The 125,173-nt window shown below is 39.2% G+C and overlaps 1 protein-coding gene across 3 annotated transcripts; it reads right to left on the bottom strand.

Annotated features, from left to right (window-relative positions):
- Positions 1–6,094: 6,094 nt before the first annotated feature.
- On the bottom strand, positions 6,095–108,503 carry LOC144031960 (protein kinase C beta type-like). Of its 3 annotated transcripts, none has more exons than XM_077539521.1 (17): positions 108,064–108,503; positions 106,765–106,796; positions 77,059–77,141; positions 67,813–67,924; positions 65,351–65,479; positions 56,389–56,545; positions 54,565–54,699; positions 53,269–53,365; positions 46,628–46,768; positions 41,843–42,016; positions 39,697–39,788; positions 38,790–38,852; positions 35,373–35,511; positions 35,165–35,245; positions 34,449–34,556; positions 25,468–25,608; positions 6,095–11,515 (listed from the first exon to the last, which is right to left on the bottom strand). In XM_077539521.1, the coding sequence occupies exons 1-17, from the start codon at positions 108,240–108,242 to the stop codon at positions 11,363–11,365; spliced, it is 2,016 nt and encodes a 671-aa protein (XP_077395647.1). In that variant the 5' UTR covers positions 108,243–108,503; the 3' UTR covers positions 6,095–11,362. The 3 variants fall into 3 exon arrangements, with proteins under 3 accessions (XP_077395647.1, XP_077395639.1, XP_077395657.1); XM_077539513.1 differs by lacking the exon at positions 6,095–11,515 and adding an exon at positions 17,413–22,052; XM_077539531.1 differs by lacking the exons at positions 6,095–11,515; positions 106,765–106,796; positions 108,064–108,503 and adding exons at positions 17,413–22,052; positions 79,983–80,178.
- Between the last annotated feature and the right edge of the window lie 16,670 nt (positions 108,504–125,173).

Here is a 125,173-nt window from a genome sequence, read left to right as displayed (position 1 = left end):
CCTGGATCCTGGACCCGTCCTTGTTGCGCACCTTTCATGCGGCACATCCGACTAAACCAGGTGGTCCGCCAAGGGGCGTCCATTAAGGGGGGGGTACTGTCATGGTTCGGATCTCAGCCCTGTTGTGTTTTGTTATTTCAGTGCCAGTGACGAGGGGGGCGTTCCCCAGCGCCGCACCTGCAACTCATCGGTAATCAGGACTTTAAAAGGACTCCGAGGAGCAACATGCAGATGTCGGATTATTACTTGCTCACCATCGTGTCCAAGTGTTCTCTGCGTACTCCTTTTGGTAAATTCTGATCTGCTATCGTCCTTGTTTTGGTTCTGTCACTTACGCGTGAGTTGCCGCGGCGCTTTTTGTTGTTTAACCTTGTTCTGATTAATTCCGTGTTATAGTTCGTGTAGTCCTTGCCTTTTGCAAGTGTTTTGTGTATTCTATCCGGGTCCTTGCCTTTTGCAAGTGTTTTTCGTTACGTTTGTGCTCCTTGCCTTTTGCAAGTGTTTTTCGTTACATTTGTGCTCCTTGCCTTTTGCAAGTGTTTTCCGTTACGTTAGTACTCATTGCCTTTTGCAAGTGTTTTTTGTTACTGAAATATTCTTGCCTGCGAGCAAGCGTTGTTTTATCGACAGAGTCGATACCTAACAGTTTGGATACACTTGTAAGGGAAATTGGTTTAATTAATTATTAAATCAATAATTGTTAATTGTTAAATTAGCAATCAATTGACTCATTAATTGAATGAGACGCAAACTTAATATTTAAATTATTCTCACTCTTTTTCAAATCATGTAATCATAATTTATTGAACAATTATTGAAGAAAAAGTAACCCAATGTTAAATGCGTATAAATTGTGGAAAAATATAATTTTATAATGAGATAAACTAATTAAAAATAAATACATTGTATTTACCCAGTTTCGGAAAATTGAACGATAACTCAGTGCCGTGCGGTTATGGCAGGCAAGGTAGGCACTGCCTGACCATGGCTGAAATGAAACGAAAATGAATTGGCTTCTTCTATTGATTTAAATTATTTTTGCATTTCACATAGCCTACACTACCTATATAGATTTGAAAGTGACAACATCTGGCGATTTTCATAGCTAAAAAGGACTTCTTCTGGCCTGCAGGCAAAAATGCTGCAAAATTCTCCTGCTAAACGCACATCCCTCCGATGCCTCCAGCAGCCTTTGTGAGTAGCGATGTGTGTTCGCGCATACGTAGTCAGTTTCCCAGTAGAAAAGTCCTTTACGCAAATAGGCAGATTGCTACGCAGCCTTTTTACGTAGCTGCATTATTCCTATGCGAACATACGCTCGCACAGTGCATTCGTGAATTCAAAACACACTTAGTGCACAGAACGCCGGTAAGATGACGCCACTCTGGAAAATATAAAACTATTTTCACGACTTTCTTTTGAGGAAAAACGGCATCTTTTGAAGGATGGGAGACCAACGCCTTAGCTACCAGATCTTCAGCAAAGTAAGGGATAGAGAATTATTCGTACTTTTCAGAAAGAATGCTACAAAAGGTGTTTGATTTAATTATTATTCATTCTGGTGTTTAAAATGTTAAGTTCATTTACGTAAATGTATGTTTGTTTTGAGCATCAATAATTGAAGATGTAAATTTGCTTTATTTTTGGATGCATACAAGGTCTCGCGTTATTTTGGAGCGCGCACTTTCATTTCCGGGGCTGTACTTCCGGTTTATTCAAGAGGAAAAGGAATGATGCAGCAGTACGTTCAATTTATGTTGTTAAGGACACACAGACTTCAAGATTTTAAGACTCTTTAATTCCCTCTTGTGGCAGCAGCCAACGAGGTATTTTGTTTTCCCTTCACTGTGTGAATTTATTAGCTATTGTGTAGCCATATGTTTTGTTCATTGTACTGTATTATTATTTCTGTACAGTTTTCACGGTCAGATGGAGAGACGCTTCATTAAACCAGTCAAAGAAAGCTACTTGAGTTTGTCTTGCCTCGAGAGGGAGTTACAAAAGGAAATACTGGCTTTGTGGAGGGTTTACTTTACATGATGTTTGACATTGCTATGGCTAGCTTGATTTTGCAAGGAATTAGACTTACAATGAATTGGTTTTACTGGGAGATGTCCACGTTATTACATCCTTTCCGGGCGTCCGGATGGGTTTTTATTAATGAATGAAATTGACCGGTTTTTGTTGTGCGGCAAATTGGAGGCGGAGTGCACTGCACCATGTTGATTGTGAGGAGCAGACACACATTTGCGTACATCAGCTAGCATTCGAATGTTGTCCTCAGCTGCAATGGTGGCCCAGAGCTTTAGCTGAGTGGCGAAGTGATGAGCTGCCTCACGGGAGGCGAAGGGCACGAACCTCGCTCATCCCAATTTGTTTGCTGAGCAAAAGATGCGCTTAAAACATTGTGTCTGTCATAATCATTTTTGTCAAGTCATTTTTGTTTCTAACAGAGGAGGCATACATTAAAATAGTTTGAATGTTTAGCATCTTGGAGGAAACAGTATCATTTTTAAGTATATTAGACCTAATGCCCCCCCCCCCCGATTAAAATTGGGTCACCCTAGGACATGTTGTACACTCGCCTGCCAACACACACATTTGTAATTGGTGTGTATGTTTCAATTTACGACTGCCTGCCTACCCAAGCCTAGAGCTCACCGCACGTCACTGCTGACTATGTGAAACATTTGTTTGGAAATTGTGACAGAAACAGTGTGCTTCAAAACAACTAATGACTACCTTGATGTGGACAATATTCAGTCCACAATCACATCAATGTAGTTGCAACTGAGGCATCATGTCTAAACCAACATTGACACAGTCTCCCGTCCTTCTTGCTCGCTTGGTTCTTGAAGAGAGTAGGACTGCAGGCTTGGCGTTCAGTGAGCTGGAACCTTCTCACGCCTCAGGCTAGCGCTCTGAGACTGTGAGGGGGAGGAGGAGGAGGAAGATGAGATGAAGAAGCACTCTAGTAAACCTCAGAGAAACCAGACAGTGAACAATAAACTGCTTGCAGGACGAAGATAACTGAAAACACCTGCAAGGAGATAATCGTATACTCCAATTTGGGTGGTTTTGTGCATCCATAACTTAATTGCAGTACTTGCATACTGTTGCTTGTGCACAGAAAAAGAATGTGTGTGCACTCAGCCCTGTGTTGTTGTGTGTGTTATACCAGATGGGGATAACTCCCGGGCAAAGAGAGGACATATGGTGATGTGTGGCATGATTCTGGCTTGATGCTAATATGTCAGAGCTGTGATTTATGGCGTTCATGGCCAGAGACACGGCCTGAGGAAGCCATGTGTGCATGATGGGAGGTATCATCTCATCAGTCGAGACTTAAACCAAACATTGCATTTGAGAGTGGCAGATTAATGAGAGAAAGACTCAGAAACTTACGAGAAATACACATAGCGTACTACTCAGATGTTTGTGCCAAAACCTTTCGGTCAGGTTTTCAAATAAGGAGAGAGTAATTGCTTTAGCAGAGATTAACCACATGATGATGTTAAGCATTCGCTCTTCGAAGTGTTGGGTACTGCCAGCGACAAAGACGCCTCACTTTACGAAGGTCCACACCCTGAGGATCAAGTCTTTAAGTTATTCAAATTGACAATTACTTGTAAATTTATGTTTCCAGAATTATTATTTACACGTTCATACATTTTGATATTTTTTTGTACAAGTAGCCAAGCTGATGTGTCGAATCTGCTGCTCTCCGTCATTCACTTGCATTTATCTAAAGTATGCTCGCTTCTGATTGGTTAGTGTTAGTCAGATGATAGGGGAAATGTTGCTCTAGCTGCTGTGTATGACGAGTAAAGTTTAAATTAAGAATGGATCTGTCTCCATCTTGCCTTTTCATTTTATAAACAGTGTCCCATTAACCACCAATAAATTCTCACAGAAGACTATAGCTACGCTATGCGTACTTCTCATAAATTTCTGAGTTTTTTTTTCTTGCAAATCTGCCACTTTATAAAGTCGTAAATTTGCCACTTTATAAAGTCGCAAATGTACGTTTTTTTTCTCACAAATTTGCCACTTTTTAAGTTTTTTTTCTCAGAATATTGTCCACACCAAAAAAAAAAAGGAAAAAAAACCCAGAAATAAATAAATGATACATGGCCCTAATACTGCGTCATAATTTCGCAATGAGCAATGTAAAAAAACAAAAACAAAAAAAACAGCACTCGGTATGAGACATCCATCCATCCCATTTTCTGAACCGCTTACTCCTCACAAGGGTCGCAGACCCCCCTGCTGGAGCCTATTTCAGCTGGCTATGGGCAGTAGACGGGGTACACCCTTAACTGGTCGGTATGAGACAGTTCTGCAATAATAAATATTTTGTTAAATGAATACATTTCTAGGAATATCAATGAAAAAAATCATTATTATGTTTTTGCTACTGCTCAGATCTCACTAGGTTGTGTGATGGTTGTATGTTTTCCTCTATTCCCTAAACAGCAAATGTACTCAATGGGAAGACACGGTCGTGAATAATAGTGGCCAGGGGTGTTCATTTACCCAACTGCATTTGGTGCTGCACGCTTATTTGAAGGAGCAATCTATTTGGCAAGAGTCGTTTATTTTATCAAATTGTTCACCCAGCGGCTAAATGAGGCTTATGTTTGAGGAAATACAGTCGAGAACCGAGAAATGATCGTGTGTGTAAGTGAGTGTGTGATTAGACAAAAGACTGACTGACATATTGATTAAGAGAGGAAGCGCAGAGTGAATTAATGGTGAAGGCATACTGTATGATCGAGTGAAACAGTGTATGTTGTGGTTAATGAAAGTGTGCGTTGGGCTGTGTGTGGGTGAGTGAGAGCGAGAGTGTGAAATAAATCCAATAAGCTTCTCCGTCATGCTCTTGAGCATTTTCGAGATCCGCTGAATGAAATAAATAAGATTCTTTTGCTTTTGTCACTTTGCCTTTCTCATCTTTCTCTCGCCCGCTTCCTCCCAATGCGCTGCAGTGTTGCTTTTACAGCCTCTGGCCACGTTTGTTACCCCCTCACCATTTAACCTGCGTAACGTTACATCAATCGGAGGTCACTATCACCACTGTTATCTTGCTAACATTTTGAACCTTTTAGGCTTTAATATCTGACATATTTTGATTAAAAAATAATGCTTAATTTGTGCTCATGTATGAACTACAGCATATGGAGAAATGTATTGCGACACATCCCAACAACTCAATTTGTTTCCACGCTGTGGAATATGAGCCCTGTTCGATAGTAGTATCAGCATAGCAGAGGAGCTGTTATTGCCATCCGTAGCATAAAGCAGGTGCGCCTCATTACCACCAATATGCTGGAAGATATAACATCCTCCTCCTAATAACACAATAATGATCACATCCGGTCTTCTCTGCAGATTGGAGAAATATCTGCAATAATATGTAGTGCACAAAGCTTGTTTCCAGGTGGAGGGGGCTTCTCTTTAGATTGCTGCACCTTCAGGTATCAACCTCATACTGTTTTTTTCCAATTGCTGAAGAGCTTCACACTAGATGATTTGTATTTTTGTTGTGGTTCCTACTTTAGTTGACCTGGGAAATTTCAAACAACAAAGATAATTAAACCTTTTGTTCTTTAAAATTATTATTATTCGCTTACCGTCCATTCATTCCTTCATCAAGTCATCATCTATTTGCCCATCCACCTGCCCACCATGTCCTGTAAAACAAAACTTCACCATCTTGAATTTTGCTCTAATTACACAGGACAGCTCAAGTAAGGATTTACTCAGTGGCAGGACATGCATTTGTTAACTGGGCCATCAGTGAGGACCTACCTGACTTAACCCACCTCTTAACACTGCCACAATTACATTGCCATCAATAGCATACAAAAATACAATGTAACATAACAATTACACAGTTTCCATCCCATTAATAATACATTGTAGTTTAAAATTAAATTGGATAAAAACTTAGCTAACGATGTGATATCAACAGATGGTCCGCTAGGTTCCATGAAAAGTTTGCGCACTCTTGATCTTAAATACTGTCCAAGTTCTTACAATGTGTGTTTGAATTGCTCTCTCGACACCAAAGAAGGAAAAAGAAAGCCAAATGTGACCTTTCACAATAATTTATTATTCTACAATCATAAACATCACAGAACACATTTTCCGATTTGTGACATATGGCACAAAACATTCCTCTACTTTCTTTTTTGCACTATCATTACTTGGCTTGTGCAACTTGCCCGAATCAACGCACAAGGCAGGCATGGACTTTGAAAAGTTGGCAGTAGTTCAGGAGTTCACGTTAGGTGGAGAGAATGCGAAAGAAGAGGGCAGGAAGGATTGATGAGAGGAATTAAGTTGAGGTTGTAAGGTGCAGGGAAGAGCACAGCACAGTGGAAGAGAGGGTTAAACTAAATCTAAACCAAGAGTCCGGTGGGGAATTTAACATTTGGTCTAAATTGTCATTATCATTCACAGCAATTCTGTATTGCAGTATAATTACCCCTAAAACTTCTCCTATCATCATGGAAGACTCTTACCTATACCTATATACTGTACTGTATGTGCACACAACCTGTAATGTATACATGTACAACTTTGCCCTTGTATAATAGTTATTGATACATGGACCACACAATTATCAATTAATCACCATTTTATAGAGGACCAATTTAGCTCATATAGTACAAGATATGAAAGAGAGAAAACACATGCATGCATAGCATAACTCTAGAAATAACATTAAAGTGTGCTTATAAGTCTATAATAAAGGAATTATACATGGATGATTTTGAACAACCAAAAGGAACACAGACAAAACATTATTTGTATATATGTGGAACTGTACATTAGCTTCTAAGCTTAAGGGACTCGTATATCCTAAATTGTACAGCGCTTGACATAGCTGATATACAGTACATCCACACAAGGTGGTGGGGCCCGATTAAATGCTTCACAACTCCCAGCAGCAGGAGTTGATCAATATAGCTCAGTGGTTGAGAACCGGCCAAATCATTATATTATATTGCCTACTGTATATTGAGCAAACTACTACAGCGGCGTCCAGCCACAAAAACTCCAATACAAAAGTTGCATCAGAACTTCTGTTGTTACAAGTACTGTGAGGCTTTTAGTCTGGATGAACTAAAACACACCGTCATTTCATGTGGTGCAAAAGTATTGATGCAATGCTTTGCTAACATCATGTGATTAGCGGAAAAATAGTGCTAATGTTGCTCTCTATCATTAAAATATATATGTACACAAGACTCAGGTATATGTGTTCAGGAGCCAAAGTACTCTTAATCTTTTTAATTATTATTAAAAGTATATTAATTTTCTGATACGTTTAAAAATAATTTTCCTTAATTCTAAAAACTAATATTTTTTCCTTGGACTGTCTTTTAAGTTAATGAGTGCAGTTTTGCATTCAGCTATGAATTTGGCTTAAGGTGTATGTCTCGCGGTCCCTTTCTTCAATTACTTGTACATGGATATAGTGCTGAATTGGGGTTTTCTTCCACTATCAATAACAATTTTCACAATTGCTGTACTTGGGGTCATTGCTCCTGCTTCCATTGTCACTATTCCACATCACTGCAAACTACAACCACAATAATCAGTCTGATTCACATTTAAAAATAAAATACTAATCCCAAACATGACCGCGTTAAAGGGACACAAGACTTATGAAAAACTTACCAGCAATTCTGTGAAATGGTTAATTTCAACTCTTCCCTGAAAAATTGTCAATTGATGTTGAGTGATTATGATTTTATAGTACTTTTTATGAATATTTTTACATTAAGTACAGTCTCGGACATTTTGGATAGTCACGTGATCATTGTGACGTATCATGTCAAAAAATACACATTGAATGACGTGGCTGCCAGTGACAACAAAGAGACTCACGAGGAATTATTGCATCCCACGGCGGATATCAAACGTGGAATTACGCCTTATAGCAAAGAAGCACTTCTTCAAATGCAGTACAGCCACAGAGGACTTGCCAAACATTTGTGTCCAGCTGAAAGTGAAGATGAAACCGGCCGATAAGGAGGACACATTAAGCCGGCTGGCTCATAACGGGTCGAAGCTGGGAATTGTCTGCAAGTTGCGTGTTACAGAGGCTTAATTTACCAGTCAAGTCACCATTGACATTGTTCACTCTGGAAATGTAAGTTGTGGATGGTCCCTAACCTGGATGGTAAACATCCGGGTGACTTTTACTCTTCCAGGCCATGCTAAATGTTGTGTGCTAAGCAAGCTTTAGCCCACATTAGGAACGGCCACCCCCACCGCCCCACCTCCACACGGAATAACATGAAACCGGACATGCAGAGGATTTTACTCTGATCAGAATTGGCGCAGTATTTGGGATAGAAGACGGTCCTTTTCTTGCCCATTGCGTCAGCAAACTCCCATTCAAGTGAACGGCAGCTGTCGTTTACGCATGGGATACATCATCACAAACACGTGACCAGGATAATGGCGTTAACCAGGGAATGTTCTTATTTTGATCCTTAATCCATTTAAAAGGAAATTCAGGGAATAAGATGCCAGAGATATTTGCACTTTTATCCTTTATATAAAATGCCTAATCCAATACTGGAAAATTATTTCTAAGTCTTGTATTGCTTTAAGTAATGCTTTGTGTTTGGGTTTATATCTACGCATCATATGTGCTTGTTATGTATGCGTGTTTGTGTATGTGCCTGTGTGCATCAGACAAACATCATTCACCTAATAATTCCAAGTCTCAATCATGCTAGTTCAGTATGGCAGTGTATAAAGAACACTGCAGTACAGCGCAGGGGGCATGCTGGCATTATACTATAAAGTGGCGGAAGGATGGCGGGCAGATTTGCTGAATTTGAAATAATGTGGCCTTGAATCCACACAGATTTTGCATCTTACAAACGTTAGTCAATATATGCATATATTTACGCACGCACGCACGCACAAATGTGTTGGGGGGGCTGCTGGGGGTGTTGGGTGGTGGGGGTGTAGGATCAGCAGCCTTGCTGATGTTATTGCTGTTTGCAAAATGGTGCATTTGGGAGTTGTCAACACATCTCCTCAGCCGCTGTGTGTGTTGGCGTGCCCGATTGGTGACTGCCACAACCTCTTGACATCACATCATTTGCGGCTGCCCAGTGGGCCTCGACAGAAGCAAGGATTACCCAGCAAATGGAAATAATTAAAGGGGGGCTGGGAGAAAGAAGTGGTGGTGGGGGAAAAAAAAAAACAGGAGAAAATGTTTCAAAGAAGTTTCCTGATTAGGCATTTTCCTCAACGATGTGTCAGCACTTCCACATTGCCATGAATGACTGCTGATTGAAAAAGGCAACAATGGTCAAGATGCACAAATGAGCAAATCATGGTTTATGTGGACAGTGAAGGAAAAGCCTGAGCGCTCGGAGCTCAGTTTCTGCAGATCCACAATGCCCTAAACGTGAACATTTACAACTTGCTACTTTAAAGCTGCCTCACTGTGATACAGCGAGAACCTCCAAAGTTGAACACGACTGAAGCGCTTCCAAAAAACATCACGGGAGAGCTCATCATGCTTTTTCTGGCCTTTTAAAATACTAACTTCAAAAGAAGCAGCAGACTTACCATAATGTAGACTGTTCAGAGATGACAAGAATTGAACAATGAAAGCTATATGAACAAACAGCCTCCATTCAAAGAAATCAAACCCAAGTTTTTGTTTTTAGTTTACTGTGAAATTCTTCTTCCGAACTTTACCCCAAGAATCAAAAAGCACATTTCATATGCCCCATTCTTGCCTCTCTTATGAGGCTGCTGTAAAGGGGGCAGTCCTGTCACATGCAAATAACCACTGTTCGTACCGCTACTCTACTGCAGTATAGATTTTGTTGCCATGGTCACCGGGGTGAGCGATGGCATTGTGACTAGTCAAGCAGCTACATGATCTAAAGCAACCTGCAGTCTAAAGGAAAAAAAAAAAAAAAAAAAAGAGACACACTTAAAAGTGTGTTTTCACTTGTGGAGGCAGCACTTCATCACTAAAATGCTGAATTCAGAAAATTCTACATCATGCTTGTTTTGAATGGCGTGCACAGGAGAGCGCAGGGAGGATGGCGGGCAAGTCTCAAGTTTGCCGTATTTTTTGCTGGTTGCTAAGCAACCAAACAGCAAGTAACCTTACAAGTAAAAGCTCTGCCCTGGAGATCTCATCTCCCATCGCTGTAGTCTTTTGCTGATCATTCTTATCTCGTTGAACTGATCATTTCCAATATTTTCTATTGGAACAATTTGAAAGTCAACCAATGTCTTGCAATGGATTATGTTCAACTTAGGTAGGTTTCACTTTGTCATGTTGTCGTACACAGTAAATTCTGTAGTGTACATTTGACTCTAATAGAGTAAATTTTGACTCTATTTAGATAGGGACCAAATTGACTCAGTTTTAGAGTAAACTAAGATTTACGCCAGGATGAGAGTAAAATAAAAAAATTGAAAAAAATAAATAAAACTCACTCAAGGGTCAACACTTCGAACTCACGACCTTCAGCTTGGGAGACCGCCACACTACCACCTGAGCTAGGCCCCTCTTTCTGTTTGCTTTTCTCCAAGAGACCAAAGATCGTTTTTGGTCTGTTGGAGTTCGGAAGATTCCTTGCAATCATGGAATCAGCTGCAGCTAACATGCAGGAGCTGCATATCTCAGGGAGTAAATTGGCTCCCAAGCTGAAGGTCGTGAGTTCATTCCTACCTTTAGTCACTTTTATTTATTTTTTTCAAATCTTTATTTTACTCTCTTCCAACTGAGTCTATTTGGTCTCTATCTAAATGGAGTCAAATTGACTCTACAGAATTGACTGTGTAGGTTACTAAGAGAGGCGTCATGTACCAGTAGAGTGTCTGGCAATTAACAGCTATCAAGTGAGGAAGGTATTACAACGAAAATATCAAACCACTAGATCTTTGTTCATCCTCATTTTAACCTTTGTCACATTACGGCTCACAGGCTTGGAGAACAAGTTGGACCAAGTTGCTCGACCACAGTATAAATGCAACATTATTTTGAGATAGAACTTGTAAAAAAGCTGACCAATGCAATAAACCTCTATCTTATTACAAGTACAATATAGTCAGAATTTAAGGATGGGGAAAAGGAGCCATTAGCCAATTAACATTTTAAGACTAACAACATATTCACTATTTCATTCAATATGATGTCACCTTTCTTTAAACATAGATATTTTTTTTTTTAAACACAATACATTGAAAGTCTTTGGTGTCCAGTGTATTGTGCAAGTTGAGTTAGAAGATACCATTTACTGTATGTGTTTTGAACGGACTGGCCTAACACGCGTCACCTCTCTCATCAACAGTCCACTTGGCTTCAGTGAGGAGCCTCGTATTCCGGGTTGGTGTAGGAGAAGCCCATGAAGTCATCCTGATCCAAGTTCATGATGACCAGCTTGTCTGTGGGCGTCAGGTCCACCGCCATCTTGGTGAACTCTTTATCAAAGTTGCACGTGTCCCGACGGGTCTTCTGCAGGGCGACGTGGAGAAGAGAGCACACGGATGTGGAGGGAGAGTGAACGTGGACGGAATGTGATTAAATGATGAGATGAGTGGAAAGGGAAGGAGAAGAAAGACAATTCATTAGGTATACCTGCACCCTCTAAAGAGATTGACAGTGAGCAGCTACAGCTCACTAATAAACATTATTATAGCCAACATACATAGCACATTGTAGATCAATTTTGACTCAGGCCAAGAATATCCTAATAACGAAATAATTGATCAGATTTTGAGCTACACATGTTTTTCAACTGCAAGTATGTCTGACATTAAGAAATGGGTGGTTAATACTTAATATATGTTTCTAGAAAAAAGTACAGATTCTGACCTCTCTATAATTTCTGTTACTTATGTCTAACATGTATGTGTTCAGATAATGACTAAAAAGCCTGATAACCTGAAAGGAGTGTTGAAAGAGGCACATATGCATGGAGAACTGTTTGTATTTTTTTTTAATTTTATTTTACATTAAAATAAAAGCCCCTGAGTTATATCCACAGCATGATGATGATTTCGTGCAAGGGTGATAAAGCTGATGTTGCACTTACACAAACATTGGTGTGCACTAAACTGATGAAACAGTGTTCATTCAAAAAGACACAATTTTAAAACTCATACTAAGCATGAGCATTCATTGGTTTGACTTCTTCTGCTTTTAACCATGTAGCCAGGTCCATTTCAGTCATCTTGAATTTACTTTTCACTGGATGTTGAGTAAATTATGAATGAATGAAAATCTAATGGAACAAAACGTATAATAACAGGCTGAACAATCGGATGCGCTTCTACCAGATGGCAGAAGGTAAAGTTAACCCGTAAATCCTCTTGCCATTTATACAACAGAACATTGGCTTTGTGGTTAACTAAACTGGACCAGATTTTTACGATACGTGAATTTGTGAGTATGTTTCAGCTTTTGTTGGTTTTACTTTGGTGGTGTGCCGAGATTTTTCTAATATAAAATGTGCGCCTTGGCCTGACATTGCTTGCGGTTGAGGTTCCACTGTGTCAACTTTTTGAAACATTTGGATCCTCTGTGTAGTCACATATGTGAGTGCATATTTAATTTTTTTTGAAGGCTGCTTTTAGAGGGAAACCTTTTCAGATCTTGCAAAGGCAGCTTTAAGTGTTGTAGCAGGAGACACAAAATAAATATATTTGCACATCACTGAAAATGGTCGTTGAGACATTAACATTGACTGTGTCTTCAGAATGACTGTGAATAAACGGCTGTTATCTGTATATACAGTACTACTGTATATCCTGCAGGGGTATTCTAAAGAATGTGTCAGCTCATCAATTTACTGTTCAGTTTCTATGCAGAAACGACTTTAAACATGCACACTCGCATACACAAACACACACAGCTGGCAGCCATGTAGGGCAGCTCCTAATGTGTTCCGTCTGAGCACGCTTGAATGTCGCTTAATGCTGTGAGGCAGAAAGATGGAGATATGAGAGGAGGAAGAAGAAGGGAAGCGATAAACATCAGTGGCCTTTGGTGGAGATGTGGCGATAGAACGCACATACAAACCAAACCACAGCCTCACAGGATTATTACATCGAGAGTCATTATTCCAAGTTGTCCTTCTACTTCCTCCCTCCCGCCATCACTTTCCAGGAAGCAGAGGATTAGAGGCGAGTGTGTGCGTGCGTGCGTGTATGTGTGTGGGAGGCAGTGAGTAGAGGAGGGTGAATGAAAGGCGGGTATCGAACGCTGACCTGTTTTGGGCTGATAAGCCCAGGCTGCTTTGTGCCGAAGCCACTGGCTTTAATTTTTTAGGGCCGCAACATTTGGAATTAATTATCACACGCGCTCCGGCACTGCGGCGGCTTACTGTGTACACCAGCTATTACATGCACGCCAATATAAACATCCGACATTTCGGTTCAAAACCATTTGCATTAAGTGCAGCTGCCTCACAGTGAATGACAATGAATGTTTTTTTTTTAAACAGTGGCAGCCTAAACACTATCAGAAAGAGTGACCTTCATTCACAAGCTACATTCTAAAATCGACTATGAAATTGTATTAATATATTCCCAACTGTATATTCTCTATGTTTCATGGTGATTCACTTCGCTACACTGCTTCCAGAAAGATTTTTTCAGATTTCAGCCTCTATGTGCTACCATGTTAACCAATTCTGTCCAGGGTCCAGGGTAAGTTAGCATTAGCATTAGCATGCTAACTTAACATTAGCATTAGCATGCTAAGCTAACTTAACATTAGCATTAACATGCTATCTTAACATTAGCTTAGCATTAACTTAGCATGCTAACTTAACATTAGCTTAACGTGAAAATTCCAGGCATACCTAATCAATTGGCCAAGATGGCCACCGCCCCGGGTGTGAGGGGTGGGGGGGTTGGCGTCGAGAATACTGGGCGTACCTAATCAATTGGCCAAGAAAAGATGGCCACCGCTATGGATGGGCAGGGGCCGAGAATCCTGGGTGTACCTCATCAATTGGTCAAGATGGCCGATGTCACAGTCCGTAGTGGTTGGTCCATGGAAGTTCAACTGCATTAGCAAAGTTCCTTTAACCAATCACATTTTAAATTCATACTCAACCTGCTGGTGCCAGGGATGAAAGGCAACAAAAGCCCAGTGAAGAGAAGGAACCAGATGGACTGTCATGGAAACACAAGCCCCTGCATGTACATGTACCATCGAGAAATGGAAGACGTCGCTGATACTGAGAAAACATATCAGTGAGTAGAAAAGGCTGGACTAATCGACAGCATGGAGACACAAATCATGGCACCACAAGAACAGACCCTAAACATAGGCTCTATAGAGGCTGGGGGGGAGGTTCTACCAAATCAGACAGAACTCCCCGCTATGCAAAGAAGCCCCCGAGATGGTGCAATATATCACAGAAGGGTGAAAAATGCTGGCAGGCAAGGCATACATAGAGCAGCATAGCCAGGTAGCATAAATTGTATACCATATATGGATTAGAGGTCCCAGAAAGAAGATGGCATTCAACTCCGAAGTAGGTTGAGAACAACCAGGCCAAGATCCTGTGGGACTTCTAAATAAAGACGAACAAACTGGTGATAGCCAACCAGCTTGATGTAGTGATGGAGGATAAACTTCGGAAGAAAGCAGTCGTGATATATGTAGCAATCCCGAATGACGGTAACATCCAGAAGAAGGAACACGGAAAGGTGAAGAAATGCCAACAACTGAAGGGAGAACTAATGAATGACTAGTTTATTTCCATCCCTTGGAACAAATCAATTAACCTAAAAAGGTATAGGGTGAAGCACCTGGCTTATTATTGCCTTTCGCGTCCCAATAAAACAAAAATAACTGCTCTACTCACACTGTAATTCCCAAATATTTAGCATTTTATCAATGTCATCATAAGTATGAATTAAATTACAGTTTACTTCACTTCATTTAAAGAAATTATGAATACAATGTATAGGCTGTTGTATATTGCATGAAAAAGGTATTTCCAGTGTTTTCAAGTATACAATAGATATCCACAAATTTTAAAATACCAGACCATATAAATAATTGATTAGTTGATTCTCTCTCTCTCTCTCTCTCTCTCTCTCTCTCTCTATATATATATATATATACATATATATATATATATATATATACATACATACACACACACACACACACACACACACACACATATAATAGGTTCCAGCACCCTCCGCGAGGTTCAGAAAATGGTTAAATAATTAAATATATATATATATATATATATATATATATATATATATATATATATATATATATATATATATATATATATATATATATATATATACACACACACACACACACACACACATAGATTTATTTATTTATGTAAATTGTATTGGTTTAATTAGCTGTCATTGTGAAGCCCTGGTACAAGTTGTAGTATTTAGGAAATACAAACTGAAAATGGAAAAAAAAAGAAAAAAAAGTTTATTCATTTACATTTAAATGACATGTTCTACACACAGATAATGTATGTGGCACATTTTCTAGAATTGTGATAGTGGAGGTATTAAGATGTGGACTAAGCTTGCATAAATTAAGGAATTCCCCCTAAAAAATGCACGAACCACTAATTGGTGTACAGTAAAAATAAAATGAGCTAATGCTACAAGTTAATCCGTTATGACAATATTTTCTACATTAGTGTAATTAACACTAGGAAACACCAAAGCAGAACATTACAGGTAGCACTTTCATGTGATGGCCTGGCCATCAGGTGCTTGCCTTCGAGCTCCACCTCCATGCCCGACTCCAGAGGCGGTCTCCTGTGAGCTACAACTGGCAAGTGAAAATATCATAGGTGGGCACTTCTGCGAAGCCTCAAATACACGGACTGAGCACAGACGGAAGCAGGTTTATGTTTGTGTCTGTCAATTCGGCTCAGTAGTGGCGGTGCTTTTCAGTCTGTGTATTTTTTTCGAGGCTTTGGGTCATAAAGCACTTGCCAAAAATGCGGAAGCACCCGCTGAAAGGTGGGCACCCGTGAATGACGCAACAACGGAAGTGCCCACCTCTGGTAAAAAAATTCCAATCAAAATGCAAATAATTCAAAGGTCATATTTGTACATTTGATTAGTTTTATTAATAAAAGAGGGATGAGCATTGGACGAGTCACATACTTGTATTGGAAATTCATGTTTTTATTCGCAAGAACATATCTCTCTTTCTTGTCTACTCCGAATGAACGGTGCAAAGTTGTGCAATCTTTACTTCCATAGCTGACATTATCAATTCCTTCATGATGAATTAATTTCTATGCTTACCTTGATTTAATATCAGTAGATTTTGAGTCTCACACTCGCTCTTCAACATTTGTAGTGGCCAGCATTCCCGAACCATTGCAAGCAGTGTACGAGGAAACGAGCACCGTACAGTATACAGCAAAGTTTCTCAAATGTTTGAGTGTGGGAACTCTAAACAGGTGAGAATTGTTTCATAGGAACCCTTCATAATCCTAATTCCAATTATACAAGTGCTGTGTGCACCCCTAAATGGGCATTATTTAGTTTTTGAATGCTTCAACCTAAACATTCATATCCTGTTTAACACAAAGAAAGTGAACAATTGTAAATGTATTAAATATTTATCTGTCGTCGCTAGCTGACATGCATTGCTTGCACGAACATTGCTGAGAACAAAAAAAAAGCCCAGTCGAGTTGTCAATTTTGCATTTTGTTTGATTTGTTTGTTTACTTTCCGCCAACAAACAGTAGAAGCAGAATCCTTCTCAATTTTATTTGTTATTGTCATGCCCATCCCCATATGTTCGTATCCACTTAATAAAAACAACAACAAAAACTTCATCATCTCATCATTTATTCCAAATTATTTTGTGAACCTCAAGTTACGGCTCATAGACCTGTTTGAGAACCAATGTGTACTTCTGGTGTATACTGTACTGTAGCTAGCTCGGAGCAGCATTTCAACCAGTGACTGGCTTTAGTGGCTCAGCAGGGCTGTGTGTATGTAGGCCGTGCTGTGCATGTTATTTCCTTGAAGTCATCAAACCTGCGCTTCCCCCATCAAGGAAAGGCTCTTATGATAAGTGGCAGCCATGAAATATGCACAGCCTGTCGTAGCCGCCTGCCTCGCTTGGTTTGCCGCTCCCTTGCCTCCGTCCCTCCCTCCCTCTCCGTGCCCTCCTTCATTGTTGCATTCCTCCTTTCTGCTGCTGCTGCTTCTTCTTCTTCATCGTCGCCTCTTTCCCTTCCACTCTCTAGTCTACTCCCCATCTGTCAGCCTCCATCACTCTAATCTCGCTTCTCCACTGCATGCGTTGCACCAGTTCAATAACTACAGATAGGGAAGAAGCATAAACGCTGCAGACCACTATGAAAGCACACGCGACAACCTCCTGCACACATCTAACTCGGGTTTTTTATTGTAAGCCTTGTGCTGAAAAATCATGGAAATTTGGCACATTGTAAAAAGCCTTTTCTTTCCACATAGTTTGCACACCAAAGAGCTTTTTGATCACACGTTTGAAGCGCTGTCGACACAAAAACATGAAGCACCCTAATGGCTTGGAAATACTGTAAAAGCTCAATGATTAAAAACCTTTTTCATGCAGGAATCTTTTTTTTTTTTTTTGCATTGCTGTTATTCAAAAATACAAACACACCTTTTTAACCTTTACAATACTGACCATAAGGGGGACATTTCTATGCATTTATCAACTATGACACGGTTTCATTTTGTAATAATAGAGGGAACTAATAAACAACAATGGAGGTGCATTATAGTGCTTTTTAGCTGCATCAAGTCATTACATTTAGTTACACACTCATAGTAATGGATAAGAAAGCTGATTGTAGCAACTGAATATGTTTCAGGATTTTAACAAAAAAAATGTATTAATTAAAATAATATTTATGAAAAACAAGTCCACATTCTAACAGTATATTTTGGTACTTTATACTGACCAGCCACAACATGATGACCAAACTGCAGTCAATTTTGGTGTGTCTACCACTGGGTTAGTACCCATCTCGTATGGTTTTAATGAGTTAAAGGTGGTTGTTGTTTTAAATTAGCAATATTCAGCTGGAAAAGACATTGTCAAAAAACAAGTAGTTGCGTGAGACAAAATTACAAATGTGTGGCATTTGAGTGTTTTTGAAAAATATTATTCATACATCTGACTAACTTGAGGACAATATAGTACATCGTTGGAAAGGATCATTGTGGCATATTCTAGAGTAGTTCTCAACTGTTGTCATCCTCGGACCTGTGCTTATCCATTGTGGCAAAGTCACAACATATTTTGGAAAAGAACAATTAATGAAACACATTCATACAGAAGTGAAATTAAGTATCTCAGCACTAATCTTTTCTTTTTAGGAAAGTGCAGCATCAATAGTTTGCCTTCCTTTTAACCGTCTGACCAGTCTGAACGAGTGCCATGAAACCACCAATGGCATTTATTATTGCTTTGACTCCATCTGAGAGTCCAGGAGAGGCTGTTTAAATGCAGCTGAACATTTGCGTCACGCTACTTTTCTTTGGTGGTGAAATTATTTTCCCATTAACGAGATACTATTTAAAATGATTTTGACCCAATTGCTAGACAAGATGTCTGCTAACCAGAGGCAGCACTGCATTTTATGCATTGCTTATATATGGGCTATGCTCTCATATCTCTCATCTACTAACAGCTCCTGTATTCTAAATGCCACTGTAAAGGGAGCTCTTGTATATTTTACTTAAAAAAGAACGTTTGATTTAGTTATTTAGGATTGTACGAGCATTATTTATTTTAATTGTAGTCTTCTATATTTCATTTCACTGTGTTACAGCTGTGGAGTTGAATACGTGTTGACAGAGTAATCAAGTAGCTAGTAGCAGTTAGGCTAGCTGTCCCTGACTGAGTACGCTCTTATAGTCTTTTGCCTTTCATGTCTCAATTCTTAATAGAATATTTGCATTTCAAAAATAAAACAACAGTTATATGACGATGAGTTGTATAACTGTAGGTTAATGAGACTTCATGCAAAATACAATACATAATGATATACTGAACCTCTTTGATAGTGCCAATCAAAAGTGCATTTTTAAAATCAGAAATCTTGATTGTGTAGGTACACCTAATGTTGTGGCCAGTCAGTGGGAAAGGCATTCACTGAAAACTGAGCCTTTTAGTATATTAGTGTATGATCAGCTGCGGAAATGCACAGCATAGTGCTGGCTGATATGAGATGAAGTGATTCTAGAAAGAATGAGTTGGTCAGGGGTTTAAAAAATAAATAAAAATGAGTCAGTTCAAGTGAAGTTGGTGGTTCAGTGACAAATGTGACCCTTGTATCCACAAGATTATTGCTAAGTTGAACAAAACACAAAAGACAAACATCATTCTCCTTTTGTGACCTGTTGTTACATTCTGTGCTGCTGCCTTTTGAACGGACACCTTCATTGCGCATGCAAACGTCACACTGAAAACGTCATCTTATTCTAAGCGGGGGACTTGAAGTTGCGTCGCTAGGCAACACCACAAATTGTCACAAGGCATCAAACCCTCTTTGGTGCTCCCACCTCAGCAAAATGACGTGCAAACATTCATTCAAACTGCATTCCTTTCATTCCGCTTCCACCAGCTGTGGAGCAACAAGTCAGCTCGCGTGCCATCCATACGAAGAAAGATGGCCGTCCAAACAAACGCAAGCACAGGGCCAGCCAGGCGTGGTGCTGGGAGGTCAGGCATGCAAAGTGCATTTTCATCCATTCACACACAAACAGTATCGATTATGTAAACAAGTGTTGGAGCCATGCTTTTGTCAAACACAAAGAAAGGAGCTGCTAGTCTAAGAGAAGTTTTGTCTATCTAACACTCCATTCAAAGCATATTTTACCATCATGATCCCCAAACAGCACACAAGCCCTCCTCCACTTTCTCTGTGGGTCTGATGGTAAAATACAGTGTCAAGTCCAACTTATTGATATAGTACTGATATAGAAACTCATGCATGAGAAGGTCAAGCATTCCAATTATAGATAAGAAAAAACATACAGACGCTAAGATTAATATCGGTGCTTTAAGGAGCACACCAGAATTGCAAGCCAAACTCAGAGCGTGCTAGAAGAGCCAAGGAAGGAGATGGAGGGTGGGGGAGCGAACATAAAACGCTTTGAATGCTGCCATGTTTTTCGTTGTTGCTTTTTTGCACCCATGTATTTGTGTGTTCTTCTCTATGTGCATGTCACTTTTCATTCATTTAACGCAAAGTTTGTTCACACTGCACGTTGCAGGCACAACCGACCCCTCCTCTGTTTTTGGCCATCCTTTCAAGATACTGTATGAGCTGGAGGAATTTTGTAGGAAAATGCTACAAGTAGTGTAGTAGACTGATTTCTCTACTTGGAAAAAACCTCAACACACTTTGGTCAAAATCTTTAATTATGAATGGAGCAATACATAGTCCAATGGTTCTTAACCTGGGTTCGATCCAACCCCAGGGGTTCGGCGGAGGTCAACAATTTGTGATGATATGCCCCACTTGGCCATCATTAGCTGCGGGTGATACCGCTACATTGCTTAATCTGTGCTGCAGGGAATTTGGTGCGCTCAGTAGTCGACTATTGGCTGTTGTGATTTCTTAATTATTTTAATCCCTTCATATACTATGTTGAGCAAAAAAATAAAGTGGTTGGACGAATATGTGTAATATGAATTCACATGCATAACGGAACATATGGTGTTCCACAGGGTTCAATTCTGGGGTTTCTGCTGTTTTCATTGTATCTGCTGCCCCTGGGTTCCATTTTAAGAAAACAGCGGTGGTTTGTTTTAAATTGCTCTATAAATATTGAGTGATTGGAGCCAACATCCCAACTGCATGATCTGCAATGACAAGTGGATCAACTCTAGTCCAGCACAACTAACTATCTAGCAACACTAAAGCAATGCTTCCTTAAGCTGCATGGAGATGGGGGAATCCAAGAACACAAAGCTGTCTGAATTCAAGTTAAAGAGAGCCAGATTCATTGAAAAGGCTACTCTCCCTGTTCATTTGGTTTTGTTACAAGATGGGATGGCTTGCACCACAATTTTGTTGGTGACGTGAAATGTTCCATTTTCAAAACTATGACGTTATTTGTCAGCAATCACTGAATATGTTTTAAATACTTCAGATTTAAATACAGTTAAACGTATTTGCAAATATTTTCTCCGCTTCCGTAGCTCTCTACTGAATGCCGTTCTACTTTGATGTCTAATTGAAATCAAGGATCTTAATTTATACAAAAGTAGAGCTTTTCCGCCATCTTGGCGACAAGAAACTATGTTGAAGTGAGTTGAAGAGCTTGGTTTCGACAAAAAGTTTTTTTTTTTTTTTTTTTTTTTTTTCCATTTTGTGAAACTACAGGAAATTATTAACCTTTATCAAGTGGGAGGCATAAATTCATTGTAAATATTTAGAGTTTGTGTCTAGGCTCGGTCCCTCTCCGATTTCATACACACACTTGGGCATTTTTGCTTTGGCTGTGACATACATTGATCAAACAGATGATTGTTGTTTTGTTCACTCAGAAATCCTGATCAGATAAATGAATGGTCAAATCAGCTGTAATTGGATTTCAGTTCATACTTAATGTCTAGTAAAGTGTCACTTGCTCGATTTAGACCTTTAGAAGGGACTGGTTGCTGCAGTGTGAACAAGAAATGTGTTGGTTTGTGCCTGTATCACATGACATGAGTTCAAGACATTTTGCTGTTGGAATGTTCCAGGTTGCGCAGGGTTGAAACTTTGCAGAGACTCGGATACAGTAGGCGTGTACGTGTATGCGTGAGTGTGTGTGTGTCCCCGTGTCCATAAATGAGCTTCAATCAAGCCTGCTCGGTGGCAGGTGCAGTAGGAGCGCTTCCAGGGAAATCTGGGTTGATAAAAGTGAATCCTTGGAACTCGTCCTGGTCCAGGTTCTGAATCACTTCCTCGTCGGGAGGGGTCAGCACTGGCGGGTGGCGTGTGAAAAAACGGTCAAAGTTCTCAGCGTCTCGTCCACACTGTTGAGGAGGGAGGGGCAGGGGTGGGGGTGGATCGGGGGTGAGGGAAGAGCGGGGATGGACAAGAACGGATGGATAAAGGGGAGGGGAACAAAAGAAGGGGGGAGTGGCGGGTTGAGGTAGGGAGTGAGATGACATCACTTGAACATGGTTTCAAATAAGTGCTCCAGTTTACAGCTGCTGTGGATTTGGATCACTCTGGACTACAGTGGCACCTTGACTTACGATTTCCATTTGTTCTGTGGCCAAGCTTGTAGGTCAAGATAAATTAATCCAACCTATACGCTCATTGAAATCAACCAAAACCACCTCAATGTTTAGTTGTGTTGAGTAAAAATGAATATAACAAATAATGAAAACAGAAAGAAATAAAATGTAAAGTGCAATTAAGTCAAAAGTCAGACTCCTTTTTTGTAAGTAAAGGTACCACTGTACTTTTAAAGTGATACAAAATGACTGAATAATCCCAGCACAGCTCAGGAACACATGTTCCTTTTTCCAAATATTTGAAACACATTCAAATTCATATTGAACATTAGGCCACTTAAGTCTCAAACATACTATGGAGGTGCACTTACTGTAGTTCATTTCAAATTTCTAAATTGTGTTTTCTTGACGTATAAGTGACAAGACTTGTAAAATGTAGGAAGGCTCACTTATGTGAAGTGACAAGAAAAGTTATTGTTGACTTTTTTTTACCTTCCTCAGTTTGACCATGAGGACCGTCCCAAAAAAGCCTTTAAGCCCAGGAGGTGTGTCGCCCTCTATGAGCATGAAACAAGTTATTAACTTAAAAATGATACTTTCCCGACAGCACGCCTCATGGGGGCTTTAAGACAAGCAATTTTCTGTGTGTGCGTCTCCATCACTGCGCTTAGCTTTAATTAAGAAAACAAGGATACAATATCCTCTGACAACGTCACCCGGAGGAAAACTCCAAAACTCATTAAATCTGTGTATCTCTGAAGGCCAAATGAAATGAAGCCACTGTGTTTATAGTTTAGGGAAATATGTGAAATACACGAGGTCAATCGGTATTTTCAGCTAATTACGTGCCTTTTAACCTGTTTGGGTAACCAGATGGGACAACATTTTAGAATGCAGTAATCTCACCTCTAATGTATTCAAAGCATCACTCGGTTTTGTTTGTATCAAAGCGCATTGAGAATTGTTTAGTTATTATTTCAGAAGGTTTTTGTTAAAAGGTGAAGTGCACTCCAGGGTAGGTTTCATTTGAGACTGAGCCTGTGAGCATGCAAATAAAAAGAGACCAACGTGATACAAATGTGAACACAAAGAAGTGGACAAATAAAAATATGAGAGATGGGTTGATGCCTGGACAGATAATCTGAATAGAAGGAGGATGGATGGAATTCTGTGGTCAGGAGGATGAACATTTAAGGATGGCTACACAGATGAAGACATTTCCACACAAATAATAATTGGCAGTGGCAGGCCACGTCAACAGTTGTGGAAGTCAAAAAGCCAGCCAGTCAGTCAGAAGTTTAAGTCCAGTTGCCGCAGGTTCCTAAACTCCACACAACCATACTTGTATGTGACGCGCCAAACACTGGCATTGGCCAACAAAGGATTTGTCTGGAAATCATCCCAACAGTTAGACATCTCCGCCACGCTACTAAGTCAGATCCACCACCTTACAATTGCAACGTGGGACTTAGACAAAGTAAAACTGACAGCACAAAGGACACTCTCACCAGCCACCAGATTAGGTACACCTGGTTGGAGTGCAGTACATGTGATTCTCCTGTATCAGCACATACTAATGGTGTTCTATTGCAGTGCATTTTTTTATGTTGCATCATCATACCTTCATATTGGCACCGATCGGCCAATAAAGCAAACCTGACACTTCCTAACTCAGCTTTGGGTCAATTAAAAGCTCTGTTGTGATTGTGACCAACCATCAGTCTTTCATTTTATTTATTTTTCTCCTTAAGCACAAAAGCGTTAACTACAGGAATAAAGTGGTATAATTGGCATATTTTGAGGTGTGGTGACTAGGTATAGGCCGATTACCGGTTTTAAAGTTTACTGTGATTTAAAGTAAAAGTAAAAGTAAAACAAAAACAACAAAAAAAGTGCCAGTAGGTACTTGTTATCCCCAAGGACAACAGAAGTGGCCCATGGGTCTGTTCTAAAAATAGTTCACCGGTGATGGGACACTGATTAACAAACTAACAAGATACACATTTCTTCCGTTTCTCTATATTTTGTTGAAAAATAAAATAGATTTTATATTTATATATAATAGATTAGAAAATAGTTTTTTTATATACCCAATATTTGAAAGAAGAAAAAAAAAAAGATGAATTTTAGAGTAGTTTTATTACTCTGATACCACAATATTTTTCCTCATGGTTATCATACCACCAGAATCTAATATTGTCCTATGCCTATGCCTTGTAGAGACTTTGGATACAACTCAAAATGTTTCACCATTTCTGTAACATATAAAATAGTTTCGTATTTGTTTTGAACAGGTGTACCTACTAAAGTGGCCGGTGAGCCTAAAACCAAAAAGTGCTGTATCAGAAGCACAAGTATGTTAAAAATATTATCGCGTCATTTGCCAAATTTAAGGTGAAAATAACTCATTTGTCCAAGTTACTACAAAAGAGGGCACTTTCTCAGTATGCGAGTAATAGTAAGCTGTTAAATGGACAAAAGAAATTACTAGACGACAAACGTTAGAATTCCCTCACTTTTATGAACAAGCACACAGAAACAAACATACAAAGATGCACTCCCTCACACAGTTGTACAATTTAATACACACACACACCGAAGCAAGATACGCATACAATGATAAAATCAAACAAAGAAAGCATCAGGTCAAGACAGCTGCATCAAAAGCCAACAACCCAGAAACACCCTTTACCAGCAGTGAGGCTTGGGGCTGCGTGAGTCGGTGTGCGCATAATAATGGCGCATGTGTGCGAGTCACGATGACATCATCGAGCTGCTAGTTCTGATCCAACTAAATTTATTGTAACAAGTAAGAAAACACACACAAATCCAAGGTTGTTTGAGGTCACTCTGTCTGACTAGTATCCTCTCACCTTTTCCCCGGAGGATTACTCTCAACTCCAACTGACCTCAGCTGACTGAAACTTGTTGCACCCAATGTGAGTGGGCTCTGAACTTTGTCGGATGGACTCATTCAGTCCAAAACATAACAAAAATACGTTTCTTATTCTTAAAATGGTCATGGCCATCTTTCAGAAGACATCCTATCATTTTTTCACACTTACCTGTGATTGTCCCATTCAAAGGAGAGGAAAGAGACAGGAAGCGTATAATGACAGAGGAGAGCTAAGAGTTGAGAGGAAGTCAACTGCAGCAGTTTAGCATTCGACCCCTGGGTGACATTTCCTTCCCAGCGGGTCAGACTTACAGCTTTGGGTTTGAATGGTGGCTGCACTTCCTTGTTCTCCAGTTTCTCCCAGTCCATGTAGCGGAAGAAGCTGTGGTCCCTGATGTCTCTCTCCCCCTCTGGAGAACATCCCAGTCGCTTGGCTGGATGCTTGGTCATCAACTGGCCAGACAGAGAGATGAAGAGAATGAGGATTATTAGCTTTCTGCTCTCATGGCACATGCAGGATTTGTCTCGTTTATTGTTCATTCGTGTTTGTTTGAAATTGTTTGGGGCCGTTGACATTCAAGTGTTGTTTTCCTCATAACTTGTGTGTCCTCACTTTCAAGGTCTTGTGTTATAACGTGTTGAGAAGCGTGACTATGCAGTGTTGCTAACTTAGCAACTTTTCCAAGCCTTCGCGCAACTATTTTTCAAATAGGGCAATGCTAAAAAAATCTAACAACTTTTTTTGTATTGTTGTAAGAGATGTTCACCCTCACACTACAATTGAACGGCACTTGCATAAAGCCACTTCTGGCGAATCCACAGCGTTCAAACTATGGTCCGGGACCCATTTGTGGCCCGCAATCCATTCTTAAGTGGCCCATTATGCCTGTTATGGGCAGAAAAACAAAAGATTTACTTGTTTTTATTTTTATTTCACAATTGATAAGTGGAGCAAATTTCCACTTTCATCAGTTTCATTTAATTGATTACTGTTTTATGTCCATTGTTATTTTCCCTTCAGCACTTCTTTGGATATTCTGTACAATAGATCTTTACTGGAAAGTTCGTCATTTCTTTTCATTTGGCTTTTCTTTCTTTTTAAGAAGCAATCTACTCTCTCTGAACGCAAGTCAACAATTACCCTTAAGCCTGCAGACACAACTGTTGTTTTCTCTCGACTTCACCACGTTTGTATTCCTGCGAGCAAAATTAAAGAGCATTTATGATGTGTACCCAGGCAAAACCTGAAGAAAGTCAGTGACGTCACGTCAGTGTGTATGTGTGAGTTGGTGTAGGTGGGGCGTGCCTCCCTGAGGGGCAGCAGTCATAGCTCATTACATTAGAACTAAAATAACATTTTTCACGGGTCAGTCAACTACGCACACGCAAATGCGGATGCATGCACACAAGCACACACGTTTTCCTAAACAAACACCAAAATATCGAAAGGAATTTTTTACTCAGGACATTACACACACGGCTGTTTCCATCCTCCTTTTTCCTGGACCGAAGAAAAGTTGACAGATCAAATTGTTCGCAGGCAGCCACTGTACCTGTGCCAGTGAAATAGATTGGGTATGTATAAAGTTTTTTTTCTTTTCATGCTGTAGACTCACACTACTGTAGAGTAAATATCTGAAAGGATGCATGTGAATCATCATGGATGAGGTTAACATTTTTCTTTCTTTATATTTAATACAGAGTAGTGAATAAATCTTAATCATCGTGTATACATAAAGTGAAACCCTGTTTAATGCGCAGATTCAGAATTGTTTTACCAATTCCAGACATTTTAAACACATTGCGTATTGTTGAGTCTGTGTGCATGGAAGTGCCTTTAAGAGGCGGTGCTTCATGGGGTGGTGTGTGACATCTACAGCTCTTGTACAAGTATAATTGTGATTATTGTGTCATAGTGTTGATGCATTTTACAGGAGTTTTAATTCTCATAATGCTTCTTTTAGAGTGATTTCCTCAAGCAGTTTTTTTTTTTTGCCAAACAGGGTTGTGGGCAGAGTTGGCATAAAACAGGTGCAAGTATAACCAAACTGGGTCAAGCACTGTCATTTTCACAAACCGAATTGTCGTTAGAGGGTCTTCCATTACCAAAACATGCATTATTTATTAAGCAGATTTCATACACAATGTTTCAATGGACAACTTTCTTGTTTTAATGAGAAACGTTCTCCATCAAATGAGAAACTATCATCCTAACAAGAAAATTATCATTCTAATAAGAAACCTTGAGGGTTTCTATCTGCAGTTTACCATTTGATATGTAAAATTACAAGTCACTTGTTCTATGTTGATGGTAGAAAAAGCTAACAAAATAACATTTTGCTGCATCTCCAGAAAAATAAGGATATATTTGCCTCTTAAAAAATGCATGGCATCATGGCATCATATTTTGAGCTACATGCCCTCTTATGTCCTACATTAGTACTGATCCAATAAAAAAAAAAAAAGTGAATCTCTTGACATGTGGTGGTGGTGCAAGATGTTTGTAAGTGTAGGAACAAACGCCTTCAATTAGTCTTTGCTGTAAAGTCATGTGAAGTTGATGATTGTGTAGCTAACTGCATGTCTCTATAGAAAATAGCAGCACTGCATTTGGACCTCTGTTAGCATGAACGTGTGTGTAGCCCCATTGCTGGCTATGAAATATAGATGTTGGCTAGGAAAGAATCAGGGGAGTGGAAACATCTCTGATCATTTACACACATTGTACTGTACAAACACATATTTGGACATTTGTAGCACATATTTTATGAATTCTCCCACTTACAAACAGGCTGGAAAACTCAATGCACTATTACTTCCAATGACACAATCTGTGAAATGATGTGTTATGTGGAGCAGAAGCCCTTGCACTGTCTTTCGATAAGCAAAAATAATAACATGACAGGCTTGTTGCGGCAACGTTAGCCATCACATTTGCACGTTGTCTCCACTTCGGTGAAACGCAGTTGAAACGATGATTTTTCTTGCAAATGGAAATATCATGTCGGGCTTCTAGCAGCCTTGATGCGTGAGCGTTGCGTTGCGTTAACCCAGCCGCTGCTGGCAGGGCGCGGTGGGATCTGTGGGGGTGGACGGAGGCGAGCTTTCACGCTCCAATGGTGATCCACTACAACCCAGTAATCATCACTAATACATAACACGGCCTGTATGTGTGTGTGTAGGTGTGTGTGCGTATGCGGCTGTGTCTGTATCCCAAAGAGTGAACAATGTTGTCATCAATTTGCTAGTGAAAGCGCGATGAACGTTTTGAATGCCTGCACATGAGAATGTGTGTATCTGTGTGTATGTGTGCGTATACACTCACGAGACGTTTCATTAGGTACACCCACTAAATTTAATGACTACTGCAGCATAAATTATGCCCCTCTAACTAAGCTACTAGATGGGGGCGGAGTGGATCAGTGGTAGAATGCTCGTCTTCCAACCCAGAGGTTGTGGGTTTGATCCCATGCCATTGTGACCATGTTGAAGTATCCGTGAACAAGATACTAAACCCACAGTTGCTCCCGATGCTAAATCGTCAGTAGGTGAATGAGTACTCGAATGTAAAGCGCTTTGCTGGACTTGTAAAGTGGAAAAGTACTATATAAATGAAGTACCATTTACTAATGCTGAGTTTCGATCAACATTTTCAGATTTAACTTCTGAAGCTGCATGAAAGGGACTCAATATTAGCAATACCTTTGTAATGGTGAGCTGTCAGAAACAACAAGAACTTCGGTTGGCCTAAACACTGTCAGAAAAGCTAACTTTTAACCTAAATTCTAAAATGTATTTTCCACTGTCTATTCTCTTCATTTCACATTGTTTCTATAGGCACTGCTTCCGGTAGGCGTATGTACGTGGATGCTAAATGTTGTTGTCCAATCATATCATATGTGCTGGCATTGCATGCTTAGATACCACCGTAGTTAATGTTTTCCTTTTGATTGTTTTGTAATTATGGCCAAGTGTTTTTTATTTAAATATTTGCTATACAGCAATTATGACTTGACTGCAACAATGTGTTCCTACTTAGGACCAAATTTGTAAAGACCTTCTGACTAACAATCCCACTAATACGACTGAAACATGAGCCACTTGTGATCACAATTTTTGCAGTTCCTTGGAACGGGGCATTTAAAATATAACCAAGGCAAATGATGAGCCACATGCTACTTGTAGGCAAATCAGTTATTTTACAATCATATGCAGCAACCTGTTGCGACATATTAAAAAAAAAAAGAATCCCCTGAAAGTACCAAATGCTATGCTAAATGCTTCAAGGCCAGGTCTTGCCTTTGCGCCAACCCGGTTTCATCATCACCTGTTGATCTCCCGCTCCATCCTGCCATTACTCGTGAACAAGACCCCAAGACACTTAAACTACTCCTCTTGGGGCAGGATCTCATTCCTGACCTGGAGAGGGCACACCACTCTTTTCCGACTGAGGACTGGGTCAGAAGGTCTCGGATTTGGAGGTGCTGATCTTCATCCCAACCGCTTTACACTCGGCTGCGAACCGAGAAACCTCCAGTGAAAGTTGTAGATCACAGCTTGATGAAGCCAACAGCACCACATCATCTGCAAAAAGCAGAGATGCAATGCTGAGGCTTCCAAACCGGACCCCCTCAATGCCTTGGCTGTGCCTAGGAATTTTGTCTGTAAAAGCTATGAACAGAATCCATGAAAAAGGGCAGCCTTGGTAGAGTCCAAACCTCACTGGAAACGAATCCGACTTACTGCCAGCGATGCGGACCAAACGCTGACACCGGTCGTACAGGGACCAAACCACCTGTATCAGGGAGCTCGGTCCCCTGTACTCCCGAAGCACCCCCCACAGGACTCCCTGTAGACCCGGTCGAAAGCCTTCTCCAAATCCACAAAACACCTTGGTTGGGCGAACGCCCACGCAGCCTCGAGGACCATGCACAGGGTGTAGAGCTGGTCCGCTGTTCCACGGCTGGGACAAAAACCACACTGCTCCTCCTGAATCCGAGATTTGACTTCTTGACGGACCCTCCTCTCCAGCACCCCTGACTAGACCTTACCATGGAGGCTGAGGAGTGTGAGCCCTCTATAGTTGGAACACCCCAACGCACAGGCACCAAGCAATAAGTACACCCACACCTGCTCTGCACCTCTCTCCATGGGCAACTCTAGAGTGGAAGAGAGTCCAACCCCCCTCAAGAGGATTGGTACCAGAGCCCAAGCTGTGTGTGGAGTCGAGTCCAACTATGTATAGTCGGAACTTCTGTACCTCACACACCAGCGCGGGCACCTTCCCCGCCAGAGTGGTGACATTCCATGTCCCAAAAGCCAGCTTCTGTAGCCGGGGATCAGTCCGCAAAGGTCCCCGCCCTTGGCTGCTGCCCATCTCACTATGCACCCGACCCCTTTGGCCTCTCCTGCCGGTGGTGAGCCCATGGGAACGGGGACCTACGCCCCAATCCAGTTTCATGCAGCTCTTAAAGCCACACTAAACTTAGCAGGGTGCAGCACGCCATCGTACCAGGAACCACGGAAAGGAGCGTTCCTGGGGGCACAGAGTTCAATTTAAATACATTCTATTGTAGAATGTCAAAAAGTGTTTTAATTTACTCCATGCAAACATCAACCAGGAATGTCTAAAAAAAAAAAAAAAAGGGACTGAACTTTGCAAGCACAAGTTGCTCACTTTGAAAGGTCAGGCAGAAAAGTGGTTCCCAAAATTTATGAAACACTCGCATCAACTTGCTTGGAACACTGCACAGGCTAAAAAGCCAAACAATGACGCACACTGCAAAAAAAGACACTAGAAACTTAAGAAAAAAATACGGTAAAATAAGAAAATTATTACTTCAAATATAATTTTCTTTTATTGGAATGTATCAATTTACGGTATTAATGAAATAAATCAAAAGACATAAAGAGTAAGGGGTAAGACTAGATAAGTTTTTAACTTCCCTACAAGTAAACCACCACAAATATTGCTATAGGTTTCTTTCTTTCTTTCTTTTAAATTTTGAACTACTTGTTTATGTTTATATGTTCAATAATCAAACAAAAACAAATAAGCACAATTATCTACCAACAGAACAAGAAAATTTTACTTAAATTTACCAGTAAGATTTAGAAAAATAAGATAATAATAAAATAATACTGTTCCCATATCAACCACAGCGGTCTTGAAAATTGTATTTTTATACAAAAAAACAAGTTATATTGACTTTTTCCAAGCTGTAATAAATAGAGCTATTTTCTTAAAATACATATGTATTTGTTTATTCTTGGACAAATTTGCCTGAGTGCAAAGCAGGGAAGTAACAGGTCACATTTTTAATTGTCTTTGGCATGACCCAGGCTGGGATTGAACCCACAACCTCCAAGTCTGAGGGTAGGCACTCTACCACTAGACCACTGAATTTGGATATCAGATTATTGGCAAGATGACAAATTAGATTAGTAAATATAACGAAGCCAAACTCGTCTGATTGTTTTCATACTTGTCATTTTTCCATTTATCTTATTTCTAGATTATGCAAAATCTTAAAATAAGAAAATTCATCTTAAAGGGGTCGTTCGGCTTTTTTAACATGAATCTCAATTTGATCCTCACCTCCCGTGTGTGCGATCAGCACTGACTTACCCCTGACAGCGTTCTGTGACACGCGTTCCGGTTCGGCGTTGGACGAGAGGAAAATAGTCCACCAAGCTGGCTGGGGTCTCGGAAATAAAGCGTTTTTCTTCTAAAAACTATTTGTTTTCAAAAGCGTGATACATTTCCATCACAATACTCTTTCCTGAATAAAGTCAGACGCCATTACTGCCAGCCACTACTTTCCTGTTCGTTCGTATCACTGCGCGGCGCCCTGTAGAACGCTAACCGACGCACTGCAGCCAGCTAGCTGATCCTTCCGCCTGAAGTTGTTTGCCTTTTCGGCGGAAGTAAAAAGTATCTAAAAATAAGCACAATGATCTTGTCTGACAATTTCATTTTAAAGCTACCATATGGAGGATTTCCCCCAAAAATATCTTAACAATAGCCTTTTTATTTGACCATTTATGACTGAAACATATTCTAATTAGTAGATCAACATCTTCGCTGTTCACAATGGGTACTCCTACAAGCCTCTGGCCAATATTATTTAGGAAGCGTCCGGTCCGAATCCTTCGAATTTCCCGCCCTCTGTCTGCGGGATGTGACGTCATGCGCGTCCTCGTCAGTTGTTTCCTGTCGCGCGAAGACGGAACTAGTACAGATTTTCGCTGCCCCAGACACCCGCTGTTACTCCGCGGAAGGCTGCTTAAAAAAACAAAAAAAAAAACAATGTCAAGTGCCATGGAGAAAAAAAAATCTAAACTTGATAGTGACCGACGGCGAGAACGAGAGTGAACATTGGTTTGACATTTCAGCGGTGGAGAGCGTTGAGATCGGACTTGGATTAGAAAAGTGATTCACAGCTGGCTTTCTTTCTACTCCAAAAGGTAAGAAGTGAGTATCTTGACATTTAGAAGAAAATGTGTTGTTTTCAAATAGCAGTAACCTCAAGATCGATCACTTCTCGGTCGTAACTATTGGGGTGAAAGTGAGGTGGACGGCAACATTTAGCGTGAAAGGGGCGGCAAAGTTGAATGAAATAGAACAGAATGACTTTATGAAGAACAGACGTTCCATTCCGCGGCGTTTCAATCAGGCTAAATGTTGCCTTATTTTCCTCCGTGAAAACAGCCTATTGTAGCTACATTATGCTAACGGAGTGTGAACGGTACTACTGAATGGCGATAACATTCACGGCCATATCACACTAAGTAGTGAATGGGTGTATATGTTTTTCACAATCGTCAATTTCCATAAATGACAGCCCACCTTTCGGCTCATGCACAATGACGCTAGCCTGGGGGCGACATACACTAATAATGACTAGAATCAGGTTGACGTCCGTCGAGCGGGGTGACTACAATATGTAACTGCATATTAACATCGGAATGAGGTCCAATTAATTGACGTAATTTGCACATCGTTTTGGAGTACAGCACAGGACTGGACTTCGACCGACTAAAGCAATATGATCTGCACGTCCCGTGGACATCGATTGTTTAGTGGGGATCGAGAGTCTCATCTCGTGAAGTGGCCAGCTTTGTGTAACATTATAAAACTTCTTACCTCTGAAAACATAGTTTAATTGGATATGAAGAGCCCAGTCTTCAGTATTGAGGTCGTGCACGTACGAGTGCGCGCAGCGTGTACGAGCGTGCAGTTTGTTTTCGGCCACAGGTGGCAGTAGCGATTTGAAATTTTAAATCTTCCATATAGCTGCTTTAAGTAAAAAATAACTTATCAAGGCAAAATGAGCAAATTTAGGAAATTATGTATTAGTTAAGATTTTGTTTTTTGCAGTGTGGGGAGTTTGCCAAAATGTGCAAAAGAGAGCGAGAGAGTGAACGGATGGGAGGGGTGCAATTTATTTGTGTCCCTGTGTATGATATGGCCCTTTGCAGTAACACACTAAAAATTGTGTTAGCCACCTCTCTTCTACACTAATGCAAACTAGAACCACAATAATAAACATACGATTAAATTAATACATATGTGCTGAAGTGTCAAAGTGAGCCTTATCATTTGGTCGTGGCATCTCATTAAAATTGCTGAGACGTATCTAATGTTATGGCCAGTATGCGCTTCATTAACTAAAAAGAGTATCCGAGAGCAGAGTTCAGTTAAATATGCTGAATATTGATGAAACTTGATCCGTGGCCAAAGCTTGTGTGTGTGCGTGGTCACAATTTAGTGCGGTTAGTGAGGCACAAAGGTCGAAGACGGACATAGAGGCTGTGCGTATTGATGGGTCCGATAAGTACAGCCCAGTTAGGCAGCTTCATTTTAACTGTCCAGTCTATTCTGAAGAGTTCCCACAGCTCAAGCCATTTCATTAGTGCAGTGCAGTACAGTGTGTGTTAGAGGATGTGCAATGAAAGAAGAAAAAAAACCAAAAGATTGAGCAGTGCAGGCAGAGAGAACGACGGGGAAGGAGCCCGCTTATGACAGAGAGATGGAAGCAGGACAGATAGCGAAAGCGAACAATGTTGTTTCACTGCACATAAATGTTCCCTCACAATGTTTTTAATTATGCAGATAATTTTGATGTCCCTCTCGCTCGCTCACTCTATCCACTCACCTCCTCCCTCCGCCTCGGCTCGTTGCCTGCTTTTCTCAAACAAATGTCATATCCTCCCAATTCTCTCCTTTTACATATGTGTGTGATGCTTGCTCAGTGGGGAAGAGTGCGATTGTGGTTTGTGTGCACACTCACCCCTTTACAGATAGCCACAGCCTCCTTGGACATTGACTTGGGATAGGAGACATGGTGCTCCATGATGGACTGAAATAACTCATCCTCATCCTCACCATCGAACGGAGGCTGGGGTATGAATCAAACGCAGGATAAGTTAATACACCTTTTTTTACGACCACTAGTAAGAATAAGTTCCAGTTCCACAATTTTCAAAAACAAGATGTAGGTCATGAACATGCTTATCGTAATCCTCATAGGTAAGTAAGTCCTTTCAAAGCAAGTTATATGCTCATTGATTATTTTAGACACTTGTACTTTGGCACATTGTATATGCTGTAATTCAACTACCCTGCCTATTGTTTATCAGATAATATATGTTAGATTATTTGTACATTAGGAAAAAAATGGTGTACATATTCCTCATTTCAACTTGTCAAAGTCAGAATGCAGTAGATCTCCAACATTAGAAAAACAAAAAAAACAAATGAGATGTGCAGCATTTGAACGATCACATCATCTCCTAACAATTATTAATGCTCGAGTGAGGGAAAACTCATTAAGGGATGTAATTTAATAACTCAACTTCTCATTACACACTGTCAAATATTAAAGGCTACAAAAGCACAAGTGTTTTTTTCTGAAACCATGGAAACAAATGCCTTTTGACTGCCGTCTTATTAAAATTACACTTTTATTTGACTGTTGTATTCATCTTTTCTTACATAAACACACACCTGTCCAGCCAGCATTTCATAAAGCAGAACTCCAAAGGCCCACCAGTCCACGGATTTCCCATAAGGCTGGTACGCGATGATCTAAAATACAAAGATTGATCATGACACTATTGACTGAACAAAGTGACAGGGAAATCAATATCTTCAATGACTCGTTTCAAATAGACATAGTCGAGGCCAACATCCAACACGAAGAAGCACAGTATACCTCTGGTGCGATGTAGTCCGGCGTTCCGCAGAAGGTCTTGGTGGTGATGCCATCGTTCATATTTTCTTTACACATGCCGAAGTCAGCTATTTTAATGTGGCCCTCGCTGTCCAGCATCACATTGTCCAGTTTGAGGTCTCTGTGTTAAAATTTAGAATGAAACAGGAACTCACTTATCAAGTGCTTAATAATAGATTTCTCTCAAAGGGGGAATTCATGATTACAAATCTGTATTCTATTCAATTACAGACAAATAGACAATTCAGAGGAAATCAATCATCTGCAGTGGTGAATCAAAATATTTCAATTATAATGCAACAAATAGAAGGTGACACTAATTAACCTCGCCAGCCAGATTGATAATTGTGATTCGCTCGAGGGAGTTCTTTACATTATCATTCTGGTTCTTCACTAGGCAGACTCGTTCGGGAAAGGCGGGACTTACTGTACAATACTTCGAGCTTTGGACGATACGGCAGCTTTGCACGTTTGTTTTGAGCAATCAAGGCAACGGATGAAAATGCTGTCTTCCGGCTCGTCTCTTTGTCATAGTGCGAACGTCTTTGCCAGATAAATATGCACGCAGTGCCTTTCGCTCTTCAAATTTAACAAGGAAACGGTGAGTAAGTATGCGAGGATCGAATTAATTGCAGCCTTGATTTGTCTGGTTGTCTTGTTTGGTTGATTTCCATTTATGTTATTCATCAAAAGAGGTCATATGAACCGTGCTTTGTGTTTGGTCCCTCACCTAGGACTTGTTTGCCATGGATGACACTGCCAGAGGTATAAAGCTCCAGACAACACAAACCCCTCCACCACGATAAGATGACGGCTCACGGAGAGGCAGTATGGGCTGTTCGGTCCCTATACGACCGTTGCCAGAGTTTGGTCCACATTGCCGGCAGTAAGTCGGATTCGTTTCCAGTGAGGGTTGGTCTCCGGCCAAAGGTTGCCCTTTGTAACCCTTATGCGTGAGGGGGTCTGGATTAGTGACCTCAGCATTGCACCTCTGCTTTTTTGCAGATGATGTGGTGCTGTTGGATTCTTCAGGCTGTAATCGCCAACTCTCACTGGAGCAGTTCGCAGCCAAATGTGAAGCAGTTGGGATGAGAATCAGCACCTCCAAATCCGAGAGCATGGTCCTCAGTCGGAAAAGGGTGGGGTGTGGAGTGTCTCATCTCCGGGTCAGGGATGAGATCCTGCCCCAAGTGGAGGAGTTTAACTATCTTGGAGTCATGTTCATGAGTGAGGGTAGGATGGAGCAGCAGGTGGATCGGTGCAGTGATGCAGACTCTGTAATCGGTCCATTGTGGTGAAGAAGGTGCTGAGCCGAAAAGCAAAGCTCTCGATATACCGGTGGATCTAGGTTCTTACGCTCACCTATGGTCAAGTACGATAGGGTGAGAAGCTCGGTCATCCGGGAGGGACTCAGAGTCATCGAGCTACTGCGCCTCCGCATTGAGAGGAACCAGTTGAGGTGGCCCAGGAATCTGGTTTGGATGCCTCCTGGAGACCTACCGGGAAAGGTGTTCAGGGCATGTCCCACCTGCAGGAGGCCCTGTGGACGACCCATGACACGCTGGAGAGACATAGTCTGCCTTGCGATCCCGTTGGAGGAAGTCTGGGTTTCCCTGCCAAAGCTCCTGCCCCCGCGACCCGACCCCAGATAAGCGGCAGATGATGGATGGATGGATGGATGGAAAAATGGCAGAGAGCGTGTGTTTATATAGCACTTTTTCTATGCCATCACAATGCCTCAAGGTCTTTACGCCTCACATTAAACCATCCATGTATACATTTATACACAGTATGAATTTGCAGATGGGTGGCACGTGCTAAACCAGATTCCATTTGTATGAATTTGTGAGGGTCCGACAACTTATTTTCACTTTTGCTGTGGTCAACCAGATCCAGCAGTTACAATATAACCATACACATGACTTTTCAATCAAACAAGTCAGACTGAAATGATGACAAATTTAATAAAGCAAGAGTCATGCACCAGTGTCACTGATTAGTTGACCCGAACAGTCTACCATTTGTCTTCAACAGGGATGGGCAATTTGCTTCATTCCTTCATGCAGAATTATATAGGTATGTATTATTTGTTGCAGAAATTTAGTGCTTTTTTCCCTTTTAATGGTAAACTATAAAATAAACAATTGGAAAAATAAAAAGCTACATTTTAATATAATATCCATCCATTTTCTTAACCGCTTGATCTTCACAAGGGTCGCGAGGGTGCTGGAGCCTATCCCAGGTGGCTTCAGGCAGCAGGCGGGGTACACCCTGGACTGGTCGCCAGACAATCGCAGGGCACACAGAGACGAACAAACATCCACACTCACAAACACACTTAGGGACAATTCGGAGCGCCCAATTAACCTGCCATGCATGTCTTTGGAATGTGGGAGGAGACCGGAGTACCCGGAGAAGACCCACGCGGGCACGGGGAGAACATGCAAACTCCACCCAGGAACTTGCGTCCTTACTGGGAGGCGGACGTGCTAACCAGTCATACACCATGTCGCCCACTAGATATAATATATTTTATGTAAATTAAAAACTGTTAATAAATTGTAATAAAATTAGAGCTGTCAAATAAAAAATTTTTTTTAATTAGATTAATCACTTCTTAGAATTTTGATTAATCGCAATTAATCACTAATTAATAATTATATTTATTAATTAATAATTAAAAATAATTAATTAACCACTAATTAAATCACTAATTAATTATAAAGGCTTTTAATCAACATTTTTTCCCACCAAATTTGAAGAGCACCTTTTATCTATTAATTCTTTCTACATTTAATGTTATAAAGAAGCCTTCGACGTTGCTTGATCCACTGCACCTTCTCATCCTTCTCTTTTTCTAATCAGTTAATTACTTGCATAATTAAAAATGAAAAAGAAATGACCCCAATCTTTTTACATGTATAACTATTCTGAATGCCAGATTGTCATGCGCAACATTTATTAAATGCTTTACTTTAATGCAAGTAATGTTTATTTCTCAACACAACCTGTGCTACCTTTAACGTAAGGATCATCTGAGGTCAAAATCAATACTGTGATTAATCTGCGTTAATACATAATTAATGTGATTCTTTTTGTGATTAATCAATGAGTTACTTTAACTGCACTAAATAAAGTTATAATTATAAGCAAAAATTAGAATTATGATTATAAACTATTTTTACATATTCTGCATGCACTAATTTTTTCCCCTAATTTATGAAGGACCTTGTCATTGACTTTGATTTCAAAAAATGAAATGTGAGACCCCTGAGCTAAAAGTTTGCCCACCTTGATCTAACATGTCTTATGATTGACATTACTTAATGTTGCGGCCAGTGAGTCTAGATCGGCCAGAGTAAATATTATATATTTCTTGTCTTGCGCTAGGAACGTTACCTGTAGATGATGCCCTTTTGATGCAGGAAGAACAACCCGATGGCAATCTCTGCAGCGTAGAATCTACAAATGAACACCACACAAAACTGCCGTAATTAGAAAGAGGTTGACGGAAAGGACAGGACGTGCACGCGTGTGTCTGTAGAAAGGTCAGCGCTGTCTCTTCAAGGCCAGATGATAAGATCAACAGTCTGGACATACTGACCAAGCAGTCAACCACATATGCGAGGGTATTTCTCAGGCTGTGGACAATCGACATCTTGTCGGTAATGTGCTTGTAAAAGACGTCAGGAGGCATTTTGAGCGTGTGCAAAGTGGTGACGAATATGCACACTCTATTTAGTGCTTAATCTGTGAACAGAACGATACCCGGAGGGCCGCCGCTGTCGCACAAAGCTAACGTGACCTTATCCTTTTTCATGAAATCATGTACAAGGTTTAAGGCGGGACAAGTCCAAACACTGTCTGTGGACAAGAAGGAACCCGATCATGAACAATCGGGTTTTTGCACACACAAACCTTAAGAGACTTATTTCCAACCAAGCACATGAAGGGCAAACGCCAACAAGGCTCTTAGCCTCTCTGACAGCCAGCTTGTTAAATATGTCAGAGTGTTGTGTTCGACTTGACATTACACATCTCTCCAGCCACATGAATTATTTCCTGCCTATTTGGAGGTGTTTGAGTTCACGCTGGAAGCTGCTGGATACACTCATTGCTTTGAACTTCTTCACAGCGGTGATGCTCATTGGGGGAGAACAAAATATTTCACCCCCAGACTTTAATAGCGTTTCTCATCCCTGCGGATGGCCTGTTCACAATGATGTTTAAAAAAAAAAAAATGGTGAAAGTTTGCATAAGTCGATCTTTTTTTTTTTTTTTTACGTCAGTGTGCCCGCCTACTCACACAGCATGGGGCTCCTTGAACTTGCCGACCTGCTGAATCTGATACATGAGATCTCCGCCATTGATGAACTCCATGACGAAGTACAAGCGGTCCTGTTGAGAGAAAGTGGCGAGGACGGAGAAAATAAGGTCAAAAAGGGTTCGGGGAAAAGTATTAGGAGGAAGGACAATAGCGAGTGATGGGTCAAATGGGAGTTATGAGAAAAAGAAGATGACGCTGGCAGTGAAAATGGACCAATAAAGACTTACTCTCCAACAGAGGCAGTACCGTTACATCAATTTAAGACGCCATACTCTTCTATTAGCAACAGAAATTGCCAATAAAGATTCCCTCCCGTATGTGGGCTAGTGTGTGTCCATGTGGTTGTGTGCGCTTCACTGTTATTCCATAAATCTCAGAAGCAGCCATTTTGTGCACCGTGAGCTAATCGTGGGCGTATGTTTCTACAGTGCTTGGATGATCAACATATACGACTACACATTACAGCTGACGATAAATATGAGTGTGTCAGAAGTGTATAAGCACCATATGGAGGAAAGCAGTCTTCTGCTGAATTAGTGCTGCAGAGGATTAACACACTCCCTTTTACTGTGTGTGTGCGTGTCAACTCGATTTGCCCTGCACAACAACTGCGAGTGCACTTCCAAGCACATCATTCTCACTAATCAATACACAAATATGAAAATCTGCACACATATATTAAGCATGCGGTCGCTGTTGGAGTTGAGCACAGCATTCCCGAGCTATATTTACTCCTATGTTGACTCATCTTTAGCGCGATATTAAGGATTATACGTCGCATGACGAGCACGACTCCACCGTGGATTTGGTTTGTGTATTGCAGCTGTGTGACGCAGTTAAAGACATCAGAGTCCAGCGGCGCTGCTACTGGATGTCGCACACTGACTCACTTCACTTCACTTCACTTGGAGAAAGAAAAACAAATAGAAAACTTTACCTGCCTTTACTTTTTGGTACCTGCATCATTTTTGTCAAACAACCTTTAAATCTCCTGTTTATTTTGCTTTGATTCCTTGTATTCACATTTTGTAAAACAGAGGCTATACAGAACGTCCATACGTGGTTATTCAGATGAATATACCCATGTTAATAGTAATGTTTTAGGCTTTATTCGTATGTGCTACGTGTGCATTAAAGTATCACTCATTCATAGGTATGAAATTACATCTATGCAAAATTAGCATAGTTAGCCCGTACGTTGGCGTTAAGGTAGCAGGCTTTCTTTTGACCAGTTTATAATCTGGTTGGATTAAACAGTGTTTAACCGAACACACCCGTATCCAACGTACCCGGCTAACATTTTCTTTGGTTTGTTTTATGTGTCATTTTTACAATCAAGTTAAAGTTGGAGTGACAAATAAACAGCTTGGGGTGAGCATGCTTTGCCTCTTCTTTGAAGAACTGTGCGAGTCTGACAATCTTTTTGTTTCCCCAAAGTGATCTTATGCATTTGTTGAGAGTAAAAGAGTGAGTATAGCTACTAATTCTTGAAAGGTGTGTCATATAAAACAATTTAAAGTTTATTTTATTATTATTATTAAGCTCATATGTTGTGGCTGAGTTCATAATTTGTGTCCACAACACTATAATTCAACCGTACTTCGCCAATGTCGGCCCACTCCACAATTAATTCCCATTTGCATGAATCCACCCCCCTGTCCAAATAAGCCAGTGCTTCTCAATTATTTTCTGTCATGCCCCCCAGTAAGGAGAAAACATCTCGCGCCCCCCTCCTAAATAGTATCATTTGTCTATAAAATTGTTATAGACATAACACTGTATCCATATTAACGTATAAGAGATTAAAAAAAAAAAAAGAAATATGGACCAACTTACAACAAAGAATAGTTTTATTAACTGTAACAGAAAAGAATTAAAGTGCATCTGAAATTCAAAAATAAAATTAAATCCTTAAACTATAAACATTTTTTGACTGACCATGTCAAACCATGATACGGAAAAATAAAATTACATAAAATCAATAAATAATACATTCAAACTGATCACCAACATTAACTCATAAGCACAATACTATATTAACTACTATTAACTGTATACTATTTGAGAAGCACTGAAATAAGCCAACATTTAAACAAAATGAAAGAAAACCCACGCGCCAACCTACCATAGTTTGGAAGGTGGAGTGCAGTTGTGTTAAGAAGGGCGGCTTCCCCGACAGCGCTAGCACCCTCTTCTCCACCATGGTGCATTCCACGTCATCATCCTGGATCACCACATCCTTCTTCAGGATCTTGATTGCGTACAGATCTTCTGTGCCTTTATGCTCTGCAAGCATCACCTAAAAAGAGAAGAAGTCAGACACGCATTGTGCATTGTGTTGAAACAGAAGGGCTTCGCTAATACAGTCTTCCCTCGCTATAACGCGGTTCACTTTTCGCGGTCTCGCTGTATCGCAGATTTTTTTTTAAGTACAATTTTGCATATTTTTTTACAGTAATATACCCATTTTATAAAATTTATGAAGGTTTGAACATTGTCAATGTTTGAACAAGAGAGAAATGTGAGAATATGTAAATGCCTCAATGAGAAAAGTGTCTAAATTGTGCGGTCGGGGATTTTAGAGCCTTGAAACATTTATAAGAGTTGTAAAACATAAAGCTAACTACTTTGCGGATTTCATTTATTGCGGGTATTTTTTGGAACCTAACCCCAGCGGAAAACGAGGGAACACTGAACAGATAAAATTGCTACAATATATTACATATATACTGTAGTTATATTGTGACTCCCCTCTTTTTAATGACAGCTTTATATCAGGGAATGTATACAGTGGGCCAAATATGGTAGCACAAAGCACTTTACAAATCACAATATGAAGGCAAACTAGACTAAGTGCAATTTCTGGTGAAATTGCGTGGGAATGCTGAAAGTTGAATGCTAAGATTTGAATGCATGTGGAATGGTTATGAAGTATATTGAGAGATAAGTTACGAACTTCAGACAATGCACTTTATCAACTGTGCCAACGAGCAGTATCAAACACCTGGTAACAATAAGTTATATGTATGGAAGTGGCTGTGGAAAGTGACACTTAGAAATAGTTCAATCAATGTCTATCCCATTGAAAATGAATGAGGGAAAGTTCATATTTAACGTTAAATTGTGCGGATACTGTATGTAATGTGGAATCAGACAATATATACCCCGGGAGGCGTGAATTTTTGAAGCAAGTTGAAATTCGAACAGTGTAAATTGGAAGTATTATGTGGCAGTTGTTAAATGTCAAAAAAGTGTGGAGAATAAAAATCGCAACAAATGTGGGAATGCTTCCCACAACTAAGAGCAAAATGACAGTATTCTAAACGCTGAGTGGGGGGCTCCAAAAGTATCTCCTAACTCGAGGACAGTTTAAACTGCATTATCAGCACTTCGAGTCTAAAGCTATTGCTTTAAACTCTCCCGCTTATCAGTCTAAAACCAATATAAGCATGAACGTGTTTTATCTTTAAAAAAAAAAAAAAAAGGCAATGAAAGGAAGAATATTAAAGACACCGCAGAGTTTCCATTAACATGGCTAACAGTGTGTGTGTGTTCCCCAAAAGGCTAATTGAGTTTTGGAACCTCAATAGAGGTTCTTTAATCCAATTGTTTTTTGTTTTTTCTCCCCCCATTTTAAACCCTCTAATGTGTTTATTGCGTGCATTAGTGTTGAAAAGTAAAAATGCAAGTAAAAGCAAAGTTGAATGCACTTCACATTTTTTACTTCTAGGAAGCTATGACTGACTTAACACCCACTTGGTACTTCATGATACCTATGAGATCAGAGAATTAGCAGATTTGCTGTTTATGCCTTATAAATATTCAGGTATGATAATATAGAGGGTTTATTAGGCTTTGGATCCTACAGGGAATGCTGCACAGATGGACACACTAGCAGTGTGTGAGCGTGTGTGTGTGTAGAGTGCGGCCACAGTTCAAGAATATGCGGCATATGATCTTTAGCATAAAAGTTCAGCAAACACTTCAACTTTGGATATGCGCAGGTGCTATCATTTCACAAAAGCAATGAGTGTGTTCACGTGCGTTTCCATCTGGTGTCCGCGGGATTCTCTGAAGATGAAATAAGACGAACACCATCTGGCTTGAAGCTGATCTCACGCAGCCACAAGGACGAGGATACCACCACACAACATCATAAAACAAGTTGTCTTCAAGTAAAGAAAAAAAAGAAAGAAGAAGAAGAGCAAGACCATTGATGTGACAGATTAACTTGTACACTTCATTTGACGCCATGAATGGTGCTTGAGGCTTCTTTTTTTCATCTTCCCACTGCAGCGTCTTAAATCAAGGTCATGTGGTTGCGGTATCAATCACAAACACTTGAATGGAGGCGTGTTACGATAGCGTCAACGCCGTTTTATCCAATAAAGTCGTTCAGGGTCATTTGACAGAATGGCAGTCCTGGGGACACAAACTGTCGCGTGCCGTAAATGATGCCACAGTCGGTGTTCCGTCTGCTGACCTTGCATGGCGGATGCACCCAGCCAAAGCCGGCCAAAACCACAATCTACTGCACTAGGCTGCAGTGCATCATAGCGCAATATGTTATAACACACGGCACCATGTTGAATTAGTCGGAACTGTCAGGACTGATAATGTCTGCAGCAGCAGTGTCTTCCTGTCTAAATCAGGGCGGGGCTTACTGATAGTGTGCTTGTGTTAACAACATTCAATATTATAATCTTGTATTAATTAGTCTCACCAGTCTTTAATATTGAACAACAGTATTTCAGCACTTGTAAATACAAGCATTAACTCAACTCAACTCAACTTTATTTATAAAGCGCTTTAAGAACAGGCGTGACTACAAATGTCAGCAATCCGTTCCAGCTTCTAGTAAACCCAAAAACAAGTTTTCTGTAATGTGTTCTTTTAAATATGGAAAGTAGCACTGTATAATATTGTTATTTATAAAAACATACAGTAAAAACAAAATTAAAACAAATTGAAATAATTAAACATATGTTAAGATATCAGCAAATAGGCAAAAAAAAAAATGTAAATTAGTATTTTCCAAATGCAAATTCAACACAGATAACCAGTCTGTAGTCTTAACCGATTATCAAAATTGTTTCCGATTAATTTGATCATCCATTACCTGTTCAGTAATTGATTAATCATTGCCCCTCTAATTAATTCACTGGGGCAGTACAAAGAAGAATCTCATTCAAAAACTCTAAGTGACTCAGTAATCTGCAGTAACATTAGTCGGTGGATTAGAATTGAATATGCCTGTGAGTACAGTTATACTGTCCGTCTTAAAAGTGTTGCTGCATTTATATTCAGATATCCATCCCTTGTAGCTCCATAACGCTACTACATCAAAGCTATTCATTAGCCCATCTATGGCATTTCCCATTATGTATTAGCATTAAGCTAACAGACAGAAGGCAAAGTGATTGTTTCACGACGCAATATGTAATTCTCTTTGTTTAAAGCTGCACAAACAATTTTCCCAAAAATATCTTTACAATAGCCTTTTTATTTGACCATTTATGACTGAAACAATTTTTAATTAGTAGATTAACACCTTAGCACTTCATAATGGGAACTCCTGCAAACCTCTAACCAATAGTTTGATACAGATTTCGGGTTTGAATTTGCATGTGCGAATTGTGTATCTGAAGGGAAAATGCAGTTTCATTTTTCAGCCACAGGTGGCAGTAGAATTTTCTGTGTTTCAGTAGCTTTAATGTTGAATTTGATATTTAAAATTAACTGTCAGTGCCAGTAAACCACAAAAAGCCATGTTTGTTTTTGAATGATTTGTTCACTATTCAAAAATGTTAATTGTTGTGAAGTGAGCTATTTTTTAAACAATTGTTTTTGAGTTGTCGAATGTAAAAAAAAACCTCACTCGCATCTCAAGGTGCTGCTGTGGTATACATTGCTGACAAAAATGTAAGGCAAGTATACTAGGATGTCATTTTATGCAAACAACAACTGCAGAATAAAGACAATTAGTTCAATGTAACAACACTGTACGCTTAATATTGAAGTCACAATTAGCAGTGATGACACCTCTTTCTACAACCCTGCAAACATCTTTACATATCCAACATTAATACCTCGCTGACATTATCAATCATAACGAACCAGTATTATCTGCACGTTTGTTGAATTGGACCACACTTCATGAAATGGTGCTTATGTGTTTGTGTGCTCCATCTGAGGTTGCACATATTGCACTTTTCATCAATTCATGCAAGCGTTTTTTTCTTGATGCATGTTTGGCATTCCAACAATGCGAGACCCTCGACTCGGCTTTCAGCACCGACACGGCACAGTGGTGCCTGTTGCCATGGAAACAGGCATCCAAGGTCTAAAACGCAGTCAATTGTCCCTCTCTCACTGCGTATCTGTCCCTTTCTCCCCGCTGCTTTGCACATTCGCTTTCTCGCTCTGTTTTGCTTTCTTTTCTTGATTCTCATTCATTCACGTCAGCTGCCACCTTGCCAAGGTGTCCCATTGCTTGCTCACTCACGTCGCTCCATTCAGTCTGTTTTTATACACCCCCACTTTAAATTCATTCACGTCAGCCACACACCCATCCGTCTCACTCCTTTCCTCGCTCAGCAATTGTCACATCATCTTTGTCGCTTTGTTTTCATTTATCTTTGTCGACCTGCGCTTTATCACGATTGATTCTTTGGATGTCTGGCGTAGACCTGTTCACCTGTACTTTGCCTTCCTGTTACACTTCTTAATCACTTACAGAATTAACTAGAGGTGAAGAGAGAAACCTGAAATTTATAAATCAGTAAAAAAGTATTTCTAGTGGCAAAAACTACAGTCTCACTTGAAGCACTTTGGTAAGGAAGGAACCACAACTGCATAAATTACAACAGAAGTTGCGAGCGAAGTGAACGACAATGCAAAGATACCTTACCTTGCCAAAACTGCCCTTTCCCAGCACCATCAGGAATTCAAAGTCAGACAGCTTCATGCGATCTTGGTTGCCGTTGGAGTCGAAGCGGGCTGCGTTGGCAGATTTGCCTTCGGTGTTCTTGCTGGGACCAATTTTAGCTCTCTGGATCAGGATGAGAGACAAACATAAGAACATGATTTTGCAGAACGTCCCGACGTTTAAAGACACTCCAGTCTTTAAGAGGATAAACATTAGTCATTAAAAGATTATTTGGATGGGGCAGTCGCTATTAGCAGCTATTTGATTGGCGGTTTAATAACTTCTTTTTGGAATAGAGATGTAATTACTGTCTTGCATTCTACCACTCTTTACTTCGTCCCTCTATCTTAAGCCTGGCTCACACATAGAGTCGGGCTGTTTTTGTCCCGATATTGCCCCTTCCCGACCAAGGACGTCAAGCGCCCGACAATCTTTTGTCTTATAAGATTATCTTTATATGTGAGATGTGTTAAGAGTTGATTTGTCCCGATAATTGGGTCCAAAACCAGTCGGGGCCGACAATCTTAAATTAGGAACATGTTCAATATTTACGACAAAAATCTTAACGTCGGCGGGGACACCGAGGTGCGCCTGCGCCACCAACTGTGACGTCAAACGGAATGTAGCCAATCAAGAGGCGCCCTAACTGAAAAAGACGGAAGTGCGCGTATACGAAAACAACAAGCATATCAGAAAGCATGTCCGACCAGAACCACAAGGTCCGGTGGACCTCTACCATGGAGGACCAGCTCGTGGGAGAAGTAGTCCACAAACCACCATCATTACTTCCAGTTCGTCGTGTTTGTTGTCTTCTATGGTGTGTCTCGTCGTTTCCAAGTTCATTCAGTTTTTTTTTTCCCCCTTCCGGTTTTGAGAAGGTCTCTCACGGAGGACTGGAATCTTAACCAGTGTTGAGATGATAATCTTGTTTGTGTTATGTTTGTGAGGGAGCTGTGATGAGATTATCTGCACACCTTACACACAATACGACCAAAGCTGTTAAAGGCCCGATTTTTTTTATCTTTATGTGTGGCATCTGACAAAGATAAAAAATCTTTTAAGATTTGAAAAATCCTTATACGTGTACCAGGCTTTAGCACATCTAATTCATTATACAGTACTACCAATTTAATCTCCATATATCCGACTCTCCATTTATTCATAAGCATTTTACTCTATTCATTAATGTATTTCATTTTCTAACACTCTTGCTCCCCGAACAGACTCAGCCTTAACCTCGTCACCTTCTTTTGTGACATCTTGCTTATAAAAATATATGGTTCATAGATTATTTTGCATTTTGTAAGACCATGCTTCAGTTTTAAAAAGGTCTCTCAGTTTGAACAAAAATGCCTGCACACGTAGAAATCAAAGTGCAGGATGAGGGCATCTTCCTCTATCTTATCCCAAATTGCTGATCCACACGGATTTCTTCAATTCTTTCAGTCTGGGCAGTTCGAGTCATTTTTTTCAATGTACAATCTTAAAAAGTGGTGCCTGTTTGTGTATGTGTGAAGTGACTCACACTTCCCAACTCTTCAATGGATCAAAGGCTCTGTCACTCTATTTGTTTTTACACCAATACCAACCAACAACAAACCACACCCAGGTACACATTAACAAGTAGCAGACAATGCTGAATGAATCAATACCAAACCTTTGAATTTCACTTAGGCATAGTCTCTTAAGTCCCAAATAATAGTATTGTTGGTTTGTTTTTGTTCATGTCCTGTATCCTAGTTCAATGTTTAATTTATAGAGCACTTTAAACAACTGTTGTTTTTTAAAGACGGAACCCAGGAGCATCATATAAATTGAAAATAGCAGAAGCCCCAGAATTGAACCCTGTGGAACACCATACGTTCCATTACATGTGAAATTGTGAATTCAGATTGCACATATTCGTCCGACCACTTTTTTTTTTTTTTGCTCAACATAGTTAATCTGAACTGATTAAAATAATAAAGAAATCACACAACGTACCATCACAACATTCACAAGTTGACTACTAAGCGCACCAAATTCCCTGCATAATCCAAGCAATGATGGCCAAGCATGGTCCTGTTAGATTAGGGCTCTTAGTGAATAGATAGGTGATTTGAGCTAGGCCGTTGTGTCGCTGTGACGTGACCTCCTGGCTTGGCATCTTCTCATCTATCTACACTCTGGCGCACTTACCCAGTTGAAACCAGTTAAGACCATCAGGTCACACATTTTCATATGCGCTAGACTGAAATACCCACGCGTGGGTGGGCGGCCAAGGCAGCATAAGAGTAGAGACCATTTTGAATAGATTAGACCTCCTTCCGCATTCAGCAGAAAAGGCTCCACGCCTGAGTACTTGATCTTTCTTGCATCCAGTGAGTAAATAGCCCAATTGAGAATATGCAGTCTCCTGGTTATTATTAGAGCATTCAAAATAAAAGAACCGGTGAAAGTTCCCATCTGAACTTTACAGTGTGTCTGACTCATCACGAATCATTTGAATCGGGTATGTGCCTTGACCTCTGCCGGACTCCTGAGACAGACTCAACGAACCCCTGGGGTTTGATCAAAACCGGATTGAGAACAACCGCTTTAGCTGCATGGTTGACTTTAAATGTGTTCAAAATACAGAACTGTTAGACAACAGTTGTGAACCAAAGAAAAGCTAAGTGAAGCGGCATTATTTGAAAATGTGTACGCTTTGTCTCCATGTATCTAATCTACTTTCCGTCATTCAAAATCGATAGTGTACCGACTTGGGATGAGCCGGATATCCGTACAACACGAGTATCTAGTACGGATAATTCATTTTTTCCAAGTACGAACATAAACCGGATATAATTCCTTTGTATCCGCATACGACGCTTCAGCGCTCCTCTCTCAATGCTGCAGGCTGCTTCCTTTTTTCTCTCTCTCTCTTTTCTTCTCGACGTGATGGCCAGTAAGTCACACACAGGCCCCGCTCCCCCCTTTCCTCCTCCCCTACAACACGACACAAGGTTTTGTCTCTCGTTAATTTTCTTCCGCTCATTCATATTTCAGTTCATATTTTTGCCAAAGTTACTTAGTGAATTTGTTTTGTTACGTAAAATAGACATATGTAGGCTGTGCTTTAAATGAGTTAAACAAGCTAATTAATCTCTCTCTCTCTCTCACACTCTCACTCTCACACTCTCACATACTGAAGCAGCATACAGCTGAACCAGGGAGTAGTGGTAGCACTCATCTTGCCTCCACTGAAACCATTGCTACATCTGGAGATGGAGGTCCTCAAAATAAATAAATAAATAAATCCATCCATCCATTTTCTTGACCGCTTATTCCTCACAAGGGTCGCGGGGGCTGCTGGCGCCTATCTCAGCTGGCTCTGGGCAGTAGGCAGGGGACACCCTGGACTGGTTGCCAACCAATCGCAGGGCAAAATAAATAAATAAATAAATAAATAAATAAATAAAAAAGCCAAAAGACTTCTGCATTTTGGGACTCTTTCATTGTCTGTAGAAATATCCATCCAAAGCTATGTGTAAGCTGTCAATAGTTATTTTGTTATTGTGATCAAAAACATTGAATCTGAATCCTCAGACTATTCAGTAAATATTTATTCATATACCCCCCCCACACACACACGCATTCTCCGAGTTTATAAAAATTGGTTCAAAAAAATAGTTCTTACTTTTGTGATCAAAAGCACTTATTTGAATCTCAATTAGGCTGTTTTGGCAGTAATTTTCAAATAAACAAAAAATAGCAACTTTTGCTCAATTTCACACTTTATTTGACCATTTATTTTAAATATGAAATTGTAAAAAAAAAAAAAAAAAAAAAAAAAAAAAAAAAAAAAAAAAAAAAAAATGATGTAAGCCCCATGTATTAAACCACGCCCATTCCCTGTTTCGGCCACTCCACCCCTCCGAATACAGATACAGATTATTTAGATGGTTGAACAGATACAGATAGTGTACTCACTCATCCCTAGCAGCACCGACCGCTCTTGCATTCAAGCTCATTGAATCCCTCAAGTGTACCTAATAAAGTGACCAGGGTGTGTTATAGAGCATTTTCATAGTGATTACTAATTTGCATGTAAATGTAGTCCCAATACGAACCCAATAAACAGCAAAAAAATAAATAAAGAAAAAAATCACCCCTCTCTGCACCACCCTTGGGATTGAGAGTGAGTGTGTGTGAGATAGCCCCCTGCTTGGAAATGTCTCTCACAGCCTGTCCGAGGACCGTGACCTTCAAGAGACGGAGTGAAAGAAAAACAGATAAAGAGACAGAAGCTCGCAGGAGGGCAATGAGGACAAAAGTGATAAGCAAAAGAGCGAGAGGGAAAACATAATGAGGGGAGGGAGCAGCAGCGAGACATGCAGGAAATGTATATAAAATGGATAGAAAACTATAATCACAACACAATCCTGAAATAAAGCTTGCACAAAACATATTGTTCATGGGATGATAATTTACTGTGGCTGGGAAGATGCTCTCCATAAATCAAAGTGGCCTGCAAAAAGAGGAAGCACTATCTGATCCATAATTGAACAGGCAATTTATTGATGTATGTAGGGCTTCCCCATGCAGCAATGTCGGATGTACTTGTGTGGCCCACCATGACAGAAATCCCGATGCAGGCAGCATTTATTATCATTTCAGAATGCACACGTTAGACCACCGTGGTGTGTGTAATGCCATGAGCTGGTTCAGCGATGAATCAGTCAGATAAAGTTATTAGCCAAACTTGCATGCTGGATAATTCTGTAATGGCATTTATGGGTTTGTCTGCGTGCATGCGTGCGTGTGCGTGTGTAAGCATCCCCAAATATGGGACAGCGAGGAGCATAAATAATTTCATTTTAGATGTTGGATTTGCCATAACATGTTTGGCTAACACAAGGTGGCAGGGGAAATTCTAATAGAGGCCACACTTTGTATAGCCTGGGGGCCTACACACACTACATTACAGACAGAGTGCATACTCTAAAGTTATCTTTTGAAATATTTGGCCTTTACAAACACAATACAGTACTACTATTCATTGATTATTGTTTTTTTTTTTTTTTGGTGCAACAACAACATAATTTTCAATAAACTTTGAAGGGTCACAGTACATTTTTTTTTTTCCAGATCCCGATAAAGGATTGTTGCTGTGACAGCCACAATAGCGCGACTTACAGGATTGGAGTGGAACTGAATTATTCAACGCATCAGAATGTTTAAATGTAGGAAGACACTAGTTCAAACTAAACTCACAACTATTAACAAAATGTTAAATTACCTCAAAAATGGTTATCAGTATAGATTCACATTTTCAATACGGTTCTTCAATTGGATGTCATTTGATTGTGAAAGTGGTCATTTGGTGGTTTAAAAACCTGAACTCAAGTGAACTCTAGCGTAGCATACACGGTCCCACAACTAGTTTTTATGAGCCTAGGGATAGACAGCTATGTTTTTTTTTCAGGGCTGATATCAATGCCGATTATTAGTAGTCAAGGAGGCCAATAACCAATATTTGGAGCCGACATTCATTTTTGCTAAAAGGTGTCAATTTTTTTTAAAAATATTACAAAAGCCTTAATTTTATTGATTTTTTTAAAGCATATCTTTCCTGAACAACTTTTCAGATTTGCAAAATATTGGAGTTTAAAAAAAAAATCTTAGTCAACAAACGATTAAGTTCAGGCCCTGTCCAGAATCATTAGGATGTCTTAAAGTTAAATGAAAACTTAAATAAATAAATATGGTAGCTCCCTATTGTTTTATACAGTATAAAGTTGAAATGGGAAATGTTTTACTCATGTGGTTTTAATTTAGAAGAAAAACAGGAGGTGTAGATTGTTCCCAGGGTCATCAGCATCTCTTATAAAGTTACCTGAAATTTTAAATAAATTGTTCCTGAAGTTAACACAATTGTAGTTGATCTATGATCAAAAAAGCTGATGCCTGTATTTGTCAAAATGCTAAATATCTGCGACATTGATCGACCTGGCCGTATAATCGGTCATGAGTTGCCAACCGTCGGCCACTACTTCGCATAGATACACTTTATACAAATGTTAATAGTTTCAAATTTACCTGTTGCCAAAATGCGCAAGTGCAGTCAATGAATAGTGAAATCATTGCCAAGGAACCCACCAATATTCACACTTTATTTCTCGTCCATTTCCGCTTTTTGTATTATTATAGTCGGGCAATCTGCTTCTTCCTTGACAATCACGCTCACTTGTTTGTGTTTCAATAACAAAATCCTAACCCTGAAACGGTTTGTATAATGGATTTTTGACTTTGCTGTCCCCAAAGAGGAATAGCTCTTGTGCACGCATTCATCAATGGTGCAGACTAGGCCCTGGATGATCTCTTGACTGTGAGAGCGACACACTTCACAGCGACGATGTGACATTTAGCAGTCACTGTCAGCAGAATGAGAGGCGGAAGTCGAAGCGACAGTAGTCTTGTGTTAATAAGAGGGCCTTGTGATCACACACGCATATACACGCATTCATGCACACGCACACTAGCAGACAAACACACCCCTGCAGCGTGCCAGACTGGATGGTAAGTGTGTGCCTGCCAACTGCTAACAGCTCTCCCAGAGAGTGTCTCACACAAACACACACGGCTATAGTAAACAGACCCACCTCAAATTTCTGCCGTAGCTCCTCATTGCCCTCCTCCCCCTCCGGCGGAACTGGAACGTTGAAGTACTCGCCTTCTTCCTGGGAGAGCATCTTAAACCTGAGGACAGAGAATATTTCCACTTAAATCAATTCCCAATTAGTTGATACAATTTAGACATTAACTGCAGCCATTAGGCAAGGCCGCCGACAGTTAGCACGCCAATTTAAAGTGTGAAAGAATGATCGGCTCATTATTTAGCAATTCCCTCTCCTTCATGGTAATCTCGCAAAGCCTGACAGAGGAGTGAAGACGCTTCTCATTTCACGCAATCGATAGAAGACAATTTCACATTTAGTCCATTACTGATGCCACGTCTGACTCCTCAGAACTCACCACGTAACCTCTACATTCACACTCAATTACACTGGGGAGGATTTTAGTTCTCTGACCTTCGCTCTTGTATCATAATTGTAATATATGCCTTGAATTATTTACACAAGATTTGACTTTTTTCACTCACTTTCATCTACTGGTGGAAGGTCAGTCTTTTTAGTACATACTTCTTCACTTTAACTTATGTTAGAAAACCACAACATAGAGCAGAGAGTTGAGGAGAAGCAGTTGTTTTACTGTGTCTCACTTGTGGAAACGTAGTCTGTTTCCAAGCACAACAAAATCCACTGAAAGTTATTTAGCATTCATTTTATGATACATCCTAACATATTGTCTTTCTATACATTATTATATTAAACAGAATTAGTGAAAATAAAAACAAGCTTTGTCAAAGATTCAGCTCTTTGACCGCCAAAAACGGTTAATGACGTATGCTAAAACCTAATAAATGCCGCCATAAACGTTAATTGACGTTTTACTACTGTTTACCTTGAAAGAGGAGTGAAAATGCTTGAAAACAGCTGGCACTGTGGGAGTTTTTTTTTTTTTTTGGATAGCGTTTGGCAGTCAAAGAGTTAAAGATACCTCCCACAGAGGACCATAATGAAGAGAAAGCAATTTTTAGCTTGGAAAAGCAGATGTTATGTTCATGTCATTGAAAAGCGCCGACAGCATCTCTATACCACCATTTTGCCTCAAATGCTGGCATCTCATTAAAAGCCCTGACAGTAGTGTCAGCAGAAAGAAGGGATGAAAGAAGGCTAGAACGGAGGAGAGAAAACACGCAATAAAGTGGCAGAGGGAAGATATTTTGGCACAGGGTGTCACCACAATAAGAAGAGCCCAAACCAAAGTCGTTCTCCAACAGCGCGCTAATGAACAAGGTCACCTTCACGTCCCCTCCTCTTCCTCCTCCATCTCACCATCCATCCACTCCCTGTTTTTGCAGCTCTGAGATGCCAAAGGAGAGCGATCCCATGAAGTCGTTGCGGCTGGTCAGGTCCCAATCCCACGCCTCCACGGAAAGGCGGCGGTCCTTATCGCACTCCTTCAGGTGGCTTGAAGAGAAACAATGCCCATCAGACAAGGATCAAGGATACGCTCATCCACTTTAGTGGCCCTGATCCAAATCCTACACTGATATTTGCCAAGTCTGACTCCACATATACTGTAGCTTGTAATTGGTATTCTTCTCACCTTGTGAGTCTGTGTGTGGACAGCATGCTGTGACAAAGTGCATTAGTTTCTTGGTGGTTAGGCTTTTTTTGTTGCGTGAGCACAAAGACAAAACTACCAATATGTTGGGGAATATTTACCGCTGAAATTAACAAGAATTTGAATCACAGTCATGCACAACAACACTCAAAACCTCAGCATATTGTACAAGGTGCCAGTGTAGCTCATGAGACCTCAGTTTAGGTAAGCGTTAAAAGAGCAAATTCCGAAAAACTAAGAAAGTTGGGCGTTAAGGAGAAGAATATACATCAGAGGTTGTGTGACGTAAATCACATTCAAAAGTACTAGGACGCCAGGCTTTAGTTTTGAAGTTGTTTTTTACATTTCAAATTGTTTAACTTGTTTTTAAATTTTTAAATATCCCGTATGCCACAGAGGGGTGAACATTTGCGACACTAGCTATCATTCATGGTCACACCGTTTCCGAAATGTTCACTAAACGTGAACGAAATGTTTTCCATTTTTTATTGCCGCAAGGAAATTTTGAACAAAACTATTTATGGAATCATTAAGACCATTTAGAGAATTTTTAAGAAATGAAGTGCCATTTGAATAAACCCTGACGTGAAAACAACTTTCCTCGCAAACGTTCACCCCTCAGTAGGATACAGGCTTAAATGATTGGAGCAGATTATTTTCCATTATTTCCTACGGCAAAAGTTGTTTGAAAAAATTTGGAGAACAACCCGCATTTGGTGTTTAAACTTTCATATTCCACCATTGTAGTCATTATAGATGGGTTTGAGACTGAATAACTAATCAGTAATGTCTATAGCGGCCAATAGCAGTATTGGTGCCCTCTTGTGGCTGTTGTGCGATAAGAAAGTAGAAATGAGAAGAATAGAAATTTTCCACTAATTTCATGCAATTTTTAGGAATTATTCTATATTGGGATATATAAGTCTGTCTTTAAAATTATAGGTCTTTTTTGTTGGGAGAGTTTTATGTATAAAAACTACAAGTGGTATCGCCGACTACTCAAACGTTGAGTACTCTTACTGGTATCAGCCTGAAAAAAAAGTGGTACCAAACATCCCTATTTTAGACTACATGCAATGTATGTGATTCAACCTTGTTATGCTCTTTTTCCTTTTCATTTATGCAAAAATAATGCCCCAATACACACCCCAAAATGATTCATAATTTAAGACTCTCTTCTTCCATGAGAGCTGCGATGATGGTTTATTAAGCACATAACTAGATTCAACAGCAGGAAACAACCCCAAAAGCGAGGTTTTATGAATATGAGACGCCAGATGTTGTTATCTGAGCGCCAGCGGTTACATACACTTGGAAAGCGGCGCGTAATGTGATGCTTTTAAAAGACTACACTGAGCGAGTGAGAGACTAAATGAGGAACACAAGATGAAAGAGGAGCGAACTGATCATGTTGGGAGAGACTGATGGAGGCAGACGAGAAGAAAGGCCGAGATGGAAAAGCAGCCCTAATTAATAGATAAAATTTTTAAAAAATGATCAAGGGTGGTGGGAAAAAGAAAAAAGGTCCTTACAATTTAAAGGTCTCATTCCAGACGGGGTTGAGACAGCACTTAATGGTCTTGGTCTTCTGTTTACTTTCGCTGCGAGGATCTGGGATCAGTTTAAGCTTCACGTACGGGTCTGACAGACCGTTGGGATCCATTGGAACGAGATTCCTGGCCTCCTTGACTGCAGGGAAAAGGACGGAGAAATTGATGTGCTGATAACTAAATGGGAAAATATCAAGAGGATAACACGTCCATAAGATTCCAAGAGAACTGTGGAAAAAATATTCGTGCAACATTCATTTTTGTAAATAAGCCGTGAAAATGACTTGCTTGCCTTCCCATTTACAATTTCTATTCAACAAATTGATTTTGTGAAAGCAAATCATTGAAAACAGTTATCATTTACATTTTTGTCACAGTATCCAAATTTAATTGCATGCAACATTAAACATCATCTAAGAGTCTGTTTTGTGCATGTGTCTATTGTTTGGAGAGAAAACAAAGTGTGATACAGATGTTGACCTTTGTAGCAGTGTTTTTCTTGGCCACATTCTTTCCCCGAAAGAAATTCAGAAACCTTTGTCAGATGTGGGCAAAAGTACCATCCAGAAATCCCTTGTAGAAAGCCAATCCCAAACCCCAGTTTCTAACCCCCACATTTCCTGGGCCAGCCAGGAATTCATTAATAAAAACAAAAGGACACACAGGTACTAAAATCAAATAATGTTTAAAAAACCCCAAACTAAATTACTCTTTTACATAAGATAATGAATAAGATAAGACATACCAAAATAAACTAGCAAAGATTTGAATGCATGTGGAATGCTTATGAAGTAAGAGATAAATTATGAAATGATGACCTCCTGGTTACTGGACAATGCACTTTACCAACTGTGCCAACGAGGAGCATCAACAAATACCTGGTAATGATAATAAGTTATATGTATGGCGGTGCACGTGGAATGTGACACTTAGAAATAGTTCAACGTCTATCCCATTGAAAATGAATGGGGAAAAGTTGACATTTGACGTTAAATTGTGCGAATATGTAATGTGGAATCAGACGATATATATACACCGGGAGGCGTGAATTTTTTAAGCAAGTTTAAATTGGAACAGTGTAAATCATAATTATTAATGGGAGTTGTTACATCGCAAAAACGTCTGGAGAATAAAAATCACAATAAAGCATTCCCACAATAACGGAAAAGAAATAATGTGCACAATAAATGAAAAGTAACAATAGATGAAGAATGATGTCAAATTCAACAAATAAAGATAAATATAAATAGGATAAAGAGTAGGTGTAAAACAAGCTAGTGAAACTTTTTTTGCAAATTTGAAATGAGGATCTTGAGCCTCCTTTTAAAAATATCAAACACTATGACTGAGCTCCTCTGGTAAGAGGAAGGTCGTGAACTTGGAAGAACCTCACGATGTCTTAGATCTGACTGGATATTAGTAAAAGGTTGGTACTGAAGGATCAGCGACTGCGTGAGGCTTGATATGTCAAAAAAAAACAAAAAAAAACAAGGTCCACACCATAAAGGTTTTTATAAACCAACAAAAGCTTTAACATTGATTCCGAAACACATAGGTAGCTAATGCAGGGCCTCTAAAAACTATTTAAATGTGCTTTCTCTTTCTGGTCATTATTAGCAGAAGTGCTGTTGAATTCTGCAGTAAGTTACTAATAGATTTTTATTTTTTTTGTTTTAGGTTGACCAGAAAGGAAAGTATTGCAGTAATCAATGTATCTGGAGATAAAAGCATGCATTAGCACCTCTGTGTTTTCTCTAGAAAGAAATGGGCAACTCCGGCAAATCTTTTTTTTTAGGTTATAAAATGTATTTTTAAAACTGGATTTTGTTATGCTATTAAAATGTGGGCTAAAATTTAGCTCAGGGTTATTTTTTAATCTTTGTCAGATTGAGTAAAACAAGTTGTTGCAATTGTGTCATTATTTCTCTCTCTGCTCCAGAGGACCGATAAGTAAAACATCACTTTTGTCCTTTTGCCTTGTATTATTTTTGGTTGAGATATATAGGAAATGATCTGTCATCTAGGACTTCATTTCTAAAACACTGTTTTTCTTAAATGAGCATCAATCAGATTACGTTCATCAGGAGAAATGGAAACGGAAGGATAACCATCATCAGCATAACTATGAAGGCTGTTTTGGACCAAAACTGAACGCCACAATGCAGCGTGTGACGTCCAGACAAGGAGTCTTCACACATGGTGACAAAAAAAAAAAAAAAAAAAAAAGAATCTTAACCAGTAAGGTATGATTTAAACCAGTTGAAACCAGTACCTGTGAAACTAAAAAAATATATATGTTTGCCTTGCAGTTCTGATCACTTCCTGTATATGGTTTCATAGGTTTGAAATATTTGGTGATCATGTTCAAGTTTATTTTTCCCCACACTTTCTTTCAGGGCTGGTGATTTTCTTTTTAGTAGTCTTCTTTCATTTGTTCACCATGGTGGGGTGTCGGGGGGGGGGGGTTTGGAGAGGTTTTGTTGTCTTTAGTCGAGCTACTGTGTGGAGTGCCGATTTGATTTCCTTGTTAAAACCATCACAATAAAATCTCAAGAAGAAGGTAAACTATCTGCAGGAGTGTCTGTTAAAAGGTGAATAAAATTAGCAGTCACTTCAACATTTAGGTGGCACTTTCTCGCACTTCATTCCAGTCTGTGTGTTTAAAACCATTACCACAGTATAAAATACACAAACGTGATCTGAGATTGACAAGTATGAAATCGAAATGTATGTTGACTGTCCTGAGATGATGGTAAAGTCGAAGAATAATGTCTGAGCTGTATTATTTGTACCGTATTTTCCGCACTATAAGGCGTACCGCATTATAAGGCGCACCTTCAATGAAAGACATATTTTAAAACTTTTTCCATATATAAAGCGCTACAGTAGAGGCTGGGGTTACGTTATGCATCCATTAGATGGTGCTGCGCTAAAGGGAATGTCAACAAAACAGTCAGATAGGTCAGTCAAACTTTATTACTAGATTACAGACCAGCTTTCTGACAACTCCATTCACTCCCAAAATGAATAAACAGCTGTTTTATTATTTTCTCTGAGGTAAAGTATTAGTATTAGCTAGCGATCCAAGATGGCGGGATCTTCTGCGCATGCGCGTCACCGATCGTGCAGGGTCACCGATAGCGTCTTGACAGCGAGACCTGTTGCGGCTCAATATTGATCCATATACAAGGCGCACTGGATTATAAGGCGCATGGTCAGCTTTTGAAAAAATTGAAGGCTTTTAGGTGCGCCTTATAGTGCGGAAAATATGGTATGTATATGTAAAGTAAACAAGAGTTGTGAAAGTGTGATTTAGCATAGGCTAAACGATGAGCAGTTCTTAGGTGGCTGGTAAAAACACATGCTAAAAAAAAATATATATATATAATAAAATAAAATAAGGTTTGCATTCCATCTAACACTAGTCCCAAACAGTTGGACATAAAGTGGTAAGAACAGAAGTTGGTAGCTTGTACTATCTGCAGGGGACGTCCATGCAAATCATGACTGACATATGCCATGATCTCATAAAACGCCTCAAACAAGGAAGTAAGGTCTATGATTTTCCTTTTGCGCTACTATGCATGAGAGGTTAACCGCAGCAGCGCAGGCCCGATAGCCAGCATGAAATCCTCAGCGGAGCAGGCCAATAAATATTAGATGATGCCTGTTAAAGTGACCAGCAAATTCTGGCTATAAAGAGGGTAGCATGCCAAATAGTCTCATAGGACTCTTACAGTAAATAGAACACGGTCAGTGTGTCTTTATATGCTTGGGTGCTGTTTATTTTAATGTATGTAATGGAAATGTGAATATACTGTTGTTTAAGCAAAGAAGCAAAGACCTTTTCTGAGTCTTGGGAAGATTCTTAAAAGCTGTCAAAGTGCTAACTTCCCTGAATCCCAACCTTTTAGGTCAGGGGTGTCCAAACTTATTCCATCGAGGACCGCATTAAAAAGACAGGAGGATATAAGGGCCCCTTTGGAATTATTGACCTTTAATTGATTACAAATGTTAAAACCAATCTTCCAAGTAACTTTATATTGTTTATAAATTTTATTCAGATAAAATGACAACAACAACTACATCACAGCTTTCTGTTAAGAGGTGATAAGCAAAGCTTGGGGTGGTCAGCATCCCTATGACTCATTACAAAAAAGATCTGCCCCTATATTCTGTTGATCTCCAAAATGAGAACCAAAGATGAAAGCTGGAGTAAGTTAACATTTCTTTTTTTTTTTTTAGAATCATTAATTGGACTTTGACAAGGGCTTGAAAGTGGAGGAAACCATTTTTTTTTGCTGATTAGCTTTATGCATCAAAATAAAGACAAATGTTGTTAATATTTTAGTTAGTAATTAATTTATTTGTGTCTTGGCATATTGTTAGCATTGCAACCCATCAACGTTTTACACTTATACTATTGACACTGAACTTAAACAAAAGGACAGAAATAAAATAGTGATGTGGGCTGTGCCAAATGTTATTTTGAGTGTATGTTGCGGCCCGCTAAAGAATTGAAGGTGGTCGTAAGTGGCCCCCAGGTCTTAGTTTGGAGACCAGTACAAGTTCCAAATAGTTAACCAGCATCACAATTGGCCTTTCGCAGATAAATGTAGTACGTTAAGAACTGAATGTGCGTTCGCATACACGTATATTTACTAGTGTTGTTCCGATACCGATACTGGTATTGGCAGAGGGCACCTCTGCCAATACCAGTATCCACACCAGCATATATACCAGTATACTACATTAAAACAGTGGTATCGGTATCGGTGACTACTCACAAGTAACAGGCCGATACCATTAATTCCAAAGCTAATATAGGATTTTGGATGCAGCATCTTGTCTTGAGTATGTTGATGTATTATTATTGTGTATTTCTATTAATTTTATTTACACACGCTATATGAGTAGGATTATATATTTTCTTTTATTAAAATGTAATCTATTGTATTAAATATGAAATAAGTGATAGGATACGAAGAATAAGGGGTAGGACTGGATACGTTTTCAACTTCTTCCTACTCCCTTGAACATATAAATTGACATTTATTGTATGTTTCTTTTATTTATTTTACTTTTAACTTTCTTTGTTATTTGTTATATATATATATATATATATATATATATATATATATATATATATATATATATATATATATATATATATATATATTAGGGGTGTTAAAAAAATCGATTCGGCGATATATCGCGATACTACATCGCGCGATTCTCGAATCGATTCAATAATCGGCAGAATCGTTTTTTTTTTTTTTTTTTTAGGATTCACACCTTGAGCATGGAAGAATGTTATATGAACGGAACATTAAGCCTTAATATTTTATTTTAATGCTGTTCAAACATGAAACAGATTACAACCTCTATAAGACTGAAATTTCAGATAAATAAATAATACATTTTCATATAAATCTTACACTCTACAAGCTTACTGATTAGTATTTTCTAAATTTGAATGAAAAAAATCGCAACAATCGAATCGTGACCTGTGAATCGTGATACGAATCGAATCGTCAGGTACTAGGCAATTCACACCCCTAATATATATATATATATATATATATATATATATATATATATATATATATATATGTTCAATAAACTTCAAACTTCAATTGGTCGTGCACGACATTCACTGATATGTGACATGATCACTGCATGTCAATTTAAGATATCCTATTGGCCCTTGAATGCTGTGAACCAATGGCAGGACAGCTTTTTCATGTTGAGGAAAAAAAAAACCTTGGGTATCGGTATCGGCCGATACTGCAAAGCTGGGTATCGGTATCTGTATCAGGTATAAAAACGGTATCGGAACAACACTAATATTTTCTAATGGCGAATGACAGGGCATTGTCCTTATCATCTTGCACTTTTATAAAAATAATAACATTCATATGTTGTGGCCGGCATGTATACTATGTGTTAATTATATAAATAGTAAAGGTAGTCAATGTATGCACTCTGATATCATATTGTGTCACGAGTCTGTGAGCCTGCGGGTGTTGCAGTACTAAATGAGGACAATTTCCAAAGCCACAATCTTAAGAGCGCATTCCCCCTGCTGGTCACTGTGTCCTTGAGCCAAACGCTTGACTGCCCTCCATCTCATCTCCATGGATGCTGTTCTGCCACTTAAACTAGCAGCTTTGATCTGGCCAAGAGGCAAAAGAGTGACCTAAAAGTGATCAATAAAGTGTTACTTTGTACTCATGTTGCTGCTTTGAATTGAGCTCCATGCGGCAACTGTTTCCAGCAGTCTGCAACGTTTAGTTGCTCAGCCATTTCTGGTGCTTTTACAGCCGGTTCTCAGCCCTTTCTTTGCTCTCCATCACACTGCAATTGAGGGTGGTAACAGCTGGTGTGGATTTACTGACCCCTGTGGATGCAAATAAGTATTGCACCGAAACGCTGCAAAATGAGAAAAGGAATAAAGCAGTGACCAACAAGGCCTTCTCTGTGTTTTTGAGCCATAAATTTTTCTTAATTTATTCCCAACATTCTCTTCCTTTTGGAACATCGCTCCTGGCTGCACGACTTCAAGTACATGTATGTGTTAAGACTTTTTGGCTCATCAGATTTTATTCTCTGTAAACACAACACTGTCATTTTTCCATCCTCTGATTGGTTGGTCACAGCAAACCAAGTACAACTAGCGTGACTGTGGTGATCTAGTGTTATGTACGGCAATTTTTTTTTAAATGTATTTTGTTCGTGTTTTAGATGAATATTGATTCTGAACAGTACTGGATCATGCATGTGGCACAGCTGTGTCCTATGGGATCATGTCTACCAAGTTTGAAGTGCAAACGGAACTCTCATTGTGTTGCAATTACAGATTCGTTTGTTTTGATTCCACAATGAAAGCGCCATGTTCACCAGTCCAATTCATGGCATCAACTGAAAAAGAAAGAAACAAGAATGGCACTATACAGAAACAAAACATTATATGAAAAAAAAATGGCATTATACGTAATTTTTGAAAATAAATACACTTTTTTGTTTCTTTACTTTGTCTTTTATTAAACCTACATATGTGTCAGATCATTTTGACTGACCCTGTAGATATACATAGTGACATATTGAGGTCTGCTTGCTTTCATACTTCAACAAAAGATGAATTTTTCTATTGTGAATGTCATGAATTGATCTTTCTAAATGTTTCTAATTTCTAATATTGTAAATGCAGCTTCTAGCATGTTGCCAATAAATTCTACACTCATACAAATGGTAAACAATAATAAACACATTCTTACATTAGAAACTCTGACATGTTAAAGTAATAACTAATTATTGAAAAAAAATACAGTGCATTATACAGGTTTTCACTGGCACTATAGGCTAAATTAGAGCAATCATATAAATCTCTGCTGCCACCTAGAGGTTTTGCATGAGTGTAACATTTCAATAAAGGACAGTTGACATCAAACATTTTAGAGCTTGAGGAATTTCCTGGTAAAATAAAATAAAACATTTTATTTTATGTACCACAATGTTAAATTGGTCATCTTAAGACCATTGTTCCTGTGACCTATAAAGTAACATATAAGCGTACACTTGTTGGAGGGCAAAAAAAAAAGAAAAGAAAAAGAAATCACTGTAAATTAGGGGGAGACCAGCGTTTGAAGCACATTGGAATATCAAAGTATTCATGTCCTCCCCGTGTGTTTTTTTCCACGGGTATTCTGGACTTTCTCCTACATTGCAAAAAACACACTTTTTAGGTAAACCGGAGGCTCTAAATTGTCCAACCTGTAAGTTTGACTGTGAATTGCAATTGACTGTCACGGATTCTTGAGGTCAATTTGGATCTAGAGGCTCCTGATCTAGTATGAGGAAAAGCAAGTGGAGAAAAAGATTATTTTTAAAAGCATTGGGGCTATGTTGCTTTTCCCGGTATACCAGAACAATGCCAATCATGATGTAATTTAGTATTGTATATGCTATTCCACAAAGCCAGCTGCATTCATTTGGTCATGCCAATAAATAACAAATTTACATGTTGACCTGAAGCTAACGGGGCCGGGCGAACGTGTCAGCTGCGTAACGTCACTCCTGCGGCAATTTGAAAGCACGCACGGATTATTATTATTTTTTTTCACTCACTCAGTCACAGAAGCTTACGTGAGTGAAGAAAAAAAAAAATCTGTGCGTGCTTTCAAATTGCCGTGGGAGTGACATCATGCAGCCAACACGTTCGCCAGGCCCCGTTTGCGACACGCCACCCACCGCTCTGCGATTGGCTGGGAGGGTGTAAACACCGTCTTTCCACTGAAACGTCGCGCTGTTTACAAAACAAACACAAAATGGCAAAATACACGCTCTTTAGGAGGAAGTCACCACCAAAGATTAACATAAACACAGATGTGTAGACTGAGAGAAAGTTAAAGTGTGTACATCCTGTATTTAAAAAGTGCATTTTCCTGAGCGAACCCGGCAGACAGCCCCTTTAACATGCAAACAATGGTGCCACCTCTTTTCATCTTTCACTCCACAAGTGAAACCCAAATAACTCGGCGGGCTACTACCTGACACTACTGTGTATGTAAGCTGGTATGATGACTGGTTATGTTTTGTGTGCAACCTCTTGTGAAGAAACAGCTGTTTTAAGAACTACAGGAAGGTGTAATCCACCAGTATTCTTTAAACACCTACATTTAGCATTCATATTTTTTTCCCCAACATTCAACATCATGTAAAGTGAATGTAAATTGAATATCCAGAATTTGTTCTATAAATTCCACTGTACTAAAAAGTAAATACAATCCACATCACCATGCTGGTTGTATTTAACATGAAATATTTTAAATAAAATGTGTGTTTTCCATCAATTGTCATGCTGACATTTTCAACTGATTTAACTCGGCCAGTAGAGGGAGGCAGAGCACATTTAATTTCTGCATATGTTGAGAGCAATACTTACTGGTAACAGTGAGCACATTAGTCTTGATCTCTGCACTGATATAAATGCGCCCTCTCCTCTCAGTATGGTCTGTTCCACACAGACTCGGCACATTGGCCACACAGCGCTTGTGTATGTTCATCATACAGTCTGCAACAGACAAGAAAGATTTAATTAGACAGGACCAAGATCTATTTGTGAAAGGGGTTGTAATGTGTGCACAACCACAACCATAAAACATGTATCATTATACTAATATTACTCTTTCAAATACAAGGAAGTGATTGAAGAACACATTGTGGACTGAATTCATTCAGCCACTGTATAATATAGTAAGTATCAATTGTAGTGTAGTGAATGTGCATATGCGTATCCAAGTTTATACACCCATCGTCCACCTCGTTTAGAATAGTCAACACAATTTTATGGGATACAATATCCTGTACAGATAAACATGCTCACTTTTGACTGGCTGTATTAAGTGACCAATACTGCATGCTTATTATTATTTTAAGTGGCAGTGTATTATACTAGTGTGTTTCTAATCATTTTGATATCCTGTTTATAAGTTTATTTCATTAGATACACGTTGGCTGATAATGGCATGTTAACTCAACTTTAAGGGTATTTGATGTAGTACATATACAGTGCATGTGCAGTTTGTCCAGACATTTGTCATAATATGGCATGCAATAATTAACTGACGAATAGAAGGCTTTTTGTGATATAACAAGAATGAGACTATCATTTCAAAAACATTTCTACCACAAATGCAACCTAAAACCTGTACAACTGAATTGTTGTTGTTTTAATTGTATGGAGAGGGGAGTAAAAACAACTGAACAAAAATGTGCTCGCTTAAGTGTGCACCCCCTATTGTAAATGAGATGCAGCCATCTGGGATGTGGCTGTGTTCAGAAGAAATAAGCCATCACATTCAAACTCATTTTAAATGGGCGTCAGAACACAACAACGAGCCACCATTTAAAGTACCTCTGACTGTTAACCCCAAATAAAGATCAAATAGCTTTTCCTGAGTTTTTTTTTTTTCCTTCTTCTTCTAACAGAAGCCAGAAGATTTTGTTCTGAGATAATTCCTCCACCTTCACTAAGGAATTTCGCCAAAATGTTCAACCTGTGTACCAAGTACCAAGTTCATAGTTTTCGGTACTAGACCAATCACTCATCAAGTTAAAATTAGGGTGAATTTAATTGAAATAGAAAGGGTGTATGAAAATAAATTCCTTGGAGTAGTTATTGATGATAAATTATGTTGGAAACCACAAATAGAAAATGTTAAAAGGAAAATGTCAAAAATCATAGGGATACTCTATAAAACCAAGGAGGTCCTGAACATGAATTCACTATATACATTATATAATACATTATTATTACCATATTTGACCTATTGTGTGGAAATTTGGGGAAACACATATAAAACAAATACTGACACTGTTTTTAAATTGCAAAAAAGAGCCATAAGGATTATTAATAGATCAAAATATACAGAATCAACACATCCACTATTTATTAAATTAAATACAATGAAATTTTATGACTTGGTTGAGTTTAAAATAGCACAAATAATGTATAAAGTATACAATAATCTACTCTGCCACAGTACTCAAAAGTTGTTTGAAATTAGAAACTGTCCTTATGATATAAGGGGTACAAGTGTATACAAAAAACCCAAAACAAGAACAAATATTAAGCAAAGGTGTGTCTCCGTTAAAGGAGTTAATTTGTGGAATAACTTGGGAACCGAACTGAAAAGATGTAATTCACTTGTTGAATTTAAAAGAATGTTTAAAAGTAAAATTCAATATTATTATTTAAATCAGATATAAGTTAAGAAGATTGTAGAAATGATTTATTCATTTACTTATTTTTCTTTGATGTATAAATATGAGTGTAATGAAATTTGTATATATGTGTGTTACTAGTGTATTTTTATTTCTATTTTTAATTTATTTTTTTATACGAGTAGCATTATATTTTCTTTTATTAAAAATGTAATTTATTATAAATAAGTGATAGGATATGAAGAATAAGGGGTAGGACTGGATAAGTTTTCAACTTCTTCCTACTCCCTTGAACATATACATAGATATTTATTGGATGTTTCTTTTATTTTATTTTATTTTTATTTTTATTTTATTTTTTTACTTTTAACTTTGTGTTTATATAATTATACGTGTATATGTGCATATGTTCAATAAACTTCAAACTTCAAACTTCAAACTTCAAACCTTTGTTTGGATCATGCCACATTTTTTGACATGTGCTTAGGAGATTTTGTTATCCAAGTTAAGTCACATTCATGGTCGAAAAATATTTGAAAGGACTTATATTGACCTTTTTTAACATTAAAAAAATAATAATAATAAAAAATGGATTTGGACGGAGTTGTGTACATAGTACTCCAGGTCAGGATAACCAAACGCAACATTTTAAGAATTGATATTGTATGTGTCGGTACATACGGTCACATCTCATTCCCTGGTGAATGAGGCCATACAGCAGAGAGCCACAATGGTCACAGAAAGTCGGACTGGAGTAGGTGTGGATCTTAAACTTGTGCTTAGCCCTCGGATCCTGCAGACAGAGAAATGTCAACATTTCATATCACAAGCTAGCATCCTTGTGCAGACTTCCACCAAATGTTCCAAATCAATAACAGTCATTCGCTGGATTTTCTCCAGCAAGAGTGAAGAAGCTGTGCCTGGAGGGAGTGGAAGTTGATACAACAACACTTCAACAATTTGACCAAAAAAAGGCACACATTCCCTGCAAATTGGTGGAGATACCAAATGTCAGCATGTTCCAAATCAAACTGTGACCAAATCATTTGATCGATTATTAAATGAAAAGGGGAAATTGTCTAAAATGCACAATGCAAATGATAAGTGCTGTATTGGGTATCATTTCCTCTTGCAAGAACAAACTGATTCTATTTTCGTCTCAGGTGTGTGCGTGCGTGCGTGCGTGTGTATGCGTGTGTGAGAGAGTGACACATGCAACCATTGGTATCCATGATGTATGTTTTTAATAGGGGGTTGACACTCAAATTAACTAATAAACTTCCTATGTTATTAATAGCAATTGTATGTTCATTAAAAACAAAACTTTATCTGCAAAATCACTTTGAGACATGATAAATATGATGTGAATATTTGTGCATTGTAGAAATTCCAATATTGCAAACGTTGCAGAAATTATCGTCCATAATGAGCTGCCAGGTCGTTTTTACATTATACAGCAGATGTCGCCATTTAATATTACTTTAAGGATGTCTGAGAGCAAAAAAGTAAACGTTTAGTACTTTCATGATTCAGAGCACAGGATACTTAGGTGGCATAAATCCATTCTTCTAAAGTCATGAGTCCAAAAAAACGTGCAAATTGATTTCATCCCTTCCTCCACACCTGTCCTGGAAAATTGAGTTTAGATGAAATGGCTGCTGCCTGAATTCTACGTAGCCTCCATAAGGTTTCTTCACAAGCGTGTATGTGCGCTTCTTGTTATGCCTAAATGATTGTGCGGCTGCCTGTGATTTCCTCTGCGTGGGTGTATATGCGCATCTGTGCGTATTTTTGTCTCTGTTGATTCTCATCTCTTCTCAAGGGCGACTGCACCTCCTGCTAGTTTTTTTTTTTCCTCTGCAAAGTGAAGAAGTGATGTTGCTGCAATCATGTTGAAAGAAAGAGCAGCCATGCATGTAGAGGTAAGAGGGAAGATTAAAATGAAGACGAGTTATGTAGTGGTACTAATATAAATTGTTGTGCAAATTTGCAAATATTCCCGTATATAATATATGCCAAGAGGCTAGCAGCAATTGACATTTTACAGTTTTTAATGAACCTAACATGCTCAACACCCGTCCACCATGCTACCATAAAAAGTATATGTTGCACCATTAATTAAATGTATTCCATAAACACTTTGATAAAAGATTCCTCGCCTTTGACAGGACATATTGAACTTTCAATATATCATTAGCTTCTGTAAGTGAAAGTAGTTCTACTGGCTCATGTAAGGTAAAAAATTATGGTAATAATAATAAGAATAAGAAGAAGAACTACTGCATCCAAGAAAAGTAATTTCATGTTGTAAATGTATCATTTTTCCCCAATACAAATTTCCCTTTCCAACATGTTTTTCTACACCCGTGTTGTATTGTAGATCCGTATCTCAAGCCCCACATTTTCCACATATGTATTAACCTTTCACACTCTTATTCCAAAAGCGGAGACCTTGAAAAATGACATTTACAAACAAGCACATTTCTCAGGCGGGGTAAACCTGATCAACCAGAAAGTGGAAAGAACCAATCAGTGAATAGCGGGTGTAATGTTATAAGGATTAAACTGGTAGGCAATTGCTACATATTTTGACCGAGTGTAGTTGCCGTACTTTGCGAACAAAGATGGCCGACTTCCTACACACGCACACCTCAGAACATGGAATCGCATTCTGAACAGATGAAATAGGAATGTAGCACTTATCCTACCTGGTCTAGCCTTTCGATAGTACAAGTATTCACATGATGAAGTCATGTGACCCACATTCATTCACGGGTACAGGGAATGTCAACTGTGAACGACCAAAGGAGTGTCCGGAGGAGAAACACATGGATTGTGACTAAAGACAGGTTGGAAAGATTTCCAACTGACAAAGTCTACCAAAGCATTTATTGAAAGATTGTTAAATGCATTTTACCATAATATGATTGTGATATATGTGACCTGCTCTGGCTAAAAATAGATCGGGTGGTCAAAAGATTTGATTTTGAGATTTCTCCAAATACCCTCGACTCATTCACTCCCAGCCATTTTCACTGAAGCAAACCCCTTCACTCCAGCTGTCTTTTGTTTGAGGATGACATTATCAATAACAAAATAACATTTGGTGTAAATGCAACGGGAGGCTGTGCTGCTGAGTCTCGAAGCATGAAGTCAGCTCATAACATATGCACAAAGTGCAACAGTCACTCTTCACTAATGAATGCTACAGTACCACCCACACACTGTTTTCCATTGTGCTGTCTCTGCTTTTTATTACTTTTTGGCTAAACAAACTTTGGTGTGGATGTAGCTTCCTACAACATGTTTTTCTTGAAACTTGAGACTGAATGAATCGTGACTTGATGGTTAAGTATTGTATTCCTGTTTACCACAATTGTGTCAAGATGCCATTAAAACACAATCAATTCCATACTATCAACCAAATTCAGAACCATCATTTAATCAATTATACCGTAGTTTCCGCACTATAAGGCGCACCTAAAAGCCTTCAATTTTTTTAATTATAATCCAGTGCGCCTTATATATGGATCAATATTGAGCCGCAACAGGTCTCGCTGTCAAGATGCTATCGGCGACCCTGCACCATCGGTGACGCGCATGCGCAGAAGATCCCGCCATCTTGGGTTCGCTAGCTAATACTAATACTTTACCTCAGAGAAAATAATAAAACAGCTTTTTATTCATTTTGGGAGTGAATGGAGTTGTCAGAAAGCTGGTTTGTAATCTATTCATAAAGTTTGACTGACCTATCGGACTGTTTTGTTGACATTCCCTTTAGCGCAGCACCATCTAATGGATGCATAACAGAACCCCAGCCTCTACTGTAGCGCCTTATATATGGAAAAGTTTTCAAATATGTCATTCATTGAAGGTGTGCCTTATAATGCGGTGCACCTTATAGTACGGAAAATACGGTAATTCCCATTGCCCAAATGAAATCATGTGATCGGGGATAGCCAGCATTTTATGTTTGTTTGTTTGTTTGTTTGTTTGTTTGTTTGTTTTCTACACTGAAGTGTAAACTTCGAGTTGGCCAAACAATCCAAATTGGATGTGCACCAAACTGGACCCCTTCACACACATCAGATTACTACAGTGGATAGGTTTGAAATGTGAATTGTGTTTCCAAAATCAATGCTTTTATCACTAAGGAACTACATATCATGTACAGTATATACTGTAGACTTAGCTGGCATTTCTTTTTACTTGTTCAAATCCCCTCCAAACGAACAGAGCGTGTACACAGCCCCAAGTACCATTAGCAGGCTGAGGACCTTGAATGTAGGTTTCATTAGAGCCTCATCTCATCCCTCGACTTGTCCCGAAGGGCAAGTTTTCTATTAACCCAGATCTATAATTGACTTCTTCTTTTAAACATACGTCTTGGTGAGACAGAGGAAAATGAGAGAGATGGGGGGGGGAGCTTAATGCTGTAAAGTGGGGTGACAACATAACTGACAATGCACATTGAATTTTCTTCAATAGCTGCAGTAATCCATTGTCCTTGACAAACATTTGGCCTTACCACATACAAAGCCTCAGCATAATTCATGAATCAATCTAACGCAGCTCCATTTCTGAAATGGTATGATGCAAATCAAATATTTACAGTTGAAGGAGACTTTGTCTGTTGAAATAGTTTTGTCAAAAATACACCAAGGATCAAGAATTATAGCATACATTCTAACCCCTATTTTATGTCTTGTTGAATTTTGCTTGATGAATGTGGCCTGTGTCATGCTAGTGAACCAGTGGCTCATCTGCCTCATATACTGCTTGCTCAATGGTGAGCCCAGATGCTAGTACAATGAAGTAATGTTGACATGGCCACATGGAACATCCACTTTTTAGAAGCTAACATTGCTAGCTAATGCTTATATGTGCATCCAACCAAACTCAATGAAGCTTTGGTTACCTTTCGGCTTTGGTCAAGTGTGTCAGCCAATGCAAATTGTCATAACTTGAATGTGGCTTTGGATACTCGCCCAGCTTAGTTTTTAAGTAAGGGATCGGCTGAATCGGGATCGGACAATTTAGTATTTTATGCAAATTGATGGTCGGCTGTAATGTCTTCATTTGCTCAATCGATCAATGACGTAATTGATTGGCTCAGAGAAATAAGAAATGACGACATGTTATATTTACTGTTTATCAGCATTTTTTTTTTTTTTAAATGAAGGATTTAGTTAGGTTTTTTTTCCCATGCATTTCAGTTGGTGTCACTTATACGTGGGTTTTCACTATTTGTGGGCCGGGCCAGCCCCTTTCCCTCGCGAATGGTGGCGGTCGTTGTTTTAAATAGATATATTGCTCCATCTTCTGATCAAATCAGTGATTGATTATCATTATTTTCAAACTTGATCGGTGAAGGGCCAAAAAATCCTGATTGTGTAAAGCTTACTATTTGAAAATGCTGAGTTGACTGCATTTAATAGAGACGTTTTTACAACACTTCAATGCGGCAAATTGATTAATTATATATCCGCAGGGATAGGGACGGACCGCAAATAGAGGAAATCTGCATGTATTTGACACCCAATGAAATGCATTTGGGAAATAAAATCAACAAAACATAAATTTTTAAAATCTTCAAAAAAAAAAAGAATAAAAATAATAATATAACATATTGGGGGAAAGAATGAAAAAAAAAATCTGTGAATACGCAATTCAGTGGGTGCACACTTGGTCAAGCTGTACTTGACAGCTCTTCGAAGCTTCAGCCAGGTCTTGAAAAATGGTACATTTTCCATTCATCCATCCATTTTCCAGAAAAAACTATCAGCTAAATTATTCTTTGACGTCTTTATTCTTCTTAACAGATGATGTATGATTCCAATTTTGACCTCCACTTTGCTTGCATGTTCAGAGGAGCAAGCTACCCGTCTCCTCCATTTAAATTTGCACCAAGTTCAAAAGAAAGCTAGCCTAGATTACCACTGCATTGGAACTGAGGTCATAAGTCCACAAACTCATTAAGAAAATGACATGGTGGGGCTGGTAAGGCCCCGTAATTAAGAGCAGCCCACCACCCCCCGGGGTGGAATGGCATTTAAATAGAATAGGTAGCGACTGCGGGAAAGAGAGCTATTCAGAGAACGGCGAGTGCCTGATATAAGCAGAACAAAAAGATCTGTTAAATGTAAAAAAAAAAAAACAGGTGTTCTGTAGCTGATTGACAGTTCTTTCATCATTAAAAACGTGTACGACAAAAGCAAACAATACAAACGCCAATCACTTGTAAAGAGCATTTACACAAAAAGACAAATAATGCACAACATTTCAGCATTTCCTCTGAGGCTGACTAAGTGTACTTGTCACACTGAAGGGGCCTCCTGAGGGAGGAGAGGACATGGAACTTAAAAGATCCTTGCCTTTCTTGAAAGGACGACGTTGACGTGATGAAAGCGCTCCGAAGACAAGGAAGGGAACACCATAGTGTTCCCTTTGGAAGCGCAAATTAGAGAGCCTATCTTCAATTTAAGAATAGAAATGAAAGAAAGGAGGCTCCCTGACTGCTCTTTCTTTCTTTCTTTCTTATTTTGATGATGGAGCAATTAACCGCATTAAGAAACCCAGTGAATTATTGAACGCCGCTTACAAGATGTCTCACAACCTTTGTGTAATCGTATCTGTCCACATCCTGAACTCATGAAACTTGATTTCACATCCACGTCAGTATTGATTTGCACTTTGCAAGTTGTAAACTATTAAGCAAGAGTAGATTATATCATTAAGATGTTTGATGGACCTTGCTTCGTGTACAGTCTTGCAGAACTGAAAACATCTGGGGGAGTGGCGACAGTGCCTTGTCTTCAAGGACACGTTGACGCCAGAAAGTGAGCAAACTCGCATCTCTCCAACCACTCGCTGTCATTTTTCTTTTACGTTTCATTCCACAACAGGAAATGACGTGTGCCCCCGTCATGATGATGTTTACGTATATTTTGTATGTCATGTATGGCATTTCTTGGAACCAAGAATTAATTGATAAAGGGCTAGGAACTAGTTTGTTCTTGCACTATTTTGGAGAATGGTCAAAAATGAATGCATTTTTATAATAAATTTAAAAAAAAACAAAAAGAAAGAAAATGTCTTCCTATTAGTGTCATTAACTAAAACTAGACTAGACTAAAACCTCCATTCATAAACAATAACTGGGTCTAAATCAATCTGCATTTTTGTCGACTAATGAAGAAGAGACAAAAATGTACTTCACTTAATAAAAACTGCACTAAAATCTATGGACAGTTTAGTGCATGAACAAAAACAAGACGAAAAAAAATGATATGATTTTGTAAAATTCTGTCTCTGCTAATCTGTCACTGTGACACTGTCACACACGGTGACACACCCGCTTTCAAATCTACAGCTAACAAGTGCAACATGCACAAACACATGGGACAGACAGGAAGGAGGTGTCACAGAGGAAAAAAAAATAATAAATTATAGTTATACCGTCAAATTATCCAACGGCTGGGTTATAATCTTCCAATAATTATGTTAATCCAACCACTAACTAATGCTGGATAACTTGTTTGCTTAGCATGGAGTCATAGTAGCCCCTTGTTGATATACTGTAACTTTGTGTGAAGTACATTTTATGTGAAATCGTTTTAGATTTGAAATGTTCAACATTATCTGCTGACAAAAATATATATACATATATATACAGAGGTAAAAATGATTGTCCCGACTAAAACTAGACTAAAACTTTGACAGTTTTAGTTTACTAAAACTATCCATCCATTTTCTGAACCACCTGTTCCTCACAAGGGTCATGAGGGGTGCTGGAGCCTATCTCAGCTGGCTATGGACAGTAGGCGGGGTACACCCTGGACTGGTTGCCAGCCAATCACAGGGCGTTGACTAAAACTAGATTAATAAAATTACGTTTTCTTGGACTAAAATAAAAACTAAAAGGCTATTTATTGTCGACTAAATGTTGACTAAATCAATATTGGATGAGGTTGACTAAGTGTGATAAAAACTAGGGATGCACGATAATATCGGCGGCCGATAATTATCGGCAATTATCGACCAATTTGACATCAAACAGATAAAACTGATAATAAACTAAATCCGCCGATAATAGACTTGCCGCGTTGGTGGTTGTGGTTTTGGCTCAAGTCGTGGCCAACCCCTCAACCCATCCCCTCTCCTACAGTGGTGTTGCATATGTGTGACATCACAATGCGCGCGACCTCGTGTGTACGGACCATGCAACATGGCGACATGGCAGACGCCAGGTTGGGCGTTCTTTACAGTATCTCCACAAAACGTAACCCTCGCAGTTTGCAACAAGTGCGCTGCAGAAGGGAAAAAGGCATCGAGCTTCAACACATCAAATCTGATAAGTCACATTAAAATTCGCCATCGTGAGGATTTATGGAAGCAATACGAAGAGGCCTGCTCTGCTAAACCGAAACCAAGCAGAGGGAGTCACAGCGAACTCGATGCAACTGGCTTGCTAACTATTGAGGAAGCGCTACAGAAGAGGCAAAAGTTTGACAGAAAAGACCCGAGGACGACAGCAATTGATGACAAAATCCTCCATTTTATTACGGTTGGTGACCAACCTTTTTCAGTAGTTGAAGACGTTGGATTTCGCTTGCTAATGCAACACGTTGAGCCGCGCTATGACATTCCGAGCCGCTGCTACTTTTCCGATACATGTCTACCTGAACTGTATAATACGCTTGCAACACACATCCACACACTACCAACGCAGAACGACGCTAATTATATCAGTTTTACGATGGATATATGGACCTCAGACGCGAGTCAAGCCAGTATGCTAAGCATGACGGTGCAGTGGATCGATGAGGATTTTAATTTCCAAAAATCCTTCATTCACAAGAGCTCCCGGGGTCACACACTTCACAAGCAATCTGTGTTTGCAATCCTGTCAGGGATTTGACTTCACTTATTGTGAAAGTTAAAAGGCAATGCCAAAATGTTACGGGCTTAGTTCTATTGGCCTATTTTTTTATTATTTTTTTTTTTTTCATTTTTAAAACATGACTGTTTTGTTACGGCAAATTCAAAATGAGTTGCTGGTTATCTTTGAAGCAGATATATCAATAAAATTGAGCTTGATGGTGATTTACACAATGTTTCAATGTATTTGTACATGTTAGATTTATAATAGTATTCAAGTTCATTTTGCAAACAATTATCGGCTTATCGGTTATCGACATTGGCACTTCTAAATTATTGGTTTATCGGTATCGGTTGAAAATAGCATTATCGTGCATCCCTAATAAAAACTGACAAGCGTGATTCAAACTGGACTAAGACTGAGACTACATTTTAAAATGCCTGATAAAATTAACACTACTTCCTATCCTTCTGGCCAATCAGAGGGCAGGGAAAGCAAACGACCAATCACCTCGATTGTGCATTCTAATGCCTCCGTTAAGCTATAGAGGAAGATTAGACATATATATTCTAAACATATTTAAAATAATCTCTGGTATACCAAGTGACATTTTATTTATTTATTTTTAATGGGTCATGTGACTCATCGCACAAAATGAAATCGTGTGAAAACATACTACACTGCAAATGTCAATGTGCATTTGCTGTTGTTAAATCAAGATTAAAAATGAGTGTACAGTTTAAAAAAAAAAAAAAAAGTCCCATTTGAAGCTAGAATTTTTTTTTAAGCCTCTAGGTTCCACTCTTGCCAGAATAAAAAAATAATAATAATAATAATAAAATAAAAACAAATAAAAACTCTGCTTTTCAAGGGCACAACATTGTTTGCCGGTAGATGAAAGGCCAACAACATGCATAGGAAAAATGTGCTATTCAAGATATCCATGCTCTTGTGCACATGTCCCAAGTCTGTCAAATGTCCGTACCTGACACATTTGATGGCATCCGCTGCGTGCACATTTACACTCACACATGAATGATACTCACATCTGAAGCTGGACCTTTATCAGCTCCTGGGCAGGAGAAAGTGACAAACTCATGGCAACGTTTGTGCACCACGAAACAGCACACTGTGGGGAGGAAGAAGAGATCTTCAGTGAATCTGTTTCAACAACAGAAAATATAACAAAATAATCCAATCAAACGGACGTTCACACATGTTATTCCTATACTTTAAACTTATTATTAATCTTATTCCGCCCGTTTTTTGACATGTATCTCCTTCCACATTTTCATCCGATTCACTCCATTCCAATTTTAATACATTCCAAATATTTACACCATGCTGGGGTGTATTTTGTTTATTCCAAATATTCACGCCCGATTTTGTACCCGATTTTTCCCCATTATTCTCAATGGGACATTCAAAATTTCACATTTACTTCCACATTTTTCAGCTTCAATATATTCCTGCAATTCACGCCATGAGCTCTTCAGGCTTTTCAGCTCCAAAATTCACACCTTACCCACAATTCCCGATTTCGTACCCGATTTTTCCCAATGTGCGATTCTACATTTCACATTTACTTCCACATTATTTCTCCGATTCACTTCATTCCAACTTCAATATATTCCAGAAATTCACGCCATGAGCTCTTCCAGTTTTTCAGATCCAAAAATTCATGCCTTACTCAATTATTACTTATTCAACATTTTGTACCCTACATTACCCACATTCTACATTTCCCATTTACCTCCACATTTTTCATCCAATTCACTTCATTCCAACTTCTATATATATTACACTAATTTAGGCCATAAGCTCTTCCATCTTTTTCAGTTCCAAAATTCACACCTTATCCACAATTCCCCATTTTGTACCATACTTTTCCCCACATTCTAAATTTCCCATTTACTTCCACATTTTTCATCTGATTCACTTCATTCCAACTTCAATATATTCCACCAATTCACACTATGAGCTCTTCCATCTTTTTCAGTTCAAAAAATTTTGCACCTGATTCTTCAAACCTTATCTAATTTTTTTTTGTTTTTCTGCTCTAATTTTTTTCATTTATTCATCGATTCACACCCTCCATTCCAATTTCAATCGTTCAGCTCTTTCCAGGTCATTCTGCATCATTCCATGCCATTCAATATCATTCCAAATCATTCCACAGTGTTTCATTCAGCTTTCCAGCCTTCACACGCCATTTCCCCAGAAATGGCATTTTCTTGTTACTGTTAATATTGTAACTTAGAACTGTGTCAAATGTTATCTTTAGTATATGGTGCGGACCTCTAAAAAAAAAAAGAAACTGAGTGGCTGGCCGCAACAGGGCCAGCGGGCCGTACATTGAACACACCGCTGTACACGCTCGACAAGAGTGATATTTGCGTGTCCAAAAGCTGTTAAATCGGCCATGTACCTCACTTATTAAATGGCTTCCAGTGGGAAATGCAGGCAGGCTTCTGTCTTATTAACACCCACACACTCTTATTGTCAGTCCTGCACCACTGAGGCATTGTCAGCCACTCTGGATAAGTGATTCTTGGCTACAACGCTATTGAACGTGCAATGTAGCTCCACTTATGCTGCATTATCGAACAAAATGACGTAGTTTAATATCTACATTAGCAAAGAACACTTTGTTTTTTTTTTAATTGAATATATATACACGTTTATTTGTTTTAATTCAAAACAAAAACAATTCTGATCGTTTCCAAATGTGTGGCCGGGTTGAAAGACATGAAAGGCTGGATGCACAGCTGCCGTCCCCATCAAACTCATCAATGTCAAATCTACTGGCAGGCGTGACGAGGCAAGTATGCTATAAATAATCTTGTACCCTTGTGCAGTAACGAACTACATTTACTTTTTGGATAAATTGTACTTGTCAAGAGACATATTTTTGAATTTGATGTTATTTACATTGATTGAACTGCATTCCACTTTTTACTTTTAGATGCATCTATTATTGATTTGCACGACATTTTTGCTTTAGCTCATCAGAGAGAATTGTGCCTTGGGCGCTGACTCTCTTTCAGCAATCCATCATAGCCACGATTTGACTCCATTTTACCAATCGAACGGAGTCGCGAGTCCCACGACCGCACAAAAAACATCTCTCTGGCTCCACACAGAAGCATTTTTTTTCCAAAGTGACTCCTTTACATGAAACCTGGCAAATAAACAGATGAAACAACAATGTGCGACTCACAGAAGAGACCGAACACCTTTGGCCTCTCATCTAATCTGCTTACGACACAGACAACGAAAAAGATCAGCTACGTCACGAGCTGTCATCTTTGTCTGAATTTTTTCATTTCAGCCTACAAGAACTCCATTTTGAAATTGAGAAAACATGTTGCAGTTGTTGGTCTAATCTCTGTCTGGTAAACTCATTGTGCTATTTCACAAGTGTAAAGAAAGAAAGTTAATTTAAGATTGTTCCTTGTTGTTTTGTTATTTTATGAAGAGTTAATTCTTTCATTTCGTGTTTTTGGGGGTGATATCTGAAGTTGCACATTTAAGTTTGTCTATTTTTGTCTATTTCATGTGAATGTTCTGATTTACTAACCAGTTAATGTGTACTGAAGTATTTTTTTTTTCCACTATTCATTGCTTGCGTGATAAAGTTATTTTTTCGATCTTGCTGCAAGACTTCCTGTGAGTCACTATAGGGATGATCAATACTACTTTTTTTTTTCAGACCGATACCAGTACGAGTACACACCTCGAACGTAAAATAAAAAAAAAAAAACTGACAGATAATTTAAAAGACCCAATATAGCATTTAATCTTAAAACTGCACGATATTAATGGAAAATTTCTACTCTTCTAATTTCTCGTTCCTGATAGTAAAATGGCCACAAGAGGGTGGCTGATAGTTTTGAGTGCTTTTAGAGTGCCTTTACCTTAAAATAAGGCTGGTACGGGCACAATACTGATTCCCGGTATCGGTACTCACCCACTCCTGGTTGTAATTAGGGATATTTGACTCAATTTCACCAGTTATATGACTGCATGCAGTTTGTGGGCTCGCCAAAGTGACTCATTTAAAAAAAATGTCCAAAGAAATGGGTGAAGGATGCATTAACACGCCATTATGCTATATGAAAATATGACTAGATGAGAGACAACAAGAATGTATCGAGGAACAGAGGAGCAGGTGGCCAGATGGAACAGAGGTAATAATCCGACAAAAACACACTTTTCAGACAGTTTATATATAGACAATGAATCGATCCGATTGGCTGTGGCTAGACATGTGGGAAACAGGACTGACATGGAATTATCTGATCGGCTGTTGACCAGATAAAGAGATTAAAGATTCCTGACATCACATAGCTTCTGACATCACATAGCGCATTACCCGTTGAAACCAGATGCCTATTACATCAGTTGAAAACAGACTTGACCTCACGCTCATGACCCAAACATAACCCTTGCATGACCCTACTCATGACAGTAAACATAACCCTTACATGACCCTAGTCACAGTAAGCATAAATCCCTTTCATGACCCAAACATAACCCTGTTATGCCCTTGCATGACCCAAACATAACCCTGGCATGACCCAGTCATGACAGAATGGAGTTAATCTATAAATAAGCATCTCTGGTAAATAGGATGTACTTTATTTGTAAAGTTTTTGTTTTGTTTTTGTTGTTTGTTTTTTTATTCTCAGACATGTTATGAGAGAAATGATTCTGAACTGTTATACTGTTGTGGCGAGAGTTGGAGTTGACTGTTGTGATGGAGCCGGATAGACAGATGTAATGTACGATAAACAGTTAGCAGTGACTAGTTTGCCGTGACTGGCAACTATCCTGCTAGCGTTATTTTGCCATGAACTGCTCTGACTGGTCAATCACCGTACACCGTCTTGTCTAGAGTGACGGACATGCCTCGCGAGCACTTATCTTAGCGGTTAGCATCGCAAAGTTGCCAGTCGCGGCAAAATGACTACTAAACAGTTTGACTCAACTCAACTCAACTCAACTCAACTTTATTTATAAAGCGCTTTAAGAACAGGCGTTGCTGTATACAAAGTGCTATATGAGTTTTATGGTCAAGATGTCAAATGTGCACCTTTTGAAGGTACGTACAGTACTCAAGTACACTTTTGGCTTCTCGGGACCTCTGGTGATATTATGATTTTATCCAATGAGCTCAATAATGCTGCGATTGGCTGGCAACCAGTCCAGGGTGTCCCCCGCCTACTGCCCAGAGCCAGCTGAGATAGGCGCCAGCACCCCCCGCGACCCTTGTGAGGAATAAGCGGTCAAGAAAATGGATGGATGGATGGAGCTCAATAATGGCTTATCAATGACACCACAAGGGCATATAACAATGAGTCAGCTGTTCAGAAATATCAAAACCGATGGCGAACCTGCACTGATTAGAGAATATCATTACATGATCAAAGTCTTTTCCTCATCTAACCCCATCACACACACACATGGACACCCCGTCATGTGCACCTCAATGGTACTTGACGCCCACGCAATATCCTCCTCTTTGGTCACACCTCCCCCTCACTGATATGATACAACACACGTATCAGACCACCCACTCATCCCAGTCACATCGCAGATTGAATACACAAAGCGAGGGTGGAAGGAGGCAAGGAGGTAGGGAGGGAAATGGAAAGAGCTGTACGCACATATTGCTTCAAGGCAACTGCTCTTTTGGAGTACTTACTTCTGCCAAATCCTTTACCAAAACACAGATTGGATTGCAAAAATAGAACTGCACACTATGCAATGAAACGACCCTTGGGCCCAAACAAACAAAATCTTATTATATAAATATGCCATAACAGAGATGCAGAGCGCACACATTCTTGTTTTGTCCACAAAAAAAAAGTAGGTACTGTACAAAATTGAAATGCGAATGGTGGTTCAAATGCAAACTATGAATTTTACATTTGTTTCATAAATTGCATGAAACTGAATTGATAATATACTAGCGTGTGTTGACGAGAAGAGAGACACATTATGTTCCTGAAAAATGTGACTTCCTGACCCCAAGGTGACCTCAACCTCTGATCTCAATCCGACTCTGGGCATCTTGCCACTGTGCTTTCGTTATTCATAATTTACATCAAATAGCTACAGCAAACATTCAAACAGTATTTACAGAACAGAGTCGTACCCACAAATATCTACTTCATTTTGAGTATACAGTAATACTTTGACCCATTCAAGAAAGAAGTCAAATTTACAAAATGTAACACATTCCACTCGAAATAGGTCTGTATCTTAATAAACAACTTATCAGTAATTAGTTCTAGTAAATTAACTTAACACATAATATATTTTAGGCAAGATATTTTTACAACCTTCATGGTCATGGACTCATGGTTATGCTTATACAATGTTGATGCCTCGGTAGAAAAAGAATAATTAGTAATATTGTGCAGAGTCGTCATGACTGTATGAAGCACAGCACAGCATTTAAAAAAAAAAAAAAAAAAAAAAGAAAAAAAAGACTCAAATATATGCCATACAATATCTGCCAAATAGGCCTTATTTCAAAACAGTAACACTTGAAGCTTATTTATTACATTTTTAGCACCACTGCAGTAATTAATTTGATTTATAAACCATATTTAAACAGCTCCAGCTAACCAGGGGGCTATACAAAAAAAAATAATTGAATAAAAAGTAAACACAAATAAATCTTAAATAACAATCATTTCTTTTTCCCTCTCTGTATTATTTGGATAGGTTATAATGGCCTCAAAGAAACTGTGTTCAAAGATATACAGAGTCATTGTGAGAAGTCTATCGCTATTTATCTGCATTCATTTTCATGCCCAGTTATACTATATTATTATTATTATATATTATATTAGTATAATAAATGCACACTTTGCTGGAGAAGCAAGATAAGCACAAACACAGCAGAAGCCCTGTGGTCTTACATTGTTGAACTGGATGAGACCAACTCACGCATGCACATTAAATGGGAAAAAAAAAAAACAGCACTGATGGATTTTTCTACGACATGTCAACGGAACTGGGGACCCACATGGATGACGGTGGTCCCATGGGGACAATGGAGCCCTAAGCACTGTGCATGTAATGGTGGTAGTGAAGCCCACCATGTTTTTTGCAAAAACATTAAAAGTTGACAGGAAGTTGTGAAATTTTGTCTACCGGTATTTGGTTTTACTTTACGACGTTTATTAACAATACTTTAACGTAGAGTCTCACAAAAAATGCGCCATTTTAAAATACGGTTTTAACAAACACACACAAATATCAGTTGTTTTCACAGTAGTAAAGTACACGTCTGTTTAATTAGAGTAATCAGCTCTGAAATGCCAAAATTAACAATCAGTACTCAACAAATAACATTGCTAATTGGATTGAATAGTTAATGCACTGACAATAGACCCTTCTCGCTGATGTCACTGCTTAGCTTCCACTCCGCCTCCCGGAGTACAAGCCCCTCATGACAAATGAATGTAGAGAGCTTGATTTTCGGCCACCGTTTTCGTTAAAAGGTGGGAAATATGTCAAGTGCCACACAAAAAAGTCCCAAGTAGGAAACTACATTACTGCAACTCATTGGAACCAGCTGTTTGGAGCCGCTAGCTACAAAAAAAAAAAAAAATGGAGTTTGTTGGAGGGCAAAGTGGAAGTGGAAGCCTAAGGTATGTTGTTTTTGGTTGAGTACGTCGATCACTACTTTCATGGTGTAAATTGTCATTCATGAAATCGTTTGTGTCCAGATATACTCGTCTTGCTGTGTATTGAAGTCTTCAAGCTATCTTAGCTTGTTAGCTGCTAACAAAATGACCGCATGTTTACATGTTCCGCAGCAGAGATTAAAGTGTTGTGATAATCATGATAAATCGTTAACTTCTTGTTCAAAATTACTTGACTTATGCAAAAAATAGTATGAATGATTGTTTCACTAAAGATAATATGGCACATTCATCACGTCTGGAATACACAATCAGAGTTAAATGTTATGACCCATTTTATATGGAAAAGAGAAAAACTACCTGGTATAAAATGATCTGAGCATATCCTCGTACTTTTTGTGGGTGCAAAGCAGTTATGTCGTAGTTTCACGCTAGCCACCGCGTGCTCATCTTTCACTCCTCACTGTCTTCCACCTGGTTTTGAATCACTGCCAGCAGCCGAAAGAATGCTCTCATCTCTCTTTGAGCCATGAGAGCATCCGTCGGCCGTGCACAAGTCCACCATAGCGTTGGTCGCTGATTTATAAACTGTTTGACCTATTTTCTAGCTCACACTGATTGTTTTCTATTTCACTCACATTGACACCCCCTGCCCTCCGCAAGGGGCGCACCTAAACGTGACGTCACACTAGAAGGGTCTATACTAGGGCTGTCCCAAATGATTATTTTTCCTCCCAATTAATCTATTGACTATCTTTAAGATGATTCAATTAATCTAACAAATTTTCAACTAATCTAGCTATTATTTCTGGGTTGATTTACGGCTGCTCGATTATTATTGTTTTGGTGACACTGTAATTTCCGGACTATAAGTCGCGACTTTTTTCACATGCTTTCAACCCTGCGGCTTATACAATGATGTGGCTCATATATGCATTTTTTTCTGACAGCCGCCAGGGGCGCTCGAGCAGAAAACGTAAGAGTGAGACAGGTGGAATATATGTGTTGAGCAAGATGCAAGTTTAATGTAACTTGGCACTTTGTGCATGAATATAATTAGCATGAACAGACCGTCGTCATGGAAAATACAAGAAGTCTCAGTCTCAGTGACTTTTACCGGTATGTTATTTTTAAGCAGCCCTGTTAGTTACTACCATATTGCTGCTAGGGCTGGGTATTTCCGCCAACCTCACGATACGATACGTATCACGATACAGGGGTCATGATACGATACGTATCGCGAAACATATGTATCCCAATACTTGATCTTCAAGACGAAACGTATCCCGATATTTCACATTCATTTACTTGCATTTTATAATAACAGTCATACCTAAAGGTCGTACCTAAAGGATATGTTCATTATGCTGGATGACAAAAATATTTTTGTTCACAGCTCTTCTGGTTTACCACCAAGTGGCATGCTTGTTCTAAATATCTACACACTGCAGAGCAAGGAGCAGTTTTCACAGACACACCGGGAAAATTTATTAATAGGCATGAGCCAATATGAATAAAAATATAAAAGTATTAAAATTACAGCTCTATAATGTGCTTATTTGAAATATTTGGGGAAATAAAAACAGCATTTTTTTCATGTAACACATTCTATTTTGTTTTTTAGACAAAATATAAGAAAACTTGTGCATTAATTAAGACACGTGCCATGTTAAGTTTATAAGTACATAAATGTTGATATTCTTCCTCTGCTTTAATTTTTCTTAGTAAGACACAGTGTCCAATCACTGGTGAGCTAATTTTGCATTAATTGAAGGCAATTATCTTCAAAGACGCTGATGGTCTTTATTTCTTAGGTACAATGCAAGCTGCAAAGGCAAACGTTAACTGCCTATTTAAAGTTAACGAGCAATATCGATTCTGACGCCTGCGTATCGATACGTGTATTGCAATGAGGCTTGCAACGATATATTGCCGTATCAATTTTTTTAACACCCCCCTAATTGCTGCTGTGTTACTGCCGCGTAAAGAAAGAAAAGCTAAGGTATATTATTAAACATTTGAAAAATCTTTCTGTATACCATCTTTCGTTGTAAATACCTCATGTTTCAATGTGGGCACATGCGGCTTATAGTCAGGTGCGGCTTATGTATGTACAAAACGCTTTTTCCTTTAGAAATGTACTGGGTGTGGCTTATAATCAGGTGCGCTCTATAGTCCAGCAATTACGGTAATTGAAATCACGATTATTCAAATGATTATTTTTTGGTACAAAACAAGAAAATGTTTAAATGTTCAAACATTTAGAAATATCAAGACATTTTTTTTTGAAACACTATAATTCTTTAAGTTCCTTTTGGACCAAACACAATTTAAAATTACAGCCCTAGACAATATTTCATCTTTCTATTTTGTGCAGTGTACTTTTACACATTTCCTCTATCCACTATTGCTGCTGCACATTTCCCTAATGCTGGATTAATAAAAGTTATTGTATTTTAATTAATATTTAATAAATAACCAAATCTATTTTTAACCAAGCTGTAAGCTTAGCCTGGTCATGGTCGGGGCGGGACAAAAAAAAATTTTTTTTTTAAAGTGTTGGGGGAAACCCTGGTTGCAGTCACTATTTTTTCCCCCGTAGTTTAGACATTATGGGCTGTTCATTCAATGTTATTTTGAGGGGTTATTTTGAGCTTTGAAGCTGACAACTTTACACCGTAGCAAAGTGTCACTTCTTCATAATATCCCACAAAAAAATGTAATAAAATATTTACAACAATGTGAGGCATGTATACTCACTTTGGTGAGCTGTTGTGCTCTATACATATTCGCAGGTTTCTTCAAAACACCAGTCATTTAAACATACGGCCATGACTGTTATATTTTAAAATAAAAAAAATGAAACAAAACGATCTGTTAACATTTATACTTACTTATTTTACAATCATAACTACACGTTCTTACATCCAGTTATAAAGAAGGATTGGTGTGCCAACCTGATAATTCAATCTGATTAAGCCAGGTCACTGCAGAGGCAAGCAGCCATGTGATGTACCTGTAGCACACCAAAAGTGTTACCTTGCTGGTTTCTCAGCCAGCAGCGAGTTTCGTGTTTCACCTGACAGCTTCCAGTAAATTAAGCTTTTCACAATAAGCCTGCATAATATTGATCCCGCTCCTTTACTGGAAGGTCAAAAATGGTTTTTGATCTTTCAGTTCTAGTGTTGTTGACGTTTGGACTTGCTTCTAAAGGGCATTTCAGGGGAGGGAAGAAAACAGACCTCAAGGAAACATTTCCGTGGTAAACGTTTCATCTCAGTGCACAATTCATGGAAATATTGTTCACAATATAACAACGGGGTTGTTTTTCCCTCAGACATATTTCTGTGAAGTGTCTCAAGTTGCACAGCCCTCATCAATATTCACTTTATATCATTACATAATGCCTGGTTTGTCAATCAATATTAAAGTCTGTTATGTGCAGAGCGAACAGTGCTATGAAGAGTGAATACAAACACGGCGTTAAAAAACAAACTGTCTTTTGCACTCTGCAAGAACTAACACATCAGCTAATCTTTTACCCAAGCAACTCAACTGTCAGCATTTAGCACAACTTCGCTCATAATCCTCATCATTTAAAAATATTATAGATGCAAGCAAAATGGGATCGGGATGTGACTATGTGGCTCCTTAGCCAGCTAAAACATTAGAACGCTTTCATCAGATAGACTTTTCTGTTTTAATTGCAGCTATGCAAATTTTTTCAAAACCGTTTTTCATTGTGTTTCCTTTTTTCCAAAGCTCCCATCCTATTTATTTTCTTCATCTCTACTCTTCTTCACAGCTCTCTCATGTATTCTCTTTATGAAATGTTGGCAGAACACCAATGTTGCACAGCATTTTTCCACTAATGAGCTGCCAGAATATGTGTGTGTGCGTGTGAAAGAGAGAGAGAGATGCAATGACATGGAGCTCAGTGATGGCCCAGATTTAGATGTCACGTCAATGCAAAACACACACCATCTCATGTAGCTACAGTATAGATTGTACGTTACTACCTTTAGAATTGTTTTTAATTCAGGAAAATTTGTTGTCTTGATCACAGTTGGTCCATACAAACTAACAACATAAAAGAAGAAATAGGGACATTTAGTATGACGTTCTGAGATAACATTGATGGAAAACTACAACAGTACCCGTAGACTTAAAAGATTTTTGATGGGTTAGCACTTTAGGTTCACTCAAACGGAGGCTACTTTCCAGGAATGCTAGCTAGGTTTCGCCGACCTGTTCTTAAAGATGAAATGTTAGCGTGTTGCCGATTAAAAGCAGAGTTAACAATATTTAAAATAATCATAATAATGATAAATTGTCATATGTTAAAACTGTCTGTCTAACCTGACTGTACAATATTATGAAAATGAGCTTTTGAATAATCATTCCTCACTGGCGGCAGCTTATTTGTCCAATTTAACTCATTTGCTCCCAAAAACGTATAAATATGTTCTATTTTAAATGTTTTAAGTGTCCCAAAGATGTATTTATACATTTTTGTTTGTTTGTTTATTTTATGCAAGAGGATACAGAAGGCTTTGATCCAGCCTCTCAACTGCAAAAAAACGGTTGAAGAAATGATAGTTATTACACAAACGTGCAGGTGGCAGCAGAGCAAAGGAGATCAACCAGGGCCATGTTGAAAAAATACTCACAATTCTAATTAGATTTGTGAATCATGATGAAACTTAGCTAATAGCTATATTCTAATGCTAATTGCTGCAAAACGGAAAAAGACAGAAATATACTTTTTTTTTCCCCCCTGATGAAAAGAGACATTAATCTTTCTTTTGGTAGGTTCCATGTTTTTAAAGCAATAGAACACAATATCCTGTGGGCCTTGCAAAATCAGTCAGAATCCAGTAAAACAGCCAGGACTGAAGGGGATTGACTCTGTGAAAATGGCTGTGAATAAATGAGTTAATTTTGATTGATTCCAAATAATACAACATGAACTGGTAACATTCCATGTTTAGCAACATTCCTATATAAGCCATGCTACCAACATAGCCGCCTTGGCAATCATCGACATGTGCATAGCGCATGTTGGATGTGTGTGGGGAGCGAGGAGTGAAGTGGGGCTAGATTCGAATCTTGCTGGCAGCTTCAACTTCGTATATACCTCACTGTTAATGTTCCTCATTTTAATTTAGCAACACTCACATTTTGGTCATTATAATAACGTGTTTACGTATAGTATATATCTTGTGTTCTTATTTCATATTCAGTATTAACTCGTTTATGGCGATGTGGCAAACGGGGAGCACGCACCCTGAGGACGTGCATTTTTATCCAGAATTTACAATCCAGTGTATGTTTGTTTATTGTGGCGGGACAGATTAATGGCATTTCAATTCATTTCAACGGGGAAAATGATTTGATATATGAATAAAGCTTGATCACGAATTTAACTCATAAGTCGACATACCATTGTGTAAGGATGAATTGAGCCCAAAGGGCTTCAAAATGCAACCAGGAACAATGCCAGAAAAGTGATGGGACAAGATGATTGGTTCAACTTGTGGCTGGCACCCAGACATGATTGTCTCCACCAGATCTTATCCATGGCTACAGACGCTGGCAGCGTTTTAAGAAAGCGAGTGAAGAGACGAGACAGACTGCTGCTCGTATTTTGTGCTTTTCTGACTATCTCGCTGAAGAAAAACACCCTTGGTGAGTGAGCAAGGTGGGAAGACATTGATACAAGCGGACAAGGAGCAGGGTGATATCAGGAGGTAGAAAGTCAATATTCCAAACAAAATGCACCATTCTCCCTGGGTCTGCGTGCGTGTGTATGTGTGTGTGTGTGTGCGGGCTTATATAAGGGGGGTTGAACAGCCTACGCCAAAGTATAAATACCCACATTGTTTGTGAAGATGGGTGTAGGGTCAGAGTGAGTAAGCACACCCCTATCATTCCTCCTCTTTTCCTGCCTCACTTGAATCCACCAATCTTCTCTTCATCATCCCTCCCGGACACCACAGCGCTCATCTTTTGCGTTATTAAAGCCTTTTCAAGGGAAAATCACAGAGGACTCCACTTGGCAGGCCAACAGTGACCTCTGCTCGGTGGTGATCACAGCAAATGCAACAACCGTAAACAAAACAAAATCAATAGCAAACGCGCAATTTTTAACTGAAGGTCTTGGAGGGTTTCCAAAGACTTCTGTCTTGCGTTGACGAAAGTGTTTCATGACGACGGGACGCAGATCGTATTCTATCTGCACTCAAAGTGTTGTGTTTTTCATCTCAGATTTGCCCGTAGTACAGAACAGTTTCATTTCTCTCCTTTCACGACATGCACTTTCTGAAACATGATATGATGGCACTTTCTAATTGATTGAGTCGTTGACTTGGTTTAGCCACTTTAAACTTTGCTATGCTAGAGACTTCACGAACATAAGCAAGGGCATCAACCCAATCTACTGGGTGATTCAATATTGAGATGATAGCACTGCTTAAATATTAGAACTTCGCCTTCATCAAAATTAGATTAGAACTTTTTTATGTTTTGTGAATATCAATGACTACAAGCAATTCATCTGTAACGTCCTTTATTTTTAGAGCACATGCATGCATAGCCTTCTTTCTCTCTTGCATTTCAGTTGGAGCTGAGTGCAAGACGTGAAAGAATGTTGGCACAAGATGGTTTTACGTGGTCGAGCCAACACCTCCACCCTCATTCATTCCTCCCATCTCCATCTCATTCAGCAACTTTCATTGACTCCGTCTCCTCCATCTCGCTTTTTGCCAATCTATTTCAAGCTCTCTCACTGTGGTGCTTTACATCCTGCAATGTAATGATGCACATTTTAATTCTACAGTTGGAATTCTCATAATTGATACACCAATTTAAAAGGAGCATGTCATACAGTTGAAGCTTCCACATATGTGTGGACTTGTGTTCATGGAAAGATTTTCATTGGGTTCAAAGGCTGGATTGTATTTCGTACCCAAGTGTGAATTCCCCAACCAAGCACTGCAGAGAAAACAATCATTCATCAGAAGCATAATGTCCAACAAGAGATTACTTTGGGATTAGCTGATTTTTAATCATTTTTGTGCATTGGTGCAGAAGAGCAATACACCTGAAAGGCTTCATCCGTTTAGTTAAAAAAAAAAAAAAAAAATTTTATCTCTCTTTGGTCCCTGAACATTGACAGAAGACTCAGAACACAGATGCACACAGAACGTGATCAATGCTTTATGCGGGATATCACATGACCAAACTCGTAAAACAGGTTAGCTGCTAGCATAACTATGGGTTGATGACATGGTGGTTTGAACCCAAACACACTAAAAATGTTTATTTTTCAACACGTCCTCAAACAATAACCACCATATTGGTCATTTTACCATGCACCAAAATACGACCAAGTGTCACGTATAGTAATTTAGCGACCTCTATCGGCCATGTTAAATAGCGAAAAAAAATACAAAACTTAGACTTGAACCCGGATCTTCTGTGCAAAAGCTTACCATCGAACTTATTGAGCTTACTGTCCAGTAACAAACTCCATGTTCATTTTTGTCTTGTCATGTATGTCAATTCATCATCAGACTAATGGTTGGAGTTAGGATGAGGCTTTCAGTGAGGTTGTACAGTAGGGGTGGGACGATACGGGTAAACCACGATTCGATACTGTGACAATATTTGACTCACGATATCTACAATTTTTGATATATTGTCCAAAAAAATTAGCAATATATCACGATATGTGACTGAAAAAGCCAAACAAAGCCCATAAAACCTGTAAAATGTACAAAGTTCTGCATTGTGCCTCACTGCCTCTTAGCCTTTTAACTATAAACATTGTAAAGTGAGACAAATTAAAGTGCATAAACATTTATAACATAACACTGCACAACTGGACACATGACATCGATATCTACTGTCAGTGTATCGATAATTTATTGCAACAGAGAGCGCAACAATATATTGTGATATCGATTTTTTTTCCCACCCCTATTGTACAGTACACATTAAGTCTTTACATGGGACACTCATGGTTAGGAAAAGGCACAGTGAGGTTGTACAAAACATTTAGCCAACACTAAAACAACCACTGGCCAAATATCTCAGTGAGATAAACACTTGTCTTTGGACCAGACGGACCGGGTTCAAAAGTCTCTTTAGTATTTATACGCTATTTAACATGGCTGCTCGAGGTCGCTAAACTAAAATACGTAAAACTTGGTCGTAATTTTGCACCTTTTCAAAACGACCTATGTGGTCATATTTATTGGAGGACCGTCTTTTTTTATGGCTGATGTTTTAAAAGTTAAATACATTTAAGGTATTTCATTTATGGAGTGGCATGGCTCAGTGATAGAGTGGTGGTCTCCCATCCATGAGGTTGTGGGTTTGATCCCCAAACCTGACGACCATGTCGAAGACACTGAACCCCAATTTGCTCCCAGTTGACCTGACAGCGCCTTGCGTGGCAGTAGCCGACCACTGGTGTATGAATGCGTGTGTGTGAATGGGTGAATGTGAGGCTTGTATTGTAATTGTACACCATCTGGTGTAGATAAAAGCACTATATAAAAAGCAGTCCATTTATTGATTCATATGATCCAGAATGATATCTGTAAATACAAACAAAGCTTAGACATGGGATGTAATCTTAGGTAGCACTTGAAGACATCTTGTTTAAAATAAACATTAATGTAGACATTTAATATTTCTACAGTTGCTTTGTCCCAGTCTCCTGCCATAAGGCTCCACCATTCACCTGAACTATAAGGAAGTGATTCCACTTGTCTAATTGATTGCAAAATCAATTCTAACAAGGTTTGTTTTTGACAGCCCTACTAACTTATTGCAATGCTGTCAGTGCATAATGTGTATCAGTCATTTTTGCTCATATTTACATGTCTTTTAAGCAATTGCATTATACTACTGATAACTGTGATAATTTTGGTTACTATATCCCCCACAATTTGAGAAGAGGTACTGTGCATCAAGATCAGGCTTTCTGCTCTCCTTCTGTTTGTGTGACTGTGGAGGGCTCTTAGTTTCCTCTTAAACCAGCAGTACTCCAGCCTCCACAGTGTGACCTGAACAGCTGGCTGCTGAACATGTCCAGCCGAACACATGCACACGCACACGCACGCACACACACCTCTTCTACTGTATATCAACTTTGGACCACTCACCTGCCCTCCTCCCTCACACTTGCCTCACAACTGCCACTTTGTCTCTTTACTCCCCCGCAAAACTCTACCTGCTGTTTTGAGCAGTGCGGTAAGAAAATTAAAAGCATAATACTCCACTTGTATAGCCACATGTATGTGATTATTCAACTGGTGACTTGTTATTTACCAAAGACAATATTGATAATCCCCCTATGCATCTTTATCTAATTTACTAAAGATCGTATTAATCCTTGTAGGGCGGCACGGTGGAAGACTGGTTAGCACGTCCACCTCCCAGTGCTGAGGACGCAAGATCAAGTCCGGCCTTCCTGGGTGGAGTTTGCATGTTCTCCCCGTGCCCGCGTGGGTCTTCTCCGGGTACTCCGGTCTCCTCCCACATTCCAAAGACATGCACGGCAGGTTAATTGGGCGCTCCGAATTGTCCCTAGGTGTGCTTGTGAGTGTGCGTGGTTGTTCGTCTCTGTGTGCCCTGCGATTGGCTGGCAACCACTCCAGGGTGTCCCCCGCCTACTGCCCAGAGCCAGCTGACATAGGCTCCAGCACCCCCCGCGACCCTTGTGAGGAATAAGCTGTACAGAAAATGGATGTAGTTTGTAGAAATGCACAAATGTGCTCACCAGACTAAAATATATAAAATGTCAAATAAAATTATCATGAGTTATTAAATGCATTTTCCTGATGCTCATTTATCAGCAAGTAAAATCTTTGGTTGCAAGTGCCTAATGTTGTGGCCAGTTTAAATTCCTTACATACAAGTATCAACAATATAGTTTTGAGTTACTTTGTTAGAGGATTATTACATTACATTACTTTGTGGGTACAGTGATGATACTTTACCATGTTGGTATACAACATTTGTATTACCATTTTTTGGTATTTAATTAGTGCTGCAACGTATTGTATTCTAAAATTGTACAAATTATTAATGAGATACTAGCACTGTATCTGTATGTAATGTTCCAGTTTTCTAAACATACTATTGACCAGTTGAAATTCAATGGGTGTCATTTAAATATTGGGAAAGTGGAAGTTGCCTGAATGTTGTGTATATTGATGGAAGATGGGGGTGGGATTTCATAAAATTTTCTTCTCACTCCTTTTTTGAGTTGCACATGTTGAACTTTTATACCACTGGTATACACAATATTTTTTTTTCTTGCTATGATTATTTACTTATTGTTTGTTATCATGTATTACTATGTTTGGCTTTTTGGAACATGTCATATTGTTTGATCTGCTCAAAAACAAACAAAGAAAATCAATCAATAGGATAACAAATAGACAGACAATCGTGGGTAAAATAAATAAATAAACACTGCAAACGGGAAATACAAGAGTGTGAGGGTTCTCGTGTTTGTGTATCTACTGTAAACAGTAATGTGCGCTGCAGCTTGGCAAAGCAGGACGTCTACAATTCGCTCGATGCTTGGCAACGGACCAATGCTGTCTGTCTGTGTGTTGGTCTTTTAACATGTGCAGTTGTGCACACTCATAAACGGCACATCATACGAAAACTGCTCGAAGTGGAAAGCATTGACTCATGGTGGTCACCAAAGCGCGAATGGGGGGAAAAAAAAAAAAAAAAAGTAGAGAGGAGACTGAGGCTGACAGTTTCAACTGGTTCGCCGCTTCTCAAAATATAATTTCCACATAAGATAGCAAACAGAAGTTGATCTGGTATTGGCCGCCAAGCTAGCAACAGCTCGAGCAGAAAGGCAAATAGGAAACGAAGAGGCAGCCATGAAAAAAGTGGTCCAGGATGACTGCTCTCTGCCCCTGTTGCTAGGTTACCATCTGTCTGTGAAAGGGTTAAAGCGTCTCAGGAGCAACAGTGACATAGTTAGCTGCTCTCCATCAAACTAAAACACACACAAAACTTTAAATCACTACACATGATGGAAATAGTTTGACTTGACAAATTTCATATCACTACAGAAGTAGCACTACCAAAAAACTCCATGAAAGGTTTTTCATCGAAGAAGGTCATTTAGACAGGACTGATGAGTTTTAAAGGTGGCATGAACCTTCCTGATTCCAATCATCAAGTCAGGCTTAATATCTCACAAAGAAAACCCAAGTAATACAAAATAGCTTCTAAATATGTATTTATTTATTGAAGTGGGGGTGCCCTATGCGGAGAAAAAGTAACCCCCCCCCCATTAATTTTAGAAAGCTGAGCTGAATTTTAATTTTGATTACCGCCAGATTTGGTAAATCAAGACATCACTCAAATGAAAGTGAAGTAACCAAAATTGCAAAAAGAAAAGCATCATGCCACAATCCAAAGAAATTCAATGAGAAAAAGACTCTCTTTTTTTTTTTAAATGACTTTTTATTATAATTCAGAAGTTCAGAACCAATTATTCATAAATGGAGCAAACTTGAAAGAGTGTTCAACCTTCCCAAGAATCTTGTCAGTTGGAATTATTCCAAGAGCACAACAGCAAGTCATCTTGGAGTTCATGAAAGAACAACAGAACAATATCCAAAAAACTGCAAGCCTCATTTGCCTCAGTTAAGGTCAGTGTTCATACGAAAGACACTCGATGAAAATGGCATCCATGGGGGAGTTCCAAGACAAAAACAAACAAAACACACAAAGAAAAAAAAAGACTGCTGCGAAAAAAGCACACACACAAATGATCGACTTGCTTACTTACATTGTATTTTTCCCAAAACATGATACGTAATACATGTAGTTTTGGAAAAAATATTCTGTGGACTCACAAGACAAAATTTTCACTTTTTGAAGGTGTATAGATAATTATAACTATACACTTGTTCAAAAGAAGACAATGCCACCATTGAAACATGGTGATGGTCTGGGGCTGCTTAGCAAACCTCACGACCCGGACGACTGCGAATAATTACGAATTCTGCAGTCTAGCAAACATTCATGCAAGCAAAGCTCTGACTGTCAGTTTGTAACCTCAAGATCAATTGCTCTCGGATTATGTGGCAGGACAAGGGGTCAAAGTACAGATCTGAATCCAAATGAAATGTTGCCAAAGACTCATCGCCAGTATTGCAAATGCTTCCGTTATTGCTGCCAAAGGTGTCACAACCAGTGACAGTTGTCAATTGAGTGATTAATTATTGCACCATCTATCTATGAGTCTTCAATTCACGCAACATGAATTAGGGCTGTACAATTAATCGAAATTCAATTACAATTTCAAGTATTACACTCCACAATTAAAAAATTAGCATCATCGTAAAAACAAGATTATTAATACTAATTTTTGAGTTGTTTAAATTTATACATTTGCACCTTATTTTATTTTAAAAGAACACTTATAATAAATTTTGTTTCATCCAAAAGGAACTTTTGTTTTAATAATATTTTATGTTTAAACATTTTCTTTATTGTACCAAAAAATAAACGATTGTCCTAATCGTGATTTCAATTATTAACAATTTAATCGTGATTAATATTTTCTTCATAATAATCCAGCAGCCCTAACATGGATGTTGTGGAATGCAGAAACAGAATTACTCATTAAACCCACCCATGTATAAGAACGTTCAATCTCCCAAGGTGAGATTCAAACCCAAAATCTTTGACAATGCGGCTGACCACAACCACATCCTGCCTAGCATAAGATCTGGTCTCAGTCCGACAGCACCAAAAGTAAACACACGTACGTTTCAAGTACAGTACAGTCTTGTTTGTAGACCTGAAACAGGCTTGACCTAATTGGTTGTCTGATTTACCCTGTCATCTCTCTGAGGTATCACCGTAGCAACGGGTGTACAATTACTACAAATGTCAGCAGCAAGGACAAGTAAGCCCTAAGGAAGATAAACTTAAACCCATGCAGTGACCAGTCTTTAGATGCGTGACTGTAGATCAAAGAGGAATTAGATGAACCCTGTGGATATGTCGAGCTAGACAAAATGACAAAAACACACAAAAACTTATAATGGGCATATTGCTGATGAAAAAACCTAAAGGTGATCATTGATCAAGGTCACACAATGGTGAAAAACTCTCATTAACCTCTTCCTATATGCACATATATATTTATCAAAGTGTGTCCAATGTACTTTCTCACATTAAAAACAAGAGCAGTCTCGACACAGCTGAAACTTAAAAGAGGAAGAAGTTACTGGAGGAAACATGGGTCGTTACAGTAGAGTGACTGGGGGTGGGTTTGTCAAATTCAGTTTTCGCAACACCAAAAATGTGCAAATGTGTGAATATATGTGCAAACGTGCTTAAAATGTAATTAACAATGATCTGTTCACATGAAAACACACGGTTCATGCAGGTTCTGAGTTTTGGATGCGAGGTTATTTTAGGTGAGAAAATAAAAAAACAAAACATACTGGACATGACGGAAAAATCAATAAATTTTAATACTGAAGCTCATGCTCAGCTGGTAAAGGCATATTAGCTCGGTTAGAAAAGTTCATGCAGTTGAATCGTTTAATATGAACTTTTGAACATGTTGAAAATAAATATGGTGAGAGGTGTTCGTTTGTTCAGCATCTGAAAACAGGGTCTCTGCTTTCCAATGTACTGCCACAGTCCAAATATACTACTACTACTACTACTACTACTACTACTACTACTACTACTACTACTAATAATAATAATAATAATAATAATAATAATAATAATAATAATAATAATAATAATAATAATAATAATAATAATAATAATAATAATCATCATCATCATCATCATAATAATAATAAAATTTTTACGCCCCTCCAGTCGAAAATTATGAGTCCAAATGTTCTGTTACAACAGGCATTTATTGCAGTTAAGCATGTCGTGAGAACTGTACAAAATACAGAAAACACCATATTAAAGAGCTAAATAACACAAAATAATTCTCACAGAGAACATAAAAATATCCACATTCAAGATATAACATAAAAAAAAATCAAGATATAACATCCATTTCCCATATAGACCTATAAACATACCCTAAATAAACCTGCTCACATGCTAACAATAATAGCATGCTAACGGACTAGCGCTAGCATGCTAGCGAGCTAACAGTAGTACACTACTTCCAAAAGGCCTCGTTACTACTAACAGAAAGAGTGCAAATGCTTGCAAATATGTTACCTCATTGGCCGCATGTACTAGAGAGGAGTAAAATCGTTTCTTCCAACAGCTACAACAGCAGCTCTTCAGGATGGCTTTCCATCGGCTTGCCAGGAATAACGTAGCAATGCGTCAGTCATTAGCGTCCGCAAACAAAACGCACATAAAGAACATTGTTCCACTATAAAAAATTTAAAAAAACGAGCCCTGAAAACAACAAAATTCTTACAAATGCATAACATAAATGTTTAATATTGAAATGAAATAAAACTAAATATATTTAATTATAAAACTGACTCTATTGGAAGCTACAATAATAATAATAATAATTCAACAAACATGAGAAACAAAGTGATTTGTATTTGTATTATTGCCAAGAAACCATGGTGAGAGCCATTATTCAAAAACCGAGAAAACTAAAAGGAGTTTTGAAATTTCCCAAGAGGGATCAGCCAACAAAATTATTCCAAGACTGCAAAAACCTTTCCAAGAGGTCACAAAACAACCAAGAAAGACATCCAAAATAACTGCCAGCAAGGTCAACGTTCACGGCTCAGCCATAACAAAGACACTTTGCAAAAATCGGAGTGTTCCAAGGCAAAACTTCTGCTGAGAAAGAAATAAAAACAAATGTACGTCTTTCGATTTGTCAAAAAATATCTTGATGAGCCCAAAACATTTTGAGGAATATTCTGTGGACTGACAAGACAAAAGTTGATCAAAAAAAACAAACAAACAAACAAACAAACAAACATACCAAAGGTACTAAGATAAGGGTAGTGGTCTGCTTAGCTAATTCAGGACCTGGACGACTAATTAATTTAATTATTAATGGGATTATGAATTCTGCCATCAGCCTGAAAATGCTGGAGCTGGATGTCTGGTTCACTTTGTGCCCTCAAGCTCATGTGTTCTTGGGCTTGGCAGTAGAAGAACCTGAAGAATTAGACAAAGTCCACCTCTGAATGCAGTTGTTTCTACTGAAAACCTTCAATCAAAGAAAATAAATTAAGTAAGAGCTTTTGTAAATTGGCAAAAAATGTTCAGCATGATAACAATAAATTAGAAAGAGTGCAGACCTCCGCCATGGTGGAACAATCCTAATTTGAATCAGTACCAAAAATGTGCACCTTCATAGCTAGTGGTAGCCAAGTCATTAGAATATATACTTGGAAGACAAATTTTCAAATAGGATTAAAAAACAGAACAAGAACAAAAAGATGTATTTCAACTCAAGGTGTCAATTTGTGGAACAATCTGGATCATATAACTAAATCATCCCAGTCCATTCATATTAAAAAAATAAATAAAATAAAATAAATAAATAAAACTCAATTACTGGAAACATATATATAGCACAAGGCATCATTTTGTTTGCTACCAAAACAGCAACTTTTTTTTCATTTTTATTTTATTTTATGATCAGGGGGAGATACCACAAGTTTTATTTTTTTTCTGCCCCCTTTCATTTTTTTTGCTCTTTTTTTAAAGAATGAAATAAAATATTTGAATTGGATTGAATTTAAAAAAAAATGTCCTCTCACTATACTCCTGGATGTACACCTTCATCCAGATCTGCAATCTAACTCTTCCTGGACTTATGCCAACAATGTAAAAACAAAACAAGCAGATATGAAGACATAACCTCTTCAGTGAAGGTAATAGAAGTCTTTCATGTTTTTTAGCACATCTTGACAATATAGCGAACCATAACAACCATTTCATATTGTGGCTCATGAACCTTGAGGGTCATAGAGATCGGAAGAACACATTTGACCTTGCCTAATCATGCTTTCTGTCATGTTGTAGCTTTTGAATGATTGTGGTTTTCGTTCCATTTTCTTTTCACACCTACACACTGGGTCCCCACTCCTCCATAAATCCATCCATCCATCCATCCCATTTGGTGTTGCTCTCAGTGGAACACTTAGGCTATTTATAAAAGCATCAAAGCCCACAGCTCCCAACAAGTTGCTACAAGAGAGAAGAGGTGGAGATGGAGAGGGAGAGGGAAGAGGGGAGCCAAAGCAGAGAAGGCAGGAGGCTGGCTGGGGGACACTGAGAAGAAAGATTGAGGCAAAGTAGCAGTGAAGTTTCCAAGGAGAAGCTGTGATAATCGCAAAGGGAGAACACAGAAGACCAAAAACAAAATCTGAATAAACAGAGAAGAGGAAAACAAAAGAGAAGCTATCCGCTCCCCTTTGCTTTGGGAACTCGTCGATGCACATGTTTGTGTGCGTAGGAGGCCTGTTTTTCGACCTGCCGCCCACACGGGTTGGAGCTGCAGAAGCACCTGAGATGTGAGAGGCACCACCAATAGACACCAACTGTTTGCAAATGTTCACTTAGTCATTTGAACCCGGATGGGCTCGTGAAGACAGATTTTAAGAATCCACAGGAAGTGTGGGCACCGTGCCCGCCAGCAGCTCCATGGTTAACGGCAAACACAGGAGACAGGCCATTAAACTTCAAAGACACCTTTAGTCAGAAAAGTGGGAACAGACCTACAAAATGAAAAAAAAATAATCATCTGAAAGCTGGTAATAACAGAAGCAAACAACGCATTTATGGGCTTGTTTTAAGTGCATCTTCACTCCAACATCATTTATCTCCTCTCGTTTCGTCTCATTTCTATACCACTTCTTCCCTGTCCATTATCTCCTCTGCCAGAAAAAAAAAAACATCTCCCGGCTCAAGTGACATTGCAGCATGTACCTCTCTCACTCATCAGCTGCCTCGCTGGACTTGCTCTATTTTCATCAATACATTGTGTAATTGTCGTATGCCTGCGGAAACTGCCCGATTCACTCACACAGCAAGATTTTCAAGAACAGCCTCATAAATGACCCATTATTAGCCAAAATAAAAAAAATGCAACATGTTATCTTACACTGTGAAGGGATTACAGTTAGATAATGCTGTATGAAACAGTGCACTTGACTGAATACATTATGGCAATCTTACTACAGTATGTAATGTAATAAATGAAGCACCCTCTGCTTTCCCAGCATTGAGTGTACCTCAGGATATACACTGTTGCACATGTTACATTTATAAACCCGAAGAGATAACAATACCTTTTTTTGCCTCTCAGGGGACACATTACTTGTCTTTTGATCTTCTGATCTTCATTTCATCTGCTTCCTACACATTTAGTGTATTATCCATATTCTCATTGTGATTTTCACACATTTGTTTACCTCCCAGAAAGGAACAGCTAATGTCGAACACCCCCTGAAAATATACAGTTTGGAATTTTGCCACCTCTGGTTGTGTCTTAGCTTTTTGGGGCTTTTTTTTCCCTCAAAAGAATGACAAGGAGACACTGAATATTACCAAAAGTTCCATCCATCCACCTCTCCAGGAATGCGTCCAGGAGGCATCCGAACCAGATGCCCGAGCCACCTCAGCTGGCTCCTCTCAAACGCGGAGGAGCAGCGGCTCAACTCCGAGCTTCTCACCCTTTTTCTAAAGGGAGAGCCCAGACACCCTGGGAAGGAAACTCATTTCAGCCACTTGTATCCTGGATCTTATTCTTTCGGTCATGACCCACAGAGGAACGTAGATGGACCGGTAAATCGAGAGCTTTGCCTTTCGGCTCAGCTCCTTCTTCACTACAACGGACCGATTACAGAGTCCGCATCACAAACATTTAAATACAACTTAGGCAACTATTAGGCTAACCATGTGTGTAGGATTTAGGACCATATATTGGTTAACTAATAGAATGTAATGATTTTGAAGCACAAGGGTGCCTCTGAAAGACCAAACTTTTTTAATTATTTGCGAATGAGCAAGCAGCACGGCGAGCAGGAGCTAGCAAAAACTATCTGGAGCGACTAACAAGTGAGGTTAGCGGGAGAAGCTAGCGAAAGCTAGCGAGAGCAAAGCAGAAGAGACAAGCGGCGGTAGCCTGAATCACGGGAGTCAGCGACGACCACCTGCATGCCCCAGCTGTGGGAGGTAAGCGGCCGTCGACCCACTGGGTCCGACACTATCGGCCAGCGCCTCCAGAGGTTAACTACATTCGCGATGCTAATCTCTTTTGGGTAGCCGTTGCAGAAAGATGGCGGCAAAACATGTCAGCCTCCTGTAAGTTGCAGCACAAACTATTTGTAATATAATTAGCAATTACTAGACCTACCATTCTATCAAAAAATGTATGTTGATGTCATAGGACTTTTCTTTGCATATTATTGAAGTGAATATTAATTTCATGAGCTCCTTTTTAGACCCAAAAAAACCAACTTGTTTTTTAAAAAGTTGCATTCAATTTTCAATTTTAGTTCTTTTTTTTACACCCTTTTCAGCTCTGTGAACTTTTTACAAGCCCCTTTACAACAAACTTCCCTCCCTCTGACATGCACATCAGTCCCTCTTAAGCTCTCAAAAGGGAACATTTGTCCATTAATGCAAGGTAGAAAGAGTGGAGGACACTCAACAGCCTATTAAACACTGAAACTCATTGTTCACGCAGTCATTTAAAATTTCACACATTAAAACACAAACACATAACTAATCAAAGCATGCAGTCACTCAATATGTTCTCGCAACTTTTGTTTTATTTATAAGAAATCTTCCCAAGTGCCTGTCTTGCGTAACGTTGTGTTTAAAACTGCTATGGGATGCACCAGCATCAGACAATTGTCACAGTGCATTGAAATGACCCAAACGTGTGTAGAGCGATGACGTAAAACTTTGTTTACGACTGTTATACGTGAACGCGAATTAAGAGAAAAACACAAATCTTCACTTTGTCCAGAATTTTTTTTAACCTTCGTTTTTAAGGGGAAAAAAAACCCCGGGGACGTGTAGCAAACAGGGCAAAACAGATACAAATCCCTCCCATTCGCAAAAACCCCTGCTACGTGTAGACTGGGCTTTAAAAGTGGTTTTGTTGGCAACAAGTCAGAGAAGAGCCTAATTTTTTTTTTTTTTTAAGCTTCTGGCATTTCAAAAATATTTCTATGAACGGATTTCTTATTGTCGCTTCTAAATTTTGCCTGTACATCCATGTCATCCAAACGCAGAAAGCTGCCATTTGCGCTGGGGAAAAGCTCTAAAATTCAGATGTTCAATGGATCAAAACGTGCTAAATTAATCAATATACACATAATCCTTCCACAATGCCGGCAGACACAATCCTGGCTCTTAATTATTCTATATTGCCTTCGCAAAGACAGAATCTTGTATTTGATGTCTCTACATTGTGAGATTTGAACACAGGGAGGGTGGAATTTGCTACAGAGCTGATGGCAGCAGCTGCCCAGAAGCAGTGTCAAAGGTAATGTTACTTTTCGAACCAACAAGTATTGTTGTCAGTGGATCTATTTCTCAGAGGAGCTTCCCCGACAACCTTTACTATTTCACATAATAATAAACCAATGGGCAATCAAATCTCTCCAATTTTGTTCCGTCTCAGAGATAAATTGAGGAGGACCGCATTCTTGCACTCTGACCTGAATGCACATTACAAGCATGTCAGCTACTTGTTTACAGTAGCAACAATACTAAAGAAAGGAAAGAATCAGCAACCGTAGAATAGATACACACAATACAAACGCCAAACAACCTCACAACACTGCATTCACATTGACTGAGCAAATGGTATACAAACATAGTTTAGTTGCTATTCTCCTTTAAATAACACACACACAATGATCAAGTTGTCCAACTAAACGATGCTGATGATAATGTTGCATATGGTGTTTCTTTTTTGAGCAGCTGAATTGTCACTAAGAGTTTCTAAAAAGTGGCAAGAGTTCCTTTGTTACACAAACGCAGATAAGCCACAATGAGACGGCAGCTTTCAAGAGTTGTACTGTCATTATTTCCTGATACTTTCTAGCCAATGTCTTTGGTCCCACCAGCATTCACATTTTATCCAAAAAGGTTCGAATGACACCATTTGTTTGCAGACAAACCACTTCAAGTGATCTTGGTCCACTTACGGTGCCACTGAGGTTCTGATGATGATTGCTTGCTTCCCCTTCCTCAAATGGTTCCCACAGGAGGCACTTTTGTCTATTATCTTGGAAAAAAAATGAAATTTAAAGTCTAATTCCCAGTTACTCCTCCACCTACAACACTGCCTTTCTCTCCAAGCAAAATGCCCCCCCCCCCACACACACACAGTGCAGCAGATGCATTCCTAAAGGACACTATTGATGCATCACATATTCATTCGCCCAGGCTAATTATCAGCTATCACACCACTGTGCTGAACAGCACATCTTCCATCTTATAGGCAGTTGTGTTCCACTGTTGCTAGGAGACATGAAAATCCTTGAATACATCCAGTTGATGATCAAATAAATAAATTATATATATATATATATATATATATATATATATATATATATATATATATATATATATATATATATATATATATATATATATATATATATAGGGGTGTTTAAAAAAAATCGATTCGGCGATATATCGCGATACATCGCGCGATTCTCGAATCGATTCAATAAAAAAAAATCAATTTTTTTTTCTTTCTTTTTTTTTTTTAAGAGCTCAGAATTGTTCATTCGGTAGTCTTACCGATTCAACGTCTTATCATCATTGCCTTTTTTTTTTTTTTTTTTTTTTTTTGTGTGTGTGTGAATCGATTTTTAAACTTCCATTTTTAATGGAAAAATATTCAACAAAACGTCTGACTTCGGGTTAGGATTCACACCTTGAGCATGGAAGAATGTTATATGAACGGAACATTAAGCCTTAATATTTTTATTTTAATGCTGTTCAAACATGAAACAGATTACAACCTCTATAAGACTGAAATTTCAGATAAATAAATAATACAATTTTCATATAAATCTTACACTCTACAAGCTTACTGATTAGTATTTTCAAAATTTGAATGAAAAAAAATCGCAACAATCGACTTATAAATTCGTATCGGGATTAATCGGTATCGAATCGAATCGTCAGGTACTAGGCAATTCACACCCCTAATATATATATATATATATATATATATATATATATATATATATATTAGGGATAGACCGATTATCGGCCGGGCCGATTATCGGTGCCGATATTTGGCATGTTGACCAATATCGGCATCGGCCTTTTTACGAAACTGAAGGCCGATAAAAGCTGGAATCGCACCTAACAGTGAATGCTTGCGAACGCAGCAAATGTTTTATCAGGATTTGAAAGATGTGCACAGACATTTTTTACTTGTTGCAAATACATTTCAAACATATTCAGACAATTTGTCACTGTCTGCGAAGATCTTTTGAACCCTGACGAAAACCCAAAATTAAATGCATTTAATTTTGCATACATTTGTCACTGCTGACACTGGGAAGTCCCAACACTTTTTAATTTATAAAAAAAAAAAAATAATAATAATTACAAAAAAATTAAATTTTAAAATTGTTGAAATTTTGGAAAACTTTATTTACAGTAGGAAAGTTTAGAAAAATATTTATTTATTTATTTAGTCACTGCAACCCCCCCCCCCCAAAAAAAATACTAAAAATGCTTAAAAAAAAAACCAAAAACACACATTTAGAAATTATGGAAAACTTTATTTACAGTAGGAAATGTATTTATTTATTTATTTATTTATTTATTTATTTACTTGCTTAGTTTTGAATGTAGCTTAACACAAGCTGATGACCCTGGAAGTTCCCTACAATTTCTACAATTTCTGTTAGAATTTTTAATTAAACAAAGCTGTCTATTGTTTATATGTTTAAAATTAAAAGAAAAGGCAATTTATTTTTTTTATGCTATTATTTTCTCTTTTACTGCAAATGAAAATCGTCTCGAAATATCGGTTATCGGCCTCCTTGACAACTAATAATCGGTATCGGCATCGGCCCTGAAAAAGCCATATCGGTCTATCACTAATATATATATATATAAATATAAGAAAAGACATCTGAGGCAGGCATATCACTCCATATTGTCAAATATGTCCCTGTGCATTTTGTTCATCATTTGTGATCATAAGAAACACAAAGTGAAGATGTGTCAGTTGTCAATATGGGAGATGATGGCTACTAAAAGAAGAGAGCAGGAGGGAGGAGTGAAGGTAAAAATAAAGCATTTTACACAGAGAGAAGTCTTAAAGGAAATAATAGTTCGTCAAGGTTAGGTTTGGGCCTTCAATTGTTTCAATTACTGAGTCACAACCTTGTGTTCCAACAGTAGTTTGTGGTTGTATGTGGTTTGCAAAACATGGTGACACCGTTATGCTCCATCATTGAAGGAAATAACACTGCTGATAGCATCCGTACTGAGCATGCAGGGTCCTACAAGTTTCCATACAAGTTCACTGTTTAATAATGTCTAATAATGTCTGGACCAAACGACAAACTAACTCTGGGACTTTGAACCACCGTCATGCATGACATCATGCCAGCTATCCATATATTACAACCGACCACAGTTTAGCTAGCATTGAAGCTCTAACTCTGCATGGAGTGACACTAAAACATTTAGCCTATACGTCATGATTGGAAGCTAAAAGCATCACTTTATTTTCATGTCGTATGTTGGAAGCATATTTTTCTGGAGACCAACAGCAGACAAAGTGCCTGAGTTGTCAAGTGGTGAAATTTGCATTGTAGTTCCCTACACATAATTGAACCTACACCTCCAGTTTGATCCTTTGTGTGACTCAATAATCAAGCTCAGCCTCCACTTCCAGTCTTGTGCCTCCACCAGCGTATTGTTTGCACACGCTTCATCCTTACTCATCTTTCAGCAAGCAAACGTTTCTGTGAGGACGTCAGCATTAGGGTCTCATTTTAGCACAAATATGTGCTAAAAACGCTAGTGTGAAAACTTTGTGTGAAATTGTGAAAGGGGGTGTTGGCGTAAGGGGCCTACCTTGACATTGGAATCCCTGCTTGCCAAAACCCCTGAGAAGAGAACGCACACACAAGGAACAGTTTAGAAGGTTGTCCAGTGTGTATGTTCATTTTTATGTTGTTGCTCCTTGATGTGCACAATCACTGAGTACTTTCATTGTTCTGGCTCATCACTCAGATAGATTAGATAGATAGATAGATAGATAGATAGATAGATAGATAGATAGATAGATAGATAGATAGATAGATAGATAGATAGATAGATAGATAGAAAACAGCTTCTTCATCAACTAAACAACCAAAAATTTTGAGTGAATTGCGAATAAAATGAGACAAGATTATGATTATTTCACTTTTACAAGTTTTTTTATTAGGTGGTTTTACATGACAGGTTTCTCGTGTAAACAGGAAACATTGGTCTACATTACAACCATGCGCGGAGTCACATTCTTCTGGCTTGAGTCGTGTCCATTATCAAATTAAAAAGCCATCATGAGGCTTGCATAATTATAATTTTGGGAGTAACACACAACAAAGCTAAAAATAAGGTGGGAATTTAGGACAAGCTAGAGACGGAAAATCATTTAATAACTTGAGTGGATGGTGGACTGATGACATTGAAGTTATCAGTGAGGGACAGAAGCCAAACGAAGGGTCAAGTTGTGTGTCAGTAGCTCAATACTTGTGTTATGTTTGAATCTTTTAATAAAATAGTATCTTAGTTATCCCGTATACTAGTTTGCCAATTGGTCATGCCTGCAGAGTGGGGTGCAGGCAAGACCATTCAAGAGTCAAGACACACTTAATCCAACTATTGCACAGGTTTTTGACATTTTGTTTTAGTTAATACTGTAGGCTACATATTTTATATTCCTGTATTTGTCCATGTAACTAGTCCCCTCCAAGACAATTAAGCTCACTAGTAAGACGTTGAGGGTGCACTCGTCAAATAACTCCTGTATGTCGTAATTAGTCGAATAGTTAGGCCTACATTTTTGCCTTCAACCACTTGGACAAAGAGAATACTAGTACCTGTAGCCTATACATCGACCTTAGCTGTGTGATGTAATCCATTCTTCAAATGTCTTTCTATATTAGCAGCCATTTTTTCCTGTGGCTGCAGCTCACAATACTTGGTCACAGATGTACCTGTGCATCAACAAGTTCACGGCAATAATGCAATCGGGAACACCGTGCATCTAAAGCACGTCCTTTCCTTTATTCATGCAGTCACCAAACTTCAACTGACTGACAGGTTGCACTTCAATAACACAAAATTGCTGTCCTTCCACTCAAGCAATAATTCATCAGTGCTCACCAGATGAAGTCGGTGCAGTGGCTGCAGAAGGTGGGCTGCTTGAAGAAGCGCGCGATGAATTTGTGGTCCTTCACTTCGTGGACATTTTTCTGACGGAGGGCTCCTTGGCGGGCGAAGCCCCTCATGGGCTGCCGGGGTCCGTCCTCGCCATCACTGTTTGCCGCTGCACTGTCAGCCATGCCTGAGTTTGAACTTTAAACTGTCACCGCAAGTTTGCGCCAGACACACACACAAAAATATATGCGTACAGGTGTGTTAAAAAAAAAAAAAAAAAAAAAAAAAAAAGTCCTTTTCTTCTGTGCTGGTAAGAAACCAAATGAACAACTACGACGTGAACCTGCTAACGAATGTTTAATTGTCGAATTCTATTTTGAGTAGAGATGATGAGCGTGGAAGTCGCTGCAAAGCTGCCAGCACAACTGCTTCCTCGTTTGCCTCCCAGCTCGAGCACTCAAGGCGACGGGCGTGCGCATGCGTGCGTGCGTGAGAGAGAGAGAGAGAGAGAGAGAGAGAGAGAGAGAGAGAGAGAGAGAGAGAGAGAGAGAGGGAGAGAGAGAGAGAGAGAGAGAGAGAGAGAGAGAGAGAGAGAGAGAGAGAGAGGGAGAGAGAGAGAGAGAGAGAGAGAGAGAGAGAGAGAGATACAGACAGACAGACAGACAGACAGACAGACAGACAGAGGAGACACAGACAGACCGACCGACCGACCGACCTTTCACAAACACTTTCCAGTCTTTTTTTCTTTTCTTTTCTTTTTTCTTTTTTTTAAATTGGAGAAATGTCTAGAAAACGATGACATAAAAAAACTAAAAACCAGTGGCAGGACATGCATTTAATAACTTGGCCTTCAGTGAAGAATAGGCCATTCAACCACTTAATATTCCACAGATGGCAAAATGCTCCAATAAAAGTAAAAGTACCAATAACTTGTGTAAAAAAAAAAAAGACTCTGGTAAAAGTAGAAATAATAATAATAATAATAATAATAATAATAATAATAATAATAATAATAATAATAATAATAATAATAATGATGATGATGATGATGATGATGACTGCAGTCAAAGAGCTGTAAGATAGAAAACAAGAAAACAAACGACATTATGTAAAGCCCATCGGCTTCGCCAGACAGATTTCACTGGGGCACGTGCCCCAGTATTGATCTGCAGTGCCCCAGTAAAAATTTCACCAAATTTAAAAAAAAAAAAAAAAAAAGATCTCTTCAGAGTTTTACGTCTCCGTAGCATAGCCTGCTGCAGCGCACATACTATTTAGTATATAATTCATTGCTACTGTATGTATTCACTCCACATCAACAATGCGCACATGGCTAATTAATATGGTAATTTATTCACGTCATGAGAGAAAGAGAGCCAGGGAGGGAGGGAGGGGCAGGCCATGAGAATCACTGCTTGAGTTTGGCAACTCTAGCACACAGCAACTTGTTACGGTAAAATATTTTGATTTTGATTTTACTCGAACGTAACACCAAGTTGGATATCAGAAAGTTTTTCGGCCGCAGCAGGGAGAAAGCAGCGAGGAATGAGAGAGGTAAGTGAAGTCCTGGCTTGCTGCTAGGCAACATGAGTCTGTCTTAAGTTAATGCTAAGTTCGCTAACGTTGTTCCTTGTATCAAAACAACCATATTGATTTCCAGTGTTTCATCAGCATGAAACATAATGTTGATTATGGTCTGCTGGTTCTGGTCTGGACCTCTGCATCAATGATGATTTTGAGGCTTGGCGTGAACGCAAGCTTGACTACTTCCTTTTGACATTTTGGCTTGCATTATCAACGTTTTTATTGAAATTGCATATTTTCTACCACCTTTATCATAACGCCACCCCGAAAATATACTAAATAGCTAATTTAGGACGCGAAGAAACCGCAATAAATCGTGGCTAGTAGCTAGCTGTTAGTGTTAGCATCGGGTGCCTGGCTGGCATAGTGACAGCTGTTCCTTGGCTCGCTTGCGTTTCGTATTGTTTACAATATTGTGGACCTAGGCTAGACCTTTGTAATCCACTCTCCCTATTTAAACGAAGGGATTGTGCCTTAAATTGCACTTAATGTATTTTTCATTATTAAAAATAAATAAATAGAACTTTGCCTTCATTCATAATTATTTTATGAAACAATAGCTTTTTTTTTTTTTTTTTTTTTAAACATTCAAAATGTCCAGTATGGCCATTTGGATTTTAGAAACCAAAACTTCAAGTGCAATAGAACATAAGATACCTTGTTATTTTATACATGGACGATGTATAAAATAATTATGTATCTTCCCTTATTTTGCACTTAAAGTTGTATTCCTAAATCCTAATGGCCATGTTATACATTTTGAGTTTGTATATTAAAAATAATAATAATAATAATAATAATAATAATGGGCAAAAACGTTTTATAAAAATAAATTAAGACAAAGTTCTATTCATATGATTATTTTTTATTATTATTATTATTATTATTATTATTATTTTTATTATTTTTTTATTTTTTTTTTTTTTTTTAACAATCCGATCCGTGACTTTTGTAATCCGTTGCACCACTAGTTGTTTGGTTACAAAAACTATGTGGTGGTCAACAAAAAAAATGAATTGCAGAATGTCCAAGATTAGATCACTGACGGTGAGGCAACAACTTCAAATTTCGTTCAACATCTGAAGTTGCTCAAAGAACAGTACGTAATAATGTCAGTTGTTTATTGTCTAATTATCGTTGGTTGCTGTGTAATTAATGAGACTGTTATCTCACTGGTAATACAATGCAAACACAGCAATCTGATGCACCACTCTGGGTTCACTCCCTGACCTCCTACTTTAATGGTCACCTGAACTAAATATAATCTACGATGTTGTTAAAAAGACTCGAAAGGACTTGAAACTCAAAGTGTAGGACTTGTGACTCGCTTGAAACTTGTCAGTCTTGACTCGGGACTTGACTCGGGACTTGTCAGTCTTGACTTGGGCCTTGACTCTGGACTTGAGGGCAAAGACTTGAGACTTACTTGTGACTTGCAAAACAATGACTTAATCCCACCTCTGCCTTCTACTATGGAAATAAAAGAACCCAGAGATGTAGGGGTGCTTTATTTTATTTTATTTTTTACTTTTGTAAATGTTCAGTTTGCAGATGTTTACTGAAATAAATATTTCTCTCTTGTGAATTATTTGTGCCCCAGGTGTGCCCCAGTACAGTATTAAGTCTAGTGACGCCCCTGGTAAAACCTACACCCATTCCACAAGGTTAAAAGACTGACGTGTGATTGTGAGTCTTTATGGTTGTTTGGAGTGAATTTCATGGAACAAACATTATAATTTAGGTTGTGAAGCAAATTTGCGGCTTGTTGAAATGTTTAGGCCAGCAGAGTCCTTGCATGCAGGACCTAACTAACTAATGCTGTTAAAAATACAAAGTTGTCAAGGTTGGAAAAAGGTGACTGATCCCAGTTTTTTAGATCACATTGCTCCGCCTGATTTCTCTCATTTTTTTGTCCCCTTCTGTAAATAAAATTCACAACTTTTTGGGGGGTTTTGTTTGGGGTGGGGTGGAGGTGGGGGTGGGTCTGAGGTTGGAGTAAAAAATGATAAACCAACAATAATCAAATTGTTGGTGAGATTATCTTAATTAAAGGATTGAAATAAAACAGTTTTACATTGGGTGGAAATAAGAAAAGAGGCATTATTCCATTATGGGAATCTTATAGAGTGGTAAAATAGGAACATTTACAAAGCATAATATTGTTCCAAAATTGGTTTATTAAAGGTACAGTGTGTAGTATTCAGCGTCATCATTTAGTGGTGAACTATCAGAATGCAACAATTTTGAAGCACATCCACTACAGTGTCTCAGAGGGACCACACTTTGCAAGGCTACCACCAATTACTAGCAATTAATTGAGCGAACAAACGAGGAGCCCGCTGAGAAAGACCTAGCAGGAGGTGCTAGCAAGTACTTGCTGGAGCTTCTAAGAATAGGATTGGCTTGCAAGAGTGGCTTGTGGCAGAAGTTATCAAAAGCTAGCGAGAGCAAGGCAGAGGGCGACAAGCGGCAGGAGCCCTGATCATGGGACTCAGTGATGACCACCTGCAGGCCCCAGCTGTGGAAGGTAAGCAGTGGTCGACCCATTGGTCGACACAAGCGCTAAGCACCACCAGAGATGTGATCGAACATATTTTTCTGCATAATATTGAAATTAATAGTAGTTTTTTTTATAGGAATGTAACGATAACGGCAATATTGTGATATTGTGATTTTAAAACTGCCACAATATATCGTCATCGTCATGTCACGATATTAAAAGCAGCACATCTGTTCAAAAAGTCGGGTTGATTTCCATTTGTGCAGTTCTAGCACCCCCTGGTGGCTAGTTTTTTAGTGCAATTTAATTTTCACAAGGCATGTTTTGGCCCTTCTATGTTTTAATTCCACGCAAATGGTCAAATGAAGGGGAACGTAATATGCTCAATATGTGGAGAAACGCAATATGTTGCGTGCATTAGCAAGTGCCTGAATATATTTATATTATATTTCTATAGTTTTTATTAATAATATTTTTCTAATATTTTTCATTGCTGTATTAGCTCTTCTTTTTTTTTTAGAATATTGTGACCTTTTTTTGTATTGCCAGCCTCCCCCCAATATCGTGATAATTATCGTATCGTGGCCTTCATATTGTGATAATATCGTATCGTGATGTTTGGATATTGTTACGGCCCTTGTTTTTTAAATGAATCACTGCTTAGTTCACCACAAGATGGCACTAAATCCTACACACTGTCTCTTTAATAATTTTGGCAGAGACAAAAGCCTGATACGGCTTTGCAACAGAACATTTTTTGACATTACAAAATAAGGGTTGTTTTTTATGGCCTGATCTCAGTGACAAGTCACACAGAAAGAACAGTCCAATTTTTAAGTGTCTCTCATGCTGCATTTTGGGTCAGAGAATTTCATTGTGAGATATTTCATTCAAACAAAACCGCACATTGGAAACCCTGCTACCTATGAAAGCTGCTTCCCAAGATGAGAATGATCATGTGACAAGTGGAAAACAACATATACTGCAGATATACTTTTCTGATTTAAAAAAAAAAGGGGGGGGGGGGGGGGGGTACACAGCTGCTTAGTTGCTTTCTTTTGCTTCCAAAGGATTTGAGAGGATTGCCTGTGTTTGTTATATGACTTGCATTTCACAGAACTTGCAATGTATATTCAAGAGCATACATTCACTTGACAACATACATGAAGATAATTATTAGTGATTATAGACTGCATTTACATAGTGAGGGTGGCGGTTGCATCAATTTCTGTAGTGCTTAGTCTGATCAGTGTCACCCTGGACTGGTCGCCAGTCCACATGTCTATCCTTTCTACTCCTTGTTTTGCCAAACTTAGCTTATCACATTTCTAAGTTAAAGAATGATCTGAACATTTCCGACGAAGGTGTGAAACATCAGTACACAAGCACGGTTGCAGCTGGCTGGCGACAAATGACCTAGATGAGATTGATTTCGCTAAGAGACAAACAGCAGCTAGTGGTATTCACTCTGCTTACATCAACGCAAGAATCCTGATTAATCAAAGAGTTAAAATTTCCGCTTGTTATGAAACATCTTAGATGGGAGCACCAGATATCTGCATTGTTACATAATCACGTGACCCTGCAGACTGTAAAATGAAGGGAACGTCTTCGTTTGCGGCGGGTTCCGACATCAAGAGGCTCTGGTGCTGACGTAAGTGTTCCCTGTGAGTACCTGGACGGGTATATATAGAATGTCACACGGTGACTCATTTTGCACATAAGACACACTTCTCTTTTTCTTCAGGATCTGATGTAGCTGTGAAGCAGGGAAAGCATGTTTCGATAGATTGTGCAGCAAAGATGCATGGATGGCAGCAAGTCTATTTTTTTACATAATACAGGGAAATCATTGTACTGAATGTTTTGGAATAATTTGCTCACTCTCAGTATGTTCCTGCCATAATCTACAACAACCAACATTGTGCTGCAACTCATAAAATGTCATGTCAATATATTGAAATGATCGTATTTGTACATTTGTGCGTGAAGCAAAATTGGCACGCATAGCACGGCTAAAAGTTGTTTTTCGCTGGAGGACTTTATTACAGTATTTTTTAAAAGCATATTTTCCCTTTTTCTGCTCCCACACCAGACCAGTCAATTCCCCTCTCACACTGTTGTTCTCATTGCTTCTTCCTCCCACTATTGGCCTGAGGAGGGTGTAAACAACTCACATGCGGCGCTGCTCCAGCTGCTCCGTTTCACCTGTGCAGGAGGAACTTTACTTGCACCAGTGCTGCATGCATTTTGGAGACAGTACCGACCAAGAAGGATTTGAACATATGCAACACCAGGCCCGGACTCGGCCGTCTGGTGGGCCGTTCTATATTTCGGGCCACGAATCTGCAGGCAGGAGCCCACACATTGTTTTCACAATCATGCATGCCCAATCAGCCCACACATAATTAGCCCATAAATAAAGAGTATCCAAGTCATCTTTTGTTGTCAAATTGTCAATCACCTGCAAGTCCAATCACCCTTACAGTCATTTATACATAGCACTGACTGCCTGCCTTTGGTTACGAAGGGTGTCACCGAGTTACAATAATTTACTATCAAAAATAGCAAACTTTAATCTACAATTAAACAATAACAAAATAACTATATTAAACCTTGTCTGTACAAAAAATAACACATAGAAAAGCCTCCTACAATTACCGTTGCTCTCTTCAAGTTAGCGTCAGTCATCTCAGTAGTGTGCACCAGAAATGGTGAGAACACATTTCAAAATAAGAGTACTAACAGGAAGTACAGTATTAGCTGCCTTAATCTTGCTGGTTTAACTTCATTTGGTAAGTGTGTCTTGTGAAGTGGAAAGGTCATATCCCATTTAATGTACATTTGCTTATTTGTGTCTTTTTGTCCTTCTTTTTTTGCCCATTTTATGTTGTTCAAATAAGCAAAGACCGTGCTTTTGTCAAAACATTCAATTATAAAATACATGTTTGATAAAAAGCAATATGAATATCGTTGGATGGAATGCTCATCTATTTTACATTCATAGACAAACTGTAAAATTGTGTATGTTGACAACAATAAGTGGGCCAGTCTCAGCCCTGAAACTCCAGGGCTGTGTACCACAGATGTAGTACGCTGTTGATTGGTGTAGTGAACCCCTGGTTGATCGCGGGGGTTATGTTCCACAACAATAGGTGGAAATCTGCGATAAAGCGATCATATAAAAAAACATTTTTAGATAGGTTTATCCTCCCCCATACTTTAAACACATTTAAAACCACTTGTGTATTCCTTAGTCCCTGTTTTCACTCTTATTTGTACAATTTTTCAAATAAGAGGCACAGCATGCTTGCTTCAAGCTATTTGTGACTACCAGTTGAAGTTTACTGTAATACTGATTCATAAAAGAAAAGAGATAGAAAGAGAAATAACGGTAATTATAAACCATAAAATAAAAAATAAAAAAAATACTACTTTAAGACTTTCTGGGTGCAGAAAAAAATACAAACACATGACAGCATACAACAGTATTCACAGGCAAATATTCGCTTCTTGACTATTACTGGAAGTTAGTTGAAGACCTTCTCTGTGTCTTTTTCTTGGTCTCAATTACGCTGTATGTCTTCTGGTAAAGGCCTCAATGCTCCTCGGCATGCTTCTGCTTAACAAAGTACTACAATGAACTCTAAATCAAGTCTTGCCTTACTATATGTGATATAGTGGGGGCTATAACAATGAACTGCAATATTGTGGGAGAACGCTGCCCATCAATCCTTTTTTTTCCTTTTTTTTCTTTCTTTTTTTTAAAGAGTTTTTGTGTTCATTTGGGTCACCAGCATCTGGATGTAAATCCCAGCTGACTTTGTCTGGGAGTTTAGGTTTATCAGGGACTGAATAAATGTTCCTGTCTGTTTTGACTCAAAGGAAGAAGGATGAGGTGAAGGAAGGGGAGGCAACAGCAAGGTGGAAGCATATGTAAACTTCTCCCAAGTTTTCAAAATAATGCCAGACAGCTTTCAAGAGTGGAATTGATGCATTTGTAGTGTTGTAGAAAAGCACTACAGTAATTTATACTGACAAATTCATTCAAAGTAGGGCTTCGCCTTAAAGGCAAATTCACTTCTGTGCTGCATGCAAAGGCCTGATTATTTTTATTTATGTATTTTTTTCTTAGCTTGAAGCCCAAAAGGATGAGTACCAGGTAAGTCAATATGTAGATGACTGCACATCTCCTCTCACCCACTCGTTCCTATAAGGAATGAGAAGGCTGGATGAGAGGAGATAAGGTACTGTATGGAAAGAAGTAAAGAGGTACAAACGTTCTCCTTCCAGCCTGGTGGTCACCTTCCAGCTGTCATCTCGAAAAGCACAGCCTCTCGTTGTGTCGCAATAGTTTCCGGCAGCCAATACAATGGCGCCATCTGGCGGACACCTTACTCATTTAAAATCCTGAACTGTCTTTGCCATTACCAGTGATCTATATATATGACTGGATATCCGCTAGGTTCAAGGCCAAGACTTTTGAAGTTGCGAGGGCGCCATATTGCTCCTCCCAAGAAACGTTTCTCGGCATACGATCCTATACATTTACAGTATCGAATTTGGAGAACATTTAAGACAGAAAGCAGTAGATACAGCCTGATTTATGATGTTTAAATTTTATAAACATAAACAAGAGTACTTCAGACATTTTGCAACTTGCCTTAAATGCATGTATTATTTATATGCTTAATGATGTTTAGTATATATTGTAGCGAGCACGGGAGTCGGAGGCAGAGTGTTGAAGTCCGGAGCCAAAGACCGGCGATTTATTGACATCAGCTTCTCAGCGTTTAACAGCAACAACAACTCACTCTGCGCGAGGCTCACAGACCTACTAACATCTCGTCCTTTTATCCTTTCATCCCAACAAACTCCCCCTTCGTCCCAACGTTCTGTGGGTGAATTATGTTCCAATCACTACACAAGCCCCCCCAGAATTCACCCACAAACTCCGGATGACGGGGAGGCAAAACTGCCCGACCCCTGCGGTTACAGGACCCAGGGAGCGAGGGCGGGAGGGACACCGCAGAAAAACCAGAACAGTCCCGCGCACCAACTGGCGGGGATGCAGGAACAACTGGAAGGGACCCCACACGGTCCACAAGGCGCAGCCCAAGGGGGCAGCCGCGGCGGGGGGCGCGGGGCACGTCCAGGGGTCCGGCCAGGTCAACATGAGCCGGTTTAACTTGCAACCCGGTGTCGGAGCCCTGAAGCGACTGGGTGTCACGGTCGGAAGCCTGGTCGACCGCCATCCGGGAAAAGTCGAGGCCCAGCTGTACCGTGTTGACGGCTGCCCTGGACAGCCAATCAGCGACCACGTTGTCCTTGCCAGCGATAAGTCGGATGTCTGTGGTGTATTCAGATATGAACGATAGCTGGCGCTGTTGTCGCGCGGACCACGGCTCGGACAACTTCGACATGGAGAAGGTGAGGGGCTTGTAATCGACGGAGACCGTGAACTCACGGCGCTCCAGGATGAAGCGGAAGTGGCGGATCGCTTGCGCTCCCGAGGGACTAACCAGCGGCTGAAAAAGGCGAGCGGCTGCCACGCACCTTCGACGCGCGGCTCCAAAACGGCCCCGATGGCAAAATCGGATGCGTCAATAGTGAGGGCGATCGGGGCATCCGGGCGCGGGTGGGCCAACAAGGCCGCTCGGGACAGCGCAGCTTTCGTCTCTTCAAAAGCCTTGACTCTCACATCGGTCCAGTCGACCGCACGGTTAGGAGCCACACCCTTAAGTGCGTCGTAAAGCGGGTGCATCACATGGGCAGCGTGGCGGATGAACCTGTGGTAAAAAGTCACCATCCCGAGGAACTCCCGGAGACCCTGGGCCGTCCGGGGTCGAGGAAAAGCGGCAACAGCTTCCACTTTTGCCGGGAGCGGGGTGGCGCCGTCCTCGTTGATGAGGTGGCCGAGGAATTGGATGGAGGGCACTCCAAAGACACATTTAGCTCGGTTAATAATCAGTCCAGCCTGGCTGAGCTTGGAGAAAAGCTGCCGGAGGTGTAAAAGGTGTTCTCCGATGGAGGAGCTGGCCACTAGGATGTCATCCAAGTAGACGAAGAGGAACGACATGTCCCGGAGAACAGAGTCCATGAGACGCTGAAAAGACTGGGCCGCGTTTTTAAGGCCGAATGGCATCCTGAGAAACTCGAACAGTCCGAAAGGTGTTATCACAGCAGTCTTAGGCACATCGGCGGGGTGTACCGGAACTTGGTGATAGCCCCGTACCAAGTCCACCGTGGAAAACAGCTTCGCACCTGCCAGGTGGGCAGAGAAGTCCTGTATGTGCGGGACCGGATAGCGATCGTGCGTCGTGGCATCATTGAGGCGGCAATAGTCTCCACACGGTCGCCAGCCGCCGTCCGACTTCGGAACCATGTGGAGGGGCGAGGCCCACGGGCTGTCCGAACGACGAATTATGCCAAGGCGTTCCATGTTGGCGAATTCGGACTTAGCTGTGGCCAATCTATCAGGGCTGAGGTGTCGGGCCTTTGCGTGAACCGGCGGGCCCACGGTCTCGATGTGGTGCTCGATCCCATGCTTGGTAGAAGTGGCTGCAAATCTAGGCGTAGTCAGGCTGGGGAATTCTCCAAGAAGCCGCGTGAACACGTCGTCATCTGAGAGCGGGCTGGCGAGGCCCTCAAACGTCTCCACATCACAACCACAAGCGACAGTGGAAAACATCAAAGCGTCCAACAGGTGGCCATTTTTGACATCCACCAGTAGACTGTGGGCCCACAAAAAGTCCGCGCCAAGAAGGGGAAAAGAAATGTCCGCAGTGACAAAGTCCCACGTGAACCGGCGCTCTCCAAAACATACATCCATTGTCTTAGTGCCGTAGGTCCGGATCGGTGCATCGTTGGCCGCTGACAGGTGCGGGCCGTGAGTGCCCCCGGCAGCATCTTCAGCCGAGGCAGGCAACACGCTTCTGCGGGCGCCGGAGTCACAAAGGAATTTGAGTCTGGAGAGGGTGTCCATGACAAACAGCAGCCGGCACTCTGCGCCCCCACTCACAGCTGCAACTGAGTGGAGGCGTTGCCGTTTCCCGACGCAACAAAGGAGCAAGGGGCGCGGCACCTCTTCGCCTTGGTTCCAAAACGTGCGTGAAAATAGCATAAGCCAGGGGTTGATCGGCCATCCACGGCAGCGCGTGCCTTATGAGGTGCCGTTGCGGCCGCCGGGATTGGGAAGGCGCGTGCAGAGGCCAAGACCTCGTGGTTGTGACGCTGGGTGGCCAGGAAAAAACGGTCAGCTTCCTCCGCCAGAGCACGTGGCTCGGAGATGGTAGTGTTCGCTAGCGCTGTCTGGACATGAGGAGGCATGTGGCGCAGAAACAGTTCAATAAACAAAAAGTTCGGCTCCTCCGCGCCAAGCAGGTTCAGCATTTTTTCCATTAGCTCGGACGGCTTACTGTCCCCCAGGCCCTGGATGGCGAAAAGGCGTCGAGCCCGTTCCGGTCGTGACAGCTCGAAGGTCTTAAGGAGGTACGCTTTCAGCCCCGCGTACATATCCCGTGCCGGGGGAGAGGTGATAAAACTCTCGGCTCTGGCCGCCGTGGAGCTCCCGAGCGCGGCCACGACGTGGTAGTAGCGCGTGGAATCGTCCGTAATTCCCCGGATGGCAAACTGAGCTTCAGCTTGTACAAACCACGTCGCCGCGGCCGACTCCCAAAACTCCGGTAACTTGAGACCAGCGGAGTTCGCCATGTCGCTCAATTCGATCAAATTCTCAGCCTCAGAAACGTCAACGAGGCGGATGTCGGGATCACCAATGTAGCGAGCAGTGACGGGAGTCGGAGGCAGAGTGTTGAAGTCCGGAGCCAAAGACCGGCGATTTATTGACATCAGCTTCTCAGCGTTTAACAGCAACAACAACTCACTCTGCGCGAGGCTCACTGACCTACTAACATCTCGTCCTTTTATCCTTTCATCCCAACAAACTCCCCCTTCGTCCCAACGTTCTGTGGGTGAATTATGTTCCAATCACTACAATATATATATATTTTGTATATTTTTTATTGTAAAGAATTATAACTGTAATTCAACAAAAGATGCCTCTGCCAAATCTAATATTGGGGGTCTAAGGAACTGAGCGATAAAAGAAAAAGAGGGTCTCTTCAAAGCCGCACATATCGCCCACTTTTTTTTCCTCGTTTTTACTTGTTAAAAAACAGTGACCACTCTGGCACAAACCTCCCACCCCGCCTCTGGCATTATCCTAACTGCCTACGAGCTGTATATGTCTTATCTGTACGTATACCGTATAGTCTAGTCGCGAGATGGGAGGAGCAAGATGGCCGCCCTGTGACTTCGACGGCTTGCACTGACGTGTATGGGCTAGCGGCTATCCAGTAATACATACAGGTCAGTGGCAATTATTGTTAATGTGAAAGACTGTTGCTTTTCTGTACAGTTAAAGTTACATTACATTTAAACAAATGACATCAAATCAGGAAGAATATATGTTAAATAATAGGGGTGTGAATTGCCTAGTACCTGACGATTCGATTCGTATCACGATTCACAGGTCACGATTCGATTCGATACCGATTAATCCCGATACGAATTTATAAGTCGATTGTTGCGATTTTTTTTCATTCAAATTTAGAAAATACTAATCAGTAAGCTTGTAGAGTGTAAGATTTATATGAAAATTTATTATTTATTTATCTGAAATTTCAGTCATAGAGGTTGTAATCTGTTTCATGTTTGAACAGCATTAAAATAAAATATTAAGGCTTAATGTTCCGTTCATATAACATTCTTCCATGCTTAAGGTGTGAATCCTAACCCGAAGTCAGACGTTTTGTTGAATATTTTTCCATTAAAAATGGAAGATTAAAAATCGATTCACACACACACAAAAAAAAAGGCAATGATGATAAGACGTTGAATCGGTAAGACTACCGAATGAACAATTCTGAGCTCTTAAAAAAAAAAAAAAAAAAATCGATTTTTTTTTATTGAATCGATTCGAGAATCGCGCGATGTAGTATCGCGATATATCGCCGAATCGATTTTTTTTAACACCCCTATTAAATAATATTGATGATGGTTTCACAATTTCGTGTTTCTAACTTATAAAGACTAAAACTAATAAAATAAAAAATAAATAAAAGTGAAACTAAAAACGGATATAAGATAACAACAAAATATATAAGACACGCTTATTGGCCCCTCATTTGATTATTTCACAACACATTGCATGTTGACAGTGTCTGCATCTTAAAATATATATGAGATCAGAGCATTTTAATTTATTTTGTTGATATATATATATATATATATATATATATATATTTTAATATATATTTATATTTATATATATATTTATATTTATTTATATTTACTTTATTTATACTTTATTTCCACATTTGTTTTTAGATTTATGGTTACTTTTTAATCTCATTTTTCATTTTTGTATTTATTGTTACTTTTATTTATTTTAGTATATATTTCTTGTTTTTATTTCTATTTGTATTATTTTTCTAATTTAATTTTTGTAATATATTTTTTACATCATTTTTATTTTCACTTGTATTTATGTATTTATTTTGGCATTTTTGGTCCTCCATGCCACCGGATTAACAAGAATGGTCATCCTCCAAATCAAGATCTGATTCAATGTGTTTCTGTGTGGTGTGTTCACCAGTGGTGATGCTTCTCTGCTGGCCTAAATTATTTTAGAAGCACTGGCCCAGTTTAGAGCCTAAATTTCACCACGTTTCCTGACCTTGGTAGTTATTCCCCCCTCAAGAGTATGGTATATTCTCTTCATGTGATACCACTTGCCTGCTTGGAAGTCAAAGTGAACCACTAAACCATTAGTGATGTATTTAGATTTATATGGGCAATTATTCATTTGACATAATTTCCTAAGGGAAAATTCTTTTGCCCCGCGACCCTTGTGAGGAGTAAGCGGTTAAAAAAAAATGGATGGATGGATGGATGGAAAATTCTTTTGAAATTAGAATGCACTGGAGGTCAACCAGCATCACAGAACAGACAGTGTTGGACTTTGGAGGTTCCTCTGAATTCTTTATTCCATCAAAACTTTCTGACTTACTGTAAATGCTTTACATAGATCCCGTTTGTTTGAAAAATAATTACAGAGAAGTGCTGCTTCCCTCTTTCAGTGATGTCACACTTCGAAACAAACCCACTGTTGTTTTACATATAATACTTGACCCGGAAAAAAAAAAACACACGTTAATGTTAACAGACTTTCGATTTCTGTAGAACTACGAACAGCGGTTTCATTCATTATGTAACATCTACATGTTCTGATTAGGAATTTTATTTCAAGCCCCTCTAGTCCTGACTATTGAGATTATTTTTTTTGCCCACCTTTTGGATTCCATAAGCTGACATCAGAGCTGGACTGGCCATTTGGCGTACGGGGCAAATGCCTGGTGGGCCGGCATCGTTTGTATACAGATTTTGCTCTGCTTTGATAGGGTCTCTGTTCTCCACAATTTGATATGAAAACAGCTATCGTATGTTTGGTTAGTTACAGATATGTTGCCACCATGGCACTTCATTGTGTGGACTCCACTGAAATTCAGTGGGCCATCAGCGGAATTTTGTCCAGCTACAGTGCACTTTGAGGCCACGCCAGGGCAACAGCCCCTGGAGAAAAATCATTCCACCTCCATGTCGTCCCTGAACATGATCAGCACAAATGTGGTACGGAAATGCTTCAGTTTGTCCAAAAGCAACTGGAAGAGTTTATTTGCTTATATTACTACTCATCTTTGCTTTCACTTTTCTATTTAGTCATCAAGATCGTAAACACAAATGGCCCAACGGGATTGACATGGATGCTCCAAAGAGCAGCAGTTTTATCCGAAATTCTTCAAGAAAATGGCAGCATAAAATCATTCTCATAACATACCTGGTGGTTTCACATAAATATTTTGAGGGGTCAGAATAGAAATAAATCAAAAGAAATTATTAACAATACAACTCATCCTTATAAGTACACTGTAGTTATTGTCATTAAGCTGCTGACCTCAACGCCGTTTTTTAAGTCTATGATTTATTATTGTCCATTCATTTTTCCACTTAGTCTTCTCATTCCGAGGAACGACACTGGAACCTTCCCACTCAGAAAGGGAGTCCACAAATTATGTCCAGTCATTTCATCCAGATGACAGTTATTTCATATATGACACATCTTTACACACATGGACACATGGATAGTATCTTGTGCTTCCTTGTGTTTCAAGCTTTTCCAGTAAGGAGGGAAGGAAGGTGCCGTGCGTGTCAACTATGTTGATCCAATGCATTTTCAACTGCTTTCTCTTTCACTCTGACAGTAAACTTCACAGCTCAGCTGCAGACCAAAATGAAAGACACAATTCAACTTTTCATTGACATTGAACATCATTTTAGAAACATCTCTTATATTGTACGTAAGTATTTTAACTGGATTATTTGACTCAAAAATGATAACAGCTGTACTTGCTTCCCATAAGTCTTTGCAGTTCAAGGAAATAGTCCACTTTGCTTTCACATTGAGAGGACTATAAACGGTCTATTGCGCAATAGATCATAATGCTGTTAAACGTCATAAATGCCTCAGTGTATTCTTCCTACCTCCTTCAAATCATCTGTAGAGATTTATTGAAATGCTGCTTCTCTTTTCCCCGCAGCCCTGCTTCCACTTCCTTACCAGTGCAAACAGATCAAATTCACAAAGTGGTTTCACAGAATGGATTTTGAATCGCAAATTCAAAATTGAAAAAAGGTAGTCATGGCTATAAATACCACATGTGACATTAAAACTACTTTTAGTTTCACAAGTCTTGGGACTTATGTGGGCTAACCTGGGACCACAGGTATCATATTTCGTGCCATGTGATGTGGAAAAGTGTGTTGGTATAACAACAAAACTCACTGAATCCTTGAAATGTGATATAGAAGCTGAAAGTGAAAGCTTGGATGCATGCCCTTATTTCTATATGGCAGTTTATCAGAACGAAAGCATCGTCTTCCCCAGATAAATGACATCATCCCGAGTTATAAACAGTTCACAAAGAAATGTGACCAAAAGGGGATGCTGAAAGTGTACCAAATACACGTGGTTGCACATAACAGCTGGTAGGTGAAGTGTGAAGGATTGCGGGGTTGTACATCCTGACGTCCAAAAGCAAAAATAAAAGGAGTAAAGTGCAAACAACAGGTAATGCAGTTCATCAATGCAGTGCAGGCTCCACCCCACTTTTTTTTTTTTCCTTTTACAATCACACAAACAACTTCAAAGAAGACTTTCCATTTCCAGACAAGGAAGTACATGTAATTCCATGAACAATAATAGGTGCTTTGTTTGCTCTGCTCTGTTGATGTCCATCCATCAATCTAATTGGACCACAATATAATGCAATCATAAATGTATTTCAAATGCAACATACTCCCGAAGGGCACTTCATTAGGTACACATGCATATTTTATGAGAAAATGCTCATTCAGCAAGCTTTTCATTTACTGTAAGATGCATCAAATATTTGTACGTAGCTAAATAAGATGAGTATGATCCATTGCAAAAATGTTGATATACAACTCATGTAATAATCATTAACTCATTCACTGCCAATGATGACTATAGACGTCAAAATCCAAGCAAACAGCCAGTTTTAATTTTGAAAAAAAAAGAAGAAAATTTAAAATTAAAATTTTAATTAAAAAAAATAATTTAGTTTTAGTTATAGTCTTCTGACTAAATTTAATTAAAGCCTTAGTCATAACTCAGTCACCTGATTGTATTTTAGTTTTAATCCAACTTTAGTCAACAAAAATAAAGAGCAATTTTAGTCGACTAAAATTGGCATTTGGAGGCCGAGACCCAGTATGTGGTCTCAGTAAGACCAAGACCGATCGCAAGAACGTCAACGGCCGTGTTGTAGGGTAACAGGAATCCGTTCTACGCACAATGGTAGCACTTAGCAATGAAATTGTTGTCATCGTCGTTATTCATAACAACAATGATTAATAACTATGAATGAAAACAATGAATAACTAAAACTT

The sequence above is a fragment of the Festucalex cinctus genome, chromosome 1 (assembly GCF_051991245.1).
Source record: "Festucalex cinctus isolate MCC-2025b chromosome 1, RoL_Fcin_1.0, whole genome shotgun sequence".
NCBI lineage: Eukaryota > Metazoa > Chordata > Actinopteri > Syngnathiformes > Syngnathidae > Festucalex > Festucalex cinctus.
The sequence above is the reverse complement of the archived record's forward strand: the minus strand, read 5'-3'. Positions and strand labels throughout refer to the sequence as shown.

Coding starts and splice junctions, on each gene's coding strand:
- LOC144031960 (XM_077539513.1), bottom strand. CDS start 108,242: ATGGCTGACAGTGCAGCGGCAAACAGTGATGGCGAGGACGGACCCCGG. Junction 56,546..65,350: donor TAATGTGCTCACTGTTACCA/GTAAGTATTGCT, acceptor TTTTCCCTGCAG/TCAAGGAGGCCAGGAATCTC. Junction 35,512..38,789: donor CAAAAGGGCATCATCTACAG/GTAACGTTCCTA, acceptor ATTTTAACACAG/AGACCTCAAACTGGACAATG.